The sequence below is a fragment of the Mangifera indica genome, chromosome 10 (assembly GCF_011075055.1).
Source record: "Mangifera indica cultivar Alphonso chromosome 10, CATAS_Mindica_2.1, whole genome shotgun sequence".
NCBI classification, from domain to species: Eukaryota; Viridiplantae; Streptophyta; class Magnoliopsida; order Sapindales; family Anacardiaceae; genus Mangifera; species Mangifera indica.
Window position 1 is genome coordinate 7,285,570 of NC_058146.1, and position 107,667 is coordinate 7,393,236.

Sequence of the window (107,667 nt, forward strand, 5' to 3'; positions counted from 1 at the left end):
CGGGAACCTTTGCTGCATTTCTTTACCTGTAAAATATTAAATTAAACGGAGTGAGCGACTATGAGTCAGTAAGAAAATCATACTCGACACTTAAAACATTTCATACCAGTATTAATATCTTTCATACTCAGCGTGTCTGTACTATTTATATATAAAATTATTGACATGGACACGCATTAAACATATATCAAAATTCTCTTCTTTCACCAATTTATTCGTTTTCTTACTGTACAATAATTTATTCGTTATGATTTATACATGTATGAGTGTCATGACTTTTCTATTTTCTGATCATACATCTTTCTCAATTCTTTATCAGCCACATAGGCTTGCATGTATGGTTTCTAATGCAATTTACTTTCATAAAATATTTTCTGACTGGTCTAGACTACATATGACAGTACTTGTAGTCACCATACAAAGTATAATTCTCTCTGACACGCATATTTTTTTTTCTTTGCTGTCCACACAGTACAACTAATATTTTTCTTTTACTGTCCACACAATACAACTGATATTTTTCTTTTGCTGTCCACACAGTACAGCTGATATTTTTCTTTTGCTGTCCACACAATACAACCGGTTGTCCACATAGTATAATTGATTATTTTCTTTACTGTCCACACAGTACAGCTCGTGTGTAACAATTTTAAGTATGTTTTCTGCTTTTCTGTATCATATGAGTCATTATAAAACCAAAAATACTTGTTTTATATTTTCTGAAAGCATGCATGACTTAGAAAATATTTTTCCTCTTTCTTTATTTTTTTCTGAATCATGCATATGCTATGATTCCTTATGTATGCACGCATAACCATAATATGAAATATACTCATTCGTTATTTTCCCTTATTCTTTTCATTCCTTCTCAAATATCATATTATTTTCTCATGCATTTATATATATATATATATCATACTTCAAATTAATTTCAATTATACAATATAGGCTTAATATAAAAGTTATTTCACATATCATACACATAATTAAGCCAAATTAACCTATATCACATAAAATGACATTTTTGCCCTTATAGCCAAAAATTACATTATGAATCCTAATGAATTTCTTTATCCTTTTAAGCATAAATCACCTTAATTCTAATATTTTACACACTTATATAAGTAAAGATTATTTAAATAACCTAACTCAAATTTACTTCAAGTATGTAAAGTATGAAATTCTTACCTTTTATTTGCTAAATAGATGAGTTAAGCTTATTCACCTTCTTTTCTTCTTTCTGACAACCTTAATCAACCAAAAATATAATCATCCATCAAAACTCTAAATTTCACATCGCTTAAAAATTAAATTTTTTTACCTTAGAACTGATCAGAATTGACAGATCTATACTTTTTATAACTAGATCCTCTGGAAATTAGGTGGTTTAGTTAGGTTTTTGGTGAATTTTGGTTAAGGGAAGCTTTAGCTAAAAAAATAATGGAGTTCTCGGCAATTGATGAAGAGAATGAATAGGGTATATATTTTATAAGCCGTTTAGACCATTTTGCCATTAAGCTTTTCTATAAATTACTATTTTATCCTTAGTCAATTACCAAAAACCCTTAGCACCACCATATAATTTCAAGTGTGCCATTCAATTTTAATTCCCACTTTGTCCCTTGAATCTTTATAAAATGACTATTTTACCTCCTTTAAAAAATATTGCTCATTTAGTAGTTTTCTTTAATTCTTTTGTAATTTCTTTACACAACAAGTTATAAAATCAACTCTAAAAGTAATTTTGAAAGTAGAGTTTACTGACACACCTGAATTCGAATGTTACATATTGAATTTTGACTTATGTGGACTTGCATTACAAAAGTCATCTCAAATTCTTGTGTACGGTTTTTTCATGAATTCATTTCGTTTTACCGCAGTGAGGCCGGTCTTTGTTTGTGGTGGTAGATGTTGTCAATCCTGACGCAACTCTCGTCACGGATCTTGAAGTTTGGTGTTATGTTAGTCTTCACATTTGAAAATGTATATTTTAATTAATTATCTATATAAACAATTGTTCATTAAAATAATAATTTTTAAGTGTTTATAAAAGATTGTTTACAATATCTATTTTTATACTCATATAATTCAAGTTTGGTGAAATTAACGCTAATGAGTCACAATCTCTAAGTGTGCGATTGGCTAAGGAATATTAAATACTATTTTGATAATCTATTTTTTATTATTTATATTATTTTATTTGATTTATAAATAATAAAATATTTTGATTATCTTCTATTACTAATAGTAATGTGATAGGTAATATAAAAAATAATTTGATTATTATTTTTATTTTAAATATTAAAAAATAAGTGATAAATAAGGTAATCTTGATTTTATTATAACATATAATTTATTTATTAATTTTTTAAAATAAAAATAATCTTATTTTCAATTAATATAACAAATAACATAAAAAATATTTTACAATAATTATACCTATGAATATTTAAGTAAAATAATATATTAGTATTATTTTATTACTACTAACCAAACACAATAATTATTTATAAGTACCTATTTTTATCAAATCTTATTAAACATAACAATAATTTATATCCAATAATATTTAAAGTAATTTATCTTCAAAATAATCTTTTAATTTTAGTAATAAAATATTTTCAAAACCAACGCTCTCTAAAGGGTATCTTGATTGACAAAAAAGAGGTTTCATGTATAAGAAAATATGAGTTTAAGTCTCTTTTGTAATATATCAAAATCAAACTTTTAACTTATTTAATTTAGTTATTATGGGTGAAGATCGGTCATTAAATTCAAAATTTATCGTATTTGATATGATTAGTTTTTTATACTCTCGTGGGGTTAAGTATCTCACCACATGGCTATATACTCCTCAACACAAAATGGGTCTATCGAGTGTCCTCATCATCATATTGTTGAAATCGGATTTGCACTTCACTGAACATCTGTTGCTCGAACCCATCAGTCTGTTGTGTTCCAAACAACTATGTATTTAATAAATAGACTTTCTACACCATTTCATAATATATCTCCTTATGAGTCCTTGTTTTATAACCGGCATAACTACACCAAACTTAGGACCTTTGATTGTCTATTTCACTTGTGGTTTTGTCCTTATATTAATCACAAACTTGACCCATGTTCCACACCTTGTGTCTTCCTAGTATATTCACCCAATCAACATGCCTAAACGCTTAGATTTGTACCCAATCAACATGCCTAAATGCTTAGATTTGTCCACTTTCAGGTCATATACCTCACTAACATAGTCTTTCCATTTTCCCACTAAACCCATCATATGGTCACTTGGTCTCAAAACAAAATTTTCAAACCAAAACAAATTCGTGCCCCCACCAAACATACCATTTTTTATCCCCTTGAGCCAACCTGCGTTTCTGATGCTTTGTGTGATCCACTTCGGTGGGTTGCTATAATGGACGAACTTAATACCCTCACTTGAAATAACATTTGGGAACTTGTACCTCGTTTGTCTTCTCTGAATATTGTGGGGTATATATAGGTGCCCCGCATCAATCAGAATCCTAATGGCAATATTGCCTGTTACAAGGCTTGTTTAGTGGGCATGAGCTTTCATCAACGTTGTGGAATCAATTATTAGCCTATCTTGTTTATTTGGAGGGTAATATGATATCTTAGTCCTCTAATAAGCAGAGATCAGACACTTGGTCCTCTACTAAATTGAGTATCATTAAATGATTTTAAAATTAGATCAAACTGATCAGTTTAGTCGATTAAACTGAGAATTTATTTCAAGTCTGAACCGATTTAATATAAAAAGTCAATTTTGTAATTGGCTCGATTAAAAATCAGGTTTGACTGGATGAACCAGTTAAAAACTAGATTTGACCAAATTTGATAAAATATTTAAACTTTTTTAAATTTTAATTTGATAATAAGTTGAGCCGATTGATTCTTTGATTGAATCAATCAAACTATGAATCAGTGAGATAATCGATTCGATCATCGATCTAATTTTAAAAACATTAATATTATTATAATGTTGCAACATCTGTTGATCTCCTATAGGTTTTCTCTCTTCTCAAAGGATTGGGTGTTACGGCTCCAATCCCACGTCTATTATGACAATAATGCTTTCAATACACACTATCACTTATATTTATTTTGTACAGGACAAAGTTGTATCTAATATTCAAAATATGCACACATAACATTACTATTTTAGTAAATATGTGTGTAATTTTGTGCATTATTTTAAATATTTTAATTTAATTACTAAACTACCCTTACTTTTTGAGGTTAAATAAGTCAACCAGGTTTGAGAAACTAAATTCAAACAAAATCATCAAACAGTCATGAGTAATATATATGCTGACATGCTAATTATGAAAGTAAATTATTTTTTTTCTTTTTGTTAAAACAACTTGCCATCTCTGCTGAGCAAGAACAGCACAATCTGCAAGTTTTCTCCTGGTCCTGAAATCCTTGTATACTTTCTGCAACCTCAATGCAGCTTGATATCTCCGATTACCCGCCATTGCTGAGACACCTGCCGGCTGCATTTTCCTCTCACGAACACCATTCAATCTCGGAGATTCATCACCACCATCCTCACTTAATCCATAAACATCATGAGCTTCAACATCCTCAAAATCTTTGTTCTTTAAACTCATGGCATTTCCAAAAACATGATTCTCCGTTTCTGGGGTAGGACTGTTAAACGGTAACGTGTTCTCTAAATTCCTCCCTTCAAAGCTAAGTGATTTTTCCACGATTATCTTCTGCGTACTGTTTGATTATCTTACCGTTGGCTCTGCCTCATCACGGCCGTTGAAACTGACTGAATGAAAAAATGAAGCCCTAATTTCCCCACCGCCGCCGCCTGTGACACTGAATGATCTCACGAGAACAGCCCCAAAACGGCTGTCTAAATTGTCAATTGAGTATGAAGATGACAACCCCATTTGGCCTTTGAAACAATGCCAAGATCTCTTTGAAACTGTTAAAAATAAGCAAATTAAATCAGAAAAATTCAAGAAACTTGTAGTAAAAACAAAACAACAATACAGATGTTGAAAATATTTGGGTTCTAAAATGAATGAAAGAGACTGAAAACGATTGTTCAAGAAAATGGCTTAACATTAGAAGGGATTCATGGTTGAACCAAAATATATGAACCATTTTCAAGAAAAGACATTACCCACTAACATTTGGGTTCTGTTAGGATCTCAAGTGTAAGGTATGCAACTTAAATCTCACATTAAAAAGTATGAATAACTAATGTGGGGTTTATATGACCTTGAGCTCTTTCATATCAATAACTAGTTTTTTAGGTATGGTTCTTCTAAAGTTTGTATCATTTGGTATCAGACTCATCACCATGTCTCTCAGTTGCAATGATGACTCCTAATTGTAATCGTCGACACAGATGGTGACATTGACATTGCATTATTCGCTCAGGGCTAACAGAGAGCTAGCGCAAAGCCAGACTGTGTGGAATTTTAAAATTTTGCTGGTGGGAGTTTAGGAATACCCCAAACTTTGGGTGGAAACAAGTCTTTTGGCCAAAAAAACAGGTTTAGTAGTTCAAAAGTTTCGAGTTCAAAGATTTCACATGCATATTCATCTTGAAATCTTAAATTCAGGTCTCCATCTAAAGCTTCTTGTCTACCACTTTATATCAAAGAATCGTTACTAGGTGAGAAGTCATGATAAGCATGGTTATCAAGAAAAAGAAGACATGTTCAATGCTTGGAAACGATATTAAAACACTAGACAGGAAACCGAAAGAGTGTAAACTAATTTAGATTCAATGAACTAAATAACAATAGTATTTTTAGGTTAACTTTTTAAACTCAATCGTCAATTTGCTTTATATGTATAAGTTGTACATAAAATTAAATATATGGTATTATTTCACTGATACTTGAAACAAAAATATGTGACAAAACATTGGATCTGTTCAAAGTATACTAAGTCAAAGAAACTAATATCATCATCATCTATTTGTTTTTAGCTCCTTTCTTTGTGATGTTGAGCAGCTCTATTGCAATGTAGACTTGTGCCCCACTTGTTTATGTCACCTTAGCATGAATTCTTTTAACACGTTAGGGTTTACTCACACGTATGAAATGTTCTGAATATCGTAAATCAACTTGATGAGGTCATGACTCATGAGTTACACGATGTGGGTTAACATTGTCACTTAGTGAGTTCAACTTTACACTTTAAGTGTCAATATCGTGATGAGGTATGATAAGTTTTTTATATGAGTTATGATTTGCTTGCTAGACAAGGATATACCGCTCATTGTAAAAATTGCCTACTATCTTCCCTTAAGAGGGAATGAGAATTCAGTTGTGAGGCGTGGGAACTCTCATTAGTTGTGGGGGAACTAGTATCCTTAGAGGTGCTACTATCGTAGCATAGTTGACATGTTATGTGAATGCTTGTATAACACCAGTTAGATCAACTGTATGTGCCATTACTTTTTGGGGGTATAAGGTGTTGCCCACTAGCCATAGAGATGGGTTGATCCTCCAAGAGTAATAAAGGTGGTGTGTTATGACTATAACCTTTGTCGTCAACATGATTGACAGTAGTCATAAATCAAGTAATTCTTATTCCTTTGGATTCTATTGAAGATAAAGATGAATGAAAAATAAAAGAGATTAATAATGTTATATGCACTTATAATGGATATTAATTTGGATACTACTGATTGATATGTTATCATATGATTAAATATTACTTTATCTTTAATTTAAAATCACTTAAAAATATAGTAACATATTATTATTTGTATCCAAATCGATAATCATTATGAATGTACATAGTTTTATTAAAAAAAATATTGCTGAGGTTATGATATACGTGACCTTGATGATCCTGTTATGAGGTTTTGAGAAGGTGAATAGTCTTTCTCAACTTTTAACCCTTTGGTACATCTCTTAAATTTATTTTTCGCTAATTCTATCCAAGGATTGGCCTCAGATAATTTTTTATTGCATAACAAACATGTTTATTCAGTATTTAATTTGAGTAATATTATATATATAAATAATAAACATAAATTTATGTCTAAAATAATAAAATATTATTTTATTTTTAATTTAAAATTATAGAATAATATATTATTATTTATTCAAATAATTTTATCATTCCAACTTGGTTCAAATAAGTATGGGCCTTTTAATAAACGTAAACCTGGCCCACAGATAAAACCTTTCTTTCTTTCGGTTTCTACTGAACAGCCCTACGCCTGACACTCTTCTTCACTGACGCTCTCTGTGCTGCAGCCATCTTCGTTCTTCTTTAATCTTCTACGCTAGGTAACCAATATCCTCTCTCCCTTTTTGTTTGGATCCCGAGAAAATTCCGTGAGAAAAATTTGAATAAATAAAGAAACTGAGAACTCCGATATCGGAGTTTTGGTGTTGTCATATTTTGTGTTTTTGAAATCGGTGGAACGATCTGATTTCCAGGTTTTATGTTAGATAATTTTTTTTTATAATATTGATTTGTCTATGTATTTTTTATTTTATTAGCAAACTAATTTTTTTTTCTTAATTTGATAAACTGTAGCCAGTAAGAATATTTTATCACATTATCAGTCGGTAGTCTCATTTTGTGTTTGGTTGCCGAGAGAGTTTGGGAAAAGTGAAGAAACTGAGAATGCTGGTATCAGAATAGTTGGTCTTTTTAGAATTTGAGTGTGTTAAATTGCTTGGGCGATCTGATTTATGAGCTCTACGTTTTGGATTTAACAAGTTCTGTTTTTATTTAATTTAGTTTATCGTTTTATAGTTAGTTTCGCTAATTATCTGTTTGTGAAATTTTTTAAGGATTTGATAAATCCTATTAAAAAAGAATATTACAGTCGATGGATTTATTGTTTTTATGTTGATTTGTCTGTGAAATTAAGTTTTTGCTTTTTAGATTTCTTGTGTTGTTCTAAATTTTTGTTGACATATAAATGTTAAGCTTATTTTCATTTGGGCTTGTTTTTGTGATATTGTGGTTGTGGAGTTCTGTTACATTGATATACTTTGTTGTAGTCTTCTTTTAGTGGGCTCATAGTTGTGGCTAATTTTTATTATGGGGTCATTGATTGGGTTGGTAGTGCTTATGAAGTTCTATTTCTTGGTCTTGTTTGATTTCAGATTATCGACTTTTGTGATTTCCTGCATACAAGAGAATGTCATCGCGATTCTGGACCCAGGTTGGTGGCCTGATGTATCTTTTATTTTATCTTTATATGTTCTAGTGAATTATCGGATACTAGCAATCTTTGGTGATGGGTCTCTCTGTTGTTTTGTTCCCTCGATTTGATTTTTTCTGCATTTTCAATAGGGTGGCAGCGACTCTGAAGAGGAGGAGAGTGATTATGAGGATGAGGTTGAAACCGGGGGAGCTGAGGCTGCCAATGAAACTGCTGGAAGCAGATACCTGAAGGGCATGGCAAGTGATAGTGATGATTCTGATGGTCAAAAGCGAGTAGTCAGGTCAGCCAAGGACAAACGATTTGAGGAGATGATTGCTACAGTTGACCAGATGAAGAATGCTATGAAGATCAATGATTGGGTTAGTTTGCAAGAGAGTTTTGACAAGATAAATAAGCAGCTTGAGAAGGTCATGAGGGTGACCGAATCTGTTAAGGTTCCTAGTCTATATATCAAAGCTCTTGTGATGTTGGAGGATTTTTTGAACCAAGCATTGTCAAATAAGGAAGCTAAAAAGAAAATGAGTAGCAGCAATGCAAAAGCCTTGAATTCCATGAAGCAAAAATTGAAAAAGAACAATAAGCAATATGAGGATTTGATCAATAAGTGTAGGGAGAATCCTGAGAGTGAGGAGGAGAAGGATGAAGATGAGGAAACTGAGGAGGATGAAGATGAGGAGTCAGAGTTTGAGGAGGATATTGTTGAAGGATCTGATGCTGATGAGGAGGAAGAAGAAGAAGGAGAAGAAGAAGCTGATGATGTTAATGACAAGGGCTGGGAGAAGAAGTTGAGTAAGAAAGATAAGCTAATTGACAAGCAATTCAAGAATCCTGGTGAGATCACCTGGGAAACTGTTAACAAAAAGTTTAAGGAGGTTGTGGCTGCTCGTGGTAGGAAGGGAACTGGAAGGTTTGAGCAGGTCGAGCAACTAACCTTTCTGACAAAGGTTGCGAAGACTCCTGCTCAGAAGCTGGAGATTCTTTTTAGTGTTATCTCTGCTCAGTTTGATGTTAATCCAGGTCTTAGTGGACACATGCCGATAAATGTGTGGAAGAAGTGTGTGCAGAATATGCTTATCGTACTTGACATTCTTACTCAGTATCATAATATTGCTGTGAATGACATTATTGAACCCGATGAGAACGAAACACAGAAGCCAGCTGACTATAATGGGACAATTCGGGTGTGGGGAAATTTGGTTGCCTTTGTTGAGAAGATAGACACTGAATTTTTCAAGAGCTTGCAAAGCATTGATCCACACACACGTGAATATGTTGAAAGACTCAGAGATGAGCCTATGTTGTCAGTTCTTGCTCAAGATGTGCAGGACTATTTGGAGCGGGTTGGAGAGTTCAAAGCTGCGGCAAAGGTAGCCCTAAGGCGTGTTGAGCTTATCTATTATAAGCCACAAGAGGTGTATGATGCCATGAGGAAATTGGTTGACCAGGTAGGAGATGGAGATGAGAAAGCTGGTGAGGAGGAGAGTAGGGGGCCTTCTGCATTTATTGTTGTTCCTGAGGTTGTGCCTCGAAAGCCCACATTTCCTGAAAATAGTAGAACAATGATGGATATGCTAGTTTCCCTCATCTACAAGTATGGAGATGAGAGGACAAAAGCCCGTGCAATGCTTTGTGATATTTACCATCATGCACTCCTGGATGAGTTCTCAATTGCCCGAGACTTGCTTCTAATGAGTCATCTACAGGATAATGTTCAGCAGATGGATGTTTTATCCCAGATACTATTTAACAGGGCTATGGCACAACTTGGCTTATGTGCGTTTAGGGTTGGACTAGTTGCTGAAGGGCATAGCTGCCTTTCTGAACTGTATTCAGGTGGAAGGGTGAAGGAATTGCTTGCCCAAGGTGTTTCGCAAAGTCGATACCATGAGAAGACTCCTGAACAGGTACTTTGCTTATTTCCTTTTACAAGTCAGATGATGCCATGTGCATTCTTAATGAGTATTTTTATACAAATGTGATTTAATTATTACTGCTGTTTTGTTTTCCAGTTGATTTACTACCTATTTGATATAACAATTTAATACAATTCTTAGTTTTTGAAAAGAAACTACTCAAAGAATACTGGAAAACATACTTGACAGACTTTTCTCATCCTTTTTTCATTATTTTCTTTCTTCTGATCCGATAACTTTATCTAGGCCTGGGTGGTGAAGCACTAAATCTCCTATACTTATCTCATATTTTTTCTTTAGAGACATCTCTCAAAATTAGGTTAAGCTTCAAATCTCTTTGAATGAAACTATCGTGCAAATAAATGAATTTGTCCTAGAGCCACTAAAGGCTAAGAGTTAAAAAGTCAAGGTCTCTTTCCACTGGCATGGTGATAAGTTGACCTTCTAAAATTTCATAATTTTGACTGTCAAAGGATAGGATTCACGGGAAGCACAGTACAAGTGAATTACAGTGATAACTTAATTTACTTATCTTAAGTTGTTGATTTTTATCAGGAAAGGCTCGAAAGAAGACGGCAGATGCCATACCATATGCACATAAATCTTGAGCTACTGGAGGCAGTCCATCTGATTTGTGCCATGCTACTTGAGGCCCCTAATATGGCAGCCAATGTCCATGATGCTAAACATAAGGTTATAAGCAAGACTTTCCGACGATTGCTTGAGGTGAGTGAGAGGCAAACTTTCCCTGCTCCCCCAGAAAATGTCAGGGATCATGTAATGGCAGCCACCAGGGCTCTTATGAAGGGGGACTTCCAGAATGCCTTTGATGTCATTAACTCTTTGGATGTCTGGAAGCTACTCAGGAACCGGGAGAGTGTCCTTGAGATGCTTAAGGCCAACATTAAGGAAGAGGCTCTGAGGACATACCTTTTTACCTACACCTCATCCTACGAATCACTAAGCTTGGACCAGCTCACCAAAATGTTTGACCTTTCGGAAGCCCAGATTCACAGTATTGTTAGTAAGATGATGATCAACGAGGAGCTTCATGCCAGTTGGGATCAGCCTACCCGGTGCATCGTTTTCCATGAAATTGAGCACTCAAGGTTGCAGGCTCTGGCATTCCAGTTAACGGAGAAGTTGTCAGTCCTTGCTGAAAGTAATGAGAGAGCAATTGAGGCTAGAATAGGTGGCGGCGGATTAGACCTGCCTCTTAGGCGAAGGGATAACCAGGATTTTGCCATGACAGGTGCTGCAGCTGGCAAGTGGCAGGACAACCTGTCATACACTCAGGGAAGGCAAGTTAATATTCGATTAGGATATGCTGGCAGTGGGAGGACGGTGGTGCTTGGCCAATCTGGTGGATATTCTAGGAACAGGTCTGGTCAGTCACGGGGAGCAAGCGGATATTCTGGAGGCTATAGGAATTCAGCCGCAAGGGGTTCCCAGATGGATAGTTCAGCACGCATGGTCAGTCTCAACAAGGGAGTTCCGGTTTAGTTGAAAAAGATAGCAGTAATATTATTATTCAAAGAGGGTGAAAAGCATCAGGCCGTTTATATAGAAAGAGTTTATTCCGGTGAATCACCACCAGTTTTGGATCCCTTCCGTTCTGACCGCTTCTTGTAGTAAACTGAAAGTTTACTTTTGTTTCTGCTGTTATATTTATATGGAAATGGAATTGAATTTTGAAAGTGGATTTTCTATCCTCATGATGTTTGTGCTTCACAGTTGGAATCGTCGCTGGTTTTGTTTGTTTTGGCATTAACTATTTATGCCCGGGTTATAATTGATAATCAAAGGATAGCTCTTTTATGTTCATAAAAGAAGGTGTCCCAGGTTTACAAATGTCAACATCCTTCTCTCTTACGTCTTACTTATGATATATAATACATATTTTACGATATAATTAATATTAATAAAAAATAATATATATAATAAAATATACTAAATTAATATGATATAATAGATATATTATATGATGTAATATATATTTTATAATACGATACATATTATTAATATAAATATATATATATTTTAGAGAAAATAATAATATATTAATGATGTATATGAGAAATTTTAAAAATTTAAAAGTGTTTATGATATTTTCAAAAATAATAACATATCGATTATATTTTATTTTTTTAAAAGTTATTTTATATGATATGATATGATATTTAATATATATATAATACAAATAATTAAATTTTTGATATATACCATATATAATTTGAATAACATGCTCTTACCCCATACTATATTTAAAAAAAGAATATCCATTTGTCAATCAAGGCTCTTCACATGAAAGCCTGCCATTTGCACTTGTCATATTCCTCTCCCAGCTTCTATTTTGTTTATTTTTCATAATTCAGAGGTCTTTTGACTATTGTAACTTAGCCATTCGACTAACCCACCAAAGATTTTATTTATTTATTTATTTGGAGAATTTAAGCTAAATACAACCTTGTACTTGCAGAAAATATTAATATCATCTATTTACTTATATGGAGAGGAGAATCTTCAGTTATGTTAAAACACATTCAAAATGCAATTATCTTGTTCTTGTCATCAAACAAATGCCTCTGGAAAAACATTGGAAAATCCTCCACGGTTGCCGGGGCCAGGCAGGCTAGATGATGAGTCAAAAATGTAACCTTGTCTTTAATGTTTATTTGATGGAGACTTTCATAAAAAGATGGGACAAACCTCATCACTTGTTCATATCAAAGCATATATAAATGCTGAATTGAGTAATGTTTCAACATGCCAATTTAATTTCATTGAAGTTTTAGCAGGCAGGCAGGCAGGCAGGCAGGCATGGCATTTCTTAGCAGATTGTTCATCTTTATTGCGTTGCTTAGTGTTCATGTTCACTTCATCTTTAGTGTTACTGACAATGGAGATGGTAAAATTTTCTTCTCTTTTGATTGTTGTTTCAGTATTTATCAATTACGGTGAGGGTGGTTACGTAGGAGAAAGACTGATGAATTTGAAATTTCATGCAAATGGGATTTTTACTGTTGGGAATTTCATATTAAATAACTAGAATAAATTAACTGAAAATGATATGGTGGACAGCTGCGGTGCTGAAATCTTTGAAGGATTCATGGCAAAATACACCACCAAGCTGGCAAAATTCCAGTGACCCTTGTACATCCTGGCACGGAGTTTCATGTCAAAGTTCAAGAGTCGCTGCATTGTAACTTTTCTTCTATATTGCCTTCTTTTCATTTTAACGAGGAAAATTGTAAAAAATATTTAAAAAAAAAAAGTTAAAGGGCTCATTTATTTTTTCAGGGAATTGACATCAATGGGACTTGTGGGGAATCTTACTGGAGACATTGGAGGGCTCACTGAGTTGCAATCTCTGTTAGTTTTAATCTGTTAGTTGAAAGTTAACAAATTTAGTTGAATTGTTAATTGAAGTTATGCATTTCTTAATTTTGTATCAGGGATCTGTCATTTAATGAAGGTCTCACAGGTTCAATCCCCCAGCAGATAGGAGATCTCCAGAAGTTGGAAATCCTGTAAGATCCTAAAGCATTTTTCTTCTTGTTTATTTTGAAAGACAAGTTTATCACATGAGGAGATCATCAGTTTTGATGTCAATGTCTCCCTTCTTCCAGAGTCTTAGCCGGCTGCAATTTCAGTGGTATCATTCCTGAAGAAATAGGCAATTTGACGGAGCTCTCTTTCCTGTAAGTAATAGCTACAAAACTTAATTATAAGAGTACAGACTGGAGAAAATTTTCCTCTTTGATTCACTTACAAAAACAACTCTCATTTCCAGGGCGCTGTTCTCAAATTTCTTCAGTGGAGCAATTCCTCCTTCTTTAGGCAAACTTTCCAGGCTCTATTGGCTTGACTTGGCGGACAATCAGTTATCGGGAACGATCCCAGTTTCAACACAAAACTCTCTAGGATTAGACCTCCTCAAAAATGTTAAACACTTGTGAGTTCTCGAGCAAATAGTGAAAAAGAAAAAAATATGTCTTTTTAAAAGTAGCCAAGCTTCACTGCAGCCTCTGACAAATAATAACTTACATTTCATAAATTTGCAACCATTTGGAAAAGAACCATCTTTCGGGTTCTATTCCCCCACAACTTTTCAGCTCTGACATGGCCCTCTTCAATATGTAACTTCCCGTCCTCCTCCCATTAACTATATTACTTTATACATACATACATATGTATTTATAGTATAATATAGTATAGCATAGTATAGTATTGTGAAGCTTCTGGTTGTTCAACTTCCAGATTTCTTGATGGAAATCAGCTTACTGGGACCATCCCAAGCACTTTAGGACTTGTTCATACTCTTAAAGTTCTGTAAGTAAAAATCTCCTTAAATAATCTTTTTTTTTTAAATTTAAAATTTTTAAGATTTGTTTTTAATTTTATTTTCATTCTGCAACAGCCAGCTTGATGGAAATGCTTTGACTGGACAAGTACCATCAAGTCTCAACAACCTTACATCCCTCAATAAATTGTAAGCACTTTTTTTAAACATATTTTTCAGCTTTTATCATGACTTTTTGATAATTAATCAGTTCAAATATGAATATTATATTTATCTTTTTCAGGAATTTGGCAAATAATAACCTGACCGGCCCTTTTCCAGACTTAAGTTTAATGAAAAACCTCAATTATGTGTAAGCCAATGGCACATGAGTGACCATTCTTTTAATGTCTTTTTGTTTTTTTTTTTGGGTTAGTAAATTTCTTTCAACAGCAATTTCTTCTACCTTTTTAAATGATTTATGTTTACAGGGATCTTAGCAACAATTCATTTGATCCATCAGAAGCTCCAGCTTGGTTCTCAACCTTATCATCACTCACTACTTTGTAATTCTTCTGTCTCTCTGTTTAAAATTCTGAAAAAAAAAAAAAAAATCCCATTTCTCAAAGCCTCTTAAATTCTAAATGTTTTCCAGGATTGTAGAACATGGTTCACTTCAAGGGCTTGTTCCAGCTCAACTCTTCAGCTTCCCATACATATACCAGGTGTAAGTTTTAGTAAAACTCTGATCTAAAGAAGTTAAGGGAAATTAGTTCTTTAGTTTTTTTGAAGCCTCAGATGATGAATTCAGATAAAATGTAAAAAATAGAAAATGAACATTTATGTAGGGGATTTATTTTTTTATTTTATATTTTATATTTTGTCAACAGGAGGCTGAGGAACAATTCTTTTAATGGCACATTGGACTTAGCAGGCGAAATTGGTTCATTCTTGCAACTTATTGATTTAGAGAACAACCAAATTTCTGCACTAGCATTGAGTGCTGGAAATCAAAATTCCAACTATACATTGAAGTAAGACATTTTATAAATCTTATTTTTCTTTTAAGTAATATGCATCCATATAAGTAATTTGTGTAATACTGGGAATTTTTTTTCTTGGAGGAATCAAATACTAATAATTGTACTCTCTTCAGCCTCGCAGGGAACCCATTGTGCACTCAATCTCTCTCAAACGTCAGTTTCTGCCGGGGCCTGCAACAAGTTGGAAAGCCATACTCAACAAGCTTGGCTCAATGTGGAGGCAAATCATGCCCTTCTGATGAGAAACTCAGCCCACAGAATTGTGAATGTGCCTATCCATATGAAGGAGAAATGTCATTCAGAGCACCCTCACTCAGGGATTTGTCAAACGTGACCTTGTTTCATTCCCTGGAAATGAGCCTGTGGGTGCAATTGGGGCTCAACCCTGGTTCAGTTTTTCTGCAGAATCCATTCTTCAATACTGAAGCCTACCTTCAGGTTCAGGTGGCTCTGTTTCCATCTGTGGGACTATATTTTAATCGTCCGGAAGTTGGGAGGATCGGATTGCAATTTGCTAACCAAACCTACAAGCCTCCCCTGGAGTTTGGTCCCTACTTTTTCGTTGCTTCTCCTTACCATTTCCCTGGTTATTAAATCTGTCTTTCATTCTGTTGAATGCAATATCCAGAATGGTGAACTAACTAGAGAGGATTGGAAGTTGATTCATGACTTTGATAAGAATAAAGTTATTTAGTTCAATTTACGTGGTTTTTGCATCATTGTTGACTGATAAAAACAAAAATTTAAGATTCGACTGTCATTTTACCAGTGTTGGCTTGTCATCAAAGTGTTCATAGGCATTTGTCATAGAAGCAAAATCATATACATTTCCAAGTGAGAAGAAGGAATACATTTCCCTATAGGAAACCAAGCAAGAATAATCATTTAATATTAGACAAATTGTATTGTCAAGAAAACTTATTTCAACATATCAACAAGAAACTTAATACAAAAATCTGTCCTCATCACGAATGCAAGTGTCAAAAATTGTTGCTGATGTGTATGAGTGAATTAGCAATGGCTGGAAGCTAAGTTGGAAGTTGAACATTGATGTGGCATAATGGCATTGCTTTCCTAGTAGCTATGATGTAATGTTTTTGTGACTAACTTGACTTGTGTAAAGTTGATAATGTTAGGCTTGTTAGGTAAAGCTTTATACACAAGTTAATATGTGTTAGCTTAAGTTAATGGCTATGCTTAAATCCAGCTGAACAACAGCTAATTTTAATCACTTTTTGTAAGTTATGTAACATGCATTCAGAAAAATGTAATGAAAGAGTGAGAACTTTTCTAGCAAAAATTTTAGTAAAGAACTTGAAAATTTTCTCTGCATTTTCTTTGTTACACTCCTCATATAACTAACAAAGTGGTTAAGGGAGTTTGTCATCATTTTAAGGCTGCAAAAAATAATCCATATCAGCTTCAATTTTCTGCACCCAAACCATCTGCAAAATTTCGGAATTTTTCCTGCGGTCAACTTCACCGCTCCATTGCTTCACCCAGGTGGATAGTTCAGCATGCATGGTCAATCTCAACAAGGGAGTTCCTGTTTAGTTAAAAACATAAGAAACAGTCAAAACCTCGTAACTTAGCCATTGGACTAACCCACTAAAGATTTTTATTTATTTATTTTGCAGAATTTTAAGCTAAGTACATCCTTGTACTTACACGAAATATTCATAACATATATTTACTTACATGGAGAGGAGAATCCTCAGTCATATTAAAACACATTCAATATGCCATTACCCTCCGGAAAAAAACATTGGAAAATCCTCCATGGTTGCCGGCTCCAGGCAGGCTAGATAATAAGTCAAAAAAGTAACCTTGTTTTTATTGTTTGCTTGATGGACACTTAAATAAAAAGATGGGACAAACCTCATCACTTGTTCATATGGATTGAGTATATATAAATGCTGAATTGAGTAATGTTTCGACCTCCCAATTTGATTTCATTGAAGTTTTAGCAGGCAGGCAGGCAGCCATGGCATTTCTTTGCAGATGGCTCATCTTTATTGCGTTGCTTAGCGTTCAACTTCACTTCGTCTTTAGTGTTACTGACAATGGAGATGGTAAATTTTTTCTTCACTTTTGATTGTCTTATGTGAATGATTGCAAGCGTCTGCATATTTTTAAAATTTAGACTCTTGTTTATTGGTATCTTCTGGTTAATAACAAGAAACAAAATTTTGCAATTTTTTATGTGAAAAATGTAGATTGAAATTTCGGGTTCTAGTATTTATCAATATTAGTGAAGGTGGTTACGTAGGAGAAAGAGACTGATGAATTTGAAATTTCATGCAAATGGGATTTTTACTATTGTGAATTTCATATTAAATAACTAGAATAAATTAACTGAAAATGATATGGTGGACAGCAGCGGTGCTGAAATCTTTGAAGGATTCATGGAAAAATACACCACCAAGTTGGCAAAATTCCAGTGACCCTTGTACATCCTGGCAAGGACTTTCATGTCAAACTTCAAGCGTCACTGCATTGTAACTATTCTTCTATATTTCCTTCTATTTATTTATAGAAAGGAAGGAGGCATGTCTCTAAAAACATTTGATGACTGTCAACAGTGGGTGTTGTGGGGAATCTTACTGGAGACGCTGGAGGGCTTAGTGAGTTGGACTTTTTGTCGGTTTTAATCTGTAAATTTGTTGAAAGTTATACAAATTTGGTTGAATTGTTAATTGAAGTTATGCATTTCTTGATTTTGTATCAGGGATCTGTCATTTAATGGTCTCACGGGTTCAATCCCTCAGCAGAGAGGAGATCTCCAGAGGTTGGAAATCCTGTAAGATCCTAAAGCTTTCTTCTTTTTTATTCTGAAAGACAAGTCTACCAGGTGAGGTTATCATCCTTATCCTTGTAAAAGGATCTCTACTGGAATTTTGATGTCTATGTCTTCCTTCTTTCAGAGTCTTAGCTGGCTGCAATATCAGCGGTATCATTCTGGAAGAAATAGGCAATGTGACAGAGCTCTCTGTCCTGTAAGAAATGGCTACAAAACTCAAATTAGAGAAAATTTTCCTCTTTGATTCGCTTATTATAAAAAACTGTCATTTCCAGGGCTCTGAACTCAAACTTATTGGAAATCATATCCCGGGAAATCATATCCCACATTATTGGAAATCATATTCCACATTGATTAACGAATTATTCCCTTCCATTCAAAACATAACCTTTTTTATACAATTCTTATTATGTTACCAATCTTAGATTAGAATTTACAATATATATTCATTGTATGTAAAAGTTGTAAATACAAGAAATAGAAAATAATTATTCTTTTTCTATACTCTTTTTCTTGAGCTTCTTTGGTTCATAGGATTGAACCAACTTTGCTCTCTCTGATTTTGGCATGGTATCAGAGCAAGGTTATGAATTGCTCTCCTTTTAATCTTCTGTTCCAACTCCAATATGACACAATCTCACTTATGTTCCATTAACCTGCACAAAGGAAAGTAATATCTAAATTAGATGGAGCCAATCAAACCAACATCCGTCGATCCCATGTCATCAGAGTCAACTGTTGAAACATCTATGGTGAACCAAGGTTCTGAACCAAATGCCAGTTCACAACAGATACCAGCCTTTCGCCTGATTCCTATGAACAAAAATAAACCAGAGCTTGGAGATGTCCTATATGCTTCACCATCAAATGGGTCAGAACTCATTTTAATCAAACAAACTTTAACTGGAGCCGAGAACTATGCACAATAGGCTAGATATTTCAAAAGGACGCTCATTGCAAAGGACAAAATTGGATTCATTGAAGACACTGTACCCATGCCGTCTAAACCCAGCCTTGCCCGTTTTTGGGTGAGATGTAATACCCTTGTCAGAGCCTGGATTAGCAATTGCTTGATTGAGAAAATCGCAGTTGGTCTACCACCTACTGAAGACGCCGGCGAGTTATGGGGATTCATCAAAGATATGTATAGGGCTTTAGATCTTGCGAAGATTTATAGCCTTTGACAAACTCTTGCTGAGATCCGACAAGAAAATCAGAGTGTCACAAACTATTTCAATAGACTCTCCGCTGCATGGAACGAGTTGGATACCATCGAAGAGTCAATCGTTGCACCAACAGAAGTTCTCAGACAAATCCAACATGCAAAGGAACGGGAAAAGCTAACTCGCTTTCTGATGGGGTTGAATGAGGGATTCATCGCCTTTAGAACCCAATACTCACCTCTGCAAAGGTGCCATCACTATGCCGAACATATCACCTCGCTGTTCAAGATGAAAGTCAGAGAAACATTGGGCATGATGAAGAAAAGAGAGTTGCTGCTTTTAAAGTTTATTAGAAGATGCAGACAGCTGGAGAAGAAAAGAATGAATTAGGGCAATCTAAAATGCTTAATTTATATGGTAGAATGAACGTACAGGATGAAGCCAAGCGATCCAATGGCCCATATGCACCCACAGCACAAAATCAGATTGGAACCCAGACTTTTAATAGCTTTCGTCTAACACCAAATGGTTTCAATAATCACAGTCAGCCTTCCAAACAAAAGGGAAAATTATACTGTGACTATTGCACACGACGTAATCACACCAAGGATACTTGCTGTAAGCTGCATGGTCATCCTAGATCTAGCAAAACAAAGGCAGAAAGGCCCACAACAAATCAAGCTACTTCAACCAGTCTAGGATCAATAATATGAGTGTCATCTGAACAATATGATCAACTGATTCAACTTCTAAATCAGATACCAAAGGGTAATGACGTTTCAACCTCTTACGCAGGTATGATTTCGTGCTTAAATACTTTTATTTCTCCAGATGTATGGATAATAGATTCAGGGGCTAGTGACCATATAATATGTTCCCCAGAACTTTGCACCAACAAAAAATATCTATCTCTTCTAACACCTATCAAATTACTTAATGGGACCATAACTCAAGTCACACAAATAGGAGATGTCCAATTAGATAAACTCGTACTAAAAAATGTCCTTTGTATACCCACATTTTGCTTTAACCTCATCTCAGTATCCAAGATATGCGCAAACAACAAATGTGTAGCAACCTTCTTGCCTATTGTATGCACATTTCAAGACTATTCGACTAGCAATCTGATGGGTTTGGGCAAAGAACAACGTGGACTATACTACTGGACACCGAACCCCAAGACATTTCTTTTATTAAATAAAAATTGTATTACTTCTCTCTATTGTAATACAAATTAGATAAAAAAAATGTCATTCTATCAAAGATTGGGGTATTCGAGTACTATCTCATATCTAAAGTGTCTCATTTGCCCCCTTGCTAAGCAAACTCGCACTACCTTTTCTACAAGAACTTCTACAACCACAAAACCATTCCAATTGATACATTTGGACATCTGAGGACCTTATAATACACCTAATTATGATGGATCCATAGATGACTTTTCATATGCCATGTGGCTGTACCTCATGAACTCAAAGGCTCAAACATGTTTTTTTTCCTAAAATTTGTGTCCATGGTCCAAACTCAATTCCACACAAAAATCTAGCGAATTCGAATAGACAATGCAAAAGGCATTTTTAACTACACCACTAATACCTACCTTGATTCTCAAGGAATTCTACATGAAAGTTTCTGTCTTTATACACCACAATAGAATGGTACCGTGGAACGAAAACATAGACATCTATTGGAAATAGCCCGTGCCCTCAAACACCAATCCAAAATTCTACCTAAGTTCTGAGGAGATTGTGTGGTCACGATAGTCTATCTAATCAACAGAATGCCAACAAAGGTTATGAGTGGCAAATCACCTTATGAACTTCTCTTTGGCAAGAAACCAGACATCAAGAACTTAAAAGTATTTGGGTGTCTTTGCTACTTCACTCAGCTTCAGTAAGTTGACAAATTTGACACCCAAGCAATTTGCTGTGTATTCATAGGATATCTTTCACTACAAAAGGGATATCGCCTATATGATATGGCTACAAACAAATTCTTCAATAGTAAAGATGTCACGTTTCATAAAGATGTTTTTCCTTTTGTTAATGAGATTATAGACACAATATCCACCGATTCACCACCAATGACTCATACTGAATTCTTTGAACAAGAGTATGATGTAGTTCCATCCTCTCGCAACACTAGTGGTGTATCAACAAGTTCTGACTCTACACAAGGAGTTAATTCATCCTCACTTATCCTAGATCCAACTTCATCATCATCCATGGATGTTCCCATTACTTCTGATGTTCCTACACAAGTTCCTTTGAAACGTTTATCATGAACCATAAAACTCCCTATTTGGAGCACTGACTATGTTTATGTTGTTTCATCTAAGCTATATGTTATTTCTCAATATATCAATTATGACAAGTTATCTCCAAAGTATAGAGCCTGCATCAATCACATTTCTGAATATCATAAACCTAACTCATATTCAGAAGCAATCTAATCACCTCATTGGCGTCAGGCAATGACAGATGAGTTAAAAGTTTTGTACCTCAACAAGACATAAGATTTAGTACCATGACCATCTCATAGGAAACCCATAGGTTGCAAATAGGTCTTCAAGATAAAACATCAGGCTGATGGTTCCATTGAATGTTATAAAGCTCAATTGGTCGTAAAAGGGTTTACTCAGTAGGAAGGACTTGATTAACAAGAGACTTTTTCACCTGTCATTAAACATGTTACTATTCACACATTTCTTGCTATTGCAGCTTCTCATGACTGGTCTCTTCATTAGATGGATGTTCACAATGTTTTCCTTCATAGGGACTTAGATGAAGAAATATACATGGAGGTTCCACTGGGAATTCACAGATAAGGGGAGAATCTTGTATGTTGACTGCGAAAGTCTTTATATGGTTTGAAACAAGCATCTTGACAATGGAACACCAAAATTACAGAGGCATTGATTAATCTGGGTTTCAAATAGTCAAGATACGATTATGCCTTGTTCATAAGAAGACAAGAAAATTCATTCATATGTCTTGTGGTTTATGTGGGTGATATCCCTATAACTGGGAATGACACAATCACCATAGAGAAGCTGAAGAATCACCTCCATAAATCATTTAGGATAAAAGATTTAAGACCTCTAAAATATTTTTTGGGAATTGAAATTGCCCGATCTGCAGATGGAATCGTCCTCAGCCAAAGGAAGTATGCTTTGGAACTAATAGCAGATACTGGATTATCTGCTTGCAAACCAAACATCATCCCAGTAGAACAAAATATGAAACTCACTAGTCAAGAGTATGATACAACAACAAGACAGCAAAAGACCCACCATTGCAAAATCATCTTGAGTATCAACGACTAGTGAGGCGACTAATGTATCTCACAATAATCGGATCAGACATTAGTTATGTTGTTCAGATTCTTAGTCAATTCATGCATGCACTCAAACAATCTCACATGGATATAGCCTTAAAAGTAATTAAATACCTGAAAGGATGTCCAGGTCTAGGCTTATTATTTACTTGAGATAAAAACCTGAAAGTGACAGCTTATTGTGACAGCTTACTGTGACAGCTTACTGTGACTCAGACTGGGGTACATGTCCCATGACAAGGAAATCACTGACGGGCTTATGTGTAAAACTTGGGGATTCACTTATCTCATGGAAAACAAAGAAATAATCCATTGTCTCTCTCTCTTCAGTTGAAGCAGAATATCGGACAATGGCAAAAATTACTTGTGAAATAATATGGATTCGTGATCTATTAGAAGACTTGGGCGTAACAATCTCAGAACCGGTTGACCTTTATTGTGACAATAAAGCCGCAAAGGAAATCTCTACCAATCCAGTCTTTCATGAAAAAACTAAGCATATAAAGATCGACTGTCACTTTGTGAGAGACAAGATACAAGAAGGAATAATAAAGTCTTATCATATTCAAACATCAGAGCAACTGGCTGATATATTCACTAAACCTTTGGGATCCAGACAATATTTTTACCTTTTACACAAGCTAGGGGTTTATGACATCTACAAACCACAAGCTTGAGGAGAAGTATTGGAAATCATATCCCAATTATATTTCACATTGATTAACAAATTATTCCCTTCCATTCAAAACATAACATTTTTTGTACAATTCTTATTATGTTACCAAACTTAGATTAGAATTTACAATATATATTCATTGTATGTAAAGTTGTAAATACAAGAAATAGAAAATAATTATTCTTTTTCTACACTCTTTTTCTTGAGCTTTTCTGGTTCATTGGATTGAACCAACTCTACTCTCTGTGATTTTGGCAAAACTTGTTCAATGGAGCAACTCCTGCTTCTTTAGGCAAACTTTCCAAGCTCTATTGGCTTGACTTGGCAGACAATCAGTTGTGAGGAACGATCCCAGTTTCAACACAAAACTCTCCAGGATTAGACTTCCTCAAAAATGTTAAACACTTGTGAGTTGTTGTGTGCAAATAATGAATATTTGAATATATATATATATGAATAAAGTGTGCCTTTTTAAAAGTAGCCAAGCTTCACTGCAGCCTTTGGCAAGTAGTAACTTACATTTCATAAATTTGCAGCCATTTGCAAAAGAACCATCTTTATGGTTCTATCCCCCCACAACTTTTCAGCTCTGACATAGTGCTCTTGAATATGTAAACTTCATATGCTTTTCTCATTTACTTCATATGTATGTATGTATATGTAGTATTGTGAAGCTTTTGGTTGTTCTATTGCCAGATTTCTTGATGAAAATCAACTTACCGGGACCATCCCAAGCACTTTAGGACTTGTTCAAACTATTCAAGTTCTCTAAGTAAAAATCTCCACAAATTATCCTTATTCTTTTTTAGTTTTTAAGATTTATATTTTCTTTTCAATCTCCAAGAGCTGACTTGATGGAAATACTTTGACAGGGGAAGTACCATTAAGTCTCAATAACCTTACATCCATCAAAGATTTGTAAGCACCTTTTTAAGCAGATTTCTCTGCTTTTATTTGATATTTTAATAATAAATCAATTCAAAAATGAATACAAAATCTTTTTCTTTTTTTAAGGAATTTGGCAAATAATAAGCTGACCAGCCCATTTCCAGACTTAAGTTTAATGAAAAATCTTAATTATGTGTAAGCTAATGACATATGAGTGTGATAGGCACCTGCTGTCGATTATCTGGCAAACAACTCAGGCTGGCTTCGATGCGGTTATTCGGATGCCTCAGTAATCAGACCATAGTGGAAACAATGACAATGTAACAGTGAATGTTGTATGAAATATTGTAATAAACAGTAGTCAAGTTGTTGTTCAGAATGTATTCTTGATATTAAAATAAAATAACTGCCACAGAAAGCGCAAATGCTCTGTTTTGCTTACAACTAGTTCTAATAATACGGATAGAAAATCAAGAAACCAAATATTAAAGAAACTAAGCACTGAACTGCAGGATCTCCAACTCAAGCCTCCTTCACCAGCATTCGAGAGGCTGGGCTCTCCTTCTCAGTCAAAGCTGCCTATTTTTTTCTGAAAAAATGTCCCCCCCTCTCTCCTTCTTTTCTTCTATTTTTATACCCCTTTCCCTTCTAACTATCTTTGATTTTATTTGCCACGTGTCTGCATTTTCATAGTGGTCTAGCTGCTGCCTTGCTTTTGTGTCTTCCGCTGTCTTGCTTTTGTGGTGTGCCTTGGTTTTGTGCCCTGCCATTACATGAAGTCCTAAAAATACCCTGCCCAACGAGAATCACCTTGTCCTCAAGGTGAAAGCTAGGATACTTCACCTTCATTACTACAAAACTCTCTTGAGCGATTTCAAAGGGAAGTAGGTTCTGCCTTTTGATAAAAAACTTCTGATAATTAGTAAGCACAGAAGTTATGACAATATTTGATAATTTTCCAAAGCTGCGGTGATAAAGAGAAATTGCGTGTTCTGGCTGCCCATTTCGAGCATACCCACATAGCATCGATGTCCAAATTATAGAGCTTTCCTGATATGATGGCCATTGGTGGAACATCTTCTCAGCATCTGCCATCCTTCCACACCTTGTCATCATATCCAACAATGCTGCTTTAATGCAATCATTTGAACCAAAACCAAACTTTAAAACGAACCCATGAATTTGCTCACTCAATTTTACCTTTGTGAGTGACTCACAAGCGTAATAACGTTGGTCAAAGTGAAATCCGTTAAGACTAAACCTTCCTCCACCATCTTAACAAAAGAATCAATTGCTCTAATGCCCCTGCTGTTCTTACAAAATCCAACTAGAAGAGCATTGTACGAAATGCAATTCTTCTTTGGCATCATATCAAATGTCTCCACTGCAGAATCCACTACCCCAAATTCCGTGTAGGCTGTTACCATCTCCGTCCAAGTAATAACATCTCTAATAGGCATCCTCTCAAATGTGGCCTCCACATCTTTTACACTTCCACACTTGGTGTAGAACCTAATAAGCCCATTGTTGACACTCAAATTGCACTTTAACCCAATTCTAATAGCATGAGCATGAAGAGATCGGCCTTCCATCCAACTAAAACTTTCGATCAAAGCCGTCAAAAGGGTCGAAATTGTGATATAATCAACTCTAAAATCATCCTCTTCATGGAAGACAGAAGGAACAGTAGTTCGTTTGCCAGAGCCAACAAGACCAAAACCCAATTTTCTTGTTGGGGCATTTCTGCTATGTCGCATATCCAATGAAGAAACAGATGCATTCGTTGATTCATCACCAGTACCATTTTGTAAAACTTCATCACCTGCTACATGGTTTTCATGAATAAAATCACCATCATAATCCTGCCTAATAGTAATTTTATCTTTGGTCTCCACACCAGATTCTTCAACAGACGAAGGATTTTCAGTTCCATTTGATCCATGGCCCAACAAAAGCTTCAATGCATCTCTTTGTTGCTGTTGCAGCTGCTCCTCCTTTGCTCTTTTCTTAGCCTTAGCAATTTCTTCCTGTTCTTTAATTTTGTCACTGAAATCATTCTCCTTAAACTTTTCTATACTTTCTAGTTCCCACTCTGTCTCCTCAAATCTGAATTCAGATTCTACAGCTGTCTTGTTGATTATAGGATCCCACAACTCCAAAAAACGTATGGCATACTGATCAATTGGACGTAGCTGATTCTCAAAAGATGAAATAGTTTGTCCACTTGCTGTCGCTGCTGCTGCCATCTGTTTGACATCAGCCAGCATGTTAACATCATCTTCTTTCTCAGAAAAAACAAGAGTTCTCCCCTCATTTGGATCAGTGCCATTTAACATCAAGCCACTCTGATCAACAGGCTCCTCAGACGTCACATTGTCTTCATTTACAAACTCATCATCTTCGAGTCTCCCAATGGCCTCTTCTTGTTCAACTCATTTTAATGCCATGTAATCTGCTTCGTCTTCTACACATTTCAAAGCAGCTTTCACATCAGCATTAGACACAGAAACCTTAATTCCACTGTTGTTATGTGTTATTGAATTATGTTTTGTTTTGGTCAAGTGGGGTGACAGAGTAGGCATAGGTTGGTGTATAAGTGGCATTGGGTTTAATGTGAACCAATTGGGTTTTGGGTCTGGCCTTAGACTTGAATAATTATTATGTGTGATTGATTGAGTGTTGCAATTTAGGCTTTTTGGTGTTAAGGTTTTTGGACTAGAACAGGTAGTGTATTGGTTTATTTGAGTTTGGGTTGGATTGGGTATTTGAGAGGTGGGTTGTAATGGATTGGGTTTTAATTGTAATGGGTTCAGGTTTAATGAATTGGATTTGGGTTGGATAAATGGACTGTTGGGTCGGGTAGGGTTATGAAATTTGCTTTCTCCTTCTTTTTCCCAGCTATGTCTCCCCCTGTTTTCATGGTTGCAGCCACCTTCAACCTGGTGATGGCCTACATATCCATTGATCTCTTTTTTTCTTTCTTCTTTTTGTTCTCCATTTTCTTTAACTTGCATTGTTTGTTCTTTTCTCGTTTTCAATCGAAGTCGATCTCTTGATGAACCAACGGATTTTGGCAACTGAAACTCGCCGGGGCCAATCATTTCTTCCTTCCAATCTTTGTCTTCAACGAATGGATCCTTAGAAATTGCCGAATCTTCCTCCAAAAAACTGACATCAACCAACTCAGCTTCTCTACTCTTTGTTTCTCCATTAAACTCAATTAGAATACCCTCTCCATACAAATCATCTTTCTCCACCACAAGGACAGCCCATAACTTGCATTTAAAGTCATGGTTTGAGTCTTCCTTTCTGTCACAGCAGATACAAATTCTTTTCTCCCATCTTTCTTGGATTTCATATTGTGTTAATCGTCAAACGGACCTCAATCGTCCCTCATCGTCGGTGATAAGATCAAGACTCTCCATCCACAGAATCGAAGGCTCTGATACCAATTGATAGGCACCTGCTGTCGATTATCTGGCAAACAACTCTGGCTAGCTTCGATGCGGTTATTCGGATGCCTCAGCAATCAAACCATAGTGGAAACAATGACAATGTAACAGTGAATGTTGTATGAAATATTGTAATAAACAGTAGTCAAATTGTTGTTCAGAATGTATTCTTGATATTAAAATAAAATAACTGCCACAGAAAGCGCAAATGCTCTGTTTTGCTTACAACTAGTTCTAATAATACGGATAGAAAATCAAGAAACCAAATATTAAAGAAACTAAGCACTGAACTGCAGGATCTCCAACTCAGGCCTCCTTCACTAGCATTCGAGAGGCTGGGCTCTCCTTCTCAGTCAAAGCTGCCTATTTTTTCCTGAAAAAATGTCCCCCCCCCCCTCTCTCCTTCTTTTCTTCTATTTTTATACCCCTTTCCCTTCTAACTATCTTTGATTTTATTTGCCACGTGTTTGCATTTTCATAGTGGTCTAGCTGTTGCCTTGCTTTTGTGTCTTCCGCTGTCTTGCTTTTGTGGTGTGCCTTGGTTTTGTGCCCTGCCATTACATGAAGTCCTAACAGAGTGACCATTCTTTTGACCTTTTTTTTTTGGTTAATAAATTTCCCCTTTTGAGGTTTCTTTCTTCAACAACAATTTCTCTATCCTCCTAAATAATTTATCTTTACAGGGATCTTAGCAACAATTCATTTTATCCATCAGAAGCTCCAGCTTGGTTCTCAAGATTACCATCAGTCACTGCTTTATAAGTCTTCTATCTCTCTGTTTAAAATTCTGAAAAAATAAAAAAAATCCCATGTCTCGAAGTCCCCTAATTCTAAATTTTTTCCAGGATTGTAGAACATGGTTCACTTCAGGGGCATGTTCCAGCTCAACTCTTCAGCTTGCCACTGATACAAGTAGTGTAAGTTTTAGTAAAACTCTGATCTGAAGAATCTTTTGCAAGTTAGGGGAAATTAGTCCTTTAGTTTTTGACTTTTGGCCATGTAGAAGTGGGATTTAAACCCAAACCTGATGGAAGTAGACTATAAACCTAACCATTCAACTAGTCTCTAATGGCTTAAAGTACTCCAAATAACCAATTTTAGAGATTACTGAAGTAACAACATTTGAGGTACTGGAGGCGCTTGACAATAATCAATGAACATAGGATTGTAAAAAGTTGAAAATGAACATGTAAGTAGGGATTTTAATTTTTGTTTTATATTTTGTCAGCAGGAAGCTTCATTTAATGGCACATTGGACTTAGCAGGCGAAATTGGTTCACTGTTGCAACTTATTGATTTGGGGAAAAACCAAATTTCAGCAATAACATTGAGTTCTGGAAATCAAAATTCCAACCATACATTGATGTAAGACATTTTATAAATCTTATTTTTCTTTTAACAAGGAACCAAATACTAATAATTGTACTCTCTTCAGCCTTGCAGGGAACCCATTGTGCACTCAATTCCTCTGAAATATCAGCTTCTGCCAGGGCCTGCAACAAGTTGGAAAGCCATATTCAACAAGCTTGGCTCAATGTGGAGGCAAATCTTGCTCAGCCTGCAGAATTGTGAATGTGCCTATCCATATGAAGGAGAAATGTCTTTCAGAGCACCCTCATTCAGGGATTTGTCAAACGTGACCTCGTTTCATTTTCTGGAAATGAGCCTGTGGGTGCAACTGGGGCTCAACCCTCGTTCATTTTTTCTGCAGAATCCATTCTTCAATACTGAAGACTTCCTTCAGGTTCAGGTGGTTCTGTTTCTATCTGTGGGACTATATTTTAATCGTTCGGAAGTTGGGAGGATCAGATTGCAATTTGCTAACCAAACCAACAAGCCTCCCTTGGAGTTTGGCCCCTACTTTTTCATTGCTTCTTCTTACCATTTCTCTGGATATTAAATCCCTCTTTCATTCTCCTGAATGTAATATCCAGAACGGTGAACTGACTAGAGAGGATTGGTAGTTGATTCATGATTTTGATAAGAATAAAGTCATTCAGTTAAATTTACTTGGTTTTTGCCAAAGTCGGTTTGTCATCAAAGTGTTCATAGGCATTTATCATAGAAGCGAAATCATGTACATTTCCAAGTGAGAAGAAGGAATACAATTCCATATAGGAAACCAAGCAAGAATAATCATTTAAGATTAGACAAATTGCGTTGTCAAGAAAACTTATTTCAACATATCATCAAAAAGCATAATACAAAAATCTGTCCTCATCAAAAATCGCTGCAAGGCACACAACACTCGGACAAGTTTATAGTAATAAACAAACAATAATGCAAGAAATTGTATGCGAGGTGACAAAATTTCTATCATCCATGAAAACGGTTTGCTCAAAAGACCATAAATAGTAGGTCTAAATTTACCTTCTATTGTTGTTTGATTTTCAATTAAATATCTCTATGCGTTTTTCACTCGGTTGGCCTTCATTAACTTTTCCTTCTTCATGAACTTTGCTTCCTCCATAAAAATTTCCTTCTTCCTGAAGTTGACCAACGTCATTAGCATTGCTGCCTTTATTAGTGCCACCTTCTTTGTTAACTTTTCCTTCTTCATCAACATTGCCCACTTCATTAGATTTGCCTGTTTCATTACCTATTACTTCTTCCTTAGCTTTGCTGTTTTCATTAATTTTTCCTTCTCTAACTTTGCCTGTTTCATTAACTATTCTTTCTTCCTTGGCTTCGTCACTTTCATTAATTTGTCCTTCATCAACTTTGCCTACTTCTTTCACTTTGTCCATTTCATTAGCTCTACCTTCTTCCTTGGCTTTGCTGACTTCATTAGTTTTTCCTTCATCAAATTTTCTTACTTCATTAATCTTGCCTGTTTCATTAACTGTTCCTTCTTCATTAGCTTTTTCGCAATCATAAATTTTTCTTTCTTTGTTAACTTTTCCTTCATCAATTTTGCTGCCTTCAATGATTTTTCCATCTTCGTTAAGTTTTCCTTCTTCAGTGACTTTGCCAACTTCATTAACTTTGCCTGTTTTATTAACTGATGCTTCCTTATTAGTCTTGCCTTCTTCATTAAGTTTGCTTTCTACCTTGGCTTTGTCTTCTTTGTTAGCTTTACCTTCATTAACTTTTTCTTCTTCTGTAACTTCTCCTTTTTCATCATCTTTACCTTCTTCAGTAACCTTATCCATGACAGTAATTTCCAATGGTCCAAGTGTCACCTCAACATTCTTGACTGAGAAGGTTAGAGATCTGATATCTCGGGCTTCCATGAACATATCTATGGATGCCTGTAAAAGAAAATGATAAATGGTGCAATTAACTTTATGTTATCTAACATTACTATATAATTAATGCTAGTAGGATAAACACATCATAAAAAGACATGGCAAATCAGTGAAGAAGTTGCAAAAATTCCATCTAAAAACATCTAGGTCACTATTTACTACAATTTGGGCTTTTGTAGAATTCAACAACCATACATCGGGACACATTAAAACGATAAAACAATTAACATGTCAAATGTTATTGACTTTCATCATAATTTCATTCTTTTATTGATATCCTAAAGCATGTGGAAGCTTTTTACAGTTATATATGCCTCTGTGTTGTTACCCATTCTTCAGATTACACGAATAGGTATGAATTCACCAATATGACACAATAGATTTCATGAAACAAGCATGGTAAAGGCTAGTTTAATCACAGATCTCTTTTACCAAGAAATCACAGCTTGACATGGGAAAATAGGTATTATGATGTTGGCTAATGACATGGTTCTATGCCATTCTGCTGGATTATTCTTTATTTATTTTTTTCTCCAGTTTTTTACATTAACAATAGCAAAGCAAAGGAAACCATACAAGAAAAAAGAACGATTTCTGAACCAGAAAAATGATATGCATTGTTCTTAATCATGGCACAGCACAGGCTACTTATCCTTATGATACTACATCAGAAATTAAGCTATACAGGCTTCAGAAGTTAAATAAACAAAAACATATGCAATCACATTTGACTGACCTCTTTTAGTTGCTCTACCCGCCTTTCAAGATCCCCCACAGATACTTCCTTGTGAATACTTTGAAGAATATATAACAAGTGAGAATTTAGGTCATCCTGACAATGTTGCTTTATCATACATTGACGTACAGGGGTTTTACAGCCCACTGCAGAGAAAGGACATTTGACAAGCTTCATTGGACACTCGGTTATGCAGTGTCTGTCCATTGCTCTTCTCATGAGGCTATCTGAGCACTTTTGTTCACATGGAATGATCTTGAAAGGGCAAACTGAATCATGTTTTTCCAGTTGGTTGGCAGAAAATATGGCATTACAACCCTCATTTTCGCAGAGCATAGACTTAAAGCCACAGTTGGGAACATGCTGAGCAAGTTCTTCCTCTGTGTTAAATTTCATGTCACAATGAAAAGTGTTCTTGAAATCTACGTTCTTCAGCAAAGTTTGCGCAATTGCTTCTCTCGTATCCATTGGCCAAAACCCACTAACTTCCATCTCTTGCACAAAATCATCTATCTTATCTTCTCTCTTGTCACTCAACAACCATCCTGAAACCCGACTAAAAAAATTCCTCTTCAAACTAGCAAAGTCATCAACTAATTCAGAAACGATATCAAATGGATGATCAGATACTTCCCCCTCCTCACCTTCTTGTATAACAGATTCTGCAACAAAACTTTCACTTCGCTGGGTAAGGTACTCCACCATTTCAGTCCTGATATCAACTACCACTGTACCAGGGGTCTTGAAGATACCACCTGTCGTGTAATCAACACATGCACTACCTAATCCGGGGAGAAAAGCTTCCGCGATTTTGTGAACTACTTCTGTATCAGAAAGATCACAATGAAATGAAGGACTTCCCTCATTCTTATCTTCAATCTTCTCTGGTAAAAGATCCTCAGCTGAAGCAACATTCGCATCCATGTTTAAAGTTACCTACAAAACAAACTACACTTCCAATGCAATCAAAAGAGATGAAAATCAAAACTGCTCTAGACATGAAGATACGAACATGTTAAGTTTCAAAACCAATCCAAATTTCCATTCAAATCAACAGCATTGCATTAATATGAGAAACTAACTTCACCATATAAAGTAAAAACATAACATTTCTCAAAACTCCCATTTTAGAAAAAAAAAAAATCTACGACTAAAAAAATCTTAGAATTGAAATATGAAGAAACAAAAACACGTAAAATTTCAAAACCAATTTAAATCAATAGCATTGCACCAATTTGAGAAGCTAACTTCACCAATTATAATAAATCATACCATTTGTCCAAATTCCCATGTCATAAAAAGCAAAATTATCAAAAGAAAAAATATGAAAAACTTGAAATTTAAAGAAATTGAACTGAGAAATGAGAATTACCCTGTATTTAAATTCCAAATTAAAACATTTTACGATCCAATCAATCAAGAGCCTGCAAAAATCAACAGACTAAAACCCAACAGAATCACATTTCAAGAAGTAATTCTCAAGATAAATTAGTGAAATGAGGAAAAAAAATACCTTTAATTTGGCGTAAATCTGGCGTGATCGCTCAAATCTCTCTCTCTCAGCTCCATCTGAATTTTAGTGGTGGGGGCTGTTGTTTTTGTTTTTACACAACTGTTTCAACGGCCTTGGGTGTTGACCAGATGTACTCCCTTGGTTCCTTCAAAAATTTTTAAGGTTAATGAATTAAATTGAGGCCGAACCATCCCAGGTTTGATAAAAATTAAAACCGACACACCTCAACTTTTAAATATTCAAATACTTTTATTTTATTAAAATTTATTATTAAAATTAAAACTAAAAATATTGTTTAACAAAAAATATTAAAAAAATTATCACATTTCTCTCTAGGTTTAAAAATTTAATAATTTTTTACACACAAAGTTTGAAGAGTGACTATTTCCCCTCATGGTTTCTCCTTCTCTCTAACAACCACTATTTTTGTTATCAAAGATTGGAAGATGATGAACCATTCCCCTGGTTTTTCATCGAAAGACGATGAAGCATTCCCTTGGTTTTTCATCGGAAGACAACGAAATATCATCTTTGTCTCTTCAGTCGGACGAAGATGATTCATCTTTATCTGGTCAAAGATTTGCATCAAACTTATTTTGGAGATGTCGATTTTTGATTAGATAAAGACGAATCATTTTCGTTTGACCAAAGAGACAAAGATGACATTTGGGTTTTTGTTGTCTTCCGACGAAAACAAGAACAGTGGTTGATCTTCCCACCCAAGGGAACACTTTGTTGTCTTCTGATCTTCAACAGCAAGAAAGGTGGTAGTTGAAGAGAAAGAGAAACCCTAGGGCAAAAATGATCAATTTTCAAACTTTAAGTAGAGGGAAACTATTTGAGTTTTAAACTTAGGGGGAAATATGATAATTTTGTTTTTAGTTAAATGACATTTTTACCTTTAATTTTGATAGTGAATTTTAATAGAAAAGTAGATATTTAGGTTTTTTAAAGATAACAAATATGAGTTTAGATTTTTACCAAACCTTCGGTGGAAACAAGTCTTTTGGCCTTAAATTAATCTTATTTGACCTATTTATAAGATTTGGATGAATATTTAAGATTATATAAACATAATTATTATAAGAGTAGTACTACATGCACAACTTTGTTTATACAAAATGACATATCACCGTATTAGTAAGTAATTTTAAATTAGAGATAAAATAACACTCAATCACATAATAATATGATATTGTTTATACACATAATTTTATTGTTATTATAATAGGGTTGAACTAATTTACCCTAACATATAAAAGAAAATTTCTCATAATTTGAACTATATTCAATCCAAGAATATGACAATGGTAGAGAAATTATGATTAAAAATTAATATTTCCAAATTAAAACTTACTCTAAATGATTTCCAATGTTAAAATTATAACCGTAAATTAGTTGATTCACTTATACGAATTAGTTGATATAATTTCCTTATGTACATTATTTAGTTTCCATGTATAGGTTTTACTGTTTAGTATATATTGATGTGATACATTACAATTCATGTTACATATACACATCAATTCAAAACTTAGTGTTTTATTATATGGTATAAGAATGGGCCATACTTTTACAACCTTCTAGTTTGATTTCTTCACTTTTCACCTTGATACGTATTTTTGTATTTTTCCCTAAAAACCACAAAAATCCTATCACATTTGAAAATCAACATTTTAACCTACACAATTGAGCCTCTTTCATCCATGTTTGTGCTTCTTTCACTGATGATTTCTTTTGATCTATCTCTTTTTTTGACAACGTCTTGATCTTCTCCTACTCCAACAAGATTGTTCTTTGGCATAAGTTCTCGCATTTGACCCAACAAACTTTGATTCTCCGATAATGATTATGATTGACTCGCTTACTTGAATAAAGCAATCATCATTCTAGATTTTTTGATTAAATCATGTCACACCTAGAGAGAGAATGTCACTTAGATTTGACTTCATGCATACATATAGCCAAACTTAACATATGTGGAAATAAATTATCAAATGACTTTAATAAGCAAAACCTCAATATCCATTAAAAAACTTCATCTCCAACTATACATAGCTAAAAATGTTCATAACAATCAAACATAATACAAAAAAACATATTGTGCAAAACCATAAACAACAAAGACATCAATTAATTGTTATCCCATTATGCACTCCTCCCCACGACCTAATATCCCATGGCCGCTACTCACTTGTTACTTGCAAAATATGAAAAAAAAAAATGAATTAGAGTTAAGTATTCAATAAGAAGGCGACCAACTAGGTAGCTTTGCTTTATTTCACTTTTCTTATCATTACTCCTTAACTAAAATGACATGAGATGTAATATATGCTAAAAACATTTTTAAACACTTGAAAAACATTTCATAAAAGCTTTTATAAAAAAATTGTGTCTATCTATGTTAATTGGACTAGGTTGAGGCAAGGATTTGGTGCCTTGACCATGTAAGCAAACATAGTCTAATGCAATCTCTCTCTTCATGCACATAATGCATGCAACTTGAATTATACATAGCTACGGGAATGCCAATATAACTCCTACCCTAATACGAGGTGCGCCTTATTATAAGTGTATGCATGAAGGAGCTCACAAGTGCCCTTTGCAACAATTTTTATAAGAACATACAAATATAATCATGAGAAAACATATTTTCAAGGAGCATTCATAAGACCTTTTATAACTTGTGGGATTGAGTCAACACACAATTATGTGAAACAAGTCCCTCATAAACTCAAACACTAACTTATTCTTAGAAAACATGCATATGCACATAGATTTACTTATCTTATATTTAAAATTGAGGCATATTCTCATGTAATTTATAATATAATCAAGCAAAAGTTACTTGTATCTTATAGCTTGTACTATATCATTCTTAAAATTTACTTAAGCATCATTCTTACTTCTTATGACTCGTTTTCTATTTTCTTATGTCTTCATATCACCCAAAACTCAAGGCATTTCATTTATTTGACCACACATATCATGATGTTCCTTCATACTTCAAAACAAGTGTTCGACTCTAGGAAGGATCATTCCACTTCTTTTATAGAATAGGTGTTCTTACTGTGGAACAACTTACATGGAATGGGCATATTGGGTCAACCATGCTTAGATTCATAACAAGTTCAAAACTAAACTTTACAATTTGACATGCCCTTAAGGTCTTGCATCTTAAATGTCTCATACTTCATTTCTTTTGTAGAATCTATTACAAGAAAATTATAACATTCTTGGACCAATTCATATGACCTAAGTATTACTAATATTCAAATTTATGACATGATTATTTATAACAATGTTTTTTCAAGTAGTGATTTCATTTTCTTTATAAACCAAGAAAGTGTCCAGATTTCTACTCAGGAATACATGGATGTTTTTTAACTATTGTCTAATGACATTAGTTTGGACCATGTCTAATATCTCTTATGAGTGCTTGTAACATATAAGATATCAATTTGAGTGTATAACATAGTGTACATGACAATTTTAATAACGAATGCTAATAAAACTCAAATAATCTTATTTCTCATATCTTGTATTTCATAACACACTCCTCAAGAGAGACATACATTATGTGACATAAGGAATCCTTTTGGAATCTTTCATGTTGAGTTTCTTCAACATCTTGTCCAAGTATACACTCTGACTTAAGTTCAGTAGTCTATATGATATATAAGATTATGTCACATCAGGTGGATATAGACTACCTTTTCTAGTTCCTTTATAAAGAAATGTCTGGACAACCAAGCCTTTTACCAGTTGCAAGTATGATATATTATATTTGATAGACAATGTATTCTAGATATACAATATCAAAAATATCATTACACTTCCACTTACTTTTTGCACACAAATAAGACATATTTGTTTTGATAAAAGCAAAAGTTTTCATGGTTTTATCTAAACAAATGTTTCAACTTCTCAACATTTCTTTGATTCTATACATAAAACTCGTCAACTAATATACCTAACTAGCTCCTCTTTCAAAGATTAAATAATTGGTTATGTTCTAATCACATCCATTACAAGGATGAGTAAGGTCATCTATATAGACCATTAGATATCTATGTTGTACCTAGTACAGTTCAATGTTGAACTTAACCTCTTGTTTATGAGCTATCATTAGCAAATTATCGAGAAACACATCAACAAATTCTTGGACCACTGCATACTAAGCGTATCAAAGCCAAACACTCTGACTTACTCAACACGTGATGAAAACTCAACAAATTTAAGCCAAAACGAAAAATGAACCATAATCTTAGTACTACAATAGTTGTAGAATGCATAATGTAATACAATATATATGTTAGGTGGTTGCACATAAAGTGTTTTTCATTAATTAGAATCATTAGCAATAATGACAACTCTAACTCCACTAGGAAACTTCAATAAAACTTTCAAAAAATAGATAAAAGAAACAACCCAAAAAAAAAAAAAAAACCTAGCAACTTAAATTCTTTAGCAATTTGAGAGGTTAACTCCCTCCAAAATCAAATGTCAAATTCTAATTTTCTTTCTTTTATGCTCATAATTTTCACAACTTTCCTTTATATTCTTTCCTCCACTAATCCAAAACAACCATGTGGACATCCATATTCTTCTTGGACCACATTTTGTTAATTGAATCATCAAAGCTCTATTAACTACCCTTTCCCCAATGGAGTTCCACTTTGTCCTCAAGGTGAGATGAGGGAAATGTTGCTTTGATAACACCAAGGTGTACAATGTCTCATGGATTTCCCTAATTTGATTTGTCATTAGATAATTCCTTGACAAATTTCACAGTTGAACGCAAAAGACAAACGTGCTGATTATTTTTTATAGTTGTTAAGGCTTCAAGATCAGCTCAAGTTACTTTGCCATCAATCTCAATTGTAGGTATTGCAACATGATTTTCTTTAACCTAATGTAGGGGACCCTTCATCTTTTCCTTTTTGGAATGTTTAGATTGATCTTTAGCTTGGTTTTGGATCAGGTATGAGGTGGTCGAAGTTCCAGTGTCATAACTCTTTTAATACCATCATTTGTAAATTTAGAAAACCCATCTAAGTCCTAGCAAGCAAAAAAATGGAGACCTTTCTAATATTAAACCCATCCAAGAAGTTGATTGGACGTCCTTAACATTACAAATTTTCCATGAGCAAACAACTCTTGCTTTCCTAAAATGTCTTATTTACTTTCAATATAATCCAAAGTATCTTTATAATTTCTCATTGTAGACAATTCAATTAAATATTCAAAAGTTAAAATAAATTGCCACCCTTAACATGTTTCTTTCTCACAAAGTTAAAGTACAATGTTTGGTGCGAGATAGGCTAAAATTTATGAATTACTAATAAAGTTTCTAATAAACTTCCAATCCTTGAAACACAATCTAAAGATAAAGTGGTCATAATTCAAGCTCTATCGTTGAAGATCTTCTTAAGAATTTACATATTATTTTTGAACAACAATCAACCATTCCCCTATCTTCATATTTAAGGACCCGATTGTTATGAAGTGCTCACAATTGATTTTAAAAGTACGTAGGACCTCAACTTCAACGTTCAAAGGGAAGAATAAATTCGAAATGGTAATACCTCCACTACGTGCTACTTGGCTATGTGAGATCTTGGTGCCTGTAATATCTAATAGAGTCTTTATGTCAGTAACTTGTTCTATGCTATGGTGTTTATGGTGACTTTGGATAGTTTTGGCAAATGAACTATTTTCATAATGAACAAACAAACTAAATGAATAAAAGAAGTTGCCATTATCACAGTTAACGGTGTTAATCACGGTTTTAGGCAAAAATGAGTTTTAATCATTGTGTGGGTAAAAAGAAAGAAACATATGTGACGGTGAGATGAGTAAGGGGTTAGTTGTTATTGACATGGAAGGTTTGTAGGGGGCAATGACACTGAAGTGTTTGAACATATCAATTTTGTTGTTATGGTGCAGTTGAATTCAGGAATAAAAAGAAATGAATAAGATGAGTTGGGTTGTAAAAGTTAGACGAATTGGGTTAGGTCTGATTCAAAGGGTTCTAATTGGGTTAGGTTTGTTTAAGTGAGTAAGGGATGAGTCTATTTATGAAATTGGGCTAGGTTTGGTTAAGTGAGGTTAAATTTTATATGTAAATGGGTTGAGGAGGTGAAATATTGGGTTGTGAGACAATTGTTTGAGTTTGAATTTGGATGGATGGGCGTGGAAGAGTTTGGCCTGGAATGATGAGTTATTGGACTAATGGTATAGTCTTGAGTTGGAAGTTTGGTACAAGTCAAGTCACTTTACCTTCCTTTCCTCCTTTCACATCTTCTTCCTTCATTTTCATGATATCTTTGCAAACCATCCTTTCTAGTTTCAACACCCTTCCTTGAGGAACCAAGCAATCAGACATCTGAACAGATTTTGACAACTAGATCTCACCATCTGAACACTCTTCCTCCATTTTCATGAGATCTTTACAAACCGTTCTTTCTAGTTGCAACATTCTTCCATAAGAGATTTAAGTCTTGATTGGTGATGATTATGAAAAAAAATTTCACCAATAATTCGGTCTCTTGGTGCATTGACAATCTATTTTGAGTGATGACAAAGACTGATTTGTCAACTTTGGATTGTTAGTTTTCACTTTCCTCTTTCTCATTATAAACTATCAAATCTCATAACATAAACCGTTACAAGGAATTGAATTGATCATTACTTTTTGCTATCTTCTATGTAAATTCTTCCAGCTGAGAATCTAGGGCGGTCACTCTGTCAAACAAACACAATATCCCTGCCCAAATCATTAACTTAGTCTTCCATTCTAATTGAAGCCATTACATGAATTCATTAGCTCTAATATCAATTTGATGCGAACCCAATAAATTAAAGCCAAAACTACAAAATGAATCATAGTATCAATACTACATAATTTGCAAAATGCAAAATGTAACACAGTAGTGTAAGAATTTTTATGGCTTACATGACCATAAGATTTTATTTTATTAAATATAATAGTATTTATTTGATAAAATAAATTAATATAATATTTTTGATATCAAAATTCTATCAACTAATTTGAAGATGTGACTTCTTATGATTAAAAAATATGACTCTTTATGATGAAAAGACATGATTCATCATGATGAAAAAAAGTAACTCTTTACTAATAAAAATATGTGATTTTTGATGGGAAGTCACCATTAATTTTATATATAGGAGTTGGTCCTTTCTCTATCCTTTACACATTTTTTTTTACGACATTTACATTACAACACACTTACAGATTTTATTATACACCAAACACACTTACAAAAACAACTTATATATAAAAAAACTTTAAGTTGTTTTTTATCCATCATTAAGTCAATGGGTCAAGTGAGAGAAATCAACATCCTCTATATTTTCTCATAAATTCTCTTTATGATTGGTATGTTATAAAATACGATAGAATCAAAGTATGTTTTTTTGTCTTCATTTAATATGAAAAACAAAAAGTTTAAGATTTATAGATATGATAATTGTTTCCTTACAAATACAAGAATGACTTATATTATAGGCATAATTAATTTTTTTTACGCATATAATAGTGACTTACATTATGAATATAATAATTTAATATTTAACTGTTTCTTCTTAGTCTAATTATGATTTATATTATTGATGGTTCAATGTTATGAATGTAATTATGATTTATATAAATTATAGTTTGATGTTTAATTATTTTCGTTTTAAGATAATTATTAATAACTTACACATAAATGTTGGAAGGTTGCATTTAAAGTGATTTTCATTAACTAGAATCATCATAAACAATTACAACTCCAATTCCACCAGGAAACTTCAATACAACTTAATTTCATAAAATAAAGAAAAGAAACAGTAAAAATGCACAACCTAATAACTCAAATTCTCTAGCAATTGAGAGGCTACTGCCCTCCTAAACCAAATGTAAACTTCTAATTTACTTTCTTCTATGCTCATAATTTCCACATCTTTCCTTTTTATTCTTTCCTCCACCAATCCAAAATAGCCACGTGGACATCCAGTTTCTTCTTGGATCACACTTTGTTGGTTGAATCATCAAAAGTCTATCAGATTATGTAGATTTTGGCAATTCCCATCTTAATAATAACCTTAGAAAGCACTTTCAGTGTTGGTGCTAGAGTAATTGACCTTTATAGCTCCAAAAATAGTTAGTATAAGTGTAAAGATGATTGGATTAGGGTCATGCATCAGGTGAAAAAAAAACCCCAAAAGGTGTATAATTAATTCCAATAACTTTAAATTCTTATTAATTTATTAGATTACAAGCTAAATTTTTAATTTAGTCGTTTACTTTTATAAAGATTAACAGTGAAATTAAGGTTACATTTCTAGAAACATAAATAGATAACCTTTCAAGCAATATAATGAACATTTCTTTCTGTTGGTTGATATGGTAACTAAACTCTACCACTTTGTGGTTTATTGTTTTGTTTCTCTGGTATTAAATAATTGATTATTTACTTTCATTTTTCCTAGTGTAGTTATTTTTAAAAAAATTTAGAATGGTTTAACTGTACTTTTGTTTAGTGAATGGATTTATAGTTGTACTTTTGAGAAAAATGTTTTGTGGAGGGTAAGATTTGAATAGAAAGGCAATGTATGATTTTAAATTGTGCTAAGGCCTAAAGTCGATCCCCTTTCAGGGTGTTGGTCTTTATAGGTACTAGCAACTCTAGGGCTTAACAATTCTTTTAATTTTGACATGGTTTATCTCTTTTACAGTTTTTGTCTTTATGGATGCAAGTAATCGTAGAGTCAAATATTTTTGTCTTGCCTTGGCAAAAGCAATCACAACAATGAAGAAAGAAGAGAAAATGTTATTGACAATAAAACCACAAAGTAAGTAAAGTTCTTCTATACAACACAATTTTTTCTCAATAAATAAATTATTAAGATCTACTTTTGGGTTCTTATAGATGGTTTCAGGGAGGTAGGTAGAGCCGTAGTTGGTGATGAAGGAGCAATGCCTCCTAATGCCACCCTACAGATAAATCTAAAGTTGGTCTCTTGAAAAATTGTTTATGGTATTACCAGAAACAAAAAAGTGCTAGGGAGAGGGATATGAAAGACCCAATGGTGGTGTAGTGGTATAAACTATGATAAGACTAGGCATATTTACAATTTAAGTTCATATATGTTATAGCAGTCCTACAATCTAGGTTTTGTAATTATTCCTTTAAAACAAATAAGGGTAATGTTGAGTTTCTTATAAATGAAATATATGTTTTGCATTGATGTTATGCTTAGGGGTTTTACACAAATTACTGGTTTGATTCAATCTAACAAAGTTTTTGAAAACTGTGTACTATTTTCATTATTGTGGTATGTTAAAGTACATAATGAAATACATGCTATAATAAAATGATGACATAGACATCGGTAAAAACAATAAAAGGAAATAAGTATAAGGGAAATACTTGTGCTTCCTTTTTGCCTTATGCACATTTGAAGATATATCTTGTGAAATGCTTGGGTTATGGATGATCAATAAGAAATGCATTTGTCCTTTGCTTAGTGTATTGGTATTAGTTTAAATTATAACAAAATATTTCTTTCTTTTATTATCGGTGTATAATTTAGTTGTCAAAATGGACCATAATGGATTTGTTGTTGAATGAGTTATTTTTCTGCTTCAATTTCTCGAAAAACTGCCAATAATATTATTTGGACTCTAAATTTTATAGGTTGACGACACTTTACTTGTTGCTTGTGGTGGTACTTTTGAGCATGAAGCAACTACAACAATAAGAAATGAGTTCACGTCAACATAGGATGGTTTGAGGTCCAAAGAAAGCAAAATAATAATAATAATCATCCTTGGTGCTACAAATTGTCCATTTGATCTCGATAATGATATCATTCACTGCTTACCTAGAAAGCATCATATTCTCATATGTTTTTCTTGCTTAAGAGTTTGCATTTCTTTATATTTAAAAATGTTTAGTAGGCTAGAAGGTTTGTGCTTAGTAACTAAATATTGTGCATGGGATAAATTTGATATTAATGATTTATATGTCATGGTAATGGCTAAGGGCAAAAAAGTCTATTGATAAGTCAATCAATGAACTAGACAAAGAACTGGACAAATAAAAACTCAAAAGGACAATTACAGGATGCAAGGTCGAGTTAAGTTCAAGCTCGATCAAGTTCAAACTTAGTTCAAGGTAGTTGTTACAGTTATAAGCATATTGGCAAACTCATATAATTTAATGCTAATCAAGCTCAAACTTGGGCTATAGCACCTGCAGGTATGTCTTGAGGGCAAAATAGTTTTTTCGTGTGAGTTTATTAAATATATGCATAAGTCAATGTGATTTGAAAGTGAAAATATGAACCTTCAATGACACACAACTATGTATAGAGAGACAATACCTATGTGTCATGTCAGATCAGTCAAATAAGATAGATTCCATATGAAATTCAAATTTCATGACACACAACTATGTATCGAGTGATACATGCCCGTATGTGTAGCTATGCATTTTAATTTTTATAAAAGACAAGTTGTTACATTTTAGGGGATATTATTTTTATCCCTAAACGCATAAAACTTTGAGAGGAAAAGAGGGAATTATGGTTTGCTCATCTAGCTTCGCGATGAAAATTATGGCGAGCAAATTCTAGCATCGCGGTGAAGAGAAAAAAAAGAGAGAACAGGACCCTATGATGAACCTTGTTGCGACAATCTTAGCAAAAGGTAAGTAAGACTTTCTCTACGTTGAGTTTTACTTTCTAAGGAATGATTCCTTGCCTATTTGTGATAAGAATCTTTGTTCATGTGTTTATCCTTTTGTGAGTATTTATATTTCTATATATATTATATATATAAAAGGTTGATTATGTACATGATGAAGTATATGACATTGAATGAATCTTGAAACAAATGGTACGTTTTTGTGCTGATGTGTGCAATGATAATAGATGTTTAATTGCTTATTCATATGAGTTATATGGATTTAATTTGTTTTCAAACTTGCTCGATAATGATAATCGTTTTGAGATGGGTTGAACAATGAGAGTATTATATTTTGTTGAATAAGTTTTAAGATCTATTGAATTATGGTCATATATTTTGTGATGGATGAATGAACATATATTTACCTGCATTTAGACATAAAGTAGAACTGGATTAGAATAATGTATTGATCATTATTTTAGCCAAGATTGCTTAGACAGTTGGTAAACACGTAAAAATGAAGTAAGGATCGAATTATGGTTCAATTCTTCATGTTTTCTGCATTCTGAACTAGACACGCGATCATGTGGTATGGGAAACATTGTCATATGGTATAAGACACATGGTCATGTGCATAAAACCCATAATTCAATTTACGTTTTTCAATGGGGCTGACAATTGTTGGACGTTATTGACCAATGAATGGTCAACCAAGACATATGGATTGAATTGCTCATGTGTAGTATTAGCATAACTGTGTGTGAGGGCGAAATGACCAAAATACTCATACAAAATGGCACGGTTGACACAAGTTTAAAAAGTAAAATGGAATAAATATCTGAAAAGGTACATGTATGTGTTAGTAAGAGCATACACCTATGTGTGTTGGAAAAATAATACATGAGAAGAGGTCATGAGAAGGTTGGTCATGTATGAGGAAATACAGGAACAAACCCCTATTTGTCAAAAAGTACACACCTGTGTGTGTAAAACAAAATAAAGAGAAGAGAAAGGGAATTGAGCTAAAAGCCTAAGGGTCATCTCGAAAGTTAATTAAAAGATTTCAGTACACGGTAATACCCTACGTGCCTAAGAATTAAGCCCCAATATGACACAAGATATTTTTTTAAGGGGAAGTGAGATGCATGTATGTTAGACATTATAGAATTGTTACAAGATGGCAGTATAAGTACAAATTCACTATACTACCCGCAGTAGGGTACTTGTTGTAATAGAGCTTAGTTAAGGGATAGTTTTAGTGTTGTAGAACAAATAGATAGCTTACACAACTAAGGTGTCAAATCCCTATGTTTGATCCAGACCAATCAACCTAATATATAGTTTTAGTTACAACTTTCAGATTTAGATGCTTTCACTAAGTTCAGTATAGTCATGTCAGATAGGAATCTGGGGACTAGTTCCTCAATGATCGAGTGGGATACAGCTTCATCCGAAAGTTACAATATATAGTCTAAGCATTTCTTAAAGTATATTATGAGCATAGAGATGATGTCTAAGACTCGTCATCATCCATAGAGGAGTTTAGTGCTGACTTGGGGTGACAAATATAGTAAGGTTCAAGACCAATAACATCTTAGGTACAAGTGATCGTAATGGTTGTAGGACAAGCGGTGGTTAGAAAGCGTAGAGTTGCGAGGGCATTTACGTCATTTTAGTCATTTTTTAAAATTATGAGTACATTCATATATTTGACTACACCATTTTGTTCTTTCGTTGTATTTTAAATTACAACATCTTTTGTGCGCTTTGATTTTAATTTTAATAAGGGTATTGTGTTGATTTACAGGTATAGATTAATGATGTTTATTCAAAGTCTTTATACAGTTTACTTATGAGTTTTTCAAATTTTTGAAAAGTCAAAATGCTTAAATAGTCAATTTGATAACATTTTCCTCCGAAAGATAGTACTTCTAAAGGGGGTGTCACACAAACTCAGTATTTTTATGTCGAGCTAAACTCAGGTTGATCTAAGTTTCAATTTAATTTGATTTGAATCCACTTCTATCAATCATAAGTTAAAAGAAAAAAACTTTTATTTTATTTACACGATCAGTTAATAAATATATATTTTTATATACTATTAAAAACTCTTATTAATTTAATTTATAAGAGAATGATTGTTTGTTATTTTAATCATGTCAAAACAATAAATTGTTACTCTTATAATTGAAAAACAACAAATTCTCATATTCTATCTAATTATTTCTACTATCTATAATTGTAAAAAGAGTATTAAGATAATTTTATCTATGTGGAGTATGCGTTGAGCGTTTTAAAAAAAGTTTGATATGTCTAATGAATGACAGGTCTTAATTAATCTTGTTGGTTAAATTTGCTTCATATTCCCTTGAACATGCAACTTATGGCCAATATGCGACATAATTTTTATGAATTGAACTTTTACAAAATGTTCTTAAATAAAATTCTTCACTTTTTTGTTGGTATTTGTGTACAATGCAAGTGGTGATAGTGATATTAATAATAACAGTGGCTGATAGTGATATGGTCAATGGAGGTATTGTGATAAATTTCTTAAATAAATTGTGAAAGATCAATTTTTTCATTTTAATATTGGAAATAAATTTTCATATTTTTCTTTTTTTTCCTAAAATGTGATTAAATTTATTAATAAAACATGTCAGAAGGCGGGCATTTGTCATCTTTCAACTTTAATGGTGAGCACTTATTTTTTTAATATGATTCGGGTGAAAAATAGTTGTTTTTCCTCTTGATTTATAGATGCTAGTAAAATATTAGTAGAGTAAGAAATTTGGTATATTATTTTAGCTATGTAACCTTTCAAATTTTACCATAAAAAAATGTCACATAAGTATTTACCACCCAAACTTCAATGAAATGGTAGTTTTCCACTTTTAATTTGAAATTTTCACTTTTTCACTTGTTATCAATTTCTTTTAGTGGATTCTTTTTGGTGGTAGTGAAATTTATTGTTTTGTTCTTTGTTAACATTATGATAAAAATCCTTTCACCAATTAATACAAATATCAATTATTAATATGTTCTTAATTTTATTAACACTATGAGATTACCACTACAAAAATTTGCACTTAAATGATATTCAAACAACCAATTTGTTCTTCTATAATTATATTGTTTTTCTTTTTAAATTTTTTTTTTTCCTTTTTTCTTTCTTCTTCTTCTCTCATCATTTTCACCACTGACACTAACAACCATCAATGATCTTTTTATGGCAAAAATTTATCATCTTTACCACCAATCTTTCGCATTCTTCTTCAACAAAAAAATATTTGCATTGTTTGGGAGTTATAATACTAATTTTGGGAGGTTTTTCACATATGGTGTGGTAAAGTGGGATTTGTCTAATACTGAGATTAAGTAACCTAGTTTCTTATTGTGGTTGGACAATGGATCCTCAAGGGTAGAACAACTAATATCTCTAATAAGATGTGAAGCCAGTGTCATGTTCTAAACAATCTCATGTGGAGTTGTGCTCCTAGTCTTGATGGCTCAAGGGTAGAACCACTCATGTCTCCAATTGTTAGGATAGTGACCTAGAACCAATTGTTAGTGATGTATAATAATTGTAATCATAATTTTGAATAAATAAAATGACTTTTCTTTATCATAAGTCTTATATACAAAGTAGACAAATGTCTATAGAATGATAAAATCATGATATAGAAATTAATGCATATCAACTGATCATAAGAACCTTATATTCACATGAAGTGGTTGTTTTAAAAATGTTTTGATATTATCCTGACCAAAGACACATGTTATATAGTGAGGGTTATCATAGTGTTAAACCATCCCACTAGAAAGTGGTGACAGATGTCACATATCAAAGTTGTTTGTTAATAGTTTAGTGTAATATATAGTGCGTATTATATAGATGTGTCCACTAAACTAACCCACCGAGAGGATTCTATATGGATGATTATTTTAATGTCTATGAAATACATTATTTTTTAAAAGTAGTAGCACATGTAATCTTTTGACTTGAGGTAATAAATTGTCTTGTACAAGGATCTATATGGTTTAACGTCAATGTATGAAGACTGTGATGGATCAATAAAGGATTTGCCACTTTTAAACACGAGAGTTGATATCTCTGATAGGTTTACTAACAAACATCAATGTTTACTTTAATATGTGATCATAGTAGGATTACGTTGTTGCCCAGTCTGAAACTATTTGATCATTTATATAGACGTTAGTCCATGCATATTAAAGGTCTGTTGAGATAGACACTAAATCTATACCTTAGGCTTGAAAAGATGTCGTATGAGAAGGGATCAAATTGTAAAAGTAATGGTATTATTGACAAGTTAAAAGTCAATTGTTGGCACTTTGTTAGTTAGGTTGTCATAATACCTTGTTAGAGGTCAATCTTGGTCTATGTATGGATAACTGACAGATTGTAGATTCGATACGAATATGCATACTACTAATCCAATGAAGAGCCAATAAGTCACACACAATATAAGTTAATCAAACTATAAATGTATTGGATTATTCAATATGAATCAGGTCTAGTATCAAGATAATCGATTTTGAGTCTCAAAAAATGTTTGGACTTTAAATATGAATTATTATATTAAGTAGACCAAAGTGCAATAATCATGAGGTGTTTGGATGTGAGAGAAATTGTGGATGTTTGATTTTATCCATTTACTGGAGGATAAAGTCAAAATGGATATGTCTAGCACATGCACAGGCATGCATTATCCCAAATTAATGTTTATTCATGATTCTTATCCGCCCCAAATTTGGATTAATCATAGGTTGTAAGGATAAAATATACATCGAGTACACAACCATGCATCATGGTGAACCATGTATCATAATGAATGATTGTGCATGGTTTCCATTTAAAGAAACATGATTTCATAATTTCAAAAACTTTTACCCTAACACATATCGTCACACCCATACACTTAGAAAATTTGCTTGTTCACAAACGTCCTAGCAAACCTCTTGTGTTTGTTTGAACTTTTGTTTGTTCTTACTTCATGTGGATATCAAAGTACAATCCTATGCTTTGATTGAGAGCGAGATTGATGCATTCCAATGACTAATAGAGACAATTGAAGCCTAATTGATTCTTAAGCAATGAATTATCTTACTGTTTCTTGGGCTTTGCTTTTAGAACGGGTGACTATGTTTTTTTTTTTTTTTTTTTTTGGGTAAGTATAAGCTAAAACACAGGCATAAAAATGTGGGGAAGATTATCGTTGAGAAGCCAATGGCAGAGGATGAGCCACAACTGCCCATCTTGATTGCTGCAAGTTTGTTGCAGCCTGCCAACCTACAACTCTGCAAGCTATGGGCTAGGCGAGAAGCATGCAAGAAAAAGAGAAAGTCATTTCTTAATAATTGCTACATCTAAAAAAATCGAACTTTTTATTTTAATAAGCATGTTTCTCTTAAACAGTTAGTTGAAATACAATTACATATTTAGATTTTTCATATAATTTTTTATTATTTATTTAATTTAAAAGTCAAACCAATTACTAAGTATCTAGTTTTCAAATTCTAAAAAATCAAAAATCAAACTGAATTTTTTATTTTCATAATATTTTAACTTGATAATTAAACTAATTTTACAAGCATCTTATTTTTTGATTTGACTTTTGAAAAATTTTGAACACCCTTACATATCCCTATTAACATTATGATGCACACCATAATACCCTACACCAATAAGATGTGAAGCCATTGTTACATTGTGAACGATCTCTCATAGAGTGTGCTTCCAGTCTATATGACCTTTCGTGATTGTTTTTTGGCCAAAAGACTTGTTACCACCCAAGATTTGGTGCAACTACAAACTTTCAACTGCAGGGTTTCAAAAACTTAAATACCTACTTATCAATCAATTTTTGTTAAAATTTTCTATTTAGATTAAGGATAAAATAGTCATTTAACAACTAAACCCTAAAACCCTAAAAGTTTATATCATTTTTCTCTCTTGATTTTAAAAATTAATAATTTTTCCTTAAGATTAAGTTTTGAAAAGTTACTATTTTTCTCCTAGAGTTCGGAAAACTAATATAGCAAACAATGAACGACGACCTCTCCTAGCGATGTTTCTCCTTCTACAGTGCTTTCTCTATCGACGACACTCTCTACCAACAGTGTTGTCCAAGTGAAACTTTTGTTTGGATAACTAAGGTTTTACCTTAACGATGAAAATGTCATCCAGACAAATGTTTCTTCTGGATTCATTCATCGAGAGAGAGTATCAGAGGGAGATAAAGTGCTAGAGAGGGAGAGATATCGTTGGGAGGGCTACTGTCTGTCGTTCGCTAGATTAGTTTTCCAAATCCTAGGGGTAAATTGATATCTTTTCAAAACTTAATCATTAAAGAAATTGTTAGTTTTTTAAATTAGAGGAAAATGATATAAACTTTTATATTTTTTTAATATTAATGGTTAAATAATGATTTTATTTTTAACCTTAATAAAAAGTTTCTAATATTTAAGCTTTTGAAATCCTACATATAGAAATTGATATTTACACCAAACCTTGGGTAAGTCTTTTGACCTTGTTTTTTAACATCATTATGGGATATTGTTGCTCAAGATCTGGTCAGTTTTGTTCTTCAATTTTAGGTGGATTCTTGGTTAAATCCTAAGACCTACTCAAATTTGATTACTTCAATTCCAATAAGTCATGATGTGGATACTGTTTTTCTAGTATAGACATATAAATTACTCTTGCAAACAGCACAGTGCTTCATGATTTCATCCGTAAGGCTTTGGATAGCTTGCACTGGGATTTTTTCTTGGTGTTTTGAAGCGTTGCAGCCTAAAAGTTTTAAGCTAGAATAAAATGTTAATATGATGGAAAAAATTCTGCAGCCATCATGAGTAGGGGTGGATACGAATCGAATCAAAGCTGAGTACCTTTTTGCTCGAATTTGATTCGAATAAAAAATAACTTAGTTCGAATTTATTAAACTAACATTAAAGGTGGTTTGAGTGAGGTTTGAATGAAAATAACTGGGTTCAAGTTTGACTAAAATTTATAATTTAAATTTATGGCTCGGATATATGATTCAAATTTATAGTTTGAGTTCGTGGCTCATTGATAAAATAATATTATTTAATAATTATTTAACATAATTTAAATAAAGCTACAAACTAAGTTTGAACCAAATCAACCCATCTATCTAGTTCACAAGCCAAACCGATCCAAATTCTCTTTAGCTTGAGTTCGATTTGGTTTTAAAACAAGTCGAACCTCTTAACTCGAACATGGTTCATATTCAAACTAGATGAATTCGAACTGAACTGAATTGGCTTTTAAGCTCGAGCCAACTCGATTCAGGTCTAAACCTAATGATCAAGTAGAACCAAACTTTTAGGGCCTTTTGGTTAGAGTATTTTAAGATTAATTTTGTAATTTACTTTTTATTATTGATATTATATGTTTATTTTGTCAAGTAATAATTTTTTTTTAATATTATATTACCAATAATAATGTGACAGAAAATATAAAAGATGATATCATTTTCTCAATAGGTATTAAAAGATTACAAAAATAATTTTGATTTTATTATAATTTTATCTTTATTAATTTTTTAGTACAATAATATCTTTTTTAATTAATATAACAAATAACATAAAACATATGTAAAGATAATTATATCTAAAAATATTATTTTTTATTACATCTAACTAAATATAATAATTATTTATATTTATTAATTTTTATTAAATATAATAATAATAATTTATATATAATAATATCCTCGAATAATATATTTTTATGCTAATATCCTATTTTTAACAATGCAAAATTACTCAAGTTAAATGTATTAGGGAATGAAATGGGTGGCATTGCATAGTTCGTAAGTTCTTGACAACGTGGAGAGATGACCACTATAGCGAAATGCATGACGGCAGCCATGCATTGGTAAAATTTGTGCAAAAAACTCTACCCTTCTGACCTTGTCTCTTTCATCAATTTGAGAGATTCTATGAAAATATTTTACTCTTTTAAAACTTATTTTCGTTATTTTGAATTTTTTTTATTTGACTCTTCTAAAGGAATATTAAAAAATATATTATCATCTGAGTTAGTGTATATATTTTTATCACATATTTTATTAACTAAATATTTATACAATAAAATCTAAATAATATTTAAAATACCTTTGTCTTCAACCTTAAAAGTAAAAGTTTTAATCAACCTTTGAATACCAAATAATAAATATCTCGTAAAAATTATACATAAAGTTATACACCTAATATTATGTATTTTTTTGTTTCATAATTAAAAATTAAATAATATATAGTAGACAAACTATAATTTATAGAAATGAGAATTTATTTCAATATTATTATTTGTCTATTAAATTAATTAGATACTGATAATACAACCTAAAAAATAAAACTAAATTATGTGGAATGATTGGTTAAAATATGTTTGGAATGAAAATCAGATAGAAAACATGCTTGGAGAAAATCGAAGGATAAGAGATATCTTAGGGTAGGCATATCAGGGAAGAGATATCTCAGGGTAGACAACTTCTTTCATACCTTTAATTTAATTTAATTGTATATTATAAAAAATAATTTAATAAATTTTAGATTATTAAATTAGATTAGAGATTTAAAAGAACTGGTAAGAGATCTTGCTTACCCTAAGATATCTCCTATCCTTTGATTTTCTTCAGATATATTTTTTACTTGATTTTCATTTCAAACATGTTATAAACAATCATTTCATATAATCAAGTTTTATTTTTTAGGTTGTATTATCAGTATCTAACTAATTTAACCGACAAATAACAACATTGAAGAATAAATTTTCATTTTCATAAATCACAAAGTTTGTCTACTATATATTATTTGGTTTTTAATTTTAAAACAAAAAAATACATGATATAAGGGTTATGGATCGATACTGATCTAGATTATGATAAGTTTTATGCAAGATTTTTGTAAGATATTGCTATTTAGTGTTCAAAGGTTGACTGAGATTTATGTTTTTAAGATTGTGGACAAGAGTATTTTAGGTATTATGTTATACTTTGTGGTATAAATATTTAGTCAATAAAATGTGTAGCAAAAATGTAAACGTAAGCCCAAATAATGGCCTTTTTTTTTTTTTAATATCCCTCTTCTAAAATACCGTTTTAGCCTTTCATGGTTACAACTTATTGTAGGATTGGTTGATAGATGGGTAAATGAACGTCCCAAACATAAATGATAAAACATTATCATTAGGTTAAAGGACTTATTCTCACCCAGAGTTTATTGCATTCTCAAATTAATATTCGTTAAGTATCAAAAACTCAAACATTTACTCATAGAAGGTTAAAACTAACAGAACTAGTTAATATTATTGATTTCTCTCCTAAATTTAAAAAACTAACAATTTTTCTATTGGATTAAATTTTAAAATGTTACATTTTCTCCTTGGACTAGTTAACAGAACTAGTGACAACATCTTTGTTATTGGAAGAAGACGAAGACGACATCTTCATCACTAGAAGAAGTGACAATTCATCACCAAACGTTTTTATCTGGTGACAAAGATGAGGAGAAAACACCGAAAAAGGGAAAAAAAACGAGAGGGAGAGAGAACCAGCCGATAACGACGTTCGAAAAAAAAGAGGGAGAAAAGAAAAAAAACCATATAGAGAAAAATACAACATTTCAAAATTTAATCTTGAGAAAATTATTATTTTTTAAACCTAAGGGAAAAATGTATAATATTTTATTATTTTTAATATTAAATAACAATTTGATCTAAAAAAGGTATTTTTATCCTTGAAACTTCTATGTACTTATATTTACATTAGACCTGAGAGTTCATAGACTTGAGAGTTCATATTATTGAAAAGTGTTTATGTTATGTTAGTTTAGATTTCAAGTCAAAAACTTTTAACTTTAATTTTACTTGAATTAGAATTGTGTTGAAGTTTTTCAATTTTACCCTAATACTAGGGATGACAATTTGGGTCCGATTTTAGAGGCCCCGTCCCTCCCTAACCTTAACGGGGAGGGGATTCCCCAATTAAAACGAAGAAAGAGGTAGGGATGAAGACGAAAACATCCTCGTAATCGGGGATGAGGATACATATGTCCCACCCCTCCCCGCCTCGGCTCGCCCCTCCCCTCCCCCTCCCCCTCCTCTAAATCTAATATATTAATATATTTACTAAAAACTATAACCTTAATAATTTTTATTACAAAATTGCCACCCATTTTTTAACCCTAAATCTAAATCTCTTTTTCCTTCAATTTTTCACTCCACAACCACACACTCCCTCTCCTCTCCCAGCCAAAGCTTCCATTTTTCATTCCACAGCCGCACACTCCCTCTCCCAGCCAAAGCTTCCATTTTTCTCCACAGCCGCACACTCCCTCTCCCAGCCAAAGCTAAAACAAAACATAGACTAAAATTTCTCAATATTAAGGTAAAATTTTTGAACCCTAAGTTGTATTTCTTTTATGTTTATTCGAATTCAAAATTCACATCAAAGTAACATAAACGATTTGAATTTTCAATTCTTATTAAATTTTCTTTTTCCTTTTATTCCTTTTTTGTTTCGTTTTTGTGGAAATTGTTTGAATTTTGTGTTGTTTTATAGAGAATTGGAAGAATCTGAAATGAATGTGAAGTGTTTTGCTATTTTTCTTTATTCACTTTAGAATTGTTGTTTGGTCTGTTTGGTTTATTTGGTTTTCCACGATTTTGACTGTTTAATTGAAGTCGAATTCGAGGCTTTGTATTGTATTGCTTGACTTCACTGATTTTCGTATATTATTTGAAGATAATTGATAATTTTCAGTTGTTTGTGAGAGTTAATGAACGCTTGTTTTGGTGTCATGAGATGATGTTGTTGCTATGTGGCAGTCTTTGGATCAAGTAGGTTGATTCTTGTGTAATTAGACCCTTTTTGCCTATCTTTTAGGCTAATCTAGAGTGGTTTAATGTTGACAGTGTAGTTGTGTGAATTAAACCAATTGGAGGAGGGGAGATACTAGAGAATTTTTTTATGTTTAGCCTGGTTATTGTGCAACTACACAACATAAATATTATTCTTCAAGTCTGATGTTTACTTGTTTTTGAAAAATTAAATGAATAATTGGTCAAAATCTGCATTTGGGTATTCTAAAGTTTGTAACTATTACATTCTAGTTTGATAAAAAAGCTTCATTAAATTTTTTGAACTTAGTTTTAGTATAAGTAAATTTTATTGATTGTGATTCGCATTATGAGTTTTAATATTTATGTTCTATATTAACTTGTATTCTAAATTTTCAGCTATTTGATAGAAATGTCTGTTGAAAACTCTTTGGTTAATAAAAGAAAAAATATTGAAAATGTTAACATGCAAAATTCTCAATCCTTTAAAAAACTAACATCTTCTGAAAGTGGTCCTCATACTTCAACTCCGGTAGGAAGTAATCAGATGTAATTGTCTGTTTATGAAAGTAATAAATCAAGTCAGGAGTTGGATGGTCCTTGTTCAAACCCTCTTCAAAATGCATCTAACAACTCTCTTGTTACTGATCCTACTGGAAGGTGTAAATCAATTGTATGACAACATTTCAAGAAAGTAAAGGTTGATGGAAAAGACAAGGGGGAGTGTAACTATTGCCACAAACAATTGGTTAGTAGGGAAAAATGACACTAGACATTTACATGATCATCATAAAATTTGTCCAAAGTGAAAATACCATGATGTATCACGGAAGTTGCTTGTGGGATCCCATAGAGAGAATAATAAGTTGACATTATCCACTTATCAATTTGATCAAGAGGCAGGTAGAAAAGACCTTGCATATATGATTATACTACATGAATATCCTTTAAGCATAATAGATCATTGTGGGTTTAGGAGATTTTGTAACACCATTCAACCTTTGTTCAAAATGGTCTCTAGAAACACCATTAAGAAGGACATAATGAACATTTATGATGTTGAAAAGGGCAAGACAATGAAATTGTTAAACACAAATTTAGGGAGAATTGTAATCACTTGTGATTTTTGGACTGTAAGCAACCAAAACAAAGGGTACATAACTATTACAACCCACTTTATCGATAACAAATGAGAGTTACAAAATACACTTATAAGGTTTTTTTTTTTTTATGTTTAATGTCTTTTAATATATTTTGTTAATATATACATTCAAGCATATATATGTATTCAGTAAACAATTTTCTATTTGAATTGTAGGTTTGTTTATGTTTCTGCCCCACATACAAAAGATGTGATTTCTGAGGTATTGGTTGATTGTTTTTATGAGTGGAATATTGATAGAAAATTGTCCACATTGACTGTGGACAATTGTTCCACTAATAATGCAATTATTGATGATATCTTGAATAAATTGCCACGTTCATCACTTATGTTTTATGGTTCATTGTTTCATATGTGTTGTTGTGCTCACATTCTCAATTTAATTGTTCAAGATGGTTTATTTGTAATTAGTGATGAAATTGCAAAGATTCGAGAGTGTTTCCTTTTAGAGAGCATCACCTAAAAGGGAGCAAAAATTTGATGAAACAGTCAATCAGTTGGGCATTCAAAGTACAAAGAAGTTGTCTCTTGATTGTAAGACTCGTTGGAACTCAACTTATCTTATGCTTAATACTGTTTTGATTTACAAAGAAGTTTTTTGTTGGTTAAAGTTTCGTGAGCCATAATATAAATGTTTACCAATGGAGGAAGAATGAGATTTGACACAAGATATTTTTCATTAATCTCTAAAATATAAATCTATGATGATAATGATTCAGAAAATAGTAAATATTTTTCATTAATCTCTAAAATATTAGTTTTTAAAATATTATAAGAATTTATTACCTATTTTTTTATATGTGTTGTAGTCGATAATTGATGATAAAGATTTGAGTTTCACTATCCAACCTTGATGTTTGGCATGTAAATGGATTTCGATTTTCTATTATATTTTAAATAGTTTAATGTTTTTAATTACAAATTCGTTAGTATTTCCTATGTAAGTTACTTTTAAATTAATTTTGCTTTTAAAATTGATTATTACAGGTTAGTTTTTAAAATGTTGCTTTGTATCAACATGAAGAGCTACTAATGAAGAGATTGATTATTACATATTATTAGATTTTGTGAAAACTTTGTATTTGAACTAAAATAACAATAAATATTGTATAGCTCTTGTAACAAGTGATATTTTAGGAAAATATGATTTATTTTATTTATTAAAATATAGGAAGGAATTAAAATTTATATTTACGAGGACGAGGAGGAGATTTTTCCCGTAAGGACGGGGAGGGGATAGAGAATGGATTTTCCTTCGAGGGGAGGAAACAGAGATTTTTTGTTATCCTCGTAACGGGGACGGGGATTGATATCCCCTCCCTGTTGCCATCCCGACCTAACACTCTATGTTCAGATTGATTCAATATATTCTAAATTGATTGGAAATTATCTATTATTTTACTACCTTAAGTGTTTTTAACATTTTAATTTTTTTCACTAAATTAACTCAATCTACTATTAACAAAATAGAATATAATATTTTGTCTTATTTACAAATATTCTAAAAGTTACACTATAAGATCTTTAAAACACGTAAATAATCTTACTGACCAAATTATATTCCCACTCACGAATAATGAAATAAAATATTTAAATAAAAGTAAAAATAATATAAGTAATTATAATTATATAAAGATTTAACTATATATAATATGTAAGTAATTTAATTGTTGTTGATATTATTTTCCAGCCTTTCTATAATTTATCCGTAACAAATTTTGTTAAAATAACATTTCTCTATTTATTCAAGTTAGTTGGGGTAGTTCAGGTCACTTTCGTATCAACCTAACACTATCCAATTTAGTTTCAAATTGTATTGAATTGACCTAAAATAAATTTAATGAAAAAAAACTCAATTCTAATCCATTTTTTTTGTATTGTACCATGTCGAATCAATAAGTTGTGTTAAAAATTATCAGTTCTAACTTTTATTACAATTGAAAAATTTTAAATTAAGGATAAAATAATATATAACTATTGAGATATATTATTATTAATCCTCAAATTTATAATTATTATCATTAATAATAAAATTATATGCACAACTTTGTATACAAATAATAACATCTTACCATATAATTAGGCGTTGTTTAATTTTTAATTTTAAACTACCTAATTATGTGATGACATATTTTATTTATGTATAAAATTATATATGATAAAATTGAAATCTTCCATTTTCTGTTTTTTTCTTAAACCAAATATCAAAATTGAAATTAGACATATTGATATTAATTTTCCCTTTATTTCAGCCATATTTTAACTTAAAATTAACATATTTATAAAATAACAATAATAAAAATAAATAAATAATCATCTTCATGACTCATCATTTATATTATGTCAGTCGAATTCTTAATGTCATAAATATATATTAGACTTATAAATATGAAGATTGAAACCCATATAATACAAAATCAATTGACTTGTGTTAATATTCAATCCACATATTTATATACTACTCATTTTATTCGAGTTTATTAGATATGTGACTCTTTATTTCTTTTTTATTTGAGTCTCCAATACCCCTATTTAAGTACAATCACCTAGGTGTCTTCAACACTCTCATTTAAGTGCAACCACTTAAGTTGTTAAACCTGTCTTTCAACTGAACTGATTTTTGTTTGGGTACATTGTCACTTGTATCGAGAAACACTTAGACTGTTAAACCCATTGTTTGACTCGTGCTTTGATACCATGACGAAAAAATATATTGAGCTTACAAGTATAAAAATTGAAACTCATATTACACAAAACCAACTGACTTGTGTTAAGGTCCAATCCACACACTTATATACCACTCTCTTATGTTCTATTCATTAAATGTGTGACTCTTTTTTCTCTTTTTTTTGAGTCTCTAACACCCCTGCTTAAGTGCAAACATTTAGATTGTTAAAACTGTCTTTTGGCTCAACTGATGTTTAGTTAAGTGCGTTGTCACTTATATTCAGGAATAATACGAAAAAAATATATTGGGTTACAAGTGTGAATATTAAAACCCATATTACATAAAACTAATTGACTTGTGTTAAGATTCAATCCACACATTTATATACCACTCTCTTATGTTTTATTCATTAGATGTGAGACTTTTTTTTTTTTTTTTATTTGAATCTCTAACACTCCCACTTAAATGTAAGCACCTAGGTTGTTAGACCTTCCTTTCAACTCAACAAATTTTTAGATAGATGCATTGTCACTTGTGTCTAAGAACACTTAAACGGTTAAACTCATCGTTTATCTCGTGTTTTGATACCATATAAAAAATATATATTGAATTTACAAATATTAAAATTAAAACTCATATTATACAAAACTAATTAGTTTATATTAAAGTTCAATTCACATACTTATAAATTACTCATTTTACTCAAGATTATTTCATCTATATTTTAACTTGAAAACAACATATTTATAAAAAAAGCAGTCATGACTCATCATTTATATTACGTCAATCGAATCCTCAATAATAAATAATTATAATATCACTAAGCTCCAACCACTCCATGGGCCTTCTTCTCCCACTGCCCTAGAACCTCTTTCTTCTCTCTTGATATTCAAAATCGAATCGAAGTAACTGAACAACCGCGTAGCTCCTCTGTAGCGGTCGAATCATGGCGGTTTCCGAGGAGGAGTGTTCGACAACCAAGTCGCAATCTTCTCCGTCCTCCACGTCGGTAGTCGCGCCTTCTAAAAACGTTCACTATCTCGCTAAGTGTGTTCTCAAAGGCAGCGTCGTCCTCCACGTTGCCTACGGGCACCTCCGCTCTCCTTCCTCCAACGACGTCGTTTTCGGCAAGGTACTTCAATCTTTTGATTTCTTCTTTTTTCTCCCTTTTTTGAATTCACTGCCAGCTCTGTGCTATGCTTTTTTTTTTCTTTTTTAAATCTAGTTTGAAATGTTAACCTAGGTGGAATCTATTTCCTAATTTACTTACTGATTGTGCTACTTTATGGAACCGGTAACCTTACGATAATGATTTTTAGTAACTTATAGCTAGCTTTCTGCTATGTTTTAACATTAGTTAATAATCTTCATTGAAATGTTGGTGGAAGTAGAATATATTGAAAAATTTGTTACTTACAGCTTCTTTAGTGCTAGGATCATACTTAATTGCATTATGCATGTTACTGGGAGACGTTTAAGTAACTTACATTAGTAATTTTTATTCTGTTCCTTTTATCGTGTAAACTTTTACATATTGACCATTTTCAAAATAACAAGCGAGCTCTTTGTTGTGTTTTTATAGCCAATTAATAATTTACTTTGAAGTGTTAACAGAATTGGAATTTGCTTGGCAAATTTAGTTACTTACTGCTTCATTAGTGCAAGGATAACATAACTGGAATGGATAATGGTTCTAGTACTCTTTGTAGTAACTTTACATTTGTAATTTTTGTTAAATTATTTTGGTAATTTTACCAGGATTTTGCTATGTGGAAAAGTAGCAATTCCTGTGCTGCACTTGAAAATATATTTTTATCATTTTCTTCCTACAAATTCTTACATTTTTGCCTATTTTCAAAATTAATAGCTATCTCTCTGCAATTCTTTTAATGTAATTTATTAATTTGAAGTGTTAATGGCAATAGTCTGTTGGCAAGTTTAGTTACATACAATTTCATTGGTGCAAGGATTAGATTAAGTTACTGAAATACTGGTACTGCTATGCTGGGTAACAGCTAGAAAAATTTTGTTCTTTCTGTTCCAGTTATTGTACTGGGGTTAACTTGTATTAATATTATGATTCCCTTGTTACAACTGTTTGAAGTTTGTCTTTCTTTTCATCACAAGTTAACAGGATCAGTTTTATCTTTGCACTTGCTAAATGCCATGTAATTGATTTAAGTTTCCTTGATGCATTAATGGTATCCTTGCACTTACATGAAGTTAGGGCCAATCCTTCAGTAGTTTTTTTTATTTGGAAGAAGTTTTATTGGATGTTGTTTGTTTTATTTATCAGAGGTAAATTTATTGCTCATAGTGGTGTTTCTGCTGTGCTAATTTAAGTAGTCAATAGAAAGTTTATACTATATGAGGTGTATAGGATGAAGACACATTGATGGAATCACAAAGAGTTGACAACTGAAACCTGTCCTGTGTTATATTTTCCAACTAAATGCCTAGAGAATTCAGTGGTTTCTTTTTTTTCTTTGTTTTATTATGCATTATTATGTCATGGCAAATTAAAGGGTAATTTGATGATGTTATTTTATTTAGGAGACATCCATAGAATTGTTAATAATTTGTGAAGATGGGATTGCTCAATCAGTTTGTGAGCAGGCTGTATTTGGCACAATTAAGGATCTTGCTGTCACTCCTTGGAATAAGAAGTTCTATCCACGAAATCAACAGGTCTTTTAGAGAATTTACCTGTAATGAACACCTTATATTATATTTACTTTTCGTTTCATTTGCTGTAGTAGAAAAAGTTGTGGCTATCTTTTTGGTTCTTAATAACTCATTTTCCTAAGTGAGGAAGTCTCTCTGATGACAGGCAATCCTCCTGGGTAAAATTAATTGCTTGGTTCACACTTTTATTGCTTTTTTTGTTTGCAGATGATGGAGAAAGATCTATTGATTGTTATCTCTGATTCTGGGAAGCTCTCATTTCTGACTTTCTGTAATGAAATGCACAGGTTGATGACTTTTTCATGCTTTGCTCAACATAGTTATTCCCTAAGAAGGCACAGTTGCATGACATCTTGAAGTTGTTTACTTATTTTATGATAAACCACTTATTGTTTGGATAGGTTTTTCCCTGTGGCGCATGTTGAACTTTCTAATCCAGGAAACTCAAGGCAGCAGCTTGGACGAATGCTAGCTGTAGATTCCAGGCAAGTTGTTGTGTGGTTATGGTTTTTTAGTATGAACAATTTGGCCTGGGTGTTTTTTTTGGTGATAAATGGATGATGGTGGTGTAGTATTTTTTTTTTTTTTTGGAGGTAATCTGGCCTTTTCTCTCTCATTTATTTTACGTTAGTTAATTCTGTTCATCACTACTTTTATTTTGACTTGGAGTTGGTTGATTCTTTAGCTGTGTTAACCTTTAGACTTACAATGATCTCTGGATTTGTATGACTATAATGGTCTATAAATGCTAACAGAGAAATTCTCTTAGAAGCATATATCAGCATTTGTATATCTCTGTTTGGTTAGAAAGAGCATTAATAATTTCATGTTTTTGTGTGATCTTGTAACTTGATAGGGTTTTTTTCCTGTTTAAATTTTTCCCTTGATGGTACTAGTAGTTTTCTAAACTTGCATGCTTTCTTTCTACAGCGGCTGTTTCATTGCTGTTAGTGCATATGAAGACAGATTGGGTATTTTCTCCCTCTCAACATCTTTGGGGAGTGATATTATTGATGAGGTCAGTATACATATCCTCATATGCTTTAGAGTACTTTTTATATCATCAGAAGGAATTTTCTGGAATCAACGGATTTAGGTACGGTATGCTGAAAATGGCATTTTGGTTGGAATAATATTTTATTATTATAATTTTTTTATGGTGACAATTTCAGAAAATATGCTATCCTCCTGAAAGTGAAAGTGATCCAAGTACTTCTAGAAGCATCCAGAGCACTATTATAAATGGTACCATATGGAGCATGTGTTTTATTTCAAAAGATCTTACCCAACAATGTAAAGAGCATTATCCTGTACTAGCCATTATTCTGAATAGGTATGAGAATTATATCCGTGAATTTGCTAATTAGGAAGTTAATTATTACCTTTCCGTTGTTTAGATGGCTGCCAGATGAATTTATCTCTGTTTTTATTGATTTGTTTCCTATTGGAATATTAAAGTAGATGGTTTTAATTCTGGCACTGCAGGAGAGGAGCACTCCTCAATGAGCTGCTATTATTGGGATGGAATATTAGGGATGGCACTATATGTGTTATTTCACAATTCTTTGAAGCTGGACCACTAGCTCATAACATTGTTGAAGTTCCTCACTCTTATGGATTTGCCTTTTTGTTCAGGATTGGTGATGCTCTGTTAATGGATCTTAGAGATCCTCAGAACCCATGTTGTGTTTATAGAACAAGCTTAAATTTTTTACCTCCTGCAGTGGAGGAACAACATTTTGTTGAAGAGTCTTATAAAGTACATGATGTTGAAGATGAAGGTTTGTTTAATGTTGCTGAATCCTTACTGGAGCTGGGTGATGATCCAATGTGTATAGATGGTGATGTTGCTGATGCAAAAATACCCTCAAAACATGTGTGCTCCTGGAGTTGGGAACCAGAGAATGATAACAGTCCAAAGATGGTATTTTGTGTAGATACCGGAGAGTTTTTTATGATTGAAGTTGCTTTTGATTCTGATGGCCTTAAAGTATTACTATCAGAATGCCTCTACAAAGGTCAACCATGCAAGGAGCTTTTATGGGTTGAGGGTGGTTTCCTGGCTGCACTTGTAGAAATGGGGGATGGAATGGTCTTGAAAGTGGAAAATGGAAGGCTAATACACATGAGTCCCATTCAAAACATCGCACCAATATTGGATATGTCAGTTGTGGATTACCATGATGAGAAACGTGATCAAATGTTTGCTTGTTGTGGAGTAGCACCAGAGGGATCATTAAGGATTATTCGTAGTGGTATTAGTGTGGAAAAGCTATTGAGGACTGCTTCTATTTATCAAGGCATCACTGGTACTTGGACATTGAGGATGAAAGTAACTGATCCTTATCATTCTTTTCTTGTACTGTCATTTGTGGAAGAAACCAGGGTACTTTCAGTTGGTTTAAGCTTTAGTGATGTGACTGACTCTGTTGGATTCCGGCCTGATGTCTGTACTTTGGCATGTGGCCTTGTTAATGATGGTTTGCTGATCCAGATTCACCAAAATGCAGTTAGGCTTTGTTTACCAACCCAGGTTGCCCATTCTGAAGGCATCCCTCAGTCATGTCCTGTGTGCACATCTTGGTTCCCAGATTATGTAAGTATCAGTTTGGGGGCAGTTGCAGATAATCTGATCATCGTTTCAACTTCTAATCCATGCTTCTTATATATTCTTGGGGTCAGATCACTCTCAGAGTATCATTACGAAATATATGAAATGCAGCATTTGACATTGCAAAATGAGCTATCATGTATTTCCATACCTCAAAAACGTTTAGCTGAAAGGAAATCAAGTTCTCAGATTGGTCTGGTTGACAATGGCACTGTTGCTTCCCTTCCTGTTGGAGTTGACATTGGTTATACCTTTGTTATTGGAACACATAGGCCTTCAGTGGAAATTCTGTCATTTGTAGCTGAAGAAGGCCTAAGAGTACTTGCTTCTGGGACAATTTCATTGACAAGTACTATGGAAACTGCTATCAGTGGCTGCATTCCTCAAGATGTGAGGCTTGTATTAGTTGAACGGTTATATGTTCTTGCAGGATTGAGGAACGGTATGCTCCTTCGGTTTGAGTGGCCTCCTGCCTCTAAAATGTCTTTACCTGAATTACTTAGTCATGGTCCTATTAGTTCTTCTTTGATAAATGCAAGTACAGTGACTCTGAATTCTTTTGGCCCGCAAATATCTTCTGTTAATTTATCTGAGAAGACTAAGGATGCACTTCCAATTAATCTTCAATTGATTGCCACCCGTCGCATTGGCATTACTCCTGTTTTCCTTGTTCCTCTAAGTGATTCATTTGATGCAGACATAATTGCTCTCAGTGACAGACCATGGTTGTTACAAACTGCAAGGCACAGCCTTGCTTATACTTCTATCTCATTTCAACCTTCAACTCATGCGACTCCTGTATGTTCTGCTGAGTGCCCTAAAGGAATTTTATTTGTTTCAGAGAACAGTTTAAATTTGGTAAGGATCTATTTGGTATTTTTGACAGAAGTGGTTTTTATCCTTTCATTATCTTTATGGTATTTTTTTCTACCAGTGTGTTAAAAATCATTTTCTTTTCTCGAGATTGCTGAGAAATGAAAAAAACAAAATGTGTTCCAACAAAAATCTAGTTCTGGAAGTAACTGCTAATTATGAATCACACTCACTTTGGTGGTTGTAACAATATATTCATCCAGTATATGACTTTTATCTCATTTCATACATGAGTTACTAGATTGTTAGATTCTCAAGGTTATATATATATATATCAGTGAAGTTCATTCATAGAGATACTTTTTTATAAGAATCTTTGGGTTAAATCAAGCACTGTTTTTGATGGTCTTATATTATATTAAGCAAAAGTTGAATATTGAACATTGCCTTTAGAACTAAACCAATGCAGTTTGTTTACTTAACAGCGTAATTGTCTCAATGTTCTAGTGGATCTGAATATAAATTGTGGATTCAGGATTACAAGTAGATTAGCATTATGTCTGGTTTTTTGCAGTTGATTGAAAGGAAAATTCTTTTTATTTCAAAAGATGTTATGCAAATTTGCAATGTTGGTTGCTTTTATGCTTAGAAAGACAGATAAGACCACCATAATTTTGAGTTCAAAGTGGGACCACATGAAGTATGCTCTTCAAAATCAACTTTTTGTTGTGCACAATTCGGTGTACCAGTGTTTTCATGTTTTAGAATGATATGGGACTTGCTATGACCCTAAATCTAGCTGGTCCTATCATCCTACTTTCATTTTCCTTTTGTTATCTATATAAGATAATCAAACAATTATTCTTCAAAATATTGGAGACATGCGCTTATTTTTTTCTTTTTGTTTGGAAACAAAGATGCTCTAATAAATAAAAGGTATACAAAAATGTATGTGACATTTTATATCATTTGAAAAATGGTTTGTTAAAGCTTCTCTGTTAAGTCAAATAGGTGTATGTTGATTTTGTGAATGCATGTCTTATCAGGTTATAAATGATGCTAGAATTTAATGAGAAATTTTGCATTTCATTGTGTGGGTTGAGGCATTTGGTGGAAACTAATTGAAGATTGCAGTTATCTTATTATGTACCCCACCTCTTATTCATGTTTCCTTTCTTGGATATGACAGTTTTGTCATCCGTGCATAAGGGTTTTGTTACCATATTATCTTAAAATGCTTAAGTACATCTATTTAAATTACCTATGTATATGACTATCAGTGATTATGTATTTTATTAAAATAATAATGATAGTAATAATTCTGAAATCAACTTTGTGATATCTTTGGTCCACATGCGAGGCAACTTTTATCCTGAACTGAATTTTTTGCTGTTTTCTGTTACTTTCCATGCTCTGATGTTGTTGAATTCAATTTAATGTGAAAATGAAGATAGTTCTAATTCGTTGATCAATTATTTTCATGTTACTGCTGTATTTCCAACTTACAATAAGTTTCTTGTAGTCAAATGTTTCTAAATTATATATTGTGATCTTCAATCACTTAATGCCATAGGTGGAGATGGTGCACAGTAAGAGGCTTAATGTGCAGAAATTTCATCTTGGAGGCACTCCAAGGAAGGTCCTTTATCATAGTGAAAGCAGGTTATTGGTTGTGATGAGGACTGAATTGACTGGTGATACTTGTACATCTGATATATCTTGTGTAAATCCCCTCAGTGGGACAGTGGTGTCATCATATAAACTTCAACCTGGGGAAACAGGAAAATCTATGGAGTTACTGAGGGTTGGAAAAGAACAGTGTGTGGTGGTTGGAACCAGTCTGTCTCCTGGTCCAGCTATCATGCCCAGTGGTGAGGCTGAAAGGTATATTATCTGTGTCATTTCTTATTAATCACTCATGTTTTTATTTATTTTTGGAGGCAGAGGGGAGGTGGGGGAGGGAATGAAGTTGTTTCGGTTTTGCCTAGTACATTATTCTTTTATGATCAAAGATGTTTCAACAAGGTAACAAATCATTTTGTCTTGGAGGTTTTGTGTTTGAATTCTGAGGACCTGATAGACCCCTAATTATAGCCACTTACCATTAGTGGCCGAGTAGGATCAAGGGGCAATAAAGGTTTGTAGAAGGAAAGGGAATTAGTAATTGAGGATTACACAAGGTTGACCGAATTGACTTTAATTCAGGAGGAGCAAGATTTTAGGATTGATTCTAGGATTAATAAGAGAAGAAATTATCTATTAAATAAACAGTTTCTGGTAGGGAAGCCCACCTATTATTTCCTAAACATTGCTGTAGAGGAGCTTTGTATGATAGGAGAAGCGCTTGTGTTCTGACCTAGCACAATATGTGTGTTCTTTTTGCTATATTTGGTTAGTATTCGATAAATAATTTTCACCTTGTCTGATTAACACATCTTATTGTCCTAACTTGTAAAGAAGGATGTGAGTTGTTTGAGCTTGATACGAACTTTAGGAGAACCACACCTCACAAGCCAGCTATTGAGATGGGATAACCCAAAGTCATATAAACTCCACACTAGTTGCCCATATTTTCCAATTTGGGATCCAAGTTTCATACTTTGCACTTGAAATCCTAATATACCACCACGTTTCGCAACCCCGATGCCCACGTTGGTTGATTGTGCGTTAGCTCTTTGCTAGCCCCAGGCGAACACTGCAATGCCGGCATCACCACCCGCATCGCACGATTGCAACTGGGAGACATGGTGATGACTCTGATACCAAATGATATGAACCTCAGGAGAGTCACACCTTAAAAGCTAGCTATTGAGATGAGAGAGCTCAAGACAATATAAACCCCATACTAGTTGTCTATACTTTCCAATGTGAGATCTAAGTTCTATACTTTGCACTTAGGATCCTAATAGAGCCTCATAATCTTTTGGCAATAACTTAAGCACCAATCTAGGATGTGAATCTCAAAGTATTGTTCAATTTGATATACCCATCTCACTGGATCCTGGCCATAAATATTTGGGAGTTCAACCTCTTTGACTGAAACTCGTCGCTCTGTTGGAGGAACAGAGGCACAAGCGGTGGTGGTGCGGCTTGGTTCATCTGCTCGGCTTGATTTTTTGCAGTTGTAGTGAACGTGGGTCACCTCGAGGGAGTTGGCATTACTTCTACTCCCTAAAGCGACCCCCTCCTACGTACATTTCAACTTGCATCGAGTAAGTCCTCTCTTGAGTCATCAACCTCTCGTTTGTGGCAACATGAGATTTCCGGCAGCTTCCTGTAGCACCCAAAAGTGCCCGTTGCATTTTTCAAGCTCTTTTTGCAACAAGCACCTCAAATCTTTCACCTCCTCCTATGATTCCACCCAACTCTTCATCCACTGGGTGTTGTCTGTTGGCTGAAAAAAAATAACAGTTTTTTTTATTTTTTGTTTTTTCTTTGATCGCCACTTTGATACCAAATACTAGGTACTGAAGATGCGTTAAACAAATAGTGGGAAGAATATTTATAGAATAATAGCCAAATACATAAAAAAGAAAATAATCCAAATGCTAAACCTAGATCAGAATAGAGGTAATTCATTCACCTACTGTAATATAGCACTTCTGCCAGCAATGTTCAGAAAATAATTGGTGGGCTTCCCCTACCAGAAACTGCTTGTTAAATAGTTGAATTCCTTCCCTTATTAATCCTACAATGAATCCTGAAATCATGCTTCTTTGGAATCAAAGCTAATTCAGTCAACCTCATGTAATCCTCAATCACTGACTCCCAGTCCTTCTGTAGACCTTTAATGCCTTGATCTTCTTCACCCTCTTATGATAAGTGATTGTAATTGGGGGTCTAACAGAACCCCGATCCTGTTGACAAAATTGCAGCACGTAGATATATGAATCTGTGTAGATCAACATAAAAAGTCCATAGACTAAATTCAACTGTATATGTGAGGAAGTACTGTTAGACTTAAGTATTATTATTGGTTGAAGTTTCTGGTTGTTTCTAGTATGGATCTTTTAATATTTGCTACATTTCCCTCCTTGGTGGACCATTTTTTTACTTTTGTTTTAAAACAGATTTCATATATTCTTTGAAAGAAAAAAGATTGATGGCTTAACCCTCGCATTGGGATTATTGGTATTTTTAGCGTATTATTTTGTATATTGAATTGCACGGTTGCTTTATCTAACTGGATTTTTTTTCCCCAGTACGAAGGGCCGCCTACTTGTTTTTCATATTGATTGCCTGCAAAATTTGGATAGTGGTTTGATGACAATTTGTTCAAAGGCCGGGTTATCTTGTCAACAAACTTCACCATTCCGGGAAATTATTGGATATGCCACAGAGCAAATGTCCAGCAGTAGTCTCTGCAGTAGCCCAGATGATGCTAGCTGTGATGGGGTTAAACTTGAAGAAACTGAAGCATGGTACCTGCGACTAGTTTACTCAATGCCATGGCCTGGAATGGCGCTTGCAATCTGTCCATATCTTGGTCGTTACTTCTTGGCATCTGCTGGTAATGCCGTAAGTTTCCCAATCCTATCCATACACTTAAAGTATTCATGGTTAATTCGGTGTCTTACATGTCCATTCCTCACATAAGTTTTTCTCCTTTCAGTTCTATGTGTGTGGTTTTCCAAATGATAATTTTCTGAGGGTGAAAAAGTTTGCTGTTGGAAGGACACGTTTTATGATAACATCGTTGACTGCTCATTCGACTAGAATTGCTGTGGGAGATTGCCGTGATGGCATCCTTTTTTATTCATATCATGAGGTATGACTTGTAATACTTTGAATTTGCCAGTTATTATAGTAGAAGCTACTTTGCAATTTTTTCCTTCCCAAGAGGTTTTTGTCTGGCAACTTTGATGTTGATTCTGACTTATATTGGTGCTTTGTTTTATGCTAGCAATCCAAGAAACTGGAGCAAATATACTGTGATCCATCACAGAGGTTAGTTGCTGATTGTATTCTTATGGATGTTGATACAGCTGTTGTTTCAGATCGTAAGGGGAGCATTGCTGTTCTGTCATGTTCAGATCGCGAGGAAGGTAAATTCTAAACTGTGCTAGTAATTGGATTTTTGTCCTTGTATTGTTGATGTGCTAATATCCTCTCAAAATTGATTTGATTACTATGCCTAGTTGTTTGATTAACTATTGGCATTTTGACAAAGTATCATCCTCTTAAGTTTAGAAAATTTAATTTTCATTTTTGGTGTAAAAAATCAGGGTGTGCTTAAAATGTTTTACATTTGAGTTGAGCTTAAAGAATTTAGTGGCAGATGAAATAAATAACTGAAATGGTCTCTGGCTTGGCTTTTTCTTGTAGTGACTACATTGTAATTGTTCTTTTTGGAGTCTGGAAAATTTTTAAATCCTAAAATATGCATTCTTCATACCATGATAGCAAAATTGACCAGATCAATTTTCATGTCTGTATGGAGCTTGGACTCTTCTGCTCTATTTTTAGTCCTACTTTGTAGTAGATAGTGTCATATTGTCCTAAATTGTCCAATACATGCGTGGTTGACATTTTGCACTGTATTAGCTGATACAATTTATTCAGTATTCAATGCATGTATCAAAATAATGTGATTCTAATTATAAATTATATATACTTTTTTATCTTAATTAATTGTTTAATTCTGTATCGTTATTAATTATATAATTAATGCATAAAATAAATATATATTAGTTGGCCATTGGCAATGCTATTGGAATTAGTTTAAGTGGACTTTTATGTGCGGATCAAGGCAACATTAGTCAAGGGGTTTCGGGAGAGCACTTGGCATTGTTCCTATAGACTATGCCACTAGTGATGTTATTTCGATTTGCACATAGTAGGGCACTTAAGCTGCAAGACATTTTCTAATTTGGCCTTGTTGTCCTCTTGGTTTTTCCCTTAAAAGGTGCAAGGAAGGGCGAGACAATGAGTTTATATTGACCCAACATCCTCGACTCTTGTTATTAATTTCTGTCAATGAGTATACCATTTGACAGTGATACATGAAACCTGTGGAAGTGGTGATCATGTCACTGCATTGTTGTTTGACGACAGGGCTATAGGCGACCCAATATTTAGCCAATATAATAGTTCAAACTTTGTCGACATTAAATTAGCAATAAAAATTGGTTGTCATGGATCACATTGTTGTTGGTGCTATTGTTGGACTTTGACTGTCATTTGGTGGCATTATTTTTTCTAATTTATTACTTAAAATTATAATTAATTGTTTGAAGTGAATTAATTAGTATAAATAAGTATTTGTTTAAAAAATATATTTGAAAAAAGAAAGTTAATGTAACATAAATAAACATCAAATATACCATTATATTATATTATATGATATTATTCATCCTAGTAAATATGATACTGTTACAATCTTAAGTGAAGGTATAAAACTTGGATCTTACATCGGAAAGTATAGACTTTTGGTGTGAAGTTTATATTGTTTTGGATTTTGTAATCTCTATAATTAATTTAAGATGTGGTCCTTTCTAAGTTTATATAATTTGTTATCAAAACCACCATCATATTTTCCTGTTGCAATCATGTGGCCTGGATGGTGGTGTCAACATTGCAATGTTAGTATAAGGCTAGCATGAAACTAGCACATAGCTAACCTGCTTAGGCATTAATGCTACAGAGTGGTAATATGTTATAATTCTAAGTGCAAGATATGAGATTTGGATTTTATATTAGAAAGTTAAGATTCCTTAATTTTAGGGATTTGAATTCTACTGTTAGGATTTCCTAATATTAGAGATTTGAATTCTAATTTGATTTTTCCTCGTTATAGCAACAGTATTATATATTATCTTAATTATAATAGAAATATTATATATTTTTTTATTTCCTTTATGAGAATTTCCTAGATGACTAAGGACTAGAAATTCTATATATATGTAATGTCTTTTGGCTATTTTTCACGAGGCAATAGAATATAATTAAAAGCCTTTAGCCAGTGTGGAGATTGATCCTCGTGAAGTGATCAAATTTCTATCTTTCTCCTTAATTCTTTTTTCAATTCTCTTTTATAGTAAACAAGGTTTTATCATTTGATATCAGAATAGCTCTCCTAGGGTTTCTCAATCTTATGCAATAGTTATTAATAACTATATGGAAGCTTTTGAGACAAAACTAAAGAGTATATTATGGGATGCTCTCAATGATTTCAAGAAAAGTTTGCTTGAGAGTTTAGCAAAAGTCAACAAGATGAAATTTCGGATTCTACCAATAAATAACCGGAGCAATCTGAAGTTGCAGGTAGAGGTTACCAAGAACATGATAATAGCTACCTTTCATGAAAGTGGAGTATATTGAAGGAGAAGATGAAGCAAGAGAAAAGAGTTATCAAGGTGTCAAACCCGGTTCAAAGTATTATCTAACCCAATTCACCAATTCAAATTACACCATCTACCCCACCTTACTCTACAACTGAAACACTTACAATCCAAGTCCAAGCCTAACTTGTCATACCAACCAACTCCAATCCCTTTACAACTAAAACCAAACCCAATCATTAGACCTGACCGAAAACCTAATTGGGTTAACTTTGAGGACAAGGCTGTTTTGAGAAGGCAGGAAATGTTATGATTTCTTAATTTTAGAGATTTAAATCCTAATGTTAGGATTTCCTAATTTTAGGAATTTGAATCCTAATTTGATTTATCTTTATTATAACAAAAATATTATGTTATCCTAATTATAATAGAAATATTATATTTTTGTTTATTTTCGTTATTAGAATTTCCTAGCTGACTAAGGATTATAAAGTCTATATATATGTAATACCTTTTGACTATTTTTCAAAAAGCAATAGAATATAATTCATAGCCTTTGGCCAATTTGGATATTGATCCCTGCAAAGTGATTAAATTGGAGGTTGATCCCTTTGAAATGATCAAATCCCTAACTTTTAGTCTTAATTCTTTTTTCAATTTACTTTGATAAGACCTTAGGGTTTTATCCAAAATACGAGAGGTTTATAAGACTTTGAGTTCTCCAATTTTAACAACTAGCTTATCAAAGATCATATTAGATATAGTAGAATGTAATGCAGTATATTCAAAACATAATTATTGTTTTTAAATATCTCAGCTGAAATGCAATTTGAGTAATATTGGACATTGTCTTCCTTTGATTCAGAGGTAGGGATATTATCGTGTATATCACCTTATTTGCTGTTTTGTCAAGATCTTTTACCACATTACCTTTTGATATCTTTTTTTAGACATCTGTTACCGATGTGACTCACTAATTCTATCTACAAAAGCTTAATGGTCATAAATAAATAAATAAAAAGAAAAAAAAGTCTACATGAAGCTTGTACCTTCATCAATAGCGTTAATTTCATGCCATTCAATATATATTAATATGGTAGGAGATATTGGGAACTGATAGAAGCCTCTCTTAAATTATTTGGCTGTAGAGCATTATGTATGGTTAAAGCTGAGGATTAGACTTATCCAACTAGGCTCTTGATCCTGTTGTTTCTTATGTGCTTTAGATAGAATTATTTGATTTTTAAAAATATGCTATTTCTTTTTGTGCCAGACAATGCAAGTCCAGAGTCCAACTTAACTGTGAGTTGTGCTTATCATATGGGTGAGATAGCCATGAGCATCAGGAAGGTAAGATCTACTTAAGCATTCAAATGCAATTGTCTCTTTTAATTAAATAATTAAGCACTTCTTCAGATCCTTGTCAGAATAATAATATAATTGGATAATTAATAACTATATTTTCTGCTTGCTGAGATTCTGGTTTGCACTAAAAATTGTGTACTGAACTGAGATTTTGAGTCATTTTTTATTTTTTTATTTGCTAGTTTACTGACAGTGTTAACTTTCTTTTTTTATAGGGGTCTTTTATATACAAACTTCCAGCTGATGATGTCTTGGGGGGCTGCCCTAGTCCCAATACGAATGCTGACCCTTTTCAGAACACTATTATTGCCAGTACACTTTTAGGAAGCATAATAATATTCATTCCTTTATCAAGGTATGTTTTCTTGCTTTCTAGTAAATATAGTTCTTAAATGTCACACATGCATACGTAATGTCTATATCAGTGGCATTGCATTTATACTGATGGTGAAGCAAGTAATACAAATTTTGATTAAAGTACTTTGAACAGTTGATAACTATAAAACTGTACTCTCATCCATTTAAGCTGGCTCAGAGACATCTTGGGTCATGCTCATGCATCATATTAAAGAATACGAGTAATTAGAATTCATGAGGTTTTGGGTTGTCTTTAAGTGATATGCCTGATAAACTTGATATGTTTGGCAGGGAAGAATATGACCTTTTAGAAGCCGTACAAGCTAAGCTTGTGGTCCATCCATTAACTGCGCCTATACTTGGAAACAACCATAATGAGTTTCGTAGTCGTGAAAACCCGGTAAGAGAGTTGAACTGACAGTGCATATTAGAACACCTGTATGCTTTTTTGAAATTGAATTTGGCTGGTAAGCTAATAAATTTCATTTTAATTCATTATCTGGAATAATACTATCTCTAATCATCTTCTTGGATTCATCCAGTGGATGTCTTGACTTTAGGCTTAGTATGGTGCCCTTAGCATTAGGCTTTTATACTCATATAGCTACACTTGTGAGTTCATACTCTTGGTAAGTTTGGGACATTGGGAGCTCTTGGAACAGGATCTGTGATTGACGATAATGTCATGTGGTTATTACTGAGAGGTCCTTTGCAACCTAGTGAACCTCTAATATTGATGGCTACTTGGTGCAGACCACCCTCTTTGTTTGGGTGTATGACAGTAGTGTTTTTCATAAATAAATGTATCCAATCCAGATTTATCACCAATAACAAACATAGATGTTATATATGATATGAGATATGAACATATGAATGTGGAAAACTTACAAGAGCCTCTATTCGGAAGTGGAGCCCTCATTTTTAATCAATTCAGTTATGCTTATGGTTCTACAAGCAGCCCTTTGATGCACTGATACATGTTTGCTTTTTGTGTTATTCTTGATTTGCTTTTGGGTGCAGGTTGCTACACCGAAAATACTTGATGGCGACATGCTATCGCAGTTCTTGGAGCTGACAAGTAAACAACAAGAGGCTATATTATCACTACCTCTTAGCTTTCTTGATACTAAATCTAGTTCAAAACTGTCTCCCTCTTCACCCATTCCTGTTAATCAGGTTGTGCAACTCCTTGAGCGTGTTCATTACGCCCTGAATTGATTTCACTCTGTTTCTTGAATTTCTGGTTCACAAGCTCAGGAAACTGAAGTATTCAACCAAGTATGAACATATGGGTAGCAAACATCGAGGATGGTACATGCTCTAGCTGAATTTTGCCTGAGCAATGAAATCGCAAACATTACACCATCAGAGTGGCTGCTTCTGGTTAACATGCAAACTAGATTGCAAAATCACAACCATTGATGTTCCTCCAAGCTTACAGTCATGCCCTCGAAACCAGGTAATGTTACCATATTCATTTTTATGTAAATAATGCCCGTCTTATATAATAGAATGAAAGATGGAAATATTGTATGTACCGTATCCAAAAGGTTTTTTTTTTTTTTTTTTAAATTTATGGGCGGAGGCAAGTTAAAATATGTTTTAATTGAGGAATACAATTTTTAATTTTTTTGGGTTGGTGGTGATCTTCCATTTGTTCTTGGTGTTCTCCAAATACAAGATGATAATTCGGCAGTTGGTGCTAAACTCTCAAGGAGTCTACGGGGTAAGGCAATTGATGGTTGGCTGTGAAAATTATTTCACACTATATAATTTTGTACCCTAACATGAAAACGAAAAAATTACATGCGATGAAGTTTATTATTATTCGTTGTATGAAATAGAGTTGGATTCAAATCATATTTGAGTTCGAACTCGATTTGATTTGCATGAAATTGAGTTTGAGCTCGGACTCATTGAATTTGTTTCAAAGGAGCTTGAGTTCAGTTTAAACTCGAATTTAAATTGAGCTTTTAGCTTATCTTGTTACTAAAACAATGTCACTTTAATGTGTATTGATCAAAATAATATCGTTTTGCATTAAATTTTTAAAATTTGTGAGATTAACAAGCTGAATACCTTAGAACTTGAGTAAAAAAATATTGAATTTTTAGGTTTGAGTTTGGTTGAGTAAAACTTTTTTCAGGCTTATTCGGCCTAAACTTTTCAAGTGTAAATAAATTTCATTCGAATCCAGTTGAAGTATGAAAGAAATTATATACGGTAGCTTGTTGCTGATGGAAAATGATTATCCTCTGTGTCCTGTTTCGAAGTTACAGATAGAATCAACTATTATTGCACTAAGTGGTCAATAACTCATTCCTAAAACAGTTTTGTATTCCAGCAAAAATCCCTAACATGAAGCAAAATCTTCTGGGAGCCTCTGTCAATTCAGCTGGTAATAATTTTCTGGCACCTTCCCTAACATTAAGAAAAAGTATCGTATTGTATAGAAGTTGATAAACTTTTAACTTTACCAAAACTATGAAAAAGAAAGGGAATCTAAGAACTATCAAGTTGTGTGTTTTCAACGTACTTCATTGCTTTATGTTTAACCTATTAATTCGTGATTCATTATTGACAGATTTCTCGTACTCAATATGTATGAATATGATATAAACTAGTTATATGCACAATTTGTAAGCACAATTAACGTATAGGTAAATCCAGCTTTATTTTATTAACACTTTTCATATGAAATATTAAACAAAATGGAAGAATTAATTCAACAGAATAGTAAAAGAGACAGTATTTTTACATAGTTTGACTATACACGTAGTTTACATCTATGAGACTTTATTTAGTAATTAATCTTCAAATCCAATACCGACCTAATGAAGAGCCTTTGGGTCAAACACAATAAGAGTTGATTGAATTATAAAGGCATATAATTATTTAAGATGAATCTGGTTTGGTATCCAGATAAACAATTTCGAGTCTCAAGAAGTCTTTGGCCTCAAGTGCAAGTTATTGCATTCAACAGCCAAAGAGTAATAATATTGAGGAGTTTGAATGTGGTAGAAATTGTGAAGGTTGGACTTTATCCAATGGGAGAAGGATGAAGTTGGATATGCATGATTTGGCCTACAAATGTGGGGGCATGCATTATCCTTGAATAAAGATTACCCATAGATCTTATTTGCTTGAAATTCGGATAATCACAGATTGTATAGATAACATAAACATTGAGTGAATAGTTATGCACCCTCATGAATGGTCGTGCATGGTCTCTATATAAAGAGACACATTTTCACAATTTCAAAGTTTTTTGCCATAAATACATTGAGCACGTCCACGCGTTTAAACACCGCAACTCATTTACTCACATTCTAGCATATTGTTTGTGAGTGGTTGAGCCTTCATTCATTTGTGCTAAAAAGTTGAAGAAATTATAGAATAATTCTCTCTATTTTTCATTAATATCAATGAGGTATATATATACACGGGAAATTAATTAAATTACCAAAAAGTTAGAGGTGCAAAAAAAATTACCTAACTTTTTGAATTTTAAACGAAAATGCCCTATTTCACTGTAAAGATGAAAATGCCCTTCATGCCAAAAATGAAGAAACTGATGAATCATCATTCCCAACCACACGAAACCGTATACCCAGCTATATGTTTAGCATACTCTCTCCGACCGATTTTCTTAAGCGATTTTTGTGACTTTTTTGATGACAAAAATAGATAAAAAGGTTAGTAAAACAATCATTATCATGTCTTTATGCATTTCGGTGTAAGATTTAGTCCATTGGATGTGAAATTTGGGTGTTTAGACTTAGGGTTTCGATTTGAAAGATTTAATGAAATTGCTTGATTTGTTGATAATTTTGATAAATTTTCTTATGGCTTTTATGTTAGAGTAATTGTAGAGTTAATTATTATTAAAATGACGTTTGAAAAATGAAGTTTGGAAGGTGAAATCTCACCACATGAAATTAGCAGTTACCAAGTGAATGTTTTGCTGACCACACGAATTTATGTGGTGAGATTTCTTGGAGACGGGGAGGTTTTGTGCATTTTTCAAACTTTTTGGACCACACGATTCGTGTGGTTGGGGCCCAAAATACGAATTTTTTAAATAGTGAATCGTGTAGTGGGACAAGATTGTAAATTTGAAAAATTCGATGACACGCGAATTCATGTGGTGGGGGGAAAAATGTGTTTTTCTAAAGTTTTCAACCATGCAAATTCGCATGGTGGGTTTTGGTGGGCAGAATGTATTTTCCTCAAAATTATGGGCTTTTTTGATTTTTTTCATATAAGGGGCAAATTAAAATTTTTGCATTTTAAGGTCTTTTGATGTGTAGAATTTGAATTTGAGGTTTTTTTTTTTTTAATAATGCATATATATTCAGAATTGAATCATTTTTATATAAAATTGATATAATTGCAATTTAATTTTTTTCATAAGGAGCTCAACAAAAGAGAAAAAAAGGATGAGAGAATGGGTGAAATTAGATTCCCTATAAAAAAAAAAAACTTCAAAGCTCAAGTTACTAACCGTGAATATAGAGATGTGAGAGTTGTGACTAAGAAAATATTAACAGAATGACAGTTGCAAATGTTTTAGCATACTTATTTTGGACACTTCATAGACCTTAAGAATAGCCAATTCAATGGAGTGTTAATACACTCTTACATTTTAAGAGTGATAAATAAGGCGAACTTAAGCGATGAGTTATAGTTTTGAGTTAATGAGATTGACATGAGGTTCAATCTGTAGGAGTTCTCTATCATGACATACCTTCAATTCAACCATATGTTGGATATTGACATGTATATGCACTCTTTGGCTTCTGGATGTAAATGGCTGGTCAGAAAAGGTGGTAACGAATGACATGTATCAGTATGAACATTTCCACCATCAGGATTTGTTTGCAAGAAATTCCTTGTACCTCTAATATCTTCGTTAACATGTGTCTTCTTCTCGAACTCTGATTTCTCTATAGGAATATCATGTATAACCTTTCCATTAAATTCACTCCAATCTAAAAATTTTTCTTCGTTGTCATGAACAAATTCTTTTGCACTAAACGATACATCAACATCAACATCATTTAAGTATGCAAAGTCTTCCTTAGAAAATTCTTGTTTCGGATTGATAATGATATTTTGAATCATTCCTAAACCAATCTCTTGATCTTTTGGATAACTACTCGGTTGTTGAACCTCATAACTATCATCATTAACTGTAACTGTTACAAAAACTAGAACATATTTTTTAAAGAGGTTAGATAGATAATTAAGAACCTTAACATCTTTATTATTCAAAATTTCAACAAAGATGTTATCGTCAAAATACCTTGGTTTCATGCTTATCTGAATGTTAAATATCCTTCGATCTATGTTACACTTTTTGCTCACCATTTGGATTAATCTCTCAAATGTTATGTGCTCTGAAATTTTAATCATTTTGTTGTTACTTTCAATATATTTTATTACATTGTCACCCATTTATATCTATTTCCCCCCGTATTTAATTGAAACATATCAAGTCATTTAGATTCATCCTACAATGAAATATATAATTAACATAAATAACATGATCGACAATACTATTTACAGATTTATATGACATTTTTTATTATTAAGTTTGAATTTTGTGATTTTATTTCTGTTGCACAATTACACATATTCCATAATTATATTACGTATTGTAACTATTAATATACTTTGATTAGAGCAATACTATGTGTACCTACTTTGGGTACACAAATGTATACACACTCATATGTGTCATCATATGATTGGTTATTATTTTATTCTTAATTCAAAATCATCCAATTACATGATGACACATATAAATGTGTACACATTTATGTACCCAAAGTGGGTATACATAGTTTTATTGTTTTGATTAATATAATACTAATTTTTGAAAATATCACTTTACCCCTATATTATAAAATATCATTTTACCCATAAATATTATCTAATATCTCTAACACCCTTCATTGTAAAATATCATTTTACCCTCAAATATTATCTAATACTTTTAACATCCTTTATTGTAAAATATCATTTTACTCCTTACTACTATAATAATTGCAAAATACCCCTTATAATTTTTTATCAATTTAATTTTTACACACAACTCTAAATTTATTATATAAAACAACACATATAATTGCTTTCTCAATAAAATAATAACAATTGAAGTTATAGTACGTATAAATACTTCGATATCACGAATTATTTTCTTCTTGCTCGAAATCTTGATCACAAACTTTTTTCTCTCTCTAGAAATCTTTCTCGGATAATGAGTAAAATTATATATGCTAATAAATACAGAAAGAAATATGGTTTATATAGAATAAAAGAAGGGTAGTTTTTGTATTTTCTTGGATATTTAGGGTATTTTTATTTAAATATTTTAAAATATGGGTATTTTCGTTTAAACCCCAAAATTGGGGTAAATTTGCTTATTACCCATGAAAAATGGGTAAATTAATTAATTTCCCTTTATACAAAGTAATTACAATTAGAACAATATCTTAAATCTATCAAATCCCATAATTTAGGAATTTAATAAAATAAAATCTTGTAAATTAGGAATTTGATAAAATCATATATTTATGAGATTCAAAATCATATCATTGACTTTATTCAAACTTAATAATGAAATAATTTCTTTCCTCTTATATGCCCTTAAGGTGGAGCTTTGGAGGAGATTTTGATCTTGATCTTGAGTATAAGGAAATGTGAGCGTGGAAAAGGTTTGATAAGGGTATTAGCTAGTTGATCTTTGGAGGAGACATGAGATATTCTTAAGGCACCATTCTAAATTTGATCTCAAATATAGTGAAAATCAATAGCAACATTTTTCATGTGAAAGTGAAACACCAAATTGGAACAAAGATATGTCGCACCAATGTTATCACAATAACTCACAAGAGAGGTAGGGACAGTAATACCAAGTTCAATGAATAGGGAACATACCTAACTTAACTCAATAGCAGTGGCAGTAACATACCTATATTCAGCTTCAGTAGAAAAACAAGCAATTGTGCATTATTCATTAGAGCACTAAGAGATGGGGTTGCGTCCAAGATACATAATATAAATATTAGTAGAGGTAAAAACATCTTTATTACCTGCTTATTCAACAATAGAGAATGCATGGAGAGATAAAGATGTGTCATGATGAATTATAAGGCCATGATTTATTATGCCACAAAGATAACATAGTAGTCATTAGATAGCATTCCAATAATCAATGGTGGGACAATGCATAAACTGAGAAAACTTATTTACTACAAAGGCAATGCCACGTTATGTAAGTAAGAGATATTGAAGGCTACCAACCATTATGCAATATTCAGTGGGATTTGGTAATGTTATTCCTAAGTGAAGAGTAAGGATTTGGTTAGTGGCAATTGGTGTTGTGTTAGCCTTAGCAGTGGTCATTTTTGTGTGAGCAAGGAGATCACCAATATAATGTTGTTGAGAAAGAAATAACCTGTTTAGGTCTGGAGCAACCTTAACACCAAGGAAAAATGAAAGGCCTAAGATCCTTAAGAGAGAATCATTAGGCTAAGTGTTTAATAAAGTGTTGCACTACAATATCATTATCACCTATAATAAAATGTCATCAATATAGACAACCAGATATATCATATTACCACCATTGATGTGAACATACATAGATGTGTCAACATGGGAATTGGTGAAGCCAAAGGTGAAGAAAGTGGCATAACTCATGATACCATTCACAAAGGGGCTTGCTTAAGACCATAAATGGCCTTATGAAGCTTTCAAACATGTGTAGAATGAAATGATCAATAAACCCTAGAGGTTGTGCCATGTAAACATCTTTAGGTAGATGCCCTTGAAAACTAAGACCAAGAACCAAATGTATAGTAGTATGTTTAATTATTGAGCTAAAAGGGTTATGGTAGTTAACTTCGAGGCATTAGTGGAATCTTTGGTAATGAGGTGAGCTTTATACCTGTTAACAAAACCATCAGGAAGTCATCTAGATTTAAAAATCCACTTACACCCCACTAAGCTCTAGGATTGATATGCATGTATAAGCTTTCATGTCCCATTCCACGTAAGAGCACCATACTCTTTAGACATGACCCGATGCCATTTTGGATCTTTGAGAGCTTGGATCATAGTTATGGGTTTAAGGTTAAGATGCAGAGTAAGTTTAGTAATAAGTTATAGTTTATATATTGGTTTATGAATAGAATTTTTGGCACGAGTGATTATTGGGTGGGTATTAGTTGAGTTAGATGGTTTTTTCTTTATTAGGTGTTTAGTGTGAAAGGGGCTTGGATGATCATCATGAGTGGGTTGCTTAATTTGTGGAAAGGGTGCATTAGGCGAAAAAAAAAGGTTATGGTTGATAGATTGGTGTTGGTAGGTAAGTCGATCGATAGAGGGCAATAGTCAAGTTAAGGGTTAGAGGTTTTACATGAGGGGCCTTTGGTGGTAATTTCGATAGTAGGTTATACGATGACAAGATTGACAAGTACAAATACAAGTTGAAGCCAAATGGAAAAAGTTTCAAGTTAGGGATGACTAAGATGACTTGAGAAAAAGGAGAAAGGAAAGATTATTTCAACAAATTTGACATGAGAAGCAACATAAATTTTAGATATAGTTGGATCAAGATAAAGGTAGGCATTTTGAGTGAGTAACCAAGAAAGACAAATAGAGTAGAATGATAATCAAGTTTGTGAGATGTATAAGGACAAAGCCATGGGTAGTAAAGACAACCAAAGGCTTGAAGTTTGGAATAGTTTGGTGATGAGCCAGGGAGCTTCTCATATGGAGATGAAAGTTTGAGAGCGGGTGTGGGTAGATGGTTAATAAGATAGACAATAGTAGAAAAGACATAATTCCAATAAGTATGAGGTAAAGATACATGTGCAAGGAGTGAAAGACCAGTTTCAATGATGTGTTGATGATGTCGTTTAGAGAAGCCATTGTGCTAAGGTATGTGTGGAAGTGTAATGAGATGGAAGATACCATTAGTGGAGAGGAATTTATCAAGAGCTTAATACTCTCCACCATTGTTTGTGTATAGAGAGATAATGGATCTATTGAAATATTTTTCTACCAAGGCTTTGAAATGAACAAATACATTATACATGTGTGATTTTTGCTTAAAAGGATAATACCAAATATATTTGGTATAGTGACCAACAAAAATGACATAATATTTAAAATCATCCACAAAGTGTATATGAGAGGTTCATAGATTGGAAAAGATAATTTCAAGAGAAGTAGATGAGACAATAGAAGACAAGGTTATGACTTTTATTTCAATTACAAGCATTACAACTAGAGGTTTGTGACAATTGACTCGAAATTGGTAAAGAAAATGTAGAAACAATATGTTTTAAAATATTTAATAACGAATGCCCTAACTGAGAATGCCACTGGGATGAAGTGGTCTTGACGCTAAAGAAAGCAACTAACGAAGTAAATTTGATAGATGAGATCGGCCACTCATGCATGTCATCTTTAATTTGTCCCTTTAAAAGGATTGTTCCTTTGCATTGGTGTTTTACATGAAAAGAAGTGGGTAAGAATTCAATAGAAGTATTATTAGAGTTACAAGATTGATAAATAAATATAAGATTCTTTTTCATGTTAGGAACACAAAGATTATTATTTAGAGTAAATGTACAAGAAATGGTAAAAAAAGAAGTGAAACCAAATAGGTTATAAGGAGACTTATGCCATCTCTGATCATGATGTCATCAAAGCCAACATAAAGAGTATGAAGAAAGAGATTAATCAGGTTGGTTGTGACATGATGAAAGACCCCACTATCAAGAAGCCAAGTGAGGTTTTTAGTGGTAGTAGTAACAGTGTAGTATACTAAGGGTTGCCAAAATGTTAAGGGATGTGGTGCCAAAAGAAAGGGAGCTACAAGATGTAAGGATGACATCAGGGAAGAGAGGGGAGAGACGGGGTGAGGATCTCAATCCCCATCCCTATCCCTATTACGGGGATGAAAATGATTTCCCGTTCCCTCTCTACAAAGAAAAATCCTCTCCCTGTACCTATAAGAAAAAACCTTTTTATCATATTTTCTAAACACAATATAAATATATTAAATAACAAAATTAAGTAAAATTAAAACTAACTCATTATTTCAAATATCACAAATATAGTATATTAACCACTTTAATATGCATAACAAAAATCTAAATAAATTTGAAAAAACATAAATAATCTAAAACTATAAAGATATGTTAGTATTTTAAGTAAATACATTTATATAAAAGGATAGGGATGAAGACAGGGATGAGCTGAGGCAAGGAAAAGACACATGTATCCTCATCCCCTTCCTCATTTCTATCAGGGAATCTCTTTTTCGTTAAGGTCGGGGCCCTTAAAGTCGGGTCTAAATTGTCATCTCTAGTAAGATGGTAGACTTGGTTAGATGAAACATGGAAAAGGCAGAATGTGAGGCACTTTTTAATAGTGTGACCTTAGACACCACAAGTTTGATAGTGGTCAAGATAAGGTTTGGGTTGTGGATGATCTCCTTGTAGTGTAGTGACTTGCGACCCTGTGTTGGAATACATAGGGGATTGAGGGCTTGGTTGAGATGATAGGCTTCAAGGCTTGTGCTGGTGGGCAATTGGATTAATAGAGGTTGGAAGATAGAGTGGTGATGCTTATGCTTAGCATAGAGAAGCTTCTTTGTCGATGAACTTTTCATGGAGTTTTTCAAAATCGATAAGGGTTTCACAAGTGCTAACTACCTCAATAATGGCTTTATAATTCTCACTGAGACCATCAAGAATCTTGTTTGTGAGATCTTCCTTATTAATTGGCTTCCTTAGAATAACCAGTTCATCAATGTAACTGTTAATAAATTCATTGTATTTAGAGATTCCTTGAGATCCCTAGACATAATTTTTGAGTTGTTCTTTTAATTACTTTATGTGACCTTTAGAGGATTTAGCATATGTATTTGCAAGTGTGGTCCATGTTTTTTTAAAGGAAATGGTTCTAACAAGAAGAAGAAGAAAATAAGCTAAAAGATAACCAATTAGAGCACTAAAGATAAGTCAATCCTGACATTTCCATATGGTGTAAGCACGATTTGGTGAGGTGGTACAATTGTTGTTAATGGTGGGCAAGGAACATGTATGAGTCCCATTAACAAAACCTTTTAGATCATACCCTTTAAGGAGAGCATACACTTAAATTTTCCATAGAACATAATTGTTGGGAGTGAGTTTAATAATATAGAGGGACGATTAGGTTGTTCTTGGGCTTTTGGAATTGTGGTATGAAAAGTTGTAGTAAAGGAGATATCTTATGAAACCATTGGTGAGCAAAGTTAAGATGAGCTTTCAGAATATTAAGGTGCTGATGGTTGAATGGATAAAGAGATACAAAAAAAGGAAAAGGCCTAGGAGAAAAGTTGTAATACCATAAATAGTTTAAGAAATTATAAAATAATTATTTTTATTTTTCATTGATATCAATAGGTTATGTATATGCAAAGTAATTACAATTATAATTATATCCTAAATCTATCAAATCTCATAATTTAGGAATTTGATAAAATCAAATATTTATGAGAATCAAAATTATATCATTGACTTTATTCAAACTTAATAATGAAATAATTTCTTCCCTCTTATACATGCTTCGTGTGGATATTGAGGTATGACCTTATGCTTAAGATTCATGTGGATATTGACACATGCATAAACACTTAAAATCATAACCTCCCTAAGCTTATTATCTTAGTTTAAGTTCTTTAAACACATAAATTCTAGTATTTTACATAGACTTTATTCAAACTTAATAATGAAATAATTTCTTCCCTCTTATACGTGCTTTGTGTGGATATTGAGGTATGACCCTATGCTTGAGATTCATATGGATATCAAGGTATGCGATAAACACTTAAAATCATAACCTCCCAAAGCTCGTTATCTAAGTTTGAATTATTTAAACACTTAAATCCTAGTATTTATATTTTAAAGTTATTATTCTCTTTTATTCCTATCTATTAATCATGAGAAGGTATATGTCAAAATCCTTTAGTACTCGTGGCAAATGTAATAAAGTGCAACAAGTACTTAAAATCATAAGTTCATTAATTGTACCACATCACAATGACTGATTTTGCAACGTTCTTTGTATAGCTCTCTTTCATGAAAGTAATATATTGGTTAGGAAATCAAAGCAAAGCCACAAGGAACATATCCTCGATCTTTTCCTCAATTTGACCTATTGTCTTGACTTTTGAATTTGAATTTTAAATATAACAAATAAGAATATAACTCATTCCTTTCATCCTATAAATATAAAAGATCAACCAAGGAAAAAAGGTGACGAAAAGATTTAAAAAAAAAAAAAGGTAAGCAGAAAATCAAATAGTAAATCAAATTTATAGACCTAAGTTAGGTAAAGAGGCTCTTATAAAGATCTAGCTATTCTACTTAGGTTTCTTCATCTAAATTCAAGTTTTTCTCAGGTTATCTCTTTTGCAATTTTCATTTACACTTTGTTTGAATACTCTCTTGGAGTTACTAATAACATAACCGTTGACACTGACTCATAACAAGTTAGTCAAACCACGTTTAAAAACCTTTACATGTGCAATGCTCTATGCATTCAATTTATCCCACAATGTAGTTGACTAATCGATCCTCATTGCCACCAGCGTAGCCTGCTTTATGCATGACTCTAAATTACATACATCATTTAGCGATAAATCTATATACATAAGGATGATTATGAAGATTAGAGTAGTGTCATTATTCTTGACCATTCATTCAATTAATAAATGGGTTATGATAGAGGTGGCAAAGGTGTTAGGCCAACCTGAGACCAGGTTAAGGCCAACTCTTTTTAGCTTGGCCTGCTAAACCCATGGGTTAGTTGAATTGTGTTGTGGGGTGGCCTATCACTATGTAAGCCATTTAAAAAAAATATAAATTAAATAATAATTAAAATATAAAAAAATTATATATTTTTTATAAAAAAATGGAAATTTTAGAGATAAAAAAATAAGTTCGGTTTTTTTGGATTAATCTTAGTCATGTGAGACAACCAAAATTTAAGTTTGGTTAGATAGAAGTTAATATTTGAATTTTTATTTATAATAGGTGAAAGAAGTTGTTAAAGTGTCCCACATCTAAATAATACAATCCAGTAACTTCCTTCACGTACTATATGTAAAGGCTAAACAAAGTATAAGTTTCAACCAAACTTAAATTTTGGTTGTCTCATATAGGTGAGAATGATCATGAGAACTTAATTTATCTATTATAAATAAGTTTGTCTTATTAAAACTTATTTAATAAAAAAATTATTTTTTATTCAAATTAACAAGGCAACTTGATAATTATAGTGGGTGAAGGAAGTTGTTAAAGTGTCCCACATCTAAAGAGTACAATCCAACAACTTCTTTCACACACTATATATAAATATTAAACAAAGTATAAGTTTCAACCGAACTCAAATTTTTATTGTCTTACATAAGTGAGATTGATCATAAGAACTTAATTTATCCATCATAAATAAATTTGTCTTATTAAAAATTATTTAATAAAAAAGTATTTTTCATTCAAATTAATGAGTTGACTAAGTAATTGTAATACCCACAGGTAAGTCCAAGGGCATTTCAATCTTTTTTCTAGTTTTAGATTAAGTGATTAATGATTTTCAAGGGTACGCGCTCATGTATGGAGGCACACACAACCATGTATGGTTAACAGAAACTCAAATTAGTGAATCAAATTGTGACTGTGACCAAATAAAAGGTTGCCTTTGTTATGCAACTAGATACATAAAAGCACGATAACCCTAATTCTTTCATATTAATTTATAGCCACAAAAAGAAAGAGTGAGAGAGAAAAAAGTAATTTCATCTCTTCAGGAGTCATTACCGATCACCGAAATCACCATAGTCGTGCAAGGGCAAAGCTTTCGTTAGAATCCAAGTAAGCGGTGTGACTTCCCTTGTTTGATCATGAAATCTTAGAAGTTTTTGTTGTTATACACATGATCTAGGATTGTTTAGACATAATAGTGATGATTTATGTGATGTATTTGATTTTGTTTGCAATCATGATGACTTATATGTATGCCTAGTCTTTTGAGTGTATGAAATTGGTAAAAATTAAGGTTTATATTCATATGAGTTGTAATGTGGGCGTATGTCCTTGCATGTGTGTGATGGATGTTAAGAGATTAGGTGCAAAATAGACTGTTTGATTGATGTATACATATTAAAGAATAGTAACAACATGATTATGGCATAGATGTAATGTATGTTAGCTTAATAATATGATAATGCCCTAGAAGTGATCATGTATAAATTGTCTTACATGTTATACCTGTTTAGGACTCTTTAGAGACATGGCCGGAATTGGTTCGTGTGGTTTTAGTGCTTATGTTACATTCGTACAATGTAAAAACCCTTAGGACATGATATTCAGATCGTGACACATAACCGTGTATAGTCTTATACACGCCTGTGTGTCATTCCAAAAATTTCAAAAGTCCGAGAATCTTGTGCTTGTTCTGAGGGAAAGTATGCATAATCTTGTGATATAGGACATACGCTCATGTATAACTTTCCAAAAGTGGACGACGTGTAGCAAGACACTTAGTAGATATATATAGATCCTTGTACACAAGGGTGTGTCCAAGGTGACTCCTCGTGTGCACCTATTCTATGCACAATCGTGTGATAAGTGCCACACGCTCATGTATATGAGTTAAGGGGTACACAGGCATGGATAAAAAGGAACACGATTGTATACCCATAGACAGAGACAAAAGATAATTATACCCCATAGAACGTGTGCATAAAAAGGGAGAGTTAAGTAAGAAGAATAAAGAGCCATCAAAAGATAAATAATTCAAGAAAGGCATAAATTAGATGTCCGACTAAGTGGACGATGACACAAACTCGTACTGAGTTGAATCCAAATCAAAAGTCAACAACCTTAAAGCTGGTGTCACACATTTTGATAGTCACCAATTATATGCGTAAATACGATAATGGTAAAAGCGATAAGGTCAAATACCCATGAGATGCATCATGCACTCAGCACTAAGACGCATAACCACCTAGTTTAGTTCAAGTGAACATGATAAAGATGTGACTTTTAGATATTTCAACACTTGATTAGCAGGATGCACCACATACGCACACAAGATAGAGACCATCTTCAGATGGTTAATCAACAATTTTGATCAACTTATGTGGTAAAGGAATGAGTTGGTATCAGACATTTCCTCCTGTGATCAGGGTATCCTAGTTAGTTAGCCCAATAGGCTATTGACATGTGTGTAAGGCACACCAATATCTTTCACCAGGGTATTAGAGATGCTGATTCCAGTTGAGTCATCCCAGTTTTTCGTGGATGATCCATGTCAAGGCATCGAGGTTCTATAGTATGATTATATTCAACCTACAAATGAAACACAAATTTTAGCATTAGTTTATTCATATTAGTTGTCATCACTTACTGAGTTTTACTCATGTGTTTCTTTTGATATGTTCTACAAGTAAAGGTGAATAGCGAGTAAACAGAGGATCTAGTGGTCCAATGAGTATCTATGCAAGAGAGAAGGACATTTTTGGCACTTTAGCTTTATCAAACTCTTATTTATTAGTGTAATTTTGTTATTATTGCATCGAGGTTCTATAGTATGATTATATTCAACCTACAAATGAAACACAAATTTTAGCATTAGTTTATTCATATTAGTTGTCATCACTTACTGAGTTTTACTCATGTGTTTCTTTTGATATGTTTTACAAGTAAAGGTAAATAGTGAGTAAACAGAGGATCTAGTGGTCCAATGAGTATCTATGCAAGAGAGAAGGACATTTTTGGCACTTTAGCTTTATCAAACTCTTATTTATTAGTGTAATTTTGTTATTATTATTATTTTTAGAGACAGTGACTCTTGATATTTTATATAGTTGTTTTCATCAATGATTTCCAAATATTTGTCTCTTTATGGGTTTTAGTAAATAAAGTGGTTATTTTCATTACATTACCTTTTTGTACGTTTTATATTTATGATCATGTATTAAAGTTTTCAAATAAGTTTAGTTGTGCATGTCACTTTTGGCATATTCCTATCAAAGATATGTATCTGGAAAGGGATGTTATAGTAAAGACCTGTGAGTCAACTCGTTAAAGGCCTACAGAGGCACAACTTAAGATGCCTTGGGTCGTGCTACTGGCCAAAGAGTTTTAACAGGTCGGCTTGGCCTACAAGGCCCGTTATTATACAGGCTTAGGCCTAGGATGATCCACAAGAATGATAGGATCGTATCGAGGTTGGCTTGACTCAGCTTGACCCACTACAGTGTCTAGGTTATAGAGTATAAGGTGCTTAAATTAAATCCATTCTTCTAATAGGATGATTTGTTTAAAATAATTTTGTCTTAACATAAATATAATATCATGATTAATAATATTTAAATAATTTAATAAGACTAAAATTACCGTCGTTAAACATAAAGAGTAATATTATATATATCCAGTTATGTGTATATATATTAAATATATAAATGAATACATATTTATATGTGTTATCATATAATTGAGTATTATTTTATATTTAATTCAAAATCATTAAATCACATAATAAGATATATCAAATATGTATCTATTTATATACTTAAAATAGTTATACATAGTTTTATTAAATTATAAATATTAATTTGTATATTTAAGATATCATTACTTAATTAAATATTATTTTATTTATATTTTAAAATCATATAATACCTATTATTGATACATACAATTTTATTAAATTAATAAATAATGCCATAAGTTATGTTGTATAAACTGTGTAAAAGGTTCCTTCACATACAAATATCTAATTATCAACTTTTTATTTACCCGGTCACGTGAACTAACACAATCATAGAATAATTTAATTGAATTGTAACGTATTTAATTTATTGTATTAATAAAATTATATATTTTTATTTTAAATATATAAATAAATATATATTTTATTTTTATTATTATATAATTAAATAATTTTAAATTAAAAATAAAATAATAATTAATAACATAATTATACATATAAGTGTATATTGTATAATTATTTGTATTTCAATAAAACTGTTAATTATAAATAAAAATGATAGGGATTGGATCGGCCCAAACTTTTTTTGGCACGGTTAACAAAAAATGTGGGCTGTTCTAGGCCCATAGGCTAGGTATAATCAATCATTTTAGAACCGGTCGGACAATGTTTGACAATACAACTCAACCCAATGCCGTGGCTGGGTAGAAAAGCAATAAACGAAATCGTGATCGTACACTCACACTAAGAAGCCTCATATCGACGGCTGAAATAATAGAGTTCGTCAAAGAGAGCATCCGGAGAAGTTTCTGGAAACAATAGAAAGTATTTATTGCAAAATCGAACAAATCAGAAGAGAAACAAACAGAAACGGCGATTCAGAGCAAACCCTAGGTATCTTGATTCTGAGATTATCGTGTTATTCCTATGTTTCTTGTTTGGATTCTAGATAATTATTTAGTAATTTTGATTTTATCTGCTCGTAGATTTTGAGATTTCGCGGTAAAATTTTGAAATTGATTGGTAGATTTAATTTGAACGTTTGATTGTGGGCTGATTTGTTTATATGATAATTTTGTTTGAAGAAATTGAAATCGATCTTTTTGCGGTATTTTTTTGTTATCATTATTCATATATTTAATAACCATTTTTTATATTTATGATCTAGTTTTGTGAATGTAGGTTTCTTTGATTTTAACTATTTGAATTTGTGAAAGGATGATTGAAATTAGTTGTTTTTCGGTCGAAGTTTTCAATGGTTGAAACTTATTGACTATTGAGCTTTTGGGATTATTTTTGAAACCATATAGAGGAGTTTTATGGCTGGCAAATGGAAAATTGTTAAATTTAGTATATATTTGACGGGTACCCATCAGCATGTTGCGTTGGAATTTTCATGGAAATTTGTAGAGCAATTATAATTATCTCTCTCTTTGGGTGTGATGTAAAGAATTTTAAGCCTACTGATGAACAGAAATCAAATCAACTATGCTTTTAATATAACGATTTAAGCAATTTTGATTATAATTACATTTAACGTGTGTAATGTTGAAAAAATTTCTATATTATTGAAAAAGAAAAAACAAGTAACTGTGTTATTTCTATGCACTTATAAGCTGTCATGAGTGTTTTATTTTGCTGATTACAGTTACAGTTATCAAGGGGTTATAGCAGGAGCCAAATGAGGGGTCGAAGCTACAGTTACAGTCCTTCACCAAGGGGTTATAGCAGGAGGCGCAGCCCTAGCCCAAGGGGTCATTATGGAGGTCGTGGTAGGGACATGCCTACCAGTCTTCTGGTTCGGAACTTACGTCATGACTGTAGGTTTGTATCTGTGATCTGTCCTGGTATTTTTCAGTCTTCAGATGTTGATACTGCCTTTTGGTGTTTCAGCTCATTATTAAAAATAGTCTGATTTACCGGAATGTAATCTCTTTTTCAATTATAAAAGCACGAAGGTGTTATAGGTGTGCCCCGATATAGTGATATAGGGTATGTTTATCACTTCTGCTACATTCTGTATGTAAGGATTCTGAGTTTTATTTCTTTTGCTTGGTTCATTCAAATCCTAGAGCTGGCAGCTGAACTGGGTAGCTTGGCTGTAGGGTTTGTTTCATATGAACTGTTTCTTTTGCCTGTAAAGCCAGCTTTCTTTGCTGTTTATATATGTTAAAGACAAATTCTAATTGACAGATGTAAGTTTAAGATATTATCTTTTGTATTTTGTGGTCCATCCAGCTGATAAGATTATATAATATGCAGGCCAGAAGATCTACGTGGACCTTTTGGGCAGTTTGGTCGTCTGAAGGACGTTTACTTGCCTCGTGACTATTACACTGGGTAATTATGTCTGTTGTCGTGCCTGTATAGTTTTTGTCTATTAGTAAGTGTATTGCATTGGAAAGGAGTGTCAACTTGTCTATCTCCCACCTGCCTCTGCAAGTGTTTGGGTGGGATTGTTTCTTTATCAACTGTAATTAGTTTATGGGAATTTGGTTGTGTTTATTGGAAGTGTTGAAGACACCAATGAAGTAATAAAGAACTGGGTTGAAGAGAACAATGAAGTAATAAGAGTATTCTGTTGAAGACATTTTCAAGTAATAAGATTACTGTTCAAGATGATCTTAATGCTCATCAAGTTGGGAGAAAGGTGAGTTTGAATACATTTTGAAGAAGTTCAAGTCTTGAAGAATTGTCAACTCATTAGATTTTTGGCTCTCTCAAGGTTAGCTGCCACATGATTGTATTTGTTGAATATTGTGGAGTTTGGGCTTGTGCTTATGGATATTCCATATTAGCCTGGAGTCAGGGTCATGTTTGTGATTTTGGCTATCAACAATATATGTAGTTAATTGTCATGTCATGTTTATGTTTTTTTTTTTTTATGCCTAAAATGTATATCCTGCAGGGAACCTCGGGGTTTTGGTTTTGTCCAGTATCTAGATCCTGCTGATGCTGCTGATGCCAAATATCAGATGGATGGTTATGTATTTCTTGGCAGAGAACTGACTGTTGTATTCGCGGAGGAAAACAGGAAAAAGCCTTCAGAAATGAGGGCAAGAGAACGTATAAGGTAAGCATAGGATCTTTGGCATAAACGGAAAAAAAAAGTTCTGTTGTGGGCTCTTGTAAATGTGGAAGCTTTCTTAATATAAATAAAATCATATAATGACATATATGACTGTGTTGTGGTGATCTTGATGTATTAATGTGTTGTTGCTAGGGATCAATCTTATGATCAAAGGCGATCTCCACTTGAATACTCCCGCTCACCACGTTATGAACAGAGTTATTCACGTAGGCTAGATTATTATTCTCAATCTCCTAGGCGAAGGAGATATCCAAGGTATATAAATTCCCTCTTTTTTATCATTATGGTTATTCTCTGACACAATTTCAAGTTGTTGATCACTCCCAATTGCAAAATGTGTTGTGTTACAATGCAGGTCAATTTCACCTAGAGATAGAAAATATAGAGAGCGATCTTACTCAAGGTCTCCTTATGGCTCGAGGAGCAGGAGTCAGAGTATTGAATACTCAAGATGAGCTTAGTAGGTTGGATGACTAATTTAGCTTTGCTTTAATGATAATGATAATAAGTTGAACCAAAAAGTCAGTGACTCAAGCAGTGATAATAATGTTAATGCTTAGTTTATCTAATGCTCTGTCACAATTTCCCTAGTGATGTATCATGATGTAACATTAACCCATAAGAACCATTGCTTTAAAATAGCTTGATATTCTACAAGGTATGTAATATTTTTATCTAGAAAACCGAAGTACCTGATCATTTTGCCTATCTCAGTTCAGATCACCACTGAGCAGCTAGATCATTTTGATCATTGTAGATTCTATTATCAGTCACTAAATATAAGTCTTTTCATATCTTAATCTAATGTCACAAAATTCTCGATAGTCCTCTTAGAAATTTGGCATAATTTCGGGTTAGCATTACAATTTTGTCATCATCTAATATTCCAAATCAACATTTTGAGTTAAGCATATGTCTATTTTAGTGGACTTGCTCTCCTATTTTTTCCAAGGTGAGTTCATATGTCTGAAGTGAACCTATCAGCTCATCTAATCCGTTTATCCAACATTTTTGCATTCTTCGGTCAAGGTTACTACGGTGAGAAACCTTTTGACAACCTCCATTTGATTTAATGAAACAACAATAAATATTGCATGAATTGTTGTTTAATTCCAATTAGACATTTCAAGTTTGGCATTGGCCAATGTTCTATAGTTTTTAATCTAATTATTTTATCCTTTTCTATTTTTAGGAGGTGACCATCCATTAACAACTGAAATCTATACTTTCTCATCAATTGATTTTAAGAAAGCTCTTATTCTTGTCTTCCAACATGAATAATTAGTTTCATAAAACATGGGTGGTCAAGTAGTTGATCCACTTTCAGGAAACATATCGATTTTGGGGAATGACAATATTAAAAGAAAAATGAAAACAAATGTGTAGATCTACTTAATATAGAAAATTCAAAACACGCTCTGATACGAATTATAAATAATATAGGTTGGTTATGAGTACAGTTTGTGAACACAATTATATATATAATAAAGTTAATTCGTATTCATGAACCCATGCAGTGGAAAGTAAAACAAGGGAGACAAATCAATTTTTGTATGGTTCAACTATAACCATACTTACATCCATGAGACCAAGTCTAGCAAACTCAAGAGTCATATCTAAGATAAATTAATCAATACAATTAAATATTTAACATATAAATAGAAAAACAAAATCGAAAAGTTAAATTCAATCAACATAATGTTAGACATATTTGAAGGTAAATATGAGCATCACTTGTTCTCACTAAGCGTATATATTAGGTAAATATGTTCAAGATCCCTTTGAACAAGTAGTCAAACTCCCTTCAACTAAATGAGGTTGAAATCCCTTCAACCTCATATTCTTGTCCAATGTAACATCTCTCTTTAGAAGTACTATCAACTAGAGGAAAAATGTTACTAATTAATATCTAAGAGCGTAGAAAAAAAAAAACTTTAAAATGAACTCATCACTAAAAAAGTTCGAAAATTGTTTTGTGAAAACTAAAAATTTGGAAGCGAACAAAAGATGTGTATATCATATATAAAAACTCATTTGAAAGCATCTGAACACATGAAGTAATCATATATAGATCCCTAGATACAACTGTACAACTATCTGAAAACTATATCTGAAGAAGGCTAGAAGTCAACAATACCATACGACCATACACATGTAACATAAAACATAGATAGACTACTCTAGCTCGGATCTATCCTCGTTGGCCTAACCTTGCCTCGCAATGACCTCAATCACCTGTATCTACAATCATGAAAGGAAAGGAAGTGAGAGATAAGAACACTCAGAAAAGGGGAAGGAATAAGTAAACTATCTCCCTTCCTATTCTTAATCACTCACATGACTCAATCTCATGTAATAATCTCTTGAGGGAATCGAGGGAATAATCTGGCTTATCTTTTACTATTTGGGTCATATTTGTCCTATTTAGTATCTATCTTATACTTTTTGGAAACTGACTATAGGGATTCAATACTTTTTTAGGCTTTTTGTTTCTCACTATATCATCTCGAAATCTGAATTATGTTCTACTACGAGTGGACCCTACTGTGGGTCTATGTCCTACTACGGACTTATTGTGAACGTGCCCTACTACTAGCAATGTAGCGTAAAGTGTCCCCTCATAATTCGTAACATGCATGTCTTATCTCTTATTGGTTTTGCTTCCATCTAAAATTGAAACTTTTGCCCGGGCCTTTTCTTTCTCTTTAGACACGTGGAATACTATTGAGTATTCATAACCAATTAAACCATACGCTTGGGACGATTCTTGAATCTTGAGCCTCAAATTTCCTTTCTTTTCTTTTTCCCTCCTTTCTTTCCTTTCCTTTCTGTTTTTCTTTCTTTTCTCTCTCTTCCCTTTCTTTCCAAAAACTGTAATTACTGTTTATTTAATAGGACGGTCTTTTTGATCAAATAATTTAATGGTCCAAACGGTCTCCAAATCATACAAATTATATATCATTGAAAAGAGGATTTATAGAGCTTTCCAACAAGCTATATCAACACTCATGATTCATCAAATAAAGTAGTCAAAATGAGCTTTATTACTATTTTTTTTTCAAAAACTGTAATTACTATTCATTTGATAGAACAGTCTTTCTGTACAAACAATTTAATAGTTTAAAAAGTCTTCAAATAATACAAACTATATATCATTGGAAAGAGTATTTAAAGAGTTTTCCAATGATCTATAACAACACTTATGATTCGTCAGATATAACAGTCAAAATGTAGAACGAAATCAATGGCAAAACTATAAATATTTTCCAACTCTCTACCGTGAACTAAAATCATACACATAGATACCCCAAATGACAAAACAACATTTCTCAATTTCAAAACTCTTTAACCATGTCATTTAACTCAACTCAATAAAATATATATGCCTATTCATAACTATATATATATCCCTATGTCTCTTGTCATGGCCTTATCGTATATATATATATATAAACCTTTCTTTTTTGCTTCCAACCATGACCAATGCATACATATAACACAAAATCATCATTTATAACATAGAGAAAAGAACCAAATGCATAAAACATGAAACATAAAGTTTATTTAGCAAATATAGAGGAGACCAAAAATGATTCCACTTATCTTGCTTAGGGCCAACACTTGGAAACTTGCTTCCTCCTCTTTGCCTTATTTTCTCACTAAGAACCATCTTAAATCACCACCAAAACACATTAACATAGTCATATAACATACTCCAATATATAAACATAGGTAAAGGAAAAAGAAGAAGATCTTTTGGTTACCAAGGCCTCTAAAGTGTTTTCTCTCCTTTTCTTCATTTTTCTTCCAAAACCCCTTCAAATCTTTCACTTTCCTTCAAAAACAAAGAAGAAGCATGTCTTTCTCAGCAAGCTTTTGGAAGGGACGGGAAAAGGAAATCAAAAATGCATAAAATCCTCTTTTCTTTTTTTTTTTTTGTCTTTTATCCCTTTATATATATACATACATTTTGGCTTCTCTCATATATACATTTTTGGCTTTATGTATATATATACACATATACATACATCTGAACATATATATTTGAGACTGAAAATATATCAAAGCAGGGCCAAAAGACATAAATGTCTGTGAAATGTACCGAGGGTATTATATCTAACTTCACAATCTACGAAGGAATGATTCCTATCAAATGAAATTTAAAACATTATCAAAACAACAGGGCAAAATAGTGAATTCGAATAATCAATATTAGCTTAAGAAAGAAAATCTAAACCCTTCTCTAGAAGTACTACTCTCTGAAGATAAACATTACTAATCTTGACTACTTAATCATGATTCACTCGATAAATAATGCAGAAATTAAAAACTTCCATAAATGACTAAACTATCCTTCATAAAATAACACCTAATAGAAGCATCAAAACATGTGTATTAACAAAATATCAAAATCAAAGTGTATAGTAACAATTAATGTCATAAATATAAAATCAACCTAATAGATAAACACATATACAAATGAAAACTAGAATGATTGTAATGCCCTCATGTCAACTCTATGTTGGCTTCCCTACACTGCAAGCACCAACACTTCATGTTACTTGCAAAACAAAAAAAGGAAATGAGTGAGTGACAAATCACTTAATGACTAAAAGAATTTAATCCTACAAATCTAATTCTCATTCTTTTCCATGCTTATACTTTTATTCCACTTGAACTTGGTAATTTAGAGTACACATTGAGACTTCGAGCTTTGATGATGTAGAATTCTTAAATTAACTTAGTCATCCAAGGAATACCTTCGATCCCAAAACTTTGATGACATATCCTCGATCATCTAGGATATACCTTTGGATCCTAGTTTGTGATGACACTTTATATGCAATGCATGTAAAATGTAGGTGGTGAAAGCATTTTTATTCAAAAATATTTTTCTAAAAAACTTTTCTATATGTCGATCGATCTGGGTTAAGACATGGTTTAAACACCTTAGCCATGTAAGTTGCTTAACTGCACAATCCTTTTTTTCTTACACACATCTATTGGTCTAATATATCATAACTATACCCTAATGTGAGTGTGTATAAAGAGAATCTCACAAATGTCCTCTCGCAACAATCCTCATGAAAATATATCGAATAAAATTGTCAAGAGAAACATGTTTTCTTGGGTGTTTTGAAAATTGAAACCATGAAACATGTCTCACACATTACCACGGATCAGTTCCAAAACATCACTCTGTACCATTAGTTGGACTCTAAAGTGATACAATGAATGGAATCTAATAAGCATTTTTTTCATTCCATATAGATATTCTTCTATTAAAAAAAAGAAAGGAAATTTCATAATTTAAAACATAATTCATCAAATTCTAACTCAAATTACAAAAATAGCCAAAATTTTCACTAAAATTTGAAAATTCACATTTTCGCCTGACAAATCACACTTACCATGACCTAAATATGTTTAGCAAAAAATATCACTTAACCTTCCTTAGTTTTAGAGTATAGTAAAATATCAATGCACCCCTTGAACATCAAGATCTAATAAAATATCACAACACCTCACCACGGCTACAGTAAAATATCAATTAACTTTTTAGATATTAGTGTATAGTAAAATAGCAGTTAACCCTCTCCTTTCCCAATTCATCTACAAAAAAATTTGTGTCATCTATTTTCATCAAAATCACACCTATTGATAAGATTTGTCCATTTCCATGCCAAATCTCCCATTCTCTCTCTCTCTCTCTCTCTCTCTCTCTCTCTCTCTACACACACACACACACACATATATATATATATATAACCTTACCGTTCATAATTAATTTTTTATGAACAATGTGCCATGTTTTTTTTTTTTTAATCTCAAAAGATACGACATTCATTAACTTCATTAACAAAATATAATAATCTCATGATCAAACTAGAGACGTCAATAGATCAGGTTGGGTTAGACTAACGTTAGCGTAACATGTCGTGATAACAGGCTAGGTCGTGCCTAAGCCAACTACAATGCAGGCCTAGCAAGTGGGATTGGCTCACCAAGATTTGAAGGCCTATAACAAGGCCCAAAAGCCCTTGGGCTGTGTCGTGTTGGGTCCTTAATGGGCCCCTGCTTAATTATGTTCTTTTTTTTACTTTTTTTTTTTCAAATTTAAAAAATTTTTCTTGTAAATATCTTTTAGATTTCTCATATTAATCTTTTGGTTTTTCCCATGAAATTAATTGATAAATAATTAATAAGTTTAGATTTCTCATATTAATCATTTGGTTTTCCCATAATATTAATAATAAATAATTAATCGATTTAAGATTCTTGTAATAATCTTTTAATTTTTCCATAATATTAATAATAAAAAATTAATAGGTTTGAATTTCTTCTATTAATTCTTTAGATTCCCCATATAATAATAAATAATTAAGATTTAAAAACAAATTGAGAAAAGCATCACACTAAACTAAGCCAACCCACGGGCCAAACTTCATGACCTAGACATGACTTGCTCTATTAGTGAGTCGTACCTAAAAAAGGGGGTTTTGGTTGTGTCACAGGTTGGTTTAGCCCTTAACATATTTAGTCAAAACAGTTTGAACATGCGACAAATTTAGTCAAATTCTTCTTTATATATGGGGAAAAAGTCATCCAACCCAATTCCAATTGTTATGTTCATCTAACCCTAGTGTTTTGGTTAATCTTATCCACCCCCTCAAAAAGATTGTTTTTTACTATTACCCTATATTTTTTTTGCATATTAAATTTAAGTCAAAGCCTCTTAAATGGAATGGATCTTTGGCAAGTGGGTATTCAGTTGTAACTTGAAATTCACTTTTTAAGATATATATAAAAAGTTTTTATTATTTCTAGAGAATATTATGAGCTTTTCTAATATCATAAATTTATATTATATTAACAGGAGCAAATCTCTTTTATATAAGTTATATTTAAATATAAAAATATGAGTGTCACGAGATTTTTTTATAATATATGTAAGATTAAATTAAGAGGAAGGCTTAAATTATAATAGTCTTATGTAGAACTGTCATCCAATGTTGGATATGGTTATACATGAAGAATTTATCATGTGATAATAAATTTTTAAATGTTTGATGCAATTTATGATTGATAAATTTAAATAATCATAATCTAGTTATGATTGTTTAATAAATAATAAATAAAGTATAAAAATGTAATTTAAATGTATATTAATTTATAAGGGTATTTTTGTCATTACATTAGAAAAAGGTAAATTAGTAATGAGTAGTATTATGTGAACAAATAATAGGCATAATCTTACATATAAATAATAACATATCACCATATAATTAGATATTGTATTATCACTAATTCAAAATTACTTAATCATATAATAAAATATTATTATTTGTACATATAGTTTTATTGATCAATAATTTATTTTAAAAATTAACAAAAATAGAAAATTGATAGATATTTGGTTTTTCAAATTTAATGGATGAGAATTTATCATTGCAATAAACCTTATGTGAAAAATAGTCTTTTCGCCAAAAGAAAATAACCATATTATCTCTAACTATTTTTTTTTTTTTTTAATTATTGTATAACAAAGGTAGTAAGACACTAGTTGGATACGAGATTGGACTTATGAACTTGTGATTTGGGTGGATGTTTGTAGTTTTGAAATTCAATTGGTGAGAACTAGTAATTTGACAAAACATCAGGTAGGAACTGGTAAACTACTCTTAACTCAAAGCATATACCCTTAAATTTCAATACCGGCTAAGTAGTACTCGATTAATTAGCCCAAGCATGACAACAAGACGAGAAAACGTTTAGTGAAAAAGTGCATTTTCATGTAGCATATGGGAAATGAAAAATTTTAAAAAGTGCATGTTTATGAAGTCAAGACACGTGGATAAGGCCACAATTAGGATTACTTTTAGGCACCCAAAATGAGGAGGGTGAACTTATTTTTAGCACAAAATTTTGGTATATGGATTATACATGTTATCATGTGAATATATATTATTTTATATTTAATTCAAAATTATTCAATCATATAATAACACATCATTTATATACTGAAATTATATGATAAAAATGTGTACGTATAGTTTTATTATTTTTCATAAAAGGTAAAAAATATAGTTATCAAAAGGGAAATCAATTAAATTGCCCAAAAGTTAGGGGTGCAAAATGTAACTGCCCAACTTTTTGAAGATTAAACGAAAATACCCTATTTCACTATAAAGCTTAAAGTGTCCTTCAATCCAAAACCGAAGAAAACGACGAGTCGTTGTTCCCAGCCACATGAAACACAACTGCCCAGTTACACGATTCGCATACTCTGTCCGACCGATTTTCTCAGACGATTTTTACAACTTTTTTGGCAACGAAAATGGATAAAAAGGTTAGTAAATCAATCCTTGTTATATCTTTATGCATTTTGGTTCAAGACTTAGTCGATTTGATATGAAATTTGGGTGTTTAGAGTTCAGGTTCTGATTTGAAAGATTTGATGAAATTAGTTGATTTGTTGGTGATTTTGATAAATTTTCTTAGGGTTTTTGTGTTGAACTAGTTGTAGAGTTAATTATTGTTGAAATGACGTTTGAAAAACAATGTTTGGGAGGTGAAATCTCACCATTTGAAATCGACAGTGACCACACGAATATTGAGCTGACCACACGAATTTGTGTGGTAAGATTTCTTAAAGAGGGAAGGTTTTGTGCATTTTTCAAACTTTCTAGATTACACAAATTCGTGTGGTTGGGGGCCAAAATGCGAGTTTAAACAGTAAATCGCGTGGTGGGCCAGAATTGGAAATTTGAAAAATTGGTTGACACATGAACTTACAAGTCAACTTCACGAATTCGTGTGGAGTGGGGCAAAATGTGCTTTTCTAAAGTTATCCGCCACACAAATTCACATGGTGGGTTTTAATAGGGCAGAATGTATTTTTTTGTAAAATTATGGGTTTTTTGATAGTTTGCATATAAGGGGGCAAATTAAAATTTTTGCATTTTAAGGTTATTTTACATGTAGTATTCGAATTTAAGGTTTGCTTTTCTGAATAATGCATCTATGTTTAGAATTGAATCATTTATAATATAAAATTGATATAATTGTAATTTAATTTTGTTACAGGGAGCTCAACAAAAGAGAAAAAAGGATGAGAGAAAGGGGAAAATCAGATTCCCTATAAAAAAACACTTCAAGGTTCAAGTTACTACACGTGGATATAAAGATATGAAAGCCGTGATCAAGAAAATATTAATAGAGCGTCAGTTGCAAATGTTTCATCGTACCTATTTTGGACACTTCTTGGACCTGAAGAATAATCGATTCAATTGGGGTGTTAATACACTCCTTCATCCAAAGAATGGTAAATGAGGTGAACTCGAGAGAGGAGTTATGGTTTCGAGTTAATGAGGTTAACTTGCGATTCAGCCCATATAAGTTTGCCATTATGACAAGTCTTCGATTAAGTCATATGTTAGATATTGACATGTGTATTCCATCAAAGGTCATAGATCAGATCCAATAGATATATTTTCACAGGTATAAGTCAATTATATAAGTTCATCTGAGTCTTGTTTTCCAACAGAAGTCATGTGGGGAAGACGACACTGATGTAGTAAAGTTGGTGTTGTTGTTTTATCTTCACATGAGGTTATTAGGGACTGATTTGAGGAAAACAATCCCTCATAAGATATTACAATTAGTTGATCATTTTGATGGGTTCAATGCATACCCATAGGGAGTACAGGTGTGACAGATGATATATCGCTCAATTTGTGATAATATCTTCTGAATTTCTACAGATTTTAGCCCAATAAAAAAAAAGAAAAACCAGTTGAAACAATATGATATCATGAGATTTCTACTAGCATTTTAGGTAATTGTGACATTTATTAATTTAAAAAAATTTGTGATTAAAATATAATTGATTTAATACGATTGTAAATTAATAGAGCAACCAATTTAAGTTGAAATTGCAATTTTGGATATACGAGACATTGGACACACTACATCGATAGGTGGATATCTTGCCAGTTTCAAGATCTGTCCAGATATTGAGGTGGCACACGAAAGACATCTTAGGATAAGATTCTATCTAAACTATCTCCATCGAAGATGCAATAAGTTATAATTTGTTATTGATTAACATATTTATAATGTATAATAACAAAGTTCACTTAAACAAAAATTTGTAGGATAATATTAATTTCCCGCTAGTTTTATCTCAGATAGAGAAAGTCGTAGTCTAGTTTGACGACATCATCTAATACACGAGGATATCAGATAACCGATATTTTTTATCCACGTCACCCTTATCCTTATCAAGAGATGCATCATTGATCCTCCTATCGTTACTCTACCTCATATGAAGGCTCATATCCAGCCTTCTGTCACCAAGTCCTTTCTTATCGATGCCTTTGTTACGATCCCTATCAGCAAGCGCATATCACCAAAGCCTTCTATTCTGCCCCCTACCATCGAACGCACATTAGACAATCCTCCCGTCAATGGACAAGATTTCTCCATTCATTACTTTGATATTGTATTGGCTCAATAGAAACATCATATCTTAGTCGATTCACTCGTATAGAGGATAAGATGAGTCATATAGAGGACATGATGACTCATACGAAGGAGACACAATCTCATCACCATATAGATATTGTCGGACAGGTAAAAAAGTTAATAATATATCAGATATTCTAGTTATTTAAATAGGCCAAATGATTATTTCTCACCCAAGGTATGCTGATTTTCCAAAGTTTCTCCCGTTAACTTTGAAAATACCATTTACCCACCCATGACTGGTTAAAATTAACAAAACCCTAAACCCTGAAAAATTTATCTCATTTTCACCTCTAAAAGTTTAAAAACTAACATTTTCTTCCCCAAGCCAAGATTAAAAAAATCACATTTCCCCTTTGATCTCGTCTTCGTCATCTAAGAAGACGATTCCTCTTCCCAAACGATATTTCTAAACGTTAGAGGGGTTGGGATGTAGGTGAGGCAAGTTGTCAGAGGATGGGGAATCGTTAGGAGGGAAAGACAGCCAATGATGGCACCGGAGAAGGTGATTGGATTTTGAAACTAAACTATACGAGGGAAATGTGATTTTTTCAAATTTGGTTTAGAGAAGAAAAGTTAGTTTTTAAACTTTTAAGGGAAAAAATGAAATCATATTTAAGTTTATTGGTAAGTGTTGTCGTCAACACCCAAATTAAAATCCTAAAGTCCTGCAACAAAAATGTAGTGATCGTTCCCTCGAAGAGTTTTATTAATACGTCGTCGTAAATCAATCAAAACAAGGAAATAATGGGGGATTTGAATTGAACGCAAATTATAATTAAAAATAAATAAATAAAAATTTAGTGAAGTAATCTGAAAGGAATTAATCGATTTAACAAACATTGGTCTATGGTTACATCCACTATTAAACTACGATTGATCATCAATACCAAAATATCAAATTAATTATTCAAATATTCGTTGCGGTATTAATTACCTATCCTTCCTTATGATTAGTTAACCAAAAACGTATATTTCAATTAACCCTTATTGATTAATAATTCAGATACAATCTCGAATTTAATTAAACAATAGTATTATGAATTAGAAAGACCAACAAAGCAAGATAACACAAGCATACAACGTTGTATTTAATCCAATTGATTATTTTCCTAAGATTTACAGTTTCTGACGCAGCAAATGATAAATCCCAGTTGCCACTTCGATTAGATGAATTGAACAATTACGGATTCAACACCTAAACTAACAGTAGATTATATTAATTGATAAACTAATCGCACGCCTTAGCAATCAACCAACACAATCATGAAAAATAATTCATAAAGATAATCAATACTTGAATAATTAAAAGATGCATTAAAGAACAAAACTTAATCTCACAATCATTGTAGTTCCATGGTTTTAGATCCCTTCAACCGAGAGAAAATATTCAGCCACTGTAAATCATATTTAGCTTTCTAATCCTCCAATTACAATGATGAATAATCATCCCAGTAAACTAAAAAATAAAAAAATACATATTTTCTCCCTACTAAAACCTGGAAATAAAATGTAATACTAATATCCTAATCCAGCCAAACAAAGGTGATACATATCTTCCCAAAAAGAAAGGAAAATATATATATTTTAATGTATATCTTTCCTCCAAAAATATTTTTTCTTATCTATCTCAATTAATCCCCTTTTCAGCTAATAATCATCCCTTTTCTAGAAAACAAATTTTCAGATTTTGTGGAATATCTCTGTTGATCTGGATGTCCAGAATCAATTTTCGAATTTTGCTTTTGTCATTTCACATGCCCACGCCTAGTCAGCATTATGAATTTTTATTGATTCGTAAATCTGCTTTAGTTTTAGACTTTTTAGCCCAACTTACTCTAAAAATATTCAAAACTTTCTAAGTGCAAAAGATAAATAATTCCTTTAACTTGAATTAAATTTTCACACAACATAAGAGAATTAGAACTCAAAATAATAACAATTAACGATGTTATCATTTATTTTTAATATTAAATATAAACTAACAATTTTGCCTTAAAATTAATAGATTTAAACGGGCATGAGTGGGTAAATGGTATTTTCAAAGTTAATAGGGGGAACTTTAAGAAATCAGCATACCTTGGGTGGGAAATAGTCTTTTAGCCATTTAAATATGCAAACATGTGAACTAACAAAAATAATTGTATATGTTGTTATAGTCTCATCATGAAGATGATGATGACCCATTAAAAAGGGTCTGACATTCCCATTTCCACCTACTGTTGAGGTAAGTGCTAAACTTTGTAAGTATATTGGAAATAATATTTCAAAAATACTTACAGTCTTCTATTAACTCATGATTGTTGATATTGTTACAACGTCAATTTTTTGATGAGAAAACATCCAAGAAGAATCCTATATTAACTTTTGATGTGGCTATGATGGATCACCCCATGAGGTTTTCCCATTGACACCTTATGTGATGATTCAGGTTAGTATAATTTTATTTGTTAATATTATATCTCAATTACACATTTAATTATCGATTCCCCATTAACTCGTTACTATCAACATTGTAATAGTGTCTCGCTGTTGATAAGGCCACATCCAAGAGGGATCCTATATTAACATTTGTTTCGACAATACAGGTACATATATTATCAATTGTATACTTTTTAATTTTTGTTAACACTTTGATTAGCCAATATAAAATATGTTAATATTGTTACAAGATGTCGGCGATGATGGATCACCCCATGAGGATTCCCTATTATCACATTCTTTGATGGTTAAGATAAACTGTTAGATTAACTGATAAAATTTGTTAGTATTGTTAATATAAAATATAATTTACCTTTTCTCTATTGTTATAATAGGATATCCGATTAGTCTATCTTAACATACCAAGCAAAGAGAAAAAGATGATTGATATTACCTCTCAGGATAATGAGTCGACTGACGATATGGTTCAACTCCCAACAAAAAGGGAGATAGTTCAAGTACACAAATTTCATAAATGTTTAAATTATATCTTGTATGTATGATTCAAAAGTATATTATTTATTTATTAATTTCATGTATTTAACTCCAACTAGTCCAGAAATTTGATATAGTCGACCTAACCTCACTTATGGATTCCCTGACTATGACTCTTACTTTACAGAAGGTATTAAAATAAATCTGAAAATCTCATAAGTTAATATAATTATAAATAACATATTATTTATTTTGGTATAGTATTTTCACATACTTCGTAGTCGACTTGTCAAGAAGGAACATATTATCTCTCGAAATTCATACTATGTGTATCCCTTAGTTGTCTCCAATATAACCATATGATTTTTGCATTCTTCTTGTACTTAGATCACATGTTACAATAGAGGTGATGATAATAGAAGCCATAATGCACACTTAGGAATACTTCAGCCATTGCAAAAAATATACAGAAATATCGATATGAAATCATTGTTAAATAAGGTACCTCACCCAAACAATCTTTAAATTTTATTAAAAAACAACACCATGTGTCATGATCTTCCCTAGGACTAATGCTAAAAGTCAATAGGTATATCTGATTATTACCATCCAATACAACAACGATAAATAATTAACTTAGATATCTACCTTTTAAGAAAACAACGTCAATACAAATGACTGACCGAATATATTGATGGAATGCGCAGACACTACAACCCAATACCATATAATAGTATTTACATCGATCTTGTTCATCTATTAATGTATGTGTCATTATTCCCGGATTACAACATATTAAATTATAACAATACT

At 32.5% G+C, this 107,667-nt stretch overlaps 5 protein-coding genes and 1 pseudogene across 15 annotated transcripts; 5 read left to right on the top strand and 1 right to left on the bottom strand.

Annotated features, from left to right (window-relative positions):
* The first annotated feature begins 7,157 nt into the window (after nt 1-7,157).
* On the top strand, nt 7,158-11,816 carry LOC123227988 (eukaryotic translation initiation factor 3 subunit C-like). Its single transcript, XM_044653159.1, has 4 exons — nt 7,158-7,292; nt 8,124-8,182; nt 8,314-10,089; nt 10,654-11,816. The coding sequence occupies exons 2-4, from the start codon at nt 8,159-8,161 to the stop codon at nt 11,599-11,601; spliced, it is 2,748 nt and encodes a 915-aa protein (XP_044509094.1). The 5' UTR covers nt 7,158-7,292; nt 8,124-8,158; the 3' UTR covers nt 11,602-11,816.
* A 1,102-nt stretch (nt 11,817-12,918) lies between these two features.
* Nucleotides 12,919-16,017, top strand: LOC123227881 (leucine-rich repeat receptor protein kinase HPCA1-like). Its single transcript, XM_044653004.1, has 14 exons — nt 12,919-13,006; nt 13,180-13,300; nt 13,399-13,470; nt 13,554-13,628; nt 13,728-13,799; nt 13,892-14,053; nt 14,163-14,237; nt 14,359-14,430; nt 14,519-14,590; nt 14,685-14,753; nt 14,872-14,946; nt 15,036-15,107; nt 15,271-15,414; nt 15,537-16,017. The coding sequence occupies exons 1-14, from the start codon at nt 12,919-12,921 to the stop codon at nt 16,015-16,017; spliced, it is 1,650 nt and encodes a 549-aa protein (XP_044508939.1).
* Nucleotides 16,018-17,784: 1,767 nt separating this feature from the next.
* LOC123227882 lies at nt 17,785-29,747 on the top strand (annotated as a pseudogene).
* Nucleotides 29,748-29,898: 151 nt separating this feature from the next.
* On the bottom strand, nt 29,899-33,394 carry LOC123228103 (TNF receptor-associated factor family protein DDB_G0290965). 5 transcript variants are annotated; one of them, XM_044653326.1, is made up of 4 exons: nt 33,236-33,394; nt 33,095-33,163; nt 31,723-32,658; nt 29,899-30,989 (listed from the first exon to the last, which is right to left on the bottom strand). In XM_044653326.1, the coding sequence occupies exons 3-4, from the start codon at nt 32,644-32,646 to the stop codon at nt 30,129-30,131; spliced, it is 1,785 nt and encodes a 594-aa protein (XP_044509261.1). In that variant the 5' UTR covers nt 32,647-32,658; nt 33,095-33,163; nt 33,236-33,394; the 3' UTR covers nt 29,899-30,128. The 5 variants fall into 5 exon arrangements, with proteins under 5 accessions (XP_044509261.1, XP_044509258.1, XP_044509262.1 ...); XM_044653323.1 differs by having other exon boundaries at nt 31,723-32,670; XM_044653327.1 differs by having other exon boundaries at nt 31,723-32,670; nt 33,095-33,146; nt 33,236-33,393.
* Nucleotides 33,395-59,461: 26,067 nt separating this feature from the next.
* LOC123227545 (splicing factor 3B subunit 3) lies at nt 59,462-75,623 on the top strand. Of its 7 annotated transcripts, XR_006504533.1 has the most exons (16): nt 59,465-59,784; nt 61,206-61,340; nt 61,545-61,624; nt 61,739-61,822; nt 62,268-62,355; nt 62,510-62,670; nt 62,823-64,806; nt 66,335-66,645; nt 68,964-69,279; nt 69,374-69,529; nt 69,665-69,806; nt 73,315-73,391; nt 73,622-73,761; nt 74,055-74,163; nt 74,784-75,222; nt 75,445-75,623. XR_006504533.1 is itself a non-coding variant. In XM_044652562.1 (15 exons), the coding sequence occupies exons 1-15, from the start codon at nt 59,599-59,601 to the stop codon at nt 74,979-74,981; spliced, it is 4,167 nt and encodes a 1,388-aa protein (XP_044508497.1). In that variant the 5' UTR covers nt 59,465-59,598; the 3' UTR covers nt 74,982-75,623. The 7 variants fall into 7 exon arrangements, 4 of the variants coding, with proteins under 4 accessions (XP_044508497.1, XP_044508498.1, XP_044508499.1 ...); XR_006504534.1 differs by lacking the exon at nt 75,445-75,623 and having other exon boundaries at nt 59,463-59,784; nt 69,747-69,806; nt 74,784-74,921; XM_044652562.1 differs by having other exon boundaries at nt 74,784-75,623.
* Nucleotides 75,624-91,056: 15,433 nt separating this feature from the next.
* LOC123228333 (serine/arginine-rich SC35-like splicing factor SCL33) lies at nt 91,057-94,119 on the top strand. The gene is made up of 6 exons (XM_044653689.1): nt 91,057-91,214; nt 91,969-92,144; nt 92,583-92,660; nt 93,229-93,393; nt 93,544-93,666; nt 93,767-94,119. The coding sequence occupies exons 2-6, from the start codon at nt 92,002-92,004 to the stop codon at nt 93,864-93,866; spliced, it is 609 nt and encodes a 202-aa protein (XP_044509624.1). The 5' UTR covers nt 91,057-91,214; nt 91,969-92,001; the 3' UTR covers nt 93,867-94,119.
* Nucleotides 94,120-107,667: the final 13,548 nt, after the last annotated feature.

Coding starts and splice junctions, on each gene's coding strand:
- LOC123227988 (XM_044653159.1), top strand. CDS start 8,159: ATGTCATCGCGATTCTGGACCCAG. Junction 8,183..8,313: donor CATCGCGATTCTGGACCCAG/GTTGGTGGCCTG, acceptor CATTTTCAATAG/GGTGGCAGCGACTCTGAAGA. Junction 10,090..10,653: donor ATGAGAAGACTCCTGAACAG/GTACTTTGCTTA, acceptor GATTTTTATCAG/GAAAGGCTCGAAAGAAGACG.
- LOC123228333 (XM_044653689.1), top strand. CDS start 92,002: ATGAGGGGTCGAAGCTACAGTTACAGTCCTTCACCAAGGGGTTATAGC. Junction 93,394..93,543: donor AGGGCAAGAGAACGTATAAG/GTAAGCATAGGA, acceptor TGTTGTTGCTAG/GGATCAATCTTATGATCAAA. Junction 93,667..93,766: donor AGGCGAAGGAGATATCCAAG/GTATATAAATTC, acceptor GTTACAATGCAG/GTCAATTTCACCTAGAGATA.
- LOC123227881 (XM_044653004.1), top strand. CDS start 12,919: ATGGCATTTCTTAGCAGATTGTTCATCTTTATTGCGTTGCTTAGTGTT. Junction 14,591..14,684: donor CTTACATCCCTCAATAAATT/GTAAGCACTTTT, acceptor TATCTTTTTCAG/GAATTTGGCAAATAATAACC. Junction 14,754..14,871: donor ATGAAAAACCTCAATTATGT/GTAAGCCAATGG, acceptor TTATGTTTACAG/GGATCTTAGCAACAATTCAT.
- LOC123228103 (XM_044653326.1), bottom strand. CDS start 32,646: ATGGATGCGAATGTTGCTTCAGCTGAGGATCTTTTACCAGAGAAGATT. Junction 30,990..31,722: donor GGGTAGAGCAACTAAAAGAG/GTCAGTCAAATG, acceptor TTTCTTTTACAG/GCATCCATAGATATGTTCAT.
- LOC123227545 (XM_044652562.1), top strand. CDS start 59,599: ATGGCGGTTTCCGAGGAGGAGTGTTCGACAACCAAGTCGCAATCTTCT. Junction 59,785..61,205: donor ACGACGTCGTTTTCGGCAAG/GTACTTCAATCT, acceptor TATTTTATTTAG/GAGACATCCATAGAATTGTT. Junction 73,762..74,054: donor ATATTCATTCCTTTATCAAG/GTATGTTTTCTT, acceptor TATGTTTGGCAG/GGAAGAATATGACCTTTTAG.